The sequence below is a fragment of the Hylobates moloch genome, unplaced genomic scaffold (assembly GCF_009828535.3).
Source record: "Hylobates moloch isolate HMO894 unplaced genomic scaffold, HMol_V3 SCAFFOLD_1, whole genome shotgun sequence".
Classification (NCBI taxonomy): domain Eukaryota; kingdom Metazoa; phylum Chordata; class Mammalia; order Primates; family Hylobatidae; genus Hylobates; species Hylobates moloch.
In genome coordinates this window covers 70,431,837-70,564,005 of record NW_026652276.1, presented here as the reverse complement: position 1 = coordinate 70,564,005, position 132,169 = coordinate 70,431,837, and the positions used below count along the sequence as shown (strand labels likewise).

Below are 132,169 nucleotides of genomic sequence, written 5' to 3'. Positions count from 1 at the left end.
AGTTTCACTCTTGTTGCCTAGGCTGGAGTGCAATGGCATGATCTTGGCTCACCACAACCTCCACCTCCTGGGTTCAAGCAATTCTCCCGCCTCAGCCTCCCAAGTAGCTGGGATTACAGGCATATGCCACAATGCCCGGCTAATTTTGTATTTTTAGTAGAGATGAGGTTTCTCCATGTTGGTCAGGCTGGTCTCAAACTCCCAACCTCAGGTGATCTGCCTGCCTTGGCCTTCCAAAGTGCTGGGATTACAGGCGTGAGCCACAGCGCCTGGCTTACTATTCATTTCTTAATGAATAATGTGAAAAGAATGATACTGAAACCTGTTGTCCTGTGCCAGTGCCCAAGGCAACTTTAGGTAATGATGGGGTAAAGACTGTGTGGCTTGCCACATATTCTCACTCCAATCAGAAATATATAACTGGGAGAATAAACATCCTGCCAGGTCCCTCAGCTACCCACCCCTACCCTACCCCTGTGGATTTATTTGGATGCATTTTGTTTCCCTTCTACTTAGAGGTCAATGAGGAAGAATACTTTGGACCTGATCCAAAGTAAAGAAGAAAGTGTCACTTTAAAAATTGTGTGGGAGAAAAGCAAAGGTCCCAAAATAGCCAAAGCAAATTTGAGAAGGAACAAAGCTGGAGGACTTAGACTACCTGGCTCCAAGACTTACTATAAAGCTTAAGAAATTACTACAGTGTAGTGCTGCTGGCCAGCATATGAATTGATAAACAGATCAATGGAACAGAATAGAGAGCCCAGAAATAGATCCAAAATTATAAAATCATTGGCTCGTTCCCTTTCTTTCTTTCTTTTTTCTTTCTTTCTCTTTCTTTCTTTCTCTTTCTTTTTTCTCTTTCTCTTTTTTCTTTCTTTCTTCTTTCTCTCTCTTTCTTTGTTTTTTTCTTTTCTTTCTTTTCTCTTTTTTTTTCTTTGAGACAGGATTTCACTCTGTCACCCAGGCTAGAGTGCAGTGGCATGATCATGGCTCACTGCAGCCCCGACCTCCTGGGTTCAAGCAATCCTCAGACTTAAGCCTCCTGAGTAGCTAGGATTATAGGCATGCACCACCATATCCAGCTAAATTTTTAATTTTTGTAGAGAAAGGGTCTCTCTATGTTACCCAGGCTGTTCTTGAACTCCTGGGTTCAAGCAGTCCTCCTGCCTTGGCCTCCCAAAGTGCTGGGATTACAGGTGTGTGTTATCTTGCCTGGCTAAAGTCATTTGATTTCTAACAAAGTTGCCAAAGCAATTCAGTGGGGGCAAGGAAACTTTTCAACAATTGATGCTAGAATAACTAGATATCAGTGTGGGAAAATTAATGAACCTAAATCCCTACCTCACACCATATACTAAATTTGATTTGAGATGAATCATAGACCTAAATGCAAAAGCTGAAGTCATAAAGATGCCCTCAACAGCTTTATAAACAAAGGTTTTAGTAGAAAACATAAAAGAATATCTTCGTGGCTAGGTGCCATGACATGTGCTTGGAGTCCTAGCTACTCAGGAGGCTGAGGCAGGAGGATCACTTGAGGCCAGGAGTTCAAGGCTGTAGTGATGATCATGGCTGTGAACAGCCACTGCACTCCAGCCTGGGCAACACAGTAAGACCCTGTGTCTCTAAAATACACACACACACACACACACACACACATATATATAAAACATATATATTATATATATACACACACATATATAAAACATATATATTATATATACACACATATATGTATATATATAGAGGAGACAGATCTATCTTTGTAACTTGGAGGTAGGTAAAGTTTTCTTAAAACCTAAAAAGCAATAACAATAAATTAAGAAATTGATAAATTAGATTTCACTAAAGGTAAAAATGTCTTTTCCTCAAAATATAGCATTAAGAAAATGAATAGGCAAGGTATTAACTGGGAGAGAATATTAGCAAAACATATACACAACAAACAACTAATATCCAGGATATATCCTAAATCTCAATGACATCAATAATAAACAACCTAGCCCTAAAAATTGGCAAAATATTGGAACAGAACTTCACAAAATAAGATATACAAATGGTCAATAACACATGAAAAAGTGTACAACATCATTAGTCATCAGGGAAATGCAAATTAAATCACAGTGAGAAGGTACCACTACACATCTACTAGAATAGCTAAAATTAAGGACTGAAAACACCAGATGCTGGCAAGGATATGGAGCAACCAGAGTTCTTATTCACTACAGTAGGCGTGTGTAAACTGGTATAATTACTTTGAGAAAAAGTCTAGCAGGTTCTTGTAAAACTAAACATACACCTACCTATGACCAAGCAATTCTATCTCCCAATATTTACCCAAGAGAAATGAAAATATATGTCTATTAAAAGCTGTACAAGAATGTTCACAGCCACTTTATTAATAATAGCCCAAAACTGGAAATAAGCCCAAAACTGGAAATAACCCAGGTGTCTATCAATACAAGAATAGATAAACTATGGTATATTTGGAGAATGGAATACTATTGAGAAATAAAATAGAATAAACTAATGATACACACAACAACATGGACAAGTGTCAAAAGTATGATGCTAAGTGAAAGAAGCCTTGCATAAATCATATAGTACAAAAGAGCAGAGCATATATCATATGATTCCGTTTATACCAAGTTCTAGAACCAGCAAAATAAATCACTGGTGAAAAAAAATTTGAGCCATGATTGCCAGAGAGGACTTGACTAGAAAGAGGAATAAGAGAACTATGTGAAGTGATAATAGTGGTATATGCCTTGCCTAGGGGCTTAGATAACAGGTGTATGCATTTTTCAGAACTTAGTGAATGTAAACATAAGGTTTGTACACTTAATTACAAATGTGTGTAAATTTCCTTCAAAAGGAAAAACAACCTGAGCAAATATTGAACTCTAGCCAATCATATATTTAGGGGAGAGAATACTAGTGTTTTAAATTTACTTTGAAATGCATTAAAGAAATAAGAAAGATTTACAGATGGATAGAGAAATGGATGAATAGGTATGTGATTTCTAGCTGTGGGAGTGTATACAGGAGTTCACTGAAAAAAATTATTGCGCAACTTTTCTAAATATTCTAAAATTCTCATAATAAAAGGTCAGGGAAAATTTATATTGGTCTTTGTGTTTCTGAAGATGGCTATCCATGTATGTATTCTGTTGTTTGGTCAGAAATTGTACTGGGACTTATTTCTTAACCACTAATAGGCCTCTGCATTGTTGGAGAGGAGGAGAAAGAACTGAAACTGCTTGACAAATAATATACCTCTTCTATGGGGAGGGGAATCTGTGAAAATTATATTGCATTGAGAAGGCTGGGTGTGTAATCCCACACCTGTACAGGCTCATGCCTGTAATCCCAGCACTTTGGAAGGCCAAGGCAGGCAGATCACTTGAATCCAGGAGTTCGAGACCGGCCTGGCCAACATGGTGAAACCCCATCTCTACTAAAAATACAAAAATTAGCCAGGCGTGGTGGTGCCCACCTATAATCCCAGCTACTCAGGAGGCTGAGAAAGGAGAACTGCTTGAACCCAGAAGGGTTGCAGTGAGCCGAGACTGCGCTACTGCACTCCAGCTTGGGAGACAGAATGAGACTCTGTCTCAAAGAAAAAAAAAAAAATATATATATATATATATATAGTTTATATATATATATAGTTTAAATATATAGTTTATATAGTTTATATATACATATAGTTTATATATATATTGCATCAAGAAAGAAAATGTTTTCCTCAACATTAATTCAGACACTAATTATATGTCCTTGGGGTCATGCATGTTTGGGTATATGTGTGTGTTCGGTCTAATAGTTACCCACAGGAAAACTAGAAAAAGAATGTGAACAGCATTAGGAGATACACCTAATGCTAAATGACGAGTTAATGGGTGCAGGAAATCAACATGGCACATGGATACATATGTAACAAACCTGCACATTGTGCACATGTACCTAAAACCCTAAAGTATAAAAAAAAAAAAAAAAAGAGACATGAAAAAGAAAAAGAAAAAATGTGAAAGTATATTTGCATAACATACTGACAGTTACCTTGGAAGGAACCAGACTTGGAATCTAAAGCCTAACTTGGAACTCCTCTGCTGAAGTGCACCCAGGATGTAATTCTAGACTGAGAAACTCAGACTTAGGTGAGGAAGATCCTGCAATTGGTCATTGTGTCCTTGGATTGCCCTGTTGGGGCAAGGAGAACTAATCATAGGATGACACCAACTCTTTTGAGTAGGAGGTTTCTAAAAAGGGGAGGACAGGTTTGTCCTCACTAAGAAAGAGAAGTCTACAGACCACAAGACAAGTAAGGTAGGAATTGGGATATGCCCAGGAAGAAACTTCTCCTGAAGAATTACATTAGAGAAGTAATATTGATCAGTATCAAATTGTACGAATCAGAAGGATAATCAGGAAATTTAAGTTAGAAAGTTTTGGAGAAACAGTATGAAATAGCTAGACCTTGGCTGGGCGCAGTGGCTCACGCTTGTAATCCCAGCACTTTGGGAGGCCGAGGCGGGTGGATCACGAGGTCAGGAGATCGAGACCACGGTGAAACCCCGTCTCTACTAAAAATACAAAAAATTAGCCGGGCGTGGTGGCGGGTGCCTGTAGTCCCAGCTACTCGGAGAGGCTGAGGCAGGAGAATGGCGTGAACCCGGGAGGCGGAGCTTGCAGTGAGCCGAGATTGCACCACTGCACTCCAGCCTGGGCGACAGAGCGAGACTCCGTCTCAAAAAAAAAAAAAAAAAAAAAAAAAAAAAAAAAGAAATAGCCAGACCTTAAGGAGAGACAGATCTTGTGAAAAGAGACGAGGAGAGAAAGTGGGTAGAATTGTGGAATTCTTGACTCTAGTCAAGCCAATATAGACAATAAATCATGGAGTAACTGATCTACGTTTTCTTGCCTGTACTATGCCTCACTATCACTGCTTGAAAAGAAGAAACAGTTGCTGTTGCTCACTCTCCTGTTACTCTGCTCTTCTGTCACCCTGAGTGGATGGACTTGCCTGGATGGTTTGGGGTGAGAATAGGCGGCCGGGTGCGGTGGCTCACGCCTGTAATCCCAGCACTTTGGGAGGCCGAGGCGGGTGGATCACGAGGTCAGGAGATCGAGACCATCCTGGCTAACACGGTGAAACCCCGTCTCTACTAAAAATACAAAAAATTAGCCGGGCGAGCTGGCGGGCGCTTGTAGTCCCAGCTAGGCGGGAGGCTGAGGCAGGAGAATGGCGTGAACCCCGGGAGGCGGAGCCTGCAGTGAGCCGAGATCGCGCCACTGCACTCCAGCCTGGGTGAAAGAGCGAGACTCCGTCTCAAAAAAAAAAAAAAAAAAAAAAAGGAAATAAAATAGGGAGTCAACAGTTATAATTCCTCTAACCATCCCCAATCCTTCAATAAAACACTATCTGCAAACAAGTGTTGTGTTGATGGCATGGAAGAAAAATCACAGTGATAGGAAATCACAGTGATAGGAAATATAACATTCCTCAGTGAAGTGCTAACCCCCTCACTGAGATCCATGTGGCAATAGCAGCAACACATCTCACCAAAGTCAGTAGGCTCAGGGTTCTACATGGATAACAGCAGCTAGGTGAATGTAAGCCAAGACTTAACAGAATGGTAATGAGGAGCATGGATCACAGAGAAGCAACTGCCTGGTAGATGAGACCAATCCTTCTTTGCTTAAACATGCTAGAGAACATTGCAGGGAGAGTGGGATGCTTCATCATATGGAATTCTATATGGCTATGAAGTTCTACTCTATCTCCAAGACACTATATGTGCCTTCTTATTGTTGATATCTGTAAGCAGGAACTACGAAGAGAACATAATCATCTAAAACGATTAAGTAACAACGCACATATGAGGATTCTTAATTGTGTGGTAAATTTATGCAAGAGAGGTGTAGACAAAGAAAAAATCAATTTAAGCTGGACGGTAAACAAAAGGTTTCATGGAAACAATAACTCACCTCTTCTTTAATTCAGCATTTTTCTGCATTCCTTCCAGAATAGGTCTTATTATTGTATCCTTCTTCCTTCATCCATACCCTCAGTCCTAACACTTATCTCAATGCCTGCTGTTAGTCATGTAGGTATTAATTAAATGGTTTATTGATCATTCCTAGCCAGTTTCTCTACCGATAGCCAATTAGTCCCCTTATCTTTCCTAAGTGAAGGCCATTACTACTGCCCTTGTTGCTTGAGTCAGAAAGCTGGGTATCAGACTCTCCCTTGTTCCTCACATTCAAATAGTCACCCAGTACCGCATTTTCCATTCCCTTCAGTGCTTTTTAAATCTCTTCTCTTGGGGGGGCATGGTGGCTCATGCATGTAATCCCAGCACTTTGGGAGGCCAAGGCAGGTGGATTGCCTGAGTTCAGGATTTGAAACCAGCCTGGGCAACATGGTGAAACTCCGTCTCTACTAAAAATACAAAAAATTAGCTGGGTATGGTGGCAGGCGCCTGTAATCCCAGCTACTTGGGAGGCTGACGCAGGAGAATCGCTTGAACCCGGGAGGCGGAGGTTTCAGTGAGCCGAGATCGTGCCATTGCACTCCAGCCTAGGTGACAGAGCAAGACTCTGTCCCGAAAAAATAAACAAAAAAAACTCTTCTTTTGATTATAATAGCCTTTATTGTGCCTTCTAATTCCTCTCTCAGTTTCTACTTCTCTATTTTCTGCCTCCTGTCACTACCCTCAAATCCATTCTCCACAGTGCTACCAAGTGTTTGATCTAAAACAGAAATTGAATTTTGTCACTTGCCCATCCTTCACTGGCTCTCTACTGACTTCAATATAAAATCCAAACTTGGCTGGGCACAGTGGCTCACTCCTGTAATCCCAGCACTTTGGGAGGCCTAGGCGGGCAGATCATGAGGTCAGGAGATTGAGACCATCCTGGCTAACATGGTAAGACCCCTTCTCTAAAAAAAAAAAATACAAAAATTAGCCTTGGCGACAGAGCAAGACTCCGTCTCCAAAAAAAAAAAGAGAAGCTCCTCCTCCAGAAAACAATCCCTAGCCCCCTTTTCCCATTTAGGGTAGCCTCCCTCTGGGCACTAACTCTATCCTGTGCATAGTATTTATCACACTTTTGTTGTTGTTGTTGTTGTTGTTGTTGTTGTTGTTTGAGACAGAGTTTCGCTTTTGTCTCCTAGGCTGGAGTGCAATAGCACCATCTTGGCTCACCGCAACCTCTGCCTCCCAGGTTCAAGTGATTCTCCTTCCTCAGCCTCCCAAGTAGCTGAGATTACAGGCATGCACCACCACACCCAGGTAATTTTGTATTTTTAGTAGAGAGAGGGTTTCTCCATGTTGGTCAGGCTGGTCTCGAACTCCTGACCTCAGGTGATCCACCCGCCTCAGCCTCCCAAAGTGCTGGGATTACAGGCGTGAGCCACCGCACCCAGCCTAATTACACTGTTATAATTACCTCTTTGCTTATTATCATCTCCACTGGTGGCTTTCAAACTACTTTACTAACCCACACCTATATATTAAAAAAACACATTTTTTTTTACAACTCCAGTACATAACAAAATAAAAATTTCACAAAGCAGTACTGAACCTTACTACATGCAACACACTCTAGTATTTACTATTCCACACTATATTCTATTTCTTTATTCTAATTTTGGTTTCAACACGCTAAACTGATATCATGCATAACCCTTTAGTGGGCCAAACTTACAGTTTAAAAATATTGCAATACAATGTGAACTCACGTAGATTCTAGAGCATGGTAGATGCTCAATGTAGGAATTGAAGAAAAAGATAAAACAAAAATCTGTGTATCCCTAGCAATTAGTGCAGGGTAAGGTACAAAGCAGTGGTTAATAAAAATGTTTGAGAACAAAATAAACACAAAATTCTGGGATAGATCATCTTCATGAATCATATTCCCCCATCACTTTCCTTTTTAAGAATAAAGATTTCTTGGCCGGGCGCAGTGGCTCACACCTGTAATCCCAGCACTTTCGGAGGCCAAGGTGGGTGAATCACCTGAGGTCAGGAGTTCGAGACCAGCCTGGCCAACGTGGCAAAAACCCGTCTCTACTAAAAATAACAAAAAGAATTAGCTGGGTGTGGTGGCACATGCCTGTAATCCCAGCGACTCGGGAGGCCGAGGCAGGAGAATCACTTGAACCCAGGAGGCAGAGGTTGCAGTGAGCTGAGATCGTGCCATTGCACTCCAACCTGGGCAACAAGAGCAAAACTCTGCCTCAAAATAAATAAATAAACAAAAGAACAAAGATTTATTACAAGATATTAAGATGAAAACAGACATGTAAAAACATATACAGAGACAGGCAAAACTGGAGAAGGAATAAAAATTGTTGTATTTGAAGGGGATGGTGAGATAGAGAGGCATGATTCTGAAAGCCAGCTGTTAGGTCTTCTTCCAAAAAAGACTTGACGTGGTAAAGTCACCGATGTCCACGATATGGTCATCAGTTCTGTATGTCATAAATCATCTTGTAAATGGCCCAAATATCACTTAAGCTAACCAAATTAACAAGATACTGACGAATAACCAATATAAGCTAATATTTACTGAGTGCTTACTTTGTTTCAGGCACTATTCTAATCACTTTCTATGAATCTGTCCTCAAACAACTCTGAAGTGGGGTAATTTCATGTCATCATCTCCACTTCAAAGGTGAGGAAACTGAGACTGGGAGATTAAGCAGCTTTCCCAAGGTTATAAAACTAATAAATGGTAATAAAGTTATAAAAAGAATAATAACGAAAACGTTGTGAAAAATCTCTCAGAAAGTAGAGCAATACACCAAGAAAGAGAGGGAAAGGATTTAAATACAAAGAACGAATCCAGGGGGCCCAATAATTAAATTCTAAGAGGTCTGGGGAAAATAGAAATTTAGCATGATAGAAAAGAAATTATCAAATAAACAATGCAAGAGAACTTTTCATATCCAAAAGATGAGTATTCAAAGTGTTCTCTGTGTACCCAAAACAATGAGTAAGAAAGACTCCACACCAAGGCACATTTTGAAATATCAGAACACTGGAGATAAAAAGAGAATAAAAAGCAAAAAAAACCCCCAAAAAAACACAAAAAACAGGAGGAGGTGAAAACAGCCTATCTCATTATCTCACGAAATAATCCACTGGAGAAATTTTTTTTTGAGATGGAGTCTTGCTCTGTCTCCCAGGCTGGAATGTAGTGGCGTGATCTTGGCTCACTGCAACCTCCGCCTTCCGGGTTCAAGCGATTTTCCTGCCTCAGCCTCCCGAGTAGCTGGGACTACAAGAGCATGCCACCATGCCCGGCTAATTTTTGTATTTTTAGTAGAAATGGCATTTCACCATATTGGTCAGGCTGGTCTTCAACTCCTGACCTCATGATCCACCAGACTCGGCCTCCCAAATTGCTGGGATTACAGGCATGAGGCACCATGCCTGGCCTCCACTGGAGAAATTTTTGCCTCTTTTCCCCACAACCTTGGGCTCACAGATTTCGAGGCCCTAGTGTCCGAGGAAGAAATGCTTCCACCAAGAAACACCATCATGGGTCAGATGAATTGGAAACTGAAACTGCCCCCTGGAGATTTTGGGCTTCTTCAGCTGCAAAACTAGAGGCAGAAAAGGGTCACTACAGCCAAGTGGCGATGAATCCCCAATATCAAGGAGAAACTGGGTTGTTACTATACAATGAGGCAAGGATTACTATGTCTGAATCCCAAATGAGGCAACTCAGTAGAGACAGCCAATCCAACAGAAGTAAGTCCATAGTGCACTCAGACCATTTGGAAATTAGGGTTTGGGACACCGTACTAAAGAATAAAACATAGTCAAGGTGCTTACAGAAATGAGGGGACACAGAATGAAGGGTGGAAAAAGGAAGTTATGATTATCAACTTAGGCCTTATAACCATCCACAGAAGTGGGGTTCAATAGCAGCTTCAGTTTACATTATTCTTGATCCTTATTCCACCTGTACCTCATACGAAGAGCATTGGCATTGGCTAACATTTCAAATTTGATCATCCTCTGATGATACGATAGGTGTGGGACTATGTGTGGTCACTGTGTTAGCAACACTGATTGCCACACAAGGGATGATATGTGAATTTCTTACAGGCAAGTGACACCTGTAAGACATTGGGGCTTGAATTGCCTTTACAGTATTCTACCCAAAAACGAGGCCTACTGACAGGAGACCACAGCAGCAAGGAGCCAGAGTTTCCTTGTCAGGAAATTGGTATAATGCGGAGGCCCCTGTAGGCTCATTGAAGTAATTAAGAATGCATGCTATCGAAGAGGCAGTAAGAACATCGATGATCAATGTCAGCTGGAGAAGCAGAGATGACCAAAAGTGAATATCGTTAAGTAGCAAAATTCATTTCTTCTCTATTCCTACTTCTAACCCCTAACCTGGAGGAGTTAGCCTTGAAAGAAAAAAAAAAAAGGCCGGGCACGGTGGCTCACGCTTGTAATCCCAGCACTTTGGGAGGCCGAGGCGGGCGGATCACGAGGTCAGGAGATCGAGACCACGGTGAAACCCCATCTCTACTAAAAATACAAAAATTAGCCGGGCGTGGTGGCGGGCGCCTGTAGTCCCAGCTACTCGGAGAGGCTGAGGCAGGAGAATGGCGTGAACCCGGGAGGCGGAGCTTGCAGTGAGCCGAGATTGCGCCACTGCACTCCAGCCTGGGCGACAGAGCAAGACTCCGTCTCAAAAAACAAAACAAAACAAAACAAAACAAAACAAAAAAAACAACGAAGATGTATCCTAGAACCAGACACCACCCCCTACCTGCCCCCAACCCAATCTTAAGGAGCTGAAAGAGGGAGAATGCATAAAAGATTGACCAGGATCTGTTACACATTTCAGATCCCTATGGCTACAAATCTGGCCAGCAATGGGGAAGTTTTAAAACTAGTCCAAGTTTAAAACTCTGAAGTTTTAAACTAGTCCATGCTAGACTTTGAATAACTTAAAAGACCAGAAAGCTGGCCCGGCACGGTGGCTCATGCCTGTAATCCCAGGACTTTGGGAGGCTGAGGCTGGTGGATCATCTGAGGTCAAGAGTTCGAGACCAGCCTGGCCAACATGGTGAAACCCCATCTCTACTAAAAATACAAAAATCAGCCAGGTGTGGTGGTGCATGCCTGTAGTCCCAGCTACTCAGAAGGCCGAGGCAGGAGAATCACTTGAACGTGGGAGGTGGAGGTTACAGTGAGCTGAGAGCGTGCCACTGCATTTCAGCCTGGGTGACAGAATGAGCCTCCCTCTCAAAAAAAAAAAAAAAAAAAAAAAAAAAAAGAAGAAGACCAGAAAACTATGGAATCTGCCGGGGGGGAGGGATATTCAACACAGTACTGAGGAAGCAGTGACTTGAGAAAAAGAAAACATTTTATTTTTGAATCTCCACCAAGTTCAGATTCCTTAGTAATCTGGTCGCATAAAAGTATGAGTAGAAAATAGCTTATTACATAAGTTAAGTGAATGAATCAAAACTTGAAATTGTATGTATGTGATAAGTACAATTGTATAAATAATCCAAATATATTAAAGTCTGGAGCAGATACTTGAATTTTCTCTAAATCACAATTTTGCATAGGGTCAGCAATGATCACATATCTAATCAAACGTACTATAATACTTCTTTGTGTTATTTGTTTAAGATGTAAAACAGGTTTATTTAGCATGATTGCTTTTCACAAACCTATGTTAGATGACGGATACTTGGCTACCCTCTGTGGATCTATAAATTGCAGGGGTTTTCCTGTGGGGGCTGGTTATTGTTTTTCAGATTAACACGATAGTCTTGCAAAGAAGCAGACTAAACAGAGCATGATCCCTCAGTTCCTCCCTTTTCCATTAAAAATTGAGTATTTTGCTTGACTTTTCCCATTATCTGCAATCATTCCAGTTTGCAGGGAGTCCATACATATAATTGTTAATATTGCAGATATTTCAGAGAACATGTCTTTGAGCCTTCCAGTGAAGATTCCTTTGACCCACCTGATGTGAAATCATCTATCCTAACCTATTCTATCTCACTCCAATTTCTATAACATCATTGGTAATATTTGTATGAGGACTCTAATTTATGAAGTCTTCCTCCCACACAAACATTTTAGGGCACTGGAGCAAGGTAAGAATCTCCTGGAACTACTTGTGGTACACTGATCTCATATGTAGGAGTGCCTTAACCTCAAGACTGACACAAAAAAAGATTAAATGTTCATGGTTATCATTTTTTTTAAATCTCAACTTTGTATGACCCCAATGAAAAATACATATGAACTAAATAGCATAAAAATAATGAGGTTTATCAAAGAATGACCCTTTCAAATCACAGCTATTGTTCTTATCTGTCACATGATTTAGATAATTATCTTTCTACCTTGAATAAATGGACGTGTTGTAATATAATAAATATACAACACAATTTTTATTTGTGGTTAGATATGTACTCATATATAATTAAACCTTATAGTAGTAAATAAAATTGTCATTTGGTATTTAAACATATAATCTATTTCATTTAACAAAAAGCAAAGCAAAACCTAAGGAAATTAAGTCATATTGATACTATTTGAATGAATTGGACATTTGTCATCTCCCTGCTGCAGTCCCATATTTACTCAAAAGAACAACATGAACTTCAAAATATGAGAATAAAATAACTTCAAAGTCCACATGCAAAGGAAAAAATAGCAAAAATCTTTACCAAATGAAAGAAACATACAATTTAGCTCAGCAGGACTTCTACACATCCAAGGACAATGTAGGTTTGCAGCCACATTTTTTTGAAAAAGAAAATTTCTTGGCTGGGCATGGTGGCTCACACCTGTAATCCTAGCACTTTGAGAGGTCAAGGCAGGTGGATCACGAGGTCAGGAGTTCGAGACCAGCCTGGCCAAGATGGTGAAACCCCCATCTCTACTAAAAATACAAAAATTAGCTGGGCGTGATGGCAGGCGCCTGTAATCTTCGCTACTCGGAAGGCTGAGGAAGGAGAATTGCTTGAACCTGGGAGGTGGAGGTTGCAGTGAGCCGAGATGGCACCACTGCACTCCAGCCTGGGCGACAGAGCAAGACTCTGTCTCAAAAAAAAAAAAAAATTATTTCTGGTCTTTCTTGTGATCCTTTCTTAACAAAGCTGGCATAAAACAAAATGTTATAGGCTGGGCGCAGCGGCTCACGCCTGTAATCCCAGCACTTTGGGAGGCTGAGGCGGGCAGATCATTGAGGTCAGGAGTTCGAGACCAGCCTGGCCAACATGGTGAAACCCCGTCTCTACTAAAAACACAAAAATTAGCCGGGTATGGTGGCGGGTGCCTGTAATCCCAGCTACTCGGGAGGCTGAGGCACAAGAATCACTTGAACCTGGGAGGCAGAGGTTGCAGTGAGCCAAGATCATGCCACCACACTCCAGCCTGGGCAATAGAGCCAGACTCAGTCTCAAAAAAAAAAAAAGTTATAATTATCTGTTAATATTTTAAAAGATTTTAGAAACCTTTTGAAATTTTTATTACTTTTTTAAATGAAAATTTTCAATTCTCCAACTATTCAGAATATTACATGTTTTTTAAAAAGTTACATTCAGATTTTTAGGTAAGATTCAGTTAATGAGAATATAACCCAGTATCTCGGGGTAAATAGATCATTCCATTTATATAGGGATTGTCCTTAAGGATCAGGCAGGGAAGGAAGGGGATAAACAAACCTGAGAGGGGGCCTAAGAAGAAAAGATATGGGTAAACTTAAATAATGTATTCAATACAACAATTAATCTGAATAGAAATCTTTAGTAAATGTTAGTCAAAAGAATTTGCTCTCACTTCAAGTGAGAACTCAGGGATGAAGATAACATAGATCCAGCCTTGTAGAGTATAAGGAAATGGCTGTACTTTGGTCAAAGAGGGGCCAAGGTAAACATCCAGAGTGACTCAGAGAGTTTAGAGCGCAATCGTATAACTCTACCTGTTATCACAGCCATGTAGCCATAACATGGGAAGGCCATCACTTGGTTCTACACCACATTGTCTGTAAAAGGTATAAATGCCCTACTGACACTGTACAGGCATGCTCGCACCCAGAGAAAGACAGCGAGCCAAAGCTGTCCATCTTACAGATGGACAGGAGGGATCCAGGACACAGCTAGACTTGCTCGTGCTCAGAGAGTTCAGAAAAAGTTAAGCTGCTGACCCTGAAGGCAGGGAGAGATGGCTGGTGCCGCTATGCATGGGAGTCACAGGCTCAAGCAGCTGAGACAGAGCAGACGGTGTAAGAGAGCTGCTGAATAAAGCCGTATTTCACCTACCTACAGCACCCCGAGTGTTCTTTCACCTATTTGCCACTCATCCTGTAACCGACCAAGGGGTTCACCTTGCCCGCTGCCTAGACAGAGCCAATTCATCAAGACAGGGGAATTGCAATTGAGAAAGAGTAACTCACGCAGGGCTGGTTGTGTGGAAGACCTGAGTTTTATTATTATTACTATTATTATTATTATTATTATTTTGAGATGGAGTCTCGCTCTGTCGCCTAGGCTGGAGTGCAGTGGTGTAATCTCAGCTCACTGCAAGCTCCGCCTCTCGGGTTCACACCATTCTCCTGCCTCAGCCTCCTGAGTAGCTGGGACTACAAGCGCCCGCCACCATGCCCAGCTAATTTTTTGTGTTTTTAGTAGAGATGGGGTTTCACCAGGTTAGCCAGGATGGTCTCGATCTCCTGACCTCGTGATCCACCCGCCTCGCCCTCCCAAAGTACTGGGATTACAGGCGTGAGCCACCACGCCTGGCCAGGAGTTCTATTATTACTCAAATCAGTCTCCCTGAGCATTCGGGGAGCAGAGTTTTTAAGGATAACTTGGTTGGGTGGGGGGATGCCAGTGAGCCAGGAGTGCTAATTGATCAGAGATGAAATCATAGGGAGTCAGAGCTGTCTTGTTGTGCTCAGTCAGTTCCTGGGTGGCGGCCACAAAATCAGATGGGCCAGTTTACTGATCTGGGTGGGGCCAGCTGATCCATCAAGTGCAGAGTTTGCAAAATATCTCAAGCACTGATCTTAAAAGCAGTTTACGGTGGTGGGGGGCGGGGGGTCAGAATCTTGTAGCCTCCAGCTACATGACTCCTAAACCATAATTCTAATCTTGTGGCTAATGTTAGTCCTACTAAGGCAATCTAGTCCCCAGGCAAGGAGGAGGTCTGCTTTGGGAAAGGGCCATTACTGTCTTTGATTAAACTATAAACTATAAGTTTCTCCCAAAGTTAGTTCAGCCTACGCCCAGGAATGAACAAGGACAGCTTGGAGGTTAAAAGCAAAATGGAGTCAGTTAAGTTAAACCTCTTTCACTGTCTCAGTCATAATTTTGCAAAGGTGGTTTTAATCTACCTGCTCCCTCCAGACCTCAGCATGGGCTGGAACCTGACCCTAAGCCTAACAGAGAAGTTATCAATAAGGAGCAAATAAGCTTAAGAGTAGAGAAGGTGATGATTCTTCATTATCCCCAGAAAGACAGATCAGAAAGTTGAGGCAGTCCTTCTGTGATAAGCAGGCCTACCTTGGTGAATGAACATAGCAGGCCCTCAAAACAGCAAGCCTCAATGAAGCCTGCTGGAGAGAAGTGGAGAGGAGAATATAAAAGTCTTACTCGGCCGGGCGCGGTGGCTCACGCCTGTAATCCCAGCACTTTGGGAGGCCGAGGTGGGAGGATCACAAGGTCAGGAAATTGAGACCATCCTGGCTAACACAGTGAAACCCCATCTCTACTAAAAATACAAAAATTAGCCGAGCATGGTGGCAGGCACCTGTAGTCCCAGCTACCTGGGAGGCTGAGGCAGGAGAATGGTGTGAACCCGAGAGGCCGAGCTTGCAGTGAGCCGAGATTGCACCACTGCACTCCCTCCAGCCTGGGCTACAGAGCAAGACTCTGTCTCAAAAAAAAAAAAAAAAAAAAAAAGTCTTACTCAGGGTAAAATGTGGGACTGCTGCATGGTACAGCAGCGTGTTCCTGTTTGTTGTGGGAAACCCAGGGAGAAGAGGAGGAAGGATATTCTATTCACTGTATCAATTGCCCAATACCTCTCCTTGACTCCATAAATGTATTCCGAACAGGTCTCTGGATCTGGGAAGATGACAGTTTACATTTAGTGTTTGAATGTTCGGGTGCTTAACTGATTGAAGGGTAGAGAGAAGGAGGGTAAGCTCCTGATGGGGAATAGCTAGGCTCTCTTAGGGCTTGGTAAGAAAGCTGGAACCTAATCTGAGTTAAAATTGTCTAGGGAAATCCAGAGCTACTGGTGGGCTTGTCTCCAAGAATACTCCCATGTCCCAGAAAATTGTCTCTTTAGAGCTATTGTACCAGGGATACAATTTACTGTGGCAAAAGATCACCTCTTGGAAATTGTGTTGCTTACTCACCCTCCGCCACAGCTATTCCCTGGTGACATTCAGAGGGAAAGGCCTGTGTTACACACGTGTTGGTAGTAATGGGTTAAACGTGGATGAGACACTTTTTAGTCCCTGATTCTAATCATGTGCTTAAGGATGTTTTTTTAAAGCAAAGAAACTTAGCAGTTTTCAATCCCAAGAGCCATGAAATACTTGAACAACAGTGAAAGCTTAGTTATTTGGGAGGAAAATTATGTTCTTGGTATTACTACACAGTCATTTAACAAACATTTAATAGGTATCAACCATATGTCAGACATACTGACTTTCTCTGCAAAGTAAAGGCAGCAAATTGGCCCTTTCTACAACATGAAAGGGGAAGAAAAAAAGTAGAAAAACAGAACCAATTTGAGAGACTTGGGCCGTAATATCAGCTTATCAGTTTCTTACTGATAAGCAAGAGTGTGAAATTAAGTCAGGGACCTTCATGGGTGCACAAGTGATCTACTGGGATAGAAAGTATGAAAAATGCAGCTGAGCACAGTGGCTCATGCCTGTAATCCCAGCACTTTGGGAGGCCGAGGCAGGTGGATCACTTGCGGTCAGAAGTCTGAGACCAGCCTGGCCAACATGGTGAAATCCTGTCTCTACTAAAAATAAAAAAAATTAGCTGGGGCCGGGCACAGTTGTTCATGCTTGTAATCCTAGCACTTTGGGAGGCTGAGCTGGGCTGAACACTTGAGGGCAGGAGTTCGAGACCAGCCTGGCTAACATGGTGAAACCCCATCGCTATTAAAAGTACAAAAAATTATCTGGGCATGGTGCCGGGCCTATAGGCACGTGCCTATAGTCCCATCTACTCGAGAGGCAGGAGAATTGCTTGAGCCCGGGAGGTGGAGGTTGCAGTGAGCCAAGATCGTGCCAGTGCACTCCAGCCTGGGCAACAGATCAAGACTCCGTCTCACACACACACAAAAAAAGCCAGGCGTGGTGGTATGCGCCTATAATCCCAGCTATTCAGGAGGCAGGAGGCTGAGGTGGGCCCATACCTTGGACCCGGGAGGCAGAGGTGGCAGTGCGCTAAGATCATGCCTCTACACTCCAGTCTGGGCAACAGAGTGAGACTCCATCTCAAAAAAAAAAAAAAAAAAGTATTAAAAGTGAGTATTTATAATCTTTTTTGTCTAAAAAATAAAACATTAATAGTAATATTTAATATGTGAATTAACAGTAGCAAAAAGCATACATTTTTAAGGAGATATGACCAAAAGTTGTTATACATATGTGCGCCAAATAAAAGTGTATCATAATGACTAGATTATCTGATTTCTAAAGCCACTTGGCTCTAAAATTCTTGGTTCTGTATTATTCAACTGCCTTAGTTTCTCTTAAACTATATTAAAAAATAAAATCCTATCTACATTAACACTGACTTCCTCATATAAAACAAAATTTAATTTTGAAAAGATTTAAAAAAGCAAAGCTTTTATTCTTTAAATGCATCCTACCCCTACTGACTCACCCTTCTTACCTGATAAAGCAGGTTCTCTTTGTGTCATATGGTGCCAGTCAGTATGACTCTTTCTTCCTCTTAATTCATTCAACAGACTGGCAAAGGGACTGGCCCTGTGTTTATGCGATTAATGAAGTTAACCTTAAAGTCTGGATCCCCCTAGAAAATTTTTGAAAAAAATCTCTTTAATTTTCACTAACTTGCACAGTGGTTGATTTAGGTTGTTGGCTTCATATGGTCCCTCAAAACTCCAATTTGTAAAAAGAATTAGAGAAAACACTACCATAAAACTAAACTTTATTTTTATTCTTTTAAGGTTTATGAACTAAACACTGAACTAGCACCATTATATAGTTGGTATAAACCTTGTTACTTTGTGTGTCCACATCATGGGAAGTTAAAACTCCTGCTGTACATAGTGATATAGGTAAATAGGTTACAAAGGAGTTGACTGAAAACCAACCTATTAAAATGACAGATTTCACAACAAGGTGAATATATTCTTAATATTACTGAACTATAAACTTAAAAATAGTTACCATGGTAAGTTTTATGTTATGCGTTTTTTTACATTAAAAGAAAGACAATGGCCTGGTGTGGTGGCTCACACCTGTAATCCCAGCACTTTGGGAAGCCGAGGTGGGTGGATCACCTGAGGTCGGGAGTTTGAGACCAGCCTGACGAACATGGAGAAACCCCATCTCTACTAAAAATACAAAGTTAGCTGGGTGTGGTGGCGCATGCCTGTAATCCCAGCTATTTGGGAGGCTGACACAGGAGAATTGCTTGAACCCAGGAGGCAGAGATTTCGATGAGTTGAGGTGGTGCCACTGAACTCCAGCCTAGGCAACAAGAGTGAAACTCCATCTTAAAAAAAAAAAAGAAATATTGACTAGGCCAGGCATGGTGGCTCATGTCTGTAACCTTAGCACTTTGAGATGCCAAGGCGGCCAGATCACTTGAGGTCAGGAGTTGGAGACCAGCCTGGCCAACATGGTGAACCCCCGTCTCTACTGAAAATATAAAAATTAGCTGAGTGGTGGGCACCTGTAGTCCCAGCTGCTCAGGAGGCTGAGAGGCTGGAGAATCACTTGAACCTGGGAGGCGGAGGTTGCAGTGTGCCGAGATCACCACTGCACTTCAGCCTGGGCAACAGAGCGAGACTATCTCAAAAAAAAAAAACAAAAAAGTTGGGGGGGTGCGGCAGGGAGGGGTGGTCGCGGTGGCTCACGCCTGTAATCCCAGCACTTTGGGAGGCTGAGGCGGGCAGATCACTAGGTCAGGAGATCAAGACCATCCTGGCTAACACGGTGAAACCCCGTCTCTACTAAAAAAAAAAAAAAAAAATACAAAAATTAATCAGGCATGGTGGCATATGCCCGTAGTACCAGCTACTTGGGAGGCTGAGGCAGGAGAATCACTTGAGCCTGGGAGATGGAGGTTGCAGTGAGCGAAGATCGTGCCACTGCACTCCAGCCTGTGTGACAGAGCCAGACTGCATCTCAAAAAAAAAGACATTGACTAAAATAATAAGGCAGCTTAAAATGCATATTTATAGTCATAATTTTTTTTTTTACCACTTTTCAGTATTATTTCTTTTGTAGCTAAGTAACATTGATAAAGTTTTCTTCATCCCCCTCTCACCCTGAAGCTCTTCTACTATATTAGGAAACAAACAGCAGCAAAAAAAATTAAAAGTAATGGCCATTTTTGTTGGCTAAAACTGGAAAAGAATTAATACTTAAGGCCAGGCATGGTGGCTCACGCCTGTAATCCCAGCACTTTCAGAGGCCAAGACAGGTGGATCATCTGAGGTCAGGAGCTCGAGACCAGTCTGACCAACATGGTGAAACCCCATCTCTACTAAAAATACAAAAATTAGCTGGGCGTGGTGGTGCATGCCTGTAATTCCAACTACTTGGGAGGCTGAGACAGAAGGATCGCTTGAACCCAGGAGGCAGAGGTTGCAGTGAGCCAACATTGCACCATTGCACTCCAGCCTGGACAACAAGAGTGAAATGCCATCTCAAAAAAAAAAAAGAAAGAAAGAAAGAAAAGAAATAATACTTAAAATAGCATTTTAATGATAGAATGTATAATATCACCGTTATTATTGTATTACCTACCCAAAGTAGACAAATACATAATTAATGCCATTCTAATAAATTAGTTTCCAGAAGTAAAGCAGGCATCACTGGACAGTCATTTTGAAAATAGGTATAAATAATTATAGTGCTTGTTATTTTGGCCAATCTTTGCTTGTAAATAATGACAAAATTCAAAATGGAAAATATTAGTTTTCAACTAATTGTTCCTAGTTTTGATTAAATTGCTTCCCTTACAGTCTGTGTACCATAATACATCGAATGTAGAGAAGAGGGTAGGGAGTTAGCAACCATGTCTAAAAACCTCCAAAAAGGTGGATAAGTTTCTCTTTGTTTTTTTTTGTTTGTTTGTTTTGAGACGGAATTTTGCTCTAGTTGCCCAGGCTGGAGTGCAATGGCACGATCTTGGCTCACCGCAACCTCTGCCTCCTGGGTTCAAATGATTCTCCTGCCTCAGCCTCCCAAGTAGCTGGGATTACAGGCATGCACCACCACGCCCGGCTAATTCTGTGTTTTTCTTAGAGATGGGATTTCTCCATGTTGGTCAGGCTGGTCTCCAACTCTGGACCTCAGGCGGTCTGCCCACCTCGGCCTCCCAAAGTGCTGGGATTATAGGTGTGAGCCACAACGCCCAGCCAGATTGGTACATTTCTAACTGTGAAAGAAACCAATACATCATCATTGAAAGAGACAAATGGTATTAAAGAATAAAAAAAACTCATTAGGCTGGGCACGGTGGCTCACGCCTATAATCCCAGCACTTTGGGAGGCCAAGGAGGCAGATCACTTGAGGTCAGGAGTTCGAGAACAGCCTGGCCAACATGGTGAAACCTCATCTCTACTAAAATTACAAAAATTAGCTGGGCGTGGTGGCGGATGCTCACTGTAGCCCCAGGTACTCGGGAGGCTAAGGCAGGAGAATTGCTTGAACCTAGGAGGTGGAGATTGCAGTGTGCTGAGATCACGCTACTGTACTCCAGCCTGGGCAGACTCTGTCTCCAAAACAAAAACAAAAAACCTCATTAATCTCCATCTCTAAATTCCCCCTAAAGGCAACTATAGTTAAGTTTGTGAGGTATGCTTTCAGATGTTTTCTGTTTATATCAAAATACATATTTTTTTTTTTTTGGAATTATTTTATTATTTTTTATTATTTTTTGGGACAGACCTCTTGTCCCCAGGCTGGATCATATGCAAGCTCCGCCTCCCGGGTTCACGCCATTCTCCTGCCTCAGCCTCTCCGAGTAGCTGGGACTACAGGTGCCCGCCACCACGCCCGGCTAATTTTTTGTATTTTTAGTAGAGACGGGGTTTCACCGTGGTCTCGATCTCCTGACCTCGTGATCCGCCCACCTCGGTCTCCCAAAGTGCTGGGATTACAAGCGTGAGCCACCGCGCCCGGCCTGTAATTTATTTTTTAACCTATTGTATAGGAGATAGAAGATATTAGCTAGCCCCTTGTGCTAGAAGTTTAGGCTATTTTCAACTTGCCAGTGAAAATAATACAGCATTGCACATCTTTGTTTTAGTGTATCTTTGCATTTCTGTGAAATAGTTTTGCAGTACAAATGCTTAAAAGTGGAACTGTTGTTGCCTCAAAGGATACACAAATTGAAAATTTTGTTACATTTGTAAAAATGTGTTAAAATTTCTAAATTGCCCCTCAAAAGGTACTAATTTATACACGTATGGGTAGTATATTAGAGTTAGAAAATAAAGAATGTTGGTAATTTTTGTGTATTTAGGATATTCCTCTTACAGTAGTTTTCAGCTCCAAAAATGGAGCTGGTCCATTGTTATTTTTTTTCTTTCCTTTTTTTTTTCTTTCTTGAGAGAGACTCGCTCTGTCGCCCAGGCTGGAGTGCAATGGCGGGATCTCGGCTCACTGCAACCTCCGTCTCCCGGGCTCAAGCAATTCTCCTGCCTCAGCCTTCTGAGTAGCTGGAATTACAGGTGTATGCCACCACATCTGGTTAATTTTTGTATTTTCAGTAGAGATGGGGGTTTCACCATGTTGGCCAGGCTGGTCTCAAACTCCTGACTTCATGTGATCTGCCTGCCTCGGCCTCCCAAAGTGCTGGGATCAGAGAAGTGAGCCACCGCGCCCAGCCTATTTTCTTTCTTGTATCCCATTTGGAAGTCATCTAGCTGGATAATGGTTTCTGGATAATTGCTCTGGGAACTGAGACTCATAACTTTATGCTCATTAGCACTAAGAGCTAAAAAAATGAGCTAACTGGCCAGGCGCGGTGGCTCACGCTTGTAATCCCAGCACTTTTGGAGGCCGAGGCGGGCGGATCACGAGGTCAGGAGATCGAGACCACGGTGAAACCCCGTCTCTACTAAAAATACAAAAAATTAGCCGGGCGTGGTGGCGGGCGCCTGTAGTCCCAGCTACTCGGAGAGGCTGAGGCAGGAGAATGGCGTGAACCCGGGAGGCGGAGCTTGCAGTGAGCCGAGATTGCGCCACTGCACTCCAGCCTGGGCGACAGAGCGAGATCCAGCCTCAAAAAAAAAAAAAAAAAATTGAGCTAACTAACTACTGTTGTCTGTGTAAAGATATGTATTTTAAAATGAAGACACATTACATGCATGCATTTTTCTTTTAGGTCTTAGATTTCCTGCATCAATTTTCTCATGACCTTTTTTTTTTGAGATGGAGTCTGTCTCCCAGGCTGGAGTACAGTGGCACGATCTCGGCTCACTGCAAGGTCTGCCTACTGGGTGCATGCCATTCTCCTGCCTCAGCCTCCCGAGTAGCTGGGACTACAGGCGCCCGCCTCCATGCCCGGCTAATTTTTTGTGTTTTTAGTAGAGACGGGGTTTCACCGTGTTAGCCAGGATGCTCTTGATCTCCTGACCTCGTGATCTGCCTGCCTTGGCCTCCCAAAGTGCTGGGATTACAGGCATGAGCCACTGCGCCCAGCCCGATGACCATATTTTTTATGCCAAATTTTAATCCATTCTGGAGGTTTCAAAGCAAGATAGTGAAATTTATCAGTCCATATGAACTTGAGCCTGTACCAACACATGGTTGCTAGTTCATACCTAATAGTATAATATGGCCCTTTTCTCTGAAGAAAATGCCTTTTCCAAATCTCCCTTACTAGAATAAATGTTATCATAGTAATACCACTTCATACCTGCATAGAGTTTTAGAGTTTACAAAGCTCGTTCACAAATATTATTCTATTTGGTTTTTACAACAACCCAGTGTGGTGACTGGGCAGGACTATTATCTCCACTTAATAGATGCAACAAGGTTGAACATGCATGAAGTAGAACTGGGACTAGTAGGGCAGTAAACTTCCCACAAGATATGTTGTCTCTTCCATATATATGAGGACAGCATATTCCTTTCATAGAAATTTTATTCCATGATTGTAATAGTTGCTTTCTTAAATTCCCTTTAGAACAAAGTAAAATATAAGTTAAAAAAGGAAAGAAATCCCTACAAAAAAAAGAGAATGTTTTTTCCTTTTGGGTAATTTTACCACTACATTTCCAAAGTAAGTCATTCTTTTATCTTTTAGGTAAACTGCACCAAAACATCTATTCTGTAACATTAAAAAAAATATGTGAGGATGGACATGGTGGCTCACACCTATTATCCCAGCATTCTGGGAGGCCAAGCTGAGAGGATTGCTTGAGGCCAGGAGTTTGGGACATGCTGAGACTGGGCAACATACTGAGACTCCATTTCTACAAAAAACAAAAAAATTAGCTGTGCACAGTGGCATACATTTGTAGTCCTGGCTATTTGGGAGGCTGAGAGGCAGGAGGATCTTTTGAGCTCAGCAGTTGGAGGCTGGAGGCTGTAGTGAGCTATGATTGCATCATTGCAATCTAGCCTGGGTAAGAGTGAGACCCTGTCTCAAAAAAAAAAAAAAAAGTGAACATCTAAGACGAGGACAATATAAAACCTCAATTCTGCAAGCAGATCACATTAAATGCTAGTCACACAATATATCAGTAAGTTTCATCACATTTTTTTTCCTACAACTAACCATAATATCACAGGACTAATAATCTGTGATATACCACAGTTAAAACGTAATTCTTCGTGATTTCTTACTTATAAAGATCATAATTGCTGGTCAGCAATTGATCCATAGATAAGATGATTTTGGAAAGAAATGATAAGTTTTGCCATTTTGAAAAGAAAAGGTTTTTTTTTGAGATGGAGTCTCGCTCTCTTGAGCAGGCTGGAGTGCAGTGGCGCTATCTCAGCTCACTGCAACCTCCGCCTCCTGGGTTCAAGCGATTCTTCTGCCTCAGCCTCCCAAGTAGTTGAGATTACAGGCGCATGCTACCACGCCCGGTTAATTTATTGTACTTTTTAGTAGAGACAGGGTTTTACCATGTTGGCCAGGCTGGTCTCAAACTCCTGACCTCAGGGGATCTGCCTGCCTTGGCCTCCCAAAGTGCTGAGATTACAGGTGTGAACCACCATGCCTGGCCAAAAATGATTGTTAAAGAAAAAGATTGTTTTCCTTTTTTGTTTCATAATATCATTAGTCCCATTGATTTCAGTTTTCTGTCTTAACATTATGACTGTAATTTCTTTTTTTTTTTTTTTGAGTCAGGGTCTCGCTCTCGCCCAGGCTGGAGTGCAGTGGTGCGATCTCGGCTCACTGCAAGCTCCGCCTCCCAGGTTCACGCCATTCTCCTGCCTCAGCCTCCCGAGTAGCTGGGACTACAGGCACCCGCTACCATGCCCGGCTAATTTTTTTGTATTTTTAGTAGAGATGGGGTTTCACCATGTTAGCCAGGATGGTCTGGATCTCCTGACCTCATGATCCGCCCGCCTCGGCCTCCCAAAGTGCTGGGATTACAGGCGTGAGCCACTGCGCCCGGCCTATGACTGTAATTTCTTGTGTATCATTAGGTTTCAAGAAAAAGGATCTGGCTTGGCGCGGTGGCTCACGCCTGTAATCCCAGCACTTTTGGAGGCCGAGATGGGCAGATCATCCGAGGTCGGGAGTTCGAGATCAGCCTAACCAACATGGAGAAACCTCGTCTCTACAAACATACAAAATTGCTGGGCGTGGTGGCGCATGCCTGTAATCCCAGCGACTCAGGAGGCTGAGGCAGGAGAATCGCTTAACCCCGGGAGGCAGAGGTTGTGGTGAGCTGAGATTGTGCCATTGCACTCCAGCCTTGGCAACAAGAGTGAAACTCCTCCGTCAGAAAAGAAAAGAAAAGAAAGAGAAAGAAAGAAAGAAAGAAAAAGGATCTGGGCATTCTCAGTACCTTTTCTGATCTTTATCTTCAGGAGAGCCATCTCTATATAGTTGAGGAAATAAATACTGGGCTGAGTATCTGATGAACTGCACTCTGCATAGGTTGCATACTGAGAATGAACTTGGGCAGTTTATCTTTTCTGGGCTTTGGTTTCCTCATCTCTAAAATGAGTGGGTGTGTTAGTTCTAGACCATCATCCCAAGGGTTCATTTTAGCTTTAGCGTGCATCACTGTAAAACCTGTTAACAAATATTTGTTGAGATAAGGAATTCTGGTGTATAGCCAACATTGTGGGAATATTTGTGGATACCTAAATAGTGGTTTATCCTCTGGGGAAAGCAGTTCCAACAGCTACTAAATACTAACAAGGCCTATGGCTAAAATCAGGTGGCACCTTGTGATGTAATTCAAACCACTAGGACATGTGGCATGCAAGACTACATCAGGCCACTTGAGGTATTTATTAGGTAATAATTTTTTTTTTTTTCAGACGGAGTCTCACTCTGTCGCCCAGGCTGGAGTGTAGTGGCACAATCTCGGCTCACTGTAACTTTCGCCTCCAGGATTCAAGCGATTCTCCTGCCTCAGCCTCCCGAGTAGCTGGGATTACAGGCGCCTGCCACCATGCCTGGCTAATTTTTGTATTTTTAGTAGAGACAGGGGTTTCACTATGTTGGCTACGCTGGTCTCGAACTCCGGAGCTCAGGCAATCTACCCGCCTCGGCCTCCCAAAGTGCTGGGATTACAGGCGTGAGCCACCGCGCCCGGCCTAGGTAACGATTTTTGCGCGCTAAATGGTTGCTTAGTAACCTGAAGAGTGAAAGCAGAGTACCTAAATATCATACTGTATACGTTAAAAACAGGGAGAAAGGAAAAAAGATGTTAAAGTTTACAGCAAAATGAGAAACAAATGAGGAAAACAAGTGAAAACTTCTCCCGCAACTGAAACTCAACCTCTACTTTAACCTAGGTAAAATGGTAAAATTGCCCACAGGGCTCAGGTGTTTGGATGCACTGTCCAGGCCAAGAGGAAAGATTTTCAGCCAGTGTCCAAAACATCTCAGGGACGGGTATGGAAAACAGGCGTAAAGTGTCTGTATTGATCAAATCAACCCCAGAGAAACTTTCCTGGGGCCAGAGAGCATCTCAACCGCGAAGGTCCGTTCGCGGCCTCCTTCTCCACTTCAGGCCTGCAAAGCGGCTGACGGCATTCGCAGTGGCTAGGCAACGGCCCGCGCATACTTCTCGGCGTTAGCCCCGCCTCTTGAGGCGCTTCCGCCGCCGGGCTCCTGGACACGCCTCCTTTAGTTGGCTAACGTCACGCTGGGAGTGGGCGGGGAAAATATGTCAGACTGTGCGGTCACTTCCGGCCCGGGAGCGCGCGGGTTGATTCGTCCTTCCTCAGCCGCGGGTGCTCGTAGCTCGGAAATGGCGGGTAAGTTCCCGGGAAAAGTTTACCAAGGGGAGGAGGCGGCCAGATCGGGGATAGAACACCGAGACGGTGGTGACAATGCCCGCCTAGAACTTTCGGGCTGTAGCCTGGGTTCCAGAAGGCCTACTTGGGACCCGAAGCGCGGAACTCTCAGCCCAGCAGCTCCTTGTTGGCGGCGGTCCGCGCCCCCGCCCCCAACTGCTTGGGGTTCTGCGCCTTCTGCCAGCAACCCGGCCCCTACCGAGGGCCGAAGACGCCGGGAGAAAGCGTCACGATTTGGGCTTGTAAAATGCCACGTGCCTTGGGGCCTGTTTCTCTTCCCATTCCTTTTGTCCACTGCTGCTTGCTTCAGCTCTTGTACATCTGGTCCTGTTCCCGCCAGCTGATTTTAATGCTCAGATCCTCCTCCTCTTCCAGGTCTCCGTCTACCTTCCACTACAGTCAACTTCTGAGCTAGCGCATTGCTGCTTTGCCCTGCTCTAGCGCTCCCACTTGGATCTCGACTGACTTCGTAATCGTCTCCTTAATCTCTCACACTTTGGTATTCCGAGGATCGTATTTAGATGCCCTTTGAGAATGACTTTGTTCCTGAACTCCTCCCTTCTCTTTTAGGGTTGGACTACTATAATACAGTTCTCTTGTGTACATTCTAGAGACCCTTCAAGTTACAACATTTAATAATGTATAATTGCTATTACTTTGTACGTCTATTAAGGCTGTTTTGGTGTGATTATTTTTTTCGATTACTTATCTTTTGAAGTTATGGACAGTTTCTTTTTCCTGAGACAGGGTCTCTCTGTCGCCCAGGCTGGAGTGCAGCGATCATAGTTCCCAGCAGCCTCCAACTCCTCCTACGCTCAAGCGATCCTCTTGCCTCAGCCTCCCTAGTAGCTAGGACTACAGGCATGCGCCACAACATTCAGCTAAAAAAAACCAATTTTTTTTTTAACCTTTTAGAGATAGGGTCTCGCTGTATTGCCTCAGGCTGGTCTGGAACTCTTAGCCTCAAGCCATCCTCTCGCCTCAGCTTCCCAAAGTGTTGGAATGGCAGGATTGAGCCACTTTGCTGGACTCTGTTGCTTTTATCATCCCTTTACAGGGCATTCCTCGTAGTCTCGCTACATTAACCATTCCATTTTCATGAATATGTGGGATAGACAAGCTGTTGTGTGAGCTCTACAGATGTTTAAAGAAGGACTTTTCTACCAGATGGAGATTGTAGGATCTTGAAGTACCACAGAAGAGGGAGGACATACTCTAAGAATTACATCTAAATTCGAATTTTGGGCCCATCATTTAGTAGTTGGATGCCCTTCAACTCAACCTCTTTCTAAGCCTGAACTTTTGCATATAAAATGGGGTTGATATAACACCTGCTTATAGAATTGTGCGGATTAACCTAATATATGATTTCACAGGTTTGTTGCTTACATTCCTCGAAGTAAATTCTGTAATCTCAGTTCTGTAGATTAGGGTCAGAGGGGTTAAGTAATGTGCTCTAGTTCCCTGAGCTTACTAGCTCAGTAAGCGTGTGAAATCGTCAGAATCCAGGAATTCTGACTCCAAACTATTAATCTATACTGCTTCAAGTCTTTCCCATTTTCTGTGTGTGTGTTTTAACAAACCCTTTTTGAAGTTCATAGGACATCATTGTACCCCTTTTTATTTTTTGCTTATGGCTTTTTTCTGCCTGAATTTTTACTGATTTTTTTTTTTTTTTTTGGAGACTGAGTCTCGCTCTATCACCAGGCTGGAGTGCAGTGGCGCAATCTTGGCAACCTTTGCCTTCTGGATTCAGGCAATTCTGCCTTAGCCTCCGGAGTAGCTGGGACTACAGTCACGCACCACCACGTCCAGCTAATTTTTGTATTTTTAGTGGAGATGGGGTTTCACCATGTTGGCCAGGATGATCTCCGTCTCGAACTCGCGATCCCTGTGCCTCGGCCTCCCAAAGTGCTGAAATTACAGGCGTCAGCCACCGCGCCTGGCCCATTTTTACTAATCATATGTTCATTTTGTCAGGAGATTTGTTATCTTGAAAGTTTCTCTTGATAGTGATATCTTCCAATGTTATTTATTATATATATTATTGAGTAGCCACTATGTAGTAAAACTATTGTGCCAGTAGCTCACAGTTTATGACTTTAGGCACACATGATTTTTAAATATTTAATACAGTGGAAAGATGTTTTCTTTGTGCCCCTGTTCCTCTTCCTTTCTTACCCAGGGTAACCATGGTTACCAGATATTTGTGTATTCTTCTTGAGACATTCCATGCGTTATCATTTCCTTATCTGAAGCACTCTGGTAGGCTTTTTCCAATACTTAAAATGAAATTCTGTCATAATTATCAGAGGACATTCTCATTTTGCTTTTTACATCTTACAATGAAAAAGACGACTTAGGTATAAATCCTAGCACGTAATTTATATTAGTAAATGTTCAGAAATGTTAGTAATCTATCATGTTAATTTTCAGGTTTATTCATTTATATTAAGTATGCCTAGTTTATAAGCCTGTATCTCAAAAGTGATTTCTTTTTCTGTTTTGTAATGAGGCATTCTTTTTTTTTTTTTTTGAGACGGAGTCTTGCTCTCTCGCCCAGGCTAGAGGGCAGTGGTGCGATCTCGGCTCACTGCACCGTCTGCCTCCCGGGTTCAAGAGATTCTCCTGCCTCAGCCTTCCAAGTAGCTGGGATTACAGGCGCCTGCCACCGTGCCTGGCTAATTTTTGTATTTTTAGTAGAGACGGGTTTCACCATCTTGGCCAGGCTGACCTCGAACTCCTGACCTCGTGATCCACCCACCTCGGCCTCCCAAAGTGCTGGGATTACAGGCGTGAGCCACCGTGCCCGGCTGGCATCCTTACTTAATACATTTATTTAAGAGTATGTGGAGAATGACTTGTGCTTTTATGATCTATCAGCATTTTAAATCATACCCCTATTCCACTTCTAATAACCCTATTGTAGGTTTGACAATTTAAGTCACTTCCAACTAAACCTTTTAAAAACCTTTTCTCTTAGGATTTGGTGCTATGGAGAAATTTTTGGTAGAATATAAGAGTGCAGTGGAGAAGAAACTGGCAGAGTACAAATGTAACACCAACACAGCAATTGAACTAAAATTAGGTATGTATGCCATTTCTAAGTGATGTTATGTATATACTGTGTGTGTATATATACTCTTTCATTTTAAATTTGAAGTAAAATTTTATGTAAGAGCAGTTATTTATGCAAATGTATGGTTTTCTACATTTATTGAACATATTCAGATTTTATTGAGTCTTGATTTATGTCACGGAAGGTGTAGATGTTTGACAGGTGGGGCAAATTTTATATAAAAAGGAAATTTTATATAAAAAGGAAAGACGGTGGAGCAAAAAGTAATAAGTATATATAGTTTCAGCCTCTTAAAAATATTTTTTACTTTTTTGCCTATAAGAATAATAAACAATAGCAAATATTGGTGAGGATGTGGAAAAAAACGCTTGTATATTGCTGGTGGGGATGTAAAGTGGTATAACTATTTTGGAAAACGGTTTGGCAATTTTCTTTTCTGTCTTTTTAATTTTCTTTCCTTCCTTCTCTTCTTTACTTTCCTCCCCTCCCCCCCTTTTTTTTCTTTCTCTCTTTCTTTTTTTTTTTTTTTTTTTTTTTTCACCCAGGCTGGATCATGGCCGCCCGGTCACTGCAACCCCCGGTTCACCCATTCTCTGCCTCACCTCGCTACTGGGATCTGAGACGGAGTCTCGCTCTGTCGCCCAGGCTGGAGTGCAGTGGCGTGATCTCGGCTCACTGCAAGCTCCGCCTCCCGGGTTCACGCCATTCTCCTGCCTCAGCCTCTCCGAGTAGCTGGGACTACAGGCGCCTGCCACCACGCCCGGCTAATTTTTGTATTTTTAGTAGAGACGGGGTTTCACCGTGGTCTCGATCTCCTGACCTCGTGATCCGCCTGCCTCGGCCTCCCAAAGTGCTGGGATTACAAGTGTAAGCCACCAGGCCCGGCCCTCTCTTTCTTTTTTAAAGAGACAAGGAAGGCCTCACTCTATCACCCAGGCTGTAGTGCCATGGCATGGTCATAGCTCACTGCTGCCTCCAACCCCTGGGCTCAGGCAGTCCTTCTGCCTCAGCCTGCCAAGTAGCTAGGAGACCACAGGTGTGCACCACCCAAGCCTGGCTAATTTTTATAAAAAAATTTATTTATTTATTTATTTTGAGATGGAGTCTTGCTCTGTCACCCAGGCTGGAGTGCAGTGGCACGATCTCAGCTCACTGCAAGCTCCGCCTCCCGGGTTCACGCCATTCTCCTGCCTCAGCCTCCAGAGTAGCTAGGACTACAGGCGCCCACCACCACGCCCGGCTAATGTTTTCTATTTTTTTTAGTAGAGACGGGGGTTTCACCGTGTTAGCCAGGATGGTCTCGATCTCCTGACCTCGTGATCCGCCTGCCTCGGCCTCCCAAAGTACTGGGATTACAGGCGTGAGCCACCGCGCCCGGCCAAAAAAATTTTTTTTTTTTTGAGATGGAGTTTCGCTCTTTTTGCCCAGGCTGGAGTGCAGTGGCGTGATCTCGGCTCACCGCAACCTCTGCCTCCTGGGTTCTAGTAATTCTCCTGCCTCAGCCTCCCGCATAACTGGGATTACAGGCATGCGCCACCACGCCTGGCTAATTTTTTGTATTTTTAGTAGAGACAGGGTTTCTCCATGTTGGTCAGGCTGGTCTCGAATTACCAACCTCTGGTGATCTGCCCACCTTGGCCTCCCAAAGTGCTGGGATTACAGGCATGAGCCACCACGCCCGGCTTATAAAAATTTTTTCATAGAGATGGACCCTACGTGTCTGTGTGTCCAGGCTCATCTTGAACTCTTGTCTTCAAGCAGTCCCCTGGCTTGGCTTCCCAAAGTGTTGGGATTATAACTGTGAGCCACAGCGCCACTCGTGGTTTGACAGTTTCTTAAGAAGTTAAACATAAATGAATTATATGACTCAGGAGTTATACTGCCAGGTATCTGTCTACTCAAGAGAAATGAAAATGTATGTTCATGCAAAAACTTGTACATGAATGTTCATAGCTGCGTTATTCACAATAGCCAAAAAAATGTAAGAAACCCAGATATATATCAGCTGGAAATGGATAAAGTATAGTGTAGCTATACCACGGAATACTATTTGACAATAAGAAGGAATGAAATTCTGATACCTATTGTAGCGAACCTTAAAAAGATTGTGCTGAGTGAAAGAAACTAAACAAAAACACCATATATTGTGTAATTCCATTTGTATGAAATGTTCAGAAAAGACACATCCACAGAGACAGAAAGTAGTGGTTGCACAGTGGAGCACAGAGTAACTACAAATGGGCCTGACGTTTCTTTTGGGAATTATGGAAACGTTTGAAAGTTAGATTGTGGCACAGCTCTGAATTTGCTAAAATTTTACACTTAGAACAAGTGAAAAATAATATATGCTCATGATTCCTGGTTGCATTACTTTCCATGCCTGAGTTTCCTCATTGTTAATAGTACTTCACAGTGGTTACAAAGATTAAATATGGAGTTAAATATCAGTAAAGTGTTTAAACTCCTTGACATACAGAAAATACTTGGTAAGGGCTGAGTGGAGTGACTGGATGTGGTTGCTGAGATCTGTGTATTTTTTTACATGTCCCCTCATTTTTCGATTACTTCATTCTTTGATACTTTGATTACCTTGGAACATCCTGTTATCTGTTATCTCTGCCCCAGCCTTGGAATCAGCCGTTTCTCCAAGGATCCCTGGTTTCTTTTAGTAGGAAATGTTATTTTATTTTATTTTAGGGACAGAGTCTCACTCAGTCGCCCAGGTAGAGTGCGGTGGTGCGATCTTGGTTCACTGCAACCTCTGCCTCCCAGATTCAAGTAATTCTTGTGCCTCAGCCTCCCTAGAAGCTGGGATTACAGGCATGTGCCACCAGGCCTGGGTAATTTTTTTGTGTTTTTAGTAGAGATGGGGTTTTGCCATGTTGGTCAGGCTGTCTCAAACTGACCAAGTGATCCACCTGCTTCCGTCTCCCAAAGTGCTGGAATTACAGGCATGAGCCACTGCACCCAGCCAGGAAATGGTTTTTTATTTTGAGATGGAGTCTCACTGTCACCCAGGCTGGAGTGCAATGACGTGGTCTTGGCTCACTGAAACCTCTGCCTCCTGGGTTTAAGTGATTCTCGTGCCTCAGCCTCCCAAGTAGCTGGGATTACAGGTGTCCGCCACCACACCCAGCTGATTTTTGTATTTTTAGTAGAGACAGGGTTTCATCATGTTGGCCAGACTGGTCTGGAACTCTTGACCTCAGGTGATCTGAGGCCTCCCAAAGTGCTGGGATTACAGGCATGAGCCACCACCCCCAGCCACAGGAAATGGTATTTTAAAGCCAAGATTTGGGTGCTAAAGCCAAGATCTAGGTGCTAGGTGAACACATTGCTGTTAGTATTGCTCTAACATTAATGAGAACAGGCTTAGTAGATAGAACTTTGTTCCTTACTGTTCAGTCCCTGCCACCTGCATGGTGACTACAGTCTCATTTCTTTGACCAAAATTAGCTTTCCGTGTTCTAGCACTTAATATAAATGGAATTATCCCATATATACTGGCTTTGTGACTGGCTTGTTTCATTAAGCATAATTTTTATGAGGTACATCATATGTTGTCTGTACCAGTAGTTTATTCCCCATTTTTTTTTTTTGAGACGGAGTCTTGCGCTGTTGCCCGGGCTGGAGTGCAGTGGCGCGATTGCGGCTGAATGCAGTCTCCACCTTTTGGGTTCAAGCGATCTTCTGCCTCAGCCTCTGGAGTAGCTGGAATTACAGGCGCCTGCCACCACGCCTGGCTGATTCTTTTGTATTTTTAGGAGAGACGGGGTTTCACTGTGTCAGCCAGGCTGGTCTCGAACTCCTGACTTCATGATCACCTGCCCTGGCCTTCCAAAGTGCTGGGATTACAGGCATGAGCCACCGTGCCCGGCAGTTCATTCGTTTTTATTGCTGAATACTGTTCTGTTGTTGGATACATCATTATTCGCCAGTTAATAGATATTTGAGTTGTTTCTAGTTTTTGGCTGTTATTGTATGAGTTTTTTTGTGGACATATGATTTTATTTTGGATAAATTCCTAGCTGTGGATTTGCTGGGTCAATAGGGTATTTGTATGTTTAACTTTATGGGATACTTGCCAGACTGACTTCCAAAGTACTTTTATACTTATATCAACATTGTATTAGAATTTTGGTTATTCCATATCCTCACCAACATTTTATGTTGTCAGTTTTTAAAGTTTTAGGTATTCTGCTGGGTTTATAGTAGTATTTCTTTGTTAATAGTACTTCATAGTGGTTGTAAAGATTAAATAGGTTTTAATTTTCCTTTCCCTGATAACTAATGCTATTAAGGATTTTTTTTTTTAATGTAGTTATTGACTATCTCCTTTTGGACTCACGTATTCACATCTTTTGCCCATTTTTAAATTAGGTTATTTGTCTTTTTGTTATTAGTTGTAGGTGTTACGTATGGTGGATGAGTCCTTTATGCAGATTACATGTTTTGTGCACATTTTTCTCTCAGTTTGTGGCTTGCCTGTTCATATTCTAAACTTTTTTTGTGTAACCATTAGTTTTTAGTTTTAATCATGTCCAGTTTATTAATTTTAAAAATTTCTATTAGTGTTTTCTGGTTCATGCCTAATATCTTTGTCTACCCCAAGGAGATCATGAAGCTCTCCTAATGTTTTCTTCTGGAAGGTTTTTAGTTTTAGCTTATTAAAATTATGTCCATGATCCATCTCATGTTATTTTTCATGTTCAATATGAGGAAGGGGATTAAGGTTTGTTGTTCCATATGGATATCCACTTGTTTCAGTATAATTTGTGTGAATGCCTTGGTGCGTTTTTAACAAAAACATATTGAACTTACACATGTAGATCTACATCTGGACTTTTCTCATTCATTATCTTATCTCAGTCAATATCGTACTGTCTGGATTAGTGTAACTTTCTAGTGAGTCCTGGTAGTGTCAATCCCACATCTTTATTTTTTCAAGATTGTTTTGATTATTCTTGACCTTATTTCTGTATACATTTTGGAATCAGTGGTTAATTTCTATTTAAAAAGTTCCGACTACTCTTAAGATTACATTGAATCGGCTGGGCGCGGTGGCTCACGCCTGTAATCCCAGCACTTTGGGAGGCCGAGGTGGGCGGATCACAAGGTCAGGAGATCGAGACCATCCTGGCTAACACGGTGAAACCCTGTCTCTACTAAAAATACAAAAAATTATCCGGGCTTGGTGGCGGGCGCCTGTAGTCCCAGCTACTCGGGAGGCTGAGGCAGGAGAATGGCATGAACCCAGGAGGCGGAGATTGCAGTGAGCCGAGATCACGCCACTGCACTCCAGCCTGGGCGACAGAGCAAGACTCCGTCTCAAAAAAAAAAAAAAAAAAAGATTACATTGAATCTAAAATTGAATGTGGGGAGAATTGCTATCTTAATAACATTGAGCCTTCCAGTATATGAACATGACATATTTCTGTATTCTAGAAATGTTTCAGGTTTTCAGTCTTGCATGTATTTTGTTAAATTTATCTGAGTAAATCTACATCTTTTGATTTTTGATGCTTTTAAAAATGGTATACTTTTTAATTTATTTTTTGTTTGTGTGTGACATGTTCTCACTTTGTCACCAAGGATGGAGTGCAGTAGCGTGATCTCCACTCACGGCAACCTCTGCCTCCGGGCTCAAGTGATCCTCTTACCACAGCTTCCCGAGTAGCTGGGACTCCGCATACACCACCATGCCTGGCTAATTTTTGTATTTTTTGTAGAGACAGGGTTTCGCCATGTTACCCAGACGGGTCTTGAACTTCTGGGTTTGAGTGATCTGCCCACCTCAGTCTCTCAAAGTGCTATTACAGATGTGAGCGACTGTGCCTGACCTAAAAATGATATACTTTAAAAATTTTCTCTTCCAATTGCTTGTTTTATGTGCGTGCATGTGCCTATGCATGCACACACAATGGCACAGTTTGTGTAATTGTTTTGTATTCTGCAACCTTGCTAAATTCACTTATTATCGTAGTTTTTTGTATTCTGGGCTTTTTCTGAGAGAGTGTCTTACTCCATTGCCAAGGCTGGAGTACAGTGGCGTGATTGTGGCTCACTATAGCCTTGAGTTCCCAGGCTCAAGTGAACCTCCCACCTCAGCCTCCTGAGTCGCTGGGACTATAGGTGTGTGCCACCATGCTTGGCAAAAAAATTTTTTTTTTTCTAGGGACAGGGTCTCACTATGTTGCCCATGCTGGTCTTGAACTCCTGGGCTCAAGCAGTCCTCTTGCCTCAGCTTCCCAAAGTGCTAGGGTTGCAGGCATAAGCCACCACACCCAGCTATAGGATTTTTTTTTTAAGTATAGATTATTTCAGATTTCCTGCACACACACATTACCTGTTAATGAAGAAACTTACAGTTTTTCTTTGCCTTATACAGTTGTCCATTGGTATCTTCAGGGATTTGGTTCCAGGATCCCCTGTGAATACCAAAATCTGCCGATGCTCCGGTCCATTATACAAAATGCCATAGTGTGGCTGGGCATGGTGGCTCACATCTGTAATCTAGCACTTTGGGAGGTTGAGGCAGACAGATTGCTTGAGCCCAGGAGTTTGAGACCAGCCTGAGCAACATGGCAGAACCCCATCTCTACAAAAAATACAAGAATTAGCCAGGCATGATGGTGTGCATCTTTTTTTTTTTTTTTTTTTTTTTGTGGAGATGGAGTCTTTCTCTGTCCCCCAGGCTGGAGTGCAGTGGCGCGATCTCGGCTCACCGCAACCTCCACCTCCTGGGTTCACGCCATTCTCCTGCCTCAGCCTCCCGAGTAGCTGGGAATACAGGCGCCCGCCAACACGCCCGGCTAATTTTTTGTGTTTTTAGTAGAGACGGGGTTTCACCGTGTTAGCCAGGATGGTCTCGATCTCCTGACCTCGTGATCCGCCCGCCTCAGCCTCCCAAAGTGCTGGGATTACAGGCTTGAGCCACCGCGCCCGGCTGATGGTGTGCATCTTAGTTCCAGCTACTCAGGAGGCTGAGGTGGGAGGATCTGCTTGAGCCCAAGAGTTCCAGGCTGCAGTGAGCTGTGATTGTGCCACTGCACTCCAGTGTGAGTGACAGAGTGAGACCCTGTCTCAATAGATAGATAGCCATATAGCTGGGCACGGTGGCTCACTCCTATAATACCAGCACTTTGGGAGGCTGAGGCAGAAGTTTGAGAAGACAAGCCTGGTCAACATGGTGAAATTCCATCTCTACTTAAAAATACAAAAATTAGCTGGGCGTGATGGCACACACCTGTAATCCCAGCTACTTGGGAGGCTGAGGCAGGAGAATTGCTTGAGACCAGGAGGTGGAGGATGCAGTGAGCCGAGATTGTGCCACTGCACTCCAGCCTGGGCGACAAAGCAAGACTGTGTCTCGGGGGGTAAAAATAGCCATATAGTACAGTCAGCTCTTTGTATCTGCAGATTCTGTATTTGAGGATTCAGCCAATCTCATGTTGATCCGTAATTGGTTGAATCAGTGGATGTGGAACCTGCATATATGGAGAGCCACCTGTGTTTCATTTTCTTACCTTACTGCACTGGCCAGAACCTCTATTACAATGTCAAATGGAAGTAATGGAGTAGACCTCCTTGCCTTATTCCCAATTTAAGAAGGAAAATTTTAAGCCTTTCACCATTCACTATGATGTTAGCTATAGGTTTTTCATATGTGCCCTTTATCAGGTTGAGGAAGTTTCTTTCTATTCCTAGTTTGGTGAGAGTTTTTATTATGAAAGTGTTACATTCTGATGCTTTTTCTTTATCAAGATAATCATAAGATTTTTCTCCTTTAATTCTGATAACGCGGTGAATTACATTGATGAGGTTTTAAGTGTTAAATTAGCCTTGCATGCCAGTGTATTATCCCTTTTGTGCTTTGCTGGATTTGACTTGGCAATGTTTTGTTAAGACTCTTTGTTCATGACAGGTGATGGTTTCTTTTTTTCATACGTCTTTGCTTGATTTTGGTATCAAGGTTTCCTGGCCTCATAAAATGAGTTGGGAACTGTTTCTTCTCTATCTTCTGGAAGAATTTGTATAAGACTGCATTATTCCTTTAAACATTCAGTAGCATTCACCAGTGAAGTTTTATGTGCCTTGAGTTTTCTTTGTTGGAAGGTTTTTAACTATACATCTAATAAATAGATTTAATACTATTCTGATTTTCTGTTTCTTCCTGTGTCAGTGTTGGTCATTTTTGTCTTTTAAAGCGTTTCTCTATTTTATCTAACTTTCTTGGCAGAAAGTTGCTTACAGTATTCCCCTGTTACCATTTAAATGACTGTAGAGCCAGGTGCAGTGGCTTAGACCTGTAATCCCAGATCTTTGGGAGGCCAAGGCAGAAGGATCACTTGAGCCCAAGAGTTCAAGGCCAGCCTGGGCAAGATAATGAAACCTTGTCAATAAAATAAAATTTAAAAATTAGCCAAGCATGGTGGCGTGCACCCATAGTCCTAGCTACTTGGGAGGCTGAGGTGGGAGGATCACTTGAGCCGGAGAGGTGGAGGTTACAGTGAGCTGGGATCATCGCACTGTACTCCAGTCTGGGTGACAGAGCCAGACGCTGTCTCAAAAAATAAAATAAGTGACTCTAGAATCTATAATCCCTTCTTGGGGGTATTGATAATTCTTTTTCTCTTTGTCTTTTAATGTCTCCCTAAAAGTTTATCAATCTTACTGATCATTTCAGCATTGCCTTTGTCTGTTATTTATCTGTTTTCTTAATCTTTATAAATTCTTTCATTCTTCTTACTTTGGGTTAATTTTTTTTTTCCTTCTTTTGAACAAGGTCTTGCTCTGTTGCCCAGGCTGGAGTGCAGTGGTGTGATCATGGCTCACTGTAGCCTCAACCTCCTGGCTCAAGTGACCCTCTCACCTCACCCTCCCGAGTAGCTGAGACTACAGGTGTATGCCACCACACTCAGCTAACTTTTGTATTTTTTTTTGTAGAAATGGAGTCTCACTATGTTGCTCAGGGTGGTCTCGAATTCCTGGGCTCAAGTGATCCTCCTGCCTTGGCCTCCCAAAGTGTTAGGACTGCAGGCATGAGCCACTTTACCTGGTCTAATTTGCTTTTTTTAAGATCTTTCTTTTTAAAGTAGATGTGTATATAATTAACTTTAAACTTTCCTTTTCTAATATTAGCATTAATGTTATAAATTTACCTCTAGTTGCAGTGAGCCAAGATCACATCACTGCACTCCAGCCTGGGTGACAGAGCAAGACTCCGTCTCAAAAAAAAAAAAAAAGAAAAAGAAAAAAATTACCTCTAAATATTGATATAGTTGTATCCCACCAATTCTGTTATGTTCTATTTTTATTGCTCAATTCAAAATATTTTTAAATTTCCCTTGTGACTTCTTTTTTGACCCATGAGTTACATAGTAGAGTGTTACTTAATTTCCAAATATTTGAGACTTTTCTAGCTGTCTTATTGTCACTGATTTCTGAATTAGTTCTGTCAAGGTCAGACAATATAGCCTTATTTCAGTCCTTTTAAATTCATTGAGCCTTGTTTTATAGCTTATCATATAGGATCTGTTTGGTCAGTGTCCTAGGTGCACTGAAAAATAATTTATAGTCTGCAGTTTTATGTAGTGTTCTATAAGTGTAAATTGACTTAATAGTATTAAAGTCTTTTATATTTTTACTGACTTTCTAGCAATTAGGACAATTGAGAAAACTGTCGAAATCTCCAGCTGGAATTGTGGATTGTCCGTGTCTTCAGTCATTAATTTTTGCTTGATGTATTTGCAGCTCTGATATTAGGTACATACAGATTTAGACTTCCTTTGTCTTCTTGGTGAATTGACCTTACTCATTATAAAATGTTCCATCTTTATCTCTGTCCCCTCTTTAACCCATCTTGCCTCATATTTAAGTCTACTTTGTTAGATATTAATATAGAAATGAGAATGTTTTAAACTTGTGAGAAATAACAGCATGTTTATTTGCTGATGCCAGTGATCTATCAGAGAAGGGGGAAATAATATAGGAGTATTTCTGGGAGTATCAGAGAAGGGGAGTATTTGTTGAGTAATATCCTTGACAATATAAGAAGGGGAAGTATTTTATTAATCAATGGAAGGATTAGCCTTAGATAGGATCATGGAGAATTTCTACCATAACAAGATGAAGGAGGGTATACAGGAAGTGCTGCAGTAAGTTAGAAGGTATAGATGAAGCATTTTGTGCAGTTTCTTTTCTGAATGCTTCTGTTTCCTAAGTGAGATAGGAAGCAAGGTCATCTGTGGAGAATGTGCTTAAAGAAGGCATTGGAGGTTTGAGGAAATAGTCATCTAGGTGAGTGGGAGGAGTGAGTAGACTTGGGAACTGTTACGATTGTCAGGTAGCACTAAGGGCCCACTTCAAGTTAGTTCTCATGAATGTGAAGTGAGGTCAGCCACGTCCAGATGAAAGTGTGCCACAAAGAATAGACATATAGTCAAATTTAACTAGAGTGGGGTTTTTTTTTTTTTTTTTTTTTTTTTGAGATGGAATTTTGGTCTTTGTCGTCCAATCTGGAGTGCAATGGCGTGATCTCAGCTCACTGCAACCTCCGCCTCTGGAGTTCAAGCGATTCTCCTGCCTCAGCCTCCCAAGTAGTTGGGATTACAGGCGCCCACCACCACGCCTGGTTAATTTTTGTATTTTTAGTAGAGGCAGGGTTTCGCCATGTTGGCCAGGCTGGTCTCAAACTCCTGACCTCAAGTGATCCATCCGCCTCGGCCTCCCAAAGTGCTGGGATTACAGGCGTGAGCCACCACGCCTGGCCTAGAGTGGGTTTTTTTTTTTTTTTTTACCAGGCTGCTATGAAAAAAATTAAGGCCAAGGGGTTGAGGATGTTTAGGATGGAGTAATAACATTGATGGGCCATGGAATTCTGCACTGGAAAGGGAGGAAAATTAGGATATGAAGTAGAAGAGGGACAGTGAAATTATGTTCAAATCAATTCATTGTGGCCAAGCACGGTGGCTCATGCCTATAATCCCAGCACTTTGGGAGGCAGAGGCGGGTGGATCACCTGAGGTCAGGAGTTCGAGACCAGCCTGGCCAACATGGTAAAACCCCGTCTCTACTAAAAATACAAAAATTAGCTGGGCATGGTGGCACATGCCTGTAATCTTAGCTACTTGGGAGGCTGAGGCAGGAGAATCGCTTGAACCTCAGAGGCCAAGGTTGCTGTGAGCTGAGATGCTGAGATGGTGCCACTGCACTCCAGCCTGGGCAACAAGAGCACAACTCTGTCTCCAAAAAAAAAAAAAAAAAAAAGACAAAATTCATTTTAAGTCTTGGTGGGGGTTGAAGAATTGTTAGATTTGGGGTATGGTTGGGTGTGGTGGTTCATGCTTGTAATCCCAGCACTTTGGGAGGCCAAGGCAGGAGGATCACTTTAGCGCAGGAGTCTGAGACCAGCTTGGGCAACATAGGGAGACCCCATTTCTACAAAAAATAAAATATTAGCCGGGTGTGGTGGTGCATGCTTGTGGTCCCAGCTACTCAGGAGGCTGAGCCCAGGAGGTTGAGGTTGCAGTGAGCTGTGATTGGTTGTGCCACCACACTCCAGCCTTGGTGACAGAGCCAGACCCTGTCTCAAAAAACAAAAAACAAAACAAAACAAAACAAAAGAATTGGGGGGTATAGGGAGTGAGGTAGGAAGATAAGTGGTGATGGTAAGATGGTACAATGTTTGAAATAGAGATTAAGGAGGTATAATTGTCAATAATGATAAATAAAGGCTAGGGCACGTCATGAGAATAAGTAGCTGAGGTACAGTAAAGACAAAATTCTCAGGGAGGAATCAAGGAACTCCAAGGCTGGATTGGGAGATTGATTTTCATTAATTTTGAAGTTACCAAGATTTAAGTCAGATGTAGTGTCGGAAAGTGCAGCAGTGAGCCTGGAGCTAAATTATTCGAAGAATGAGGGAGAGAGGTGGAACATTAGCTTCAAAGTGGTTTATTCTTAGGGTGTGGGGAGAGAGACATTAGTCTGAAACCAGCAATGAGGAGCAAGGAGGATACCTTGTTCTAGTAGTATGAAGATAGAGTAAACAACCACTACCTGAGAGGTCTGTAAGACAGGAGCATTCTTAGGGGAGAGCCATGTGTGCCAAAGAACTGTTAGCGCAAGATAGGAGAGCATTTGGTAAAGAGGTTGGGGATGTGGAGAATTTTGGTGGTAACTGACCTCTAAGTTTCACAGTGATCACAATGAGTTGGGAAGGGGTGGCAAATTAGATGAGTAGTTTTATACTACTGTATAGGGATGAGAATCCCAGTGATAAGGGAGTTTTTAAGAATTGGACTGCTGTTAATGGGAATAAAGAGTGTGATGGGATTAATTATGGCGTCTCTAGGGAATATTTAATGTTGAGATACCTCATCTTGAAGATTGTTTGTGCTGATGGGAATGTTGCCAGCACACTGGGGCCACTCTTGTGTTTTAAAATTATATAATTAAGCTTGTTTTTCAATTTAGCATGGCTAGGAAAAGATGTATCGGGCAGTATGCTAAGATTTCAGTTATTTAAAGAACACAGGATTATGAATAAACTTATAGTCCAGAATACAGTTAGATAGTATACCCCGTGGGGGCCAGAATCCATTTATGTCTGCATTATGAGCACCTGTTGATAGATCATATATATTAAATGTGTTAAATACTTAAGTATTTATTTATTTGAGATAGGGTCTGGCTCTGTTGCCCAGGCTGGAGTGCAGTGGTGTGATCTCAGTTCATTGCAACCTCTGCCTCCCAGGCTCAAGTGATCCTTCCACCTCAGCCTCCCGAGTAGCTGGGACCGCAGATGTGTGCCACCACGCCCAGCGAATTTTCGTATTTTTTGTAGAGTTAGGGTTTCGCCGTGTTGCCCAAGCTGGTCTTGAACTCTTATGTATTTATTAAACAAGCTTTAAAAATTGATTAAAATAATGTGCCTTGGTGATTTCTTAATTTTACTTCTGGTTAATAAGACATGTAGACTATATCTTCTTTCATGCATTTGGCCTCTCCAAAAACTACTGAAGTGATTCTAAGAACTAGGAAGTATATGAACTTACTGCCATACATGGTGGTTCGTGCCTATAAAAGGTGGTGCCACTGACAGGGACACAAAGATTAGAGGGGAGAGCTGACTCTGGTGGTACTGTTGTTGCTGGTGATAGTTGAAGCCAGGAAAAAAGATGAGCTCTTAAAGGAACACACTGTGAAAGAAGGGCAGACCAAGGGCCAAGTCTTGGAAAATGCCTATGTCTAAGGGAGTGGAAGCAAAAGAAACCAGGTTAAGTCAGAAAAACAAGGAGGTATAGTATATAAGTGAGAAAGGAAGAATAATATTTCAGGTAGAAAAAGTTTAATAACATCTACTGTTATGGAGTTCAAGGAGAGTGAAGAAAAGCAAAACAGCACTAATTGTAGAATAAAGTCATTAGTAACTCTGAAATAGCAGTAGCATGATGGTTAATTATAGTAACTGAGCTGTAGGAAAAAGGGTGGCTGAGGGAGGAGGATCACTTGAAGCCAGGAGTTTGAGGCCAGCCTAAGCAACATAGCGAGACCTTTTCTCTTAAAAAAAATTAAACAATTAGCCAAGTGTGTGGCACACACATATAGTCTCAGCTACTTGGGAGACTTGAGCACAGGAGATCAAGGCTGCAGTTAGCTAGGATTGTACACTGCACTCCAGCCTAGGCAACAGAGCAAGACCCCATCTATCTTATCTGTCTATCTACTGATTCATTCTCTCTCTCTCTCTCTCTCTTTAAAAGAACTATATATAAGAGTAGAAACAATAGGGCAGGGCAGGCATGGTGGCTCACACTTACAATCCCAGCACTTTGGGAGGCCAAGGTAGGAGGATTGCTTGAGGCTAGAGGAGTTCAAAACCAGTCTGGGCAACATAGCAAGACTCTGTCTCTACAAAAGAAAGAAAGAAGCAACAGTAAATATATTCAAAAGGAAGAATCATTGCAGGCCCTGTGTTCTATATAGCAGCAGTCCCCAACTTTTTTGGCACCAGGGACCAGTTTAGTGGAAGATAATTTTTTTTCAGACCAGGGAGGGAGGTTTGGGGGGAATGGTTTTGGGATGATTCATGCGCATTACATTCATTGTACACTTTTTCTATTATTACATTGTAATTATAATGAAATTATTATACACCTCACAGTGGAATCAGTGGAAACCCTGAGCTTGTTTTCCTGCAACTGGACAGTCCCATCTGGGGGTGATGGATACAGTGACACCTGAAGTGCATTGCTTAGGTCCAGTCTACTCTGTAGTCTCGTTTTGGTTACTGTCATTGCAGAAAACCCTGCCTCACAAAGATAAGATGTTGAGAATGGAAGCAGGCTTTTCAATACTTTTCTGGCAATCTCAGAAGTGTGTTCTGCCTTGATTTTAATCCAGAACATAAGGAGATTTGAAGTTGTCTGAAACATTTTTTTTTTTGAGACAGGGTCTTGCTCTGTTGTCCACGCTGCAGTGCAGTGGTGCAATCTCAGCTCACTGCAACCTCCACTTCCTGGATTCAAGCGATTCTCATGCCTCAGCCTCCCAAGTAGCTGGGACTACGGGTGCATACCACCAAACCCCACTAATTTTTGTAATTTTAGTAGAGACGGGGTTTCGCCATGTTGCTCAGGCTGGTCTTGAACCCCTGGACTCAAGTGATTCGCCTGCCTCGGCCTCCCAAAGTGCTGGGATTACAGATGTGAGCCACCACGCCCAGCTTCAAACACACTTTTAAGGCCACCTTCATTTGCAGTCTTGAGCAGTTGACCCTATTCCAGCACGGACAAAGTCGATTCACCTGACTTATTCAAAAATGGGTCACGGATCCATTCCTTCCCAGTTCAGGGTTCTTTTGTGGTTGGGAAGTAATGCTCAAACTCTTTTGAAAGCTGAGATAGGTGATCGTGCACCAGCTGGGAGTAAGAGGACCCTGTGAGCCAGGGCCTTTTAAAATCTCTGCTAATGTTTGAAACATGTCAACAAACCCAGTGTTCACTCGTCACCCTCATACTTCCGCTTTGGCTTTGAATGCAGCCACTTTATCTGCCAACTTGAACACAATTGTTGTTCTCCCTTGAAGTGATAGATCAAGTTTGTTAAGCAGGTTGAATATGTCACAAAAATAAGCAAGTTTTGGCCGGGCGCGGTGGCTCACGCTTGTAATCCCAGCACTTTGGGAGGCCGAGGCGGGCGGATCACGAGGTCAGGAGATCGAGACCACGGTGAAACCCCGTCTCTACTAAAAATACAAAAAATTAGCCGGGCGTGGTGGTGGGTGCCTGTAGTCCCAGCTACTCGGAGAGGCTGAGGCAGGAGAATGGCGTGAACCCGGGAGGCGGAGCTTGCAGTGAGCCGAGATTGCGCCACTGCACTCCAACCTGGGCAACAGAGCGAGACTCCGTCTCAAAAAATTAAAAAAAAAAAAAAAAATAAGCAAGTTTTGTGACCCATTCTGTGTCACTGAAATGTGCTGCCTGTCGTGACTGTTTTTCTAAAAGAAATCTCTGGAGTGGCTGTTGTAACTCAAAAACTTTAGCCAGTGATCTACTTTTAGAAAGCTATCTCACTTCTGTGTATAAAAGAAGATATGTGTGCTCTGTGTCCATCTCCTCACAGAGTAATGTGAACAGGTGTGAGGTAAGGGCATATACTTTAATGTGGTTGATAATTTTAATTACGTCCTGCAAAATGTTAAGTTCAGGTGACATTTTTTAGATAGCCAGCATTACTCAATGGATGAAATAGTGTGTAGACTCACATTTGGAAGCATCTTCTTTTTCTTTTCTTTCTTTTTTTTTTTTTTTTTGAGACAGGGTCTCACTTTATTGCACAAGCTGAGTGCTCTGGCGTAGTCATGGCTCATTGTAGCCTCAACTTCCTGAGCTCAAGCAGTTCTGCCTGGGACTACAGGCACATGCCACCACACCCAGCTAATTTTTTATTATTTGTAGAGAAAGGGTATCACTGTGTTGCTCAGGCTAGTCTCAAACTCTTGGACTCAAGCAATCCTCCCACCTCAGCCTCCAAAAGTGCTGGGATCACAGGCATGAACCACTGCGTCCGGCCAAGGTGACCTCTTTGACCTGAATAATGAAACCAGAAAGCTGTCCAGTCATGGCAGCCACTTTGTCCATGCATATACCAACACAAAATGACCAATTCAGTTTCCCTGATGTGTAATCATTCAAAGACTTGAATAGTTCTGCAGTGTGGTATTGGTTGGCAAGAAACGTATCCTCATGCACATCCTCCTGAAAAATATATTGAACAGAAACAAGCATTGTTGCCTTGTTGTCAGCATTGGTAGACTCGTCAACCTGGGTTGTGCACCATGATGACTCAACCCTCTCTAACAATTGTGCCTCAATATCCCCTGCTATTTCATTAGTTCTTCTAGTTATGGTATGAGCCTAAGGAGGAACATGCGCCACCCTTTGAATTGGAGCTTCTCCTAAAAGTTCACGACAAATGTCCTTAGCAGCAGGCAGGATTAACTCTTCACCAGTAGTAAAGGGCTTCTTAGTTTTTTTTTTTTTTTTTTTGAGACGGAGTCTCGCTCTGTCCCCCAGGCTGGAGTGCAGTGGCGCAATCTCGGCTCACTGCAAGCTCCGCCTCCCGGGTTCACGCCATTCTCCTGCCTCAGCCTCTCCGAGTAGCTGGGACTACAGGCACCCGCCACCATGCCCGGCTAATTTTTTGTATTTTTAGTAGAGACGGGGTTTCACCATGGTCTCGATCTCCTGACCTCGTGATCCGCCCGCCTCGGCCTCCCAAAGTGCTGGGATTACAAGCGTGAGCCACCGCGCCCGGCCCGGCTTCTTAGTTTTAGCAATGTGGTTAGCCATTAAGAATGAAGTTCTCACTGCAGACACATTTGATGAAGTGGTGGCCTTCAATAAATTGCTTCTGTTCTTCGTGTTCATGTTTTTTTCTTTTGAAAACTCCAGAGGCTTGTCTTTTAATGCAGGATGCTTGGTCTCAATGTAACTAAGCAGTTTTGAAGGTTTTGTGGCTTTGTTGGATAGCTGGTCACCATGTACTGTACAAAGAGGGCTTGGAGAATGTGAATCACCTGTTGCAGTGAACCCGTAATTTAAGTAGGACTCTTGGTATTTTAAATGCAGCTTTCTTTTTGTTGGCAGTCTTAGAGTCTTCTGCTGTCTCGTCATTGGGTCTTTCCCCTTTTTCAAAGAAGCTCTCCAGTGACATTTGTTTTTCACTCATTTTGGCTAGGGTTAGCAAAAAGACTTACCAAAACTGTGACTGAGACAAGTGTACAGTGTGAGAAAGAGGCACAGATGGAAGTCGCAAATAAAACAATGGGTTGGCAACATGGGACTAAAATAAATGTTGGATTCTGACTTAAAGCCTGCCACTAGATGCACCTGTGCAATGGAACTACATGAACTCATTTGCCATTATAAAGCCTGCCACCAGATGCAGCTTAGTTGTCACTTGCCACTCACTACTCACTGATAGGGTTGGTGGTTTTTTTGTTGTTGTTTTGTTTTTTTTTTTGAGACAGAGTCTTGCTCTGTTGCCCAGGCTGGAGTGCAGTGGCATGATCTTGGCTCACTGCAACCTCCACCTCCTGGGTTCAAGTGATTCTCCTGCCTCACCCTCTAGAGTAGCTGTGATTACAGGTGTGTGCCACTACAGCCGGCTAAGTTTTGTATTTTTAGTAGTGACGGGGTTTCTCCTTGTTGGCCAGGCTGGGCTGATAGGGTTTTGATATGAGTCTGCAAGCAATTGATTTATTATGGTTTCTTTGCAGTCAGACCTCTCTGCTAACATTAATCTGTATTTGCATCCGCTGTGCATCTCCTGCTGTGCAGCCTCATTCCTAACAGGCCACAAACCGATACATGGGGTTTGGGGGCCCCTCCTATAGAGCAATAAGGTGCCATTTAGTATTCCAGGCCCTGAGCTTCATTTTTCTACAAAAGTGTGAGTGACATAGATTTTGTTTTTGTTTTTTGAGATGGAGTCTTGCTGTGTCACCCAGGCTGGAGTGCAGTGGCTCGATCTCGGCTCACTGCAACCCCTGCCTCCTGGGTTCAAGCGATTCTCCTAGTTCAGCCTTCTGAGTAGCTGGGATTACAGGTGCACACCACCACACCCAGCTAAGTTTTGTAATTTTAATAGAGACGGGGCTTCACCATGTTGGCCAGGCTGGTCTCAAACTCCTGACCTCAGGTGATCCACCTGCCTCGGCCTCCCAAAGTGCTGGGATTACAGGCATGAGCCACTGTGCCCAGCTGCGACATAGGTTTTTAGTGCTTATTTTGAATTGGTTCAGTTTTTTATACTGTATATTTTTTCTGAGTATTGCGGTAATACATATTTTGCAGAAAATTTGGAAAGTACATAAAAGTATATGAAATAAAAATTATCCATAATTCATCACTCAAAATACCTACCTCTGTATTATAATTTGGGGTGTTTTCTTCTAGTATTTTTTATTATATATTCATTTCTATTGTTTCACTTTTGTAAAATCGAGGTTACCGTATCATGTTCTGTTCATTTAACTCTGCATTGTGAACATTTTCCTATGTTTGTCGTGATAACATGTTTAATAATTATGTAAGCCATTTCATGTGTTTACTGTAATTTATTTAATCATTCACCTGTGACATTTGGGTTGCTTGTTTGCTGTACTACCATAACTGCCTTATAAAGACTTGAAGATATTTAATGTTTCTGATATCCTGGAGAAAGTTCACATTTTGTACATGTTATGTCACACTGATTGAACCTTAAATCTGCTAAATACCAACTTTTAGTTCCTATTTTCTGTGGACCAAATTTTATGGGAAAATATTAAAACCTCACTAATTTGGATGACAGGGGCATCAGAAGAAGGCCAATCTGAATTTTAGAAATTATTATCATAACTAGGCTTAAGACAACTTTTCTTACTCATTACTTGTTCTTTTCTCTATGTCTTTTTACCCATCAGTACCAAAATGTCATATAATATACATATTAGTTTGAAAATTAATTTTTCAGAATTTCTAGATTTTCCAAACATTTTCAAACATTAGAGATGTAGTAGTTGTGAATTTTTAGGTTAATGAGTCTGGACATATTTGACTATTTTTTTTTAACTATTACGGGCATACAAAAAATACAGTGCTGTCTGGGCACAGTGGCTTTGCCTGTAATCCCAACACTTTGGGAGGCTGAGGCGGGCAGATGACCTGAGGTCAGGAGTTTGAAACCAGCCTGGCCAACATGGCGAAACCCCATCTCTACTAAAAATACAAAAATTAGCTGGGCGCTAATTTTTGGGTGGTGGGTGCCTGTAATCCCAGCTACTCGGGAGGCTGAGGCGGGAGAATCACTTGAACCCGGGAGGTGGAGGTTGCAGAGAGCCGAGATCATGCAATTGCACTCCAGCCTGGGCGACAGAGAGAGACTCTGTCTCAAAAAAAAAAAAAGGAAACTAAGCAATATCTCTGATTCCATCACTCTGCTTTTTCAAATCTTAACATTTGTCTGCATTTGCCTAGACCTCTTTTTTTCTTTAAATTTTTGTTATGAAAAATTTTAAACACAGAACAATTGAGAGAATAAAACAATACTCATGTATATTTAACACCTAGATTCAACAGTTAACATTTTGCCATATTTGCTTTAGTATGTGTGTAGTTTTGCTGAATTATTTGACAGTAGGTATCTAAACATCATGACACTTCCCTATAGTATATCTCCTAATATATGGACATTCATATATATATATATATATATCTCCATAATACTGTTATCACACTTAAGAAAATTAATGGTAATTTTTTCAATACTGTGTAATTTCTGGTTTCCCTAGTTGCCATCAAAACACTAATAGCTTTTAAAAAAATTAGTCCAGGCATGGTGGCTCATGCCTGTAATTCCAGCACTTTGGGAGGCTGAAGTGGGAGGATGGCTTGAGTCCAGAAATTGGATACGAGCCTGGGCAACAAAGTAAGACCCCCATCTCTACAAAAAATTTTAAAAATTAGTTGTTCATGGTGGTTTGCGCTTGTAGTCTCAGCTACTTGAAAGGCTGAGGCGGGAAGATCTTTTGAGCCCAGGATTTCAAGGTTGCAGTGAGCTGTGATTGTGCCACTGCCAGCCTAGGTGACAAGGAGACCCTGTCTCAAAAGAAAAAATAAAAATAAATAAAAAAATAAACAAGGATCCAGTAAGGGATTATGCACTGCATTTGGTTGTAATGTTTCTTAAATAATCTCCTTTAATGCAGAGCAGTCCCTTTCCGGCCACATGCAACTTTTCCCCTACATGACATTGATTTATTTGGGAGAGTAAAGTCATTGCACAGATAAATGTACGTTCTGGATTTGTGTTTTTCCTTTTGATACTAGTTTAACTTCCTCCTCTATCCTCTGTATTTCCTGTAAATTGGAAGGTAAAAAGCTTGATTAGATTAAGATAAAATTTTTGGTGAGAAAAGTTCATGGGTGATGTGGCATACAGTTGGTCCTTGAACAACACGACTTGAACTGTGTGGGTCCACTTACACATGGACTTTTTTTTCTACCAAATACAGATAGAAAATACAGTGTTTGGGACACCAGACAGAACTACAGGACTTGAGTATCATGGATTTTGGTACAGTCAGGGGTCGTGGAGCCAGTCTTTTGAGTATACTGAGGGATGACTGTACTTCATATTGCATTGAATCAGGAGGCACATAATGTTGTTCTGTCCCACAATGAATGATGCTAAGTTAGATCATTTGGAAAGGAGGTGACTACCAGATTTCTACAGTGAAAGTATACCTTTTCTTCTGTAAATTAGTAATCTGCTGGTGATACTTTGGCATGCAGGGAATGACCTGGTCTGTGAGGACAGTGTTAAGAAATTTTTCATCTACAGTTTATCTTCTTTTTCCCCCTGAGACGGAGTCTCACTCGGTCACCCAGGCTGGAGTGCAGTGGCACAATCTCAGCTCAATGCAACCTCCTCCTCCCAGGTTCAAGCGATTCTCATGCCTCAGCCTCCAGAGTAGTTGGGATTATAGGGACCCACCACCATGCCTGGCTAATTTTTGTATTTTAGTAGAGACAGTGTTTCACCATGTTGGTTAGGCTGGTCTTGAACTCCTGACTTCAAGTGATCCGCCTGCCTCGGCCTCCCAAAGTGCTGCGATTACAGGTGTGAGCCACCGCGCCCAGCTCTCCAATTTATCTTTTCATTCTTCAATTGCTTAAGAATTTTTTAATGAATAAAATTTTCTTCCTAAGATAAATTTTATCAGGGAACTGTCTAGTATTTCAGTACTCACAACAAATACAAATAAAAATAATAAAAGGATACCCATTCCATCTTAGATTGATAGAAATTAAAATTGAGGGTACAGAGTATCCTTGAGTACAGCAGAGTGTTCTCAAGGGTGTAGGGAGCAAAGGAGTTTACAAGCTATGGGTATATAAACTGCTTGTGGGTGTATAAACTGTTAGAATATTTTTATAGGGCACTTTAGCTAGCTAGCTATCTATCTGTAATTTTTTTTTTTTTTTTTTTTTGAGACAGTCTCTGTCGCCCAGGCTGGAGTGCAGTGGCATGATCTTGGCTCATTGCAACCTCTACCTCCTAGATTTAAGTGATTCTCCTGCCTCAGTCCTCCAAGTAGCTGGGACTACAGGCATGCGCCACCATGGCTAGCCAATTTTTTTTTTTTTTTTTTTTTTTTGGAGAGAGAGTCTCGCTCTGTTGGCCAGGCTGCAGTGCAGTGGCACGATCTCAGCTCACTGCAACCTCCGCCTCCCAGGCTCAAGCAGTTCTCCTGCCTCAGCCTCCCAAGTAGCTGGGATTACAGGTGTGTGCCACCATGCCCCGCTAATTTTTGTATTTTTAGTAGAGACGGGATTTCACCATGTTGGCCAGGCGGGTCTTGAACTCCTGACCTCAGGTAATCTGCCCACCTTGGCCTCCCAAAGTGTTAGGATTACAGGCATAAGTCATTGTGCCCAGCCTAATTTTCGTATTTTTAGTAGAGATGGTTTCACCATGTCAGCCAGGCTGGGTGTGAACTCCTGACCTCAGATGATCCGCCTGCCTTGGCCTCCCAAAGTGCTGGGATTACAGGCATGAGCCACTGCACCTGGCCACTTTAGCAATGTTTATACAAATATTTCAGTACTCTCCCCCTAGTTTTCTGCTGCCAGGAATTTCCCGTGTATACTTATAAAAGTACAGCAGGATGTATATAAGATGTCATTGCAGTGTTATTTTTAAAGCAGAAGACAAACATGAGAACAACATAAATGTCATCTAGCAGTCAAAAAGAATGATTTCATCAAACTCAGGTTATTGTTATTATCAGAATGTTTCTTACAGCATTCTGTTTTCATTTGCTGTAACTTTTCTTATCTCAAAGCGTCTTTTTGTTTTTCCTTTACTCATTGCATTGTGCATAAACATGGAAAAATAAAAACTAAATCAGGTGCCTCTGTCATAACCTAGCCTTCTGATTCTTAGAGTAAGTAGGGTTTTGATGCTGAAGCACTCAAAGTCATATTTTAATTTTCATTGTTCACTAGTCTCTTGAGAATACAGTGTAAATAAATCATATAATGGTGAAATGACACTTTGAGTAAGAAAAATGTTGGCTGTATCCTAGTTATACTGAAACTCATGAAATAGGAATACCTGTCACCTTCAATATCTTTAGTATCTTTAATATCTCTATTTTTTTGTCCCTTGAAACAGTTCGTTTTCCTGAAGATCTTGAAAATGACATTAGAACTTTCTTTCCTGAGTATACCCATCAACTCTTTGGGGATGAGTAAGTAACTTAGTAAAATGTTTGTCAAATTAGTATGGAAAAAAAATTTTCGTTCTTTTTCTTTTAGATTTAGAAATCAAATTTTATTTTCTTTGTTCTTATTTTTAATGTGGTTTATCTTAAAATATATGTTATAGTGGTGTCTTTTTACAGAGACACCAGTCATTTTAATATCTACCATTTAGTGCTATAAATGCATTATTTAATTCTCACAACAGTATTAATGATGGGATTATTATTTGCTACTTTGTGCATTGATAGAATTGGATAATTGTTCATGAACATACAAATGGCTGGAGTGTAGATTTTAGGCAATCTGACTCCAGAGCCCATAATCATAACTACTACTTTTTTCTGCTACCATTTTGCTAAATTACTTCTAGTAGCGTGTATTCCCCTGAAGTTGTAATAGAAAGCTTAAGTTGTTATTCTATGATTAAATAAGCAGTTGAGAGAAGTTTATTTATTATTTATTTATTTATTTTTGAGATAGGGTCTTGCTGTGTCACCCAGGCTGGAGTGCAATAGTGTGATCAAAGCTCACTGCAGCCTGAACTTCCTGGGCATAAGCAGTCCTCCCACCTGAGCCTCTGAGTAGCTGGGACTACAGGCACACACCATCATGCCTGGCTTTTTTTTTTATTTTTTGTAGAGGTTGGGTCTCCCAATGTTGCCCAGGCTGGTCTTGAACTCGTGGGCTCAAGTGATCCTCCCACCTGTGCCTCCCAAAGAGCTGGGACTACAGGCATGAACCACTGTACCTGCCCTGAAGTTTATTTTTTAGAAGGAACTTTAAATATATGTCCCAGGCCAGGCGCAGTGGCTCATTCCTGTAATCCCAACACTTTGGGAGGCTGAGGCGGGCAGATTGCCTGAGGTCAGGAGTTCCAGACCAGCCTGGCTAACACGGTGAAACCCCATCTCTATTAAAAATACTAAAATTAGCCAGGCATGGTGGCACACGCCTGTAGTCCTGGCTACTCGGGAGGCTGAGGCAGTAGAATCACTTCAACCCTGGAGGCAGAGGTTGCAGTGAGCCGAGATCACGCCACTGCACTCCAGCCTGTGTGACAGAGCAAGACTGTCTCAAAAAAACAAAAACAAAATAAAGATATGTCCCAGTATATTTAGCACTGTTCTTTAATTTCCTATACTTTGATTACATCATTGAAATAGTTACTTTGTAAAAAAAACTTTTGATTTTGAAAACATTTCACATTTGCAGAAAGTTGCAAGAATAGTGCAGTGATCTCTGTATATTTTTTTACCTGGATTCACCAGTTGCCATTTAGCTACATTTGCTTTAATCATTCTCTCTTCTTCTTGTTGTTTTTGAACCATTTGAGAGTAGGTTGCAGATCTATCCTGATCCTTTACACCTCATTTCTCTTCACTATGTATTTCCTAAAAATAAGGTTAATAACCATGGAAGAGTTGTAAAAATTCAGGAAATTTAACATTGATACAGAGTCTCCTGTTGTTGCCCAGGCTGGAATGCAGTGGTGCTATCTCAACTCACTGCAACCTCCACTTCCTGGGTTCAGATGATTCTTCTGCCGCAGCCTCCCAAGTAGCTGAGATTACAGGCACCCGCCACCACACCCAGCTAATTTTTGTATTTTTAGTAGAGATGGGGTTTCACCATCTTGGTCAGGTTGGTCTCAATCTTCTGACCTCAAGTGATCACCCACCTTGGCCTCCCGAAGTGCTGGGATTACAGGCGTGAGCTACCACACCCGGCCTGATACAGTACTATCTTCTGATATGCAGCCCATGTTTCAGATTTTGTCAGTTGATTTCTAGTAATTCCTTTATAGCAATTTTCTCCAATCCTGGATCCAATACAGAATCATATTGTATTTCGTTGTCATATCTCTTCATTCTTCTTTAATCTGGAACAGATCCTCAGCATTTGTTTTTTCCTAACAGACATTTTTGTAGGGTATAGGCTAATTTTGTAGAACTGTTATATTGGATTAATTTGATTGGCTTATTTGTGATTAAACTCAGATAATGCATATTTTTGCTGTGCCATTACAGAAATCGTATTGTGTCCTCAGTGTATCACATCAGGAAGTCTGTGATGTCAGTTTGTCCCTTGTTGGTTAACTTGGGTCACTTGGTTTAGTGGTGGCTGCTAGGTTTTTCCACTATAAAGTTAATCTTTTTTCCTTTGTAATTTATAAGTAGTTTGTAGGGAGATACTGTGAGACTGAAAATATCCTGTTTTCCATCAAGCTTTCACCCAGAAGCATCCATTAATGATTCTTGCTTGAATCAGTATTTTACTATGATGATTGTAAAATGGTGATTTTGTAACTCTTTCATACCTGTTTCATTTATTAGTTGGGTGTGCTACTATAAGAAAGAGCTCTTCTTCCTCTTATTTATTTCTTTATTTGTATCAAACTCAGGGATTCTTTTTTTTGTTTTTGTTTTTTGAGACAGGATCTTGCTCTGTCACCCAGGCTAAAGTGCAGTGGTGCGATCACAGCTCACTGCAGCCTTGAATTCCCAGGCTCAAGCAGATCTTCGCACCTCAGCCTCTTGAAGCACTGGGACTATAGGCGTGTACCACCGTACCCTGCTAATTTTTAAAAATTTTTTGGCCGGGTGCAGTGGTTTAGACCTGTAATCCCAAAACTTTGGGAAGCCGAGGCAGGAGGTTTGCCTGAGCCAGGAGTTCGCGACCAGCCTGGGCAACAAGGTGAGACCACGTCTCTACTAAAATACAAAAAATTATCCAGGCGTTGGTGGCGGGCGCCTGTAGTCCCAGCTACTTGGGAAGCTGAGGCAGGAGAACTGCCTGAACCTGGGAGGCAGAGGTTGCAGTGAGCTGAGATTGTGCCACTGCACTCCAGCCTGGGCAACACAGCGAGACTCCATCTCAAAAAAAAAAAAAATTTTAAGAGATGGGGGTCTCCCTATGTTGACCAGGCTGGTCTTGAACTCCTGGGCTCAAGTGATCCTCCAAGTGCTGGGATTACAGGTGTGAACCACCGCACCTGGCTAAGGAGTCTTTTACAATTCAGTGGGTTATGTACAATCTGTTACTGCTACTAATTTTGATGCTCAAATTATCACAGATTTGGCAAGTGGCCACCCTTTCAGACACTTTTGAGTCTTTCTGATATGTCCTTATAATTTTGATGATATTTTACTTTCTCGCACAATAGGATGTTTCCAGATTCATCTTGTACTTTCCCTGTTAGTTCTGGAGTCAGTCAGTCTCCCATGGAACCCCTGGTTTGTTGTAGTAGGAAAGGGTATTTAGACATAGTGGACATTTAAATATTTCCCTTCATGTCTTTTTTCCCCCCATGCATTATTTTAACATCATTGACATATTTCTTTAATGTGTGGGGGTTTTGAGTTTCTTTGTTTGTCTGTTTTTTGAGACGGAGTCTTGCTCTGTTGCCCAGGCTAGAATGCAGTGGCATGATCTTCTCGGCTCATTGCATCCTCTGCCGCCTCCCAGTTCAAGTGATTCTCATGCCTCAGCCTCTCGAGTAGCTGGGACTACAGGTGTGTGCCACCACACCCAGCTAATTTTTTTTTTTTTTTTTGTAATTTTAGTAGAGACGGGGTTTTGGCATGTTGGCCAGGCTGGTCCCGAACTCTGGAGCTCAGACAGTCTGCCCATCTCAGCCTCCCAAAGTCCTAGAATTACAGGCGTGAGCCACTGCACCCAGCCATATTTAATGTGTGGCTTTTTTTGTTGTTTGCTTGTTTTTTGAGATGGAGTCTCACTCTGTTGCCTGGGCTGGAATGCAGTGGTGCAATCTTGGCTCACTGCAACCTCCGCCTCTCAGGTTCAAGCGATTCTTCGGCCTCAGCCTCTCCAGTAGGTGGGACTACAGACACGTGCTATCACACCCAGCTAATTTTTGTATTTTTAGTAGAGACGGGTTTCACCCTCTTGGACAGGCTGGTCTTGAACTCCTGACCTCAGGTGATCCACCCGCCTCAGCCTCCCAAAGTGCTGGCATTACAGGCGTTAGCCACTGTGCCTGGCCTTAATGTGTGTTTTGTTTTGTTTTGAGATGGAGTTTCGCTCTTGTTGCCCAGGCTGGAGTGCAATGAATGGTGTGATCTTGGCTCACTGCAAGCTGCGCCTCCTGGGTTCAAGTGATGCTCCTGCCTCAGCCTCCCGAGTCGCTGGGATTACAGGTGCCTGCCACCATGCCCAGCTAATTTTTGTTATTTTTAGTAGAGATGGGATTTTGCCATGTTGGCCAGACTGGTGTCGAACTCCTGACCTCAGGTGATCCACCCGCCTCGGCCTCCCAAAGTGCTGGGATTACAGGCGTGAGCCACTGCACCAGGCCCTTACTGTGTTTTTAAGTCAGCAAATGTCTCTTCCTGCAACAAATTTCCTGTGAATTTTTCATTATTAATGTATCAGATTAGGCATTTTATATGCTTTCACATATTAATAATTATATCTTATTATACGTAGATTAATGCCAAAATTTCAGCCTTTTATATTTTAAACAGGTTTTACTGTATTATAAAAATAAGAATATTTTCTCTTTGGAGTTCTATCTTTAAAGAGACATTGTTTTATTCTCTACTTTTTACTACTTTAAAAAATCCATATAATAATATCTTAGTAGATAAGATCTAGTTTTACAGATAGTGCTTCTTTTTAATTTTTTGAGGCGGAGTCTTGCTCTTTTGCCCAGGCTGAAGTGCAGTGGCGCAATCTCAGCTCACTGCAGTCTCCACCTCCTGGGTTCAATCTATTCTCCTGCCTCAGCCTCTTGAGTAGCTAGGATTACAGGCACCCACCACCACACCCGTCTATTTTTTTTTTTTTTTTTTGTAGTTTTAGTAGAGACAGGGTTTCACCATGTTGGCAGGCAGGTCTTGAACTCCTGACCTCAAGTGATCCCCCCGCCTCAGCCTCCCAAAGTGCTGGGATTACAGGTGTGAGCCACCATGCCCGGCCCAGATAGTGCTTCTTAATGGCATTTTGCACACTGTTTTGCATAATATCACTGAAAGTGGGGGTCTCGTATACCATTCTTCTAAGGTGGGCAGGTGGCAGTAACATAGTAGTGATATCCCTGAACTGTATGACCCAAGCATGATATTGGTCTTGATCCTAGTATCATTGCCACTCCTTTCTTCTTCACATAACTTTCAGAGTTGCTGGAATGGACAATGCTGCATATTTTCGTAGCCTAGACAGAAATTTGGAAATGACACTGCTTCTTTCAAACACTTTTCTTTCACAATTCACTTTCTAAAAAAATCAGAATACAGCTTTATTGAGATATATACTGTGCAATTCATTTAAAGTGTACAATTCAGTGGTTTTTAATGTATTCAGAGTTGTGCAAACAGTCGATTTTGGAACACTGTCATTACTTCCATCAAAAACCCTAAAATGCATTAATAGTCACTTTCCTTTACCCTGACCCCTAGTCTTAGGCAGTCACTAATCTACTTTCTGTCTCTATAGATTTACCTATTCTGGATAATTTAGAGTTCACTTTTTAGAAGACTCTTTTAAGCTGGAAAAAGGAATATTAAGGCATAAATGTGATAGCAGGGAGCAGGGGTGGAAAAATTATCAGCAGTTCCATATCTGCCTTTTGATTTCATAGAGCAGTTTACATGTAGTAAGGCAGGTGCTATCGCTGCAGCTCTGGATTTTGGTGATTCAGTAAGCAGGAAGTTGGAGGGACTAGTCCAAGGCTTGGTAGCTGCTTGCCTAGCCAGGTCCTAGTTTAACACTACTTCTCTCATTTGAAATGCCTTCTAATACTGGTAATGGTAGCAGCAGCAGCAACAGTAGCAATAGTATTAAATGTCTGACATTTATTGAGTACTTATGCAATGTGCCAGTTTTATAAGTAGTTTACGTGTATTAACTTATTTAACCCAAACAACATTCCTGACTTAGGCAACATTCCTGAGTTACTCTATTTTATAGATGAAAACTGAAGCACATTTTATCATAGATTTTTTTTTAAGTATAGTTTAAAATCTTGAAACTACCCATGAAGTTAAACTTGTTTATATGTAGGGTTAATACTTTTTAATGACAGCAAAAATTCATTCCATTATTGCTATTTTTTCCATTTCAGTGAAACTGCTTTTGGTTACAAGGGTCTAAAGATCCTGTTATACTATATTGCTGGTAGCCTGTCAACAATGTTCCGTGTTGAATATGCATCTAAAGTTGATGAGAACTTTGACTGTGTAGAGGTAAGAACAGAAATACTTTTTAAACTGTTTTCCAATTTAATTTATTTTAAAATAGGTTTTAGGCCAGGTGCAGTGGCTCACACCTGTAACCCCAGCAGTTTGGGGGACCAAGGGGGGCAGATCTTTTGATCTCAGGAGTTCAAGACCAGCTGGCCAACATAATGAGTGCCCATTTCTCAAAAAACCCACAAAAATTAGTGGGGCGTGGTGGCATGTGTCTGTAATTCCAGCTACTTAGGAGGCTGAGGTCGGAGGATGGCTTGAGCCCAGGAGGCAGAGGCTACTGTCAGCTGAGGTCATGCCACTGCACTACAGCCTGGATGACAGAGCTAGAGCCTGTCTCAAAAATAAAACAAACAAACAATAAACAAATAGGTTCTAAAAATTAAAGGTTTGGGCTGGGTGCAGTGGCTTGTGGCTATAATCCCAGTGCTTTTGGAGGCTGAAATGGGAGGATCTCAAGCCCAGGAGTTGGAAACCAGCCTGGACAACATAATGAGACCCTCAGCTACTTGGGAGGCTGAGGTGGGAGGATTACTTGAGCCCAGGAGCTTGAGGCTGCCAGTGAGCCATGATGGCACCACTGCACTCCAGCCTGGGCAACAGAACAAGACCCTGTCTCTAAAAAAAAAAAAAAAACTAAGGTTTGAGGGAAGAGAATCTGTTATATGGTAGTTTTAAAATCACATCCTCAGGCTGGGTGTGGTGGCTTAATGCCTATAATCCCAGCACTTTGGGAGGCCAAGGTGGGTGGATCACCTGAGGTCAGGAGTTCGAGATCAGTCTGGCCAACATGGTGAAACCCCGTCTCTACTAAAAATACAAAAATTAAATGGACGTGGTGGTACGCACCTGTAATCCCAGCTAGTTGGGAGGCTGAGGCACGAGAATTGCTTGAACCCGGGAGGCAGAGGTTGCAGTGAGTTTAGATCATGCCACTGCACTGCAGCCTGGGTGACAGAGTGAAACTGTGTCTCAAAAAAAAAATTAATTAAAATCATATACTCAGTCTTTAGTTGTGGAGGCATTTGCCTCCCTGTCATTACAGTTTCCTGTATGGACCATTCCTGTTTCCTGCATGGACCTTCTTCACAAAAATCTTTGCCTTTGTTATCAGAGTTTTATTTTTTTGCCAACTTTTGTTTTTTATTGTGGTTATTTCCTATAAGTCAAAGAAGATGGAGGAAAATAGCTAATTTTCCACTTTTACCTAGTGTAGAATCTATTGAAGTTTCTCTTGCTGCATTTCTAATCCCACAAATTTTGCTAATGTATTCTTTTATGGATGGAATACATGGATGATCAAGCTGATCACATTATAAAACTATTTAAAGCGAGTATATCAAAAGGGGATAAAGGTAAAGAGAGAGATGAGGTCGGGCACGGTGGCTCACGCCTGTAATCCTATCACTTTGGGAGGCTGAGGTGGGCAGATCACCTGAGGTCAGGAGTTCGAGACCAGCCTGGCCAACATGGCGAAACCCCATCTCTACTAAAAATACAAAAATTAGCTAGGCACAGTGGCACATGCCTGTAATCCCAGCTACTCGGGAGGCTAAGGCGGGAGAATTGCTTGAACCCAGGAGGTGGAGGTTGCAGTGAGCCAAGATTGCACCATTGCACTCCAGCCTGGGTGACAGAGCAAGATTCCATCTCAAAAAAAAGAGAGAGAGATGAGTATGTATCCGTGGTAGACTGAATAATGGTCCCCCCCAAAAGATATCCATGTCCTAATATCTGGAACCTGTGAATGGTGCCTCATATTGCAAAAAGCACTTTGCTGATATAATTAAGTATCTTGATATTATCCTGGAATATTGGGATGGACCTAAATGTAATGACATGTATCCTAATGAGAGGGAGACAGAAGGAAACCTGATGACAGAAAAAGAGAAGGCAGTGTGACCACAGAGGCAGATGTGATATGGCCATAAGCCAAAGAATGCTTACTCACTAGAAGCTGGAAGAAGAAAGGAACAGATTCCCTCCTAGAGCTTCCAGAGGGAGTGTATTACCTTGGTTACAGCCCAGTGATACTGATTTCAGAACACTTCCAAATAGTAAGAGAAAAAATATTGTTTTAAGCCACCAAGTTTGTGGTAATTTATTATAGCAGCCACAGGAAACTAATACAGGTTTTCATACCAGGAAGTGGGATGCTGCTATAACCAATAACTAAAAATGTAGAAGTGTCTTTGGAAATAGATAGAGGCTGGAAGAGTTTTGAAGGTGCATGATAGAAAAAGCATAGATTACCTTGAATGGACTGTTGGTAGAAATATGGATGTTAAAGGAAATATGGGCCGGGCACGGTGGCTCATGCCTGTAATCCCAGCAATTTAGAAGGCCAAGGCGGGAGGATCACCTGAGGTCAGGAATTTGAGACTAGCCTGGCCAACATGGTGAAAACCATCTCTACTAAAAATACAAAAATTAGCCGGGCGTGGTAGCGGGCGCCTGTAATCCCAGCTACTTGGGAGGCTGAGGCAGGAGAATCGCTTGAACCTGGGAGGCAGAGGTTGCAGTGAGCCAAGATCGCGCCATTCATTGCACTCCAGCCAGGGCAACAAGAGCAAAAGTCCATCTCAAAAATAAACAAATAAATAAAGGAAATAATGGACTGTTGGTTAGGGCTCAGAATGAAGCTAGGAGTGTAGGAGAGAAAACCCGTATCATCTTAGAGAATATATATATTGTCATAAACTTAGTTTTGGTAGAAACACGAACATGAGCTGGATGCATTGGCTCATGCCTATAATCCCAGCACTTTGGGAGGCCAAGGCGGGTGGATCACGAGGTCAGGAGTTCGAGACCAGCCTGGCCAACATAGTGAAACCCCATCTCTACTAAAAATACAAAAATTAGCCAGGCATGGATGGTGGCACATGCCTGTAATCCCAGCTACTCGGGAGGCTGAGGCAGGAGAATCACCTGAACCCAGGAGGCGGAGGTTGCAGTGAGCTGATATCAGCCTGGGCAACACAGCGAGACTATCTCAAAAAAAAAAAAAAAGTGCCTCTGCTACTGAGGAGACTGAGGCAGGAGGATCATTTGAGGCCAGGAGGTTGAGGCTACAGTAAGGTAAGTGTGATCATGCCATTGCACTCCAGCCTGGGTGACAGTGAGACCCTGTCTCTTTAAAAAAAAAAAAAAAAAAAAAAAAAAAAAAAAAAAGACCAGGCCTAGTGGCTCACATCTGTAATCCTAGCACTTTGGGAGGCCAAGGCAGGTAGATCACTTGGGCTCAGGAGGTCAAGCCAGCCTGGGCAGTATGGCGAAACCCCATCTCTACCAACAGGCACACACTTGCTGGGTGTGGTGGTGTGTGCCTGTAGTTCAGCTACTCTGGAGCCTGAGGTGGGAGACTGGCTTAAGCATGGGAGGTGAAGGTTGCAGTGAGCCAAGATTGTGCCACTGCACTCCAGCCTGAGTGACAGAGCCAGACCCTGTCTCCAAAAAAAAAAAAAAAAACCAAAAAAAAAAAGAAGTGCCTCTGGTTGGTGAGGGCTTAGAACAAAATGAGGAACATGTATTTGGCAACTGGAGAAAAGGATATCCTTGTTCTATAGTGGTAGAAAGCCTAGATGAGTTATGTCCTGCAGTTCTGTGGAAAGGAGAACTTACTGTAAGCAATGAACTTGGATGTTTAGCTGAGGAGGTTTTTATTCAAAGTATTGGAGGTGTGGCCTGATTTCTGGCTGCTTATAGTAAAGTGATGAAAGAGATAAATTGAGGAAAGAACTGTTAAACAAAAAGGATACAGGACTTGATGATTTGGGAAATTCTTAGCCTATCCAGATTGTAGAAGACACTAGTTAGGATATTCATTGTCAGGAAAGTGGAAAGTGTGTTCTGGAGAGAAAGCCGTGAGTGTGACAGGATAACCTTTTGCTAGTGCTGAAGGGATTAGGCATGTGACTCATGGATCTCCTCAGTTGTCTCAGCAAAAAAGCTAGGAATGTAGATCTGGGGAACATCTGTGGAAGACCCTCTTGTCTAATGGTATGAACCCTCATGACATACACAGGCGACTTAAGGGTTTTGAGAATTGAAACTCTCTAGTGCAACTTGGATTGACAGGACAAAATGAAGGAAGGCTGTATGAACTCTCCAAATTTCACAGGCAGGAAACAGGCTAATAAAACTGCTCAGCTGCCAACATATGCTACCTTTAAAGAAAATGGAAGAATGACTCTGAGGGCAAAGCTTTGGGTCCAGAGGGTGGAGTTGTAGGCCACAGTTATTCTTAGGCCTTGAAACCTAATGGAGTTTGCCATGCTGAATTTTGAAATTGCTTGGTGGCAGTGGCTCCTTTCTTCCTTCTTTTCTCTTCTGGAATGAGAGATTCTATAACTGTTGTCCCATGCCTGTCCTACCATTGTCTTTTGGAAGTGATACTGTGTTTTCTAATTTCACACGTTCATAGATGGAGAGGAATTTTGCCCTAGGATGTATCATACCCACTGTCTTACCTATAGCTGATTTAGATGATGAGATGTGTGACTTTTGAACTGACTATATCTAGATGAGATTTTGGACTTGAGTTGATACGGTAATGGTTGAGACTTTTAGGAATGTTTGGATAGAACGAATGTATTTTGCATGTGGGATGGACATGAATCTTTGAGGGCCTTAAGAAAATTATATTTTAGACTTGTTCTGTTTCTGAGCATTCCTTATTTAAGGGCATTGAAAATCAAGCATTACTTCACAGAGGTGATTTTTTTAAAGATTAAATCCCATTTTGTCACTAAATCATATTTATAAAATTGAAAGTTAATTCTTACAGCAAAATCGCTTTTCTTTGCACTTACAAATCCAGCAAGTTTTAGTAAATTATATCTGATATACTGTTGGTAATACTGTGCTAGACACAAGTATGGAAAATGAAATATATTACTTCATACTGTATGTCATAACTTTCTTCTGCAGAAGTAGCAGTTCCTAAAGAATTAACAGTGAAACCAACTTTTTCAGGGCTTTAAACTGACTTTAACTGCTGACTTTACCTCTTTTGCCACCCCTATGCCCCATCTATATTTTTGGTTAAAATCTCCTCTCATTACTGGAACTGACTTACTTGGCCCTTTTTTATTATTTAAATTTTGAGGGATTTGTTATATTTAAAGGTTTTGCCCAAAGTCATACAACTAGTAAATAATCAGTATTGTACTAGGAGATGATTATTTAGTGTTATTATGGATAATATATAATAATATCTTGATTAAAAGATGTTAGGAATATTTATGACCTGTTCTAAGAGGATCCAGGCTCTTGTGCTTATTGCTTTTTCTTTCTCTCTCTCCCGTTTTTTTTTTAATTTTTTTTTAATTTTAAGTTCTGGGATACATGTGCAGAATATGCACATTTGTTACATAGGTATCTTTCTCCTTTTGACCATGTGTTTTTTTCCCCTTCATTAAAAATTTTTTTATTTTTGTTTTTAATTTTTTGTAGAGACAGGGTCTTGCTATAGTGCCCAGACTGGCCTCAAACTCCTGGCCTCAAGCAATCTTCCCACCTTGGCATTCCAAAATGCTGGGATTACAGGCGCAAGCCACCGTACCCAGCCTTCTCCTGTGTTTTATGCCATGTGCTCCCAGTTTACTGCTATCATTGTAAGGGGCTTCACACTAGCAAACCCCTTATGGTTAAAAATACCATATTGGTAAGCTTGATGGAATCTGATTAATTCATACTATATGTCATAGCTTTCTTCTGCAGAAGTAGCAGTTCCTGAAACATTAACAATGCAACCAACTTTTTCAGGACTTTAAACTGACATTAACTTCTGACTTTACCTCTTTTGCCAACCCTGTGCCCCATCTATAAAATGAATTGTGCGTAGCATGAAAAAGATCTGAAATAGTTTCATATAATATGAATTGTGCATAGCATGAAAAAGATCTGAAGTAGTTTCATATTTATTATTCAATTTTAATATTAGAAATATTTTGAGTACTACTTGTTTTTTGTGTGTGTGTTTTTCCCCACTTCCCAGCCATGTTTGAGATGACTGAGCTTGCCAGATAAATAATATGTAACTACATTTAATATTTGTTTTATTTAATATAGTTTGTGTCCCAGGATAACTTTTGAAATTGTGCAGATACAAAAGTGATTCTGAGTAATACTGTAGTGGTTTGATGTTTGAAAAGATGTAATCTTAGATGAACTAGCATTTAACACATTTATTAAAATAGAGTTTTTTCATAATCAAATATGTAGATTGCTAAATTCTCCAGACCCAAGCCCAGCTAGATATTCTTATTAAAAATGCAGGTGATATTTTTCCTTGTGTGTAAACCCACTGTTGGAGGGTTTTTGTTTTTTACAGTTGCAGCTGATAGCACTAAATTGATTTCTTCCAAAGGAACTATTGATTTAGTTATAGATAAATCTTTTAAATACTTCATGCAGTGAAAATAGCTTTGTATTTGCATTGACATCTAATTGTTCCATTCTTGAAAATTAGGTTTTTCCATTTAGAAATACTGTGTTAGGAGTAAGGAATCAATCTTTTATAATGTCTTTTTGTAGAGTTACTTATTTTCTTTGTGGTCAAAGATCATTTATATTGCGTATTCAAACAAATACTTTTTTCCCCTTATTAAAAACGATTGGGTAGGGGATACGTGGGTCATGGGCTTGCGTCTTCTATCTCAGTTTGCAGTGAGTGTTCATTCCATAGTGCCTTCTGTGTTCTTGATGCCAGCGATATAGTGGCAGACAAAGTCATGGAGCTTACATTCTAGCCAAGAGGAACAGTCAGTAAACAAAATAGTAAATACACAAATTAAATTACGGTAGTATTATGAAGATACATTTTGCTCATTTCTGAATAATGAAGGAGGAACCAGCCATGTTATAATCTGAGGGTAAAGCTTACTAAGATACAAAGGCTCTAAAAAATATAGCATTTTTGGCATTTTTGTAGTGCAGAAAGTTTACAGGGTTAAATCATTGTGGTGATGGAGAGAGGGGTAGGAGATGGTTGAAGGGGATGCAAAGCTAGATCATCATATAGGATCTTCTGTTCTGTGATAGGTGTTTGCAAGAAATAAGAGTAGTTGGCATTCTTTAGAGGCATTCTTAAGTAGGTGGAGGTCATAAACAATGTGATTTATATTTTTAAAATATGATTCTGGCTGCTGTGCAGAGAACACACTGTATGGGGCAAAAGTGAAAGAAGAGACCGGAACATTGCAGTGTTAGAGGTGACACTGGACTTAGTTGTCAGAGTAAGGAACATTTTGGAGGTTTGCTGTTGAATTAGATGTGACAGATGAAGAAAAGAAACAAGGAGAACCCCATTGCCCAAGCAATGGGGGTTCAATTATGGTACTGTTAACTGGGAAAACTATAGAAGAAATAGGTTTAAGTGGAAAAAATAAAAAATTTTATTTGGGATGTTAAGTTTGAGTCTATATATTAGGGCTTTGCAGATCATACTACATAGGTGGTCAGCAGCCATAACATCTGCTTAGAAGTTATTTCTTATTAGGATTATGTCATTACATTAATTTTTAATATCCATTCTTTTACTTTTCCAAGCTGAATGCTCTAGTTGCACCTAAAATTCTTCAGTCACAATTAAGATGCCTATAAAATCTCTACTAGCCATCATCTTTAAAGGAAACATAATTCTGAATTTTACAATACAGTAAACTTGATTATTCAGACACTGATGATTTTTTCATCTGGTTGTCCTTGACCTTTGCTTTTATTAACACCTCCTGCTCTGTGCTTACAATGCCAGCTACTCTGTAGGCTGACTCAGGAGGATCATTTGAGGCCAGGAATTTGAGACTAGCCTTGGTAACGTAATAAGACCCTGCCTATTTTAAAAAAAAAAAAAAAAAAGGCTGAGCGTGGTGGCTCAAACCTGTAATCCCAGCGCTTTGGGAGGCCAAGGTGGACAGATCACTTGAGGTCAGGAGTTTGAGATTAGCCTGGCCAACATGGTGAAACCTCATCTCTACCAAAAGTGCAAAAATTAGCCAGGTGTTGTGGTGCATGCTTGTGGTCCTAGCTACTCAGGAGGGCGAGGCAGGAGAATCACTTGAACTCAGGAGGTGGAGGTTGCAGGGAGCCGAGTTTGCACCACTGTACTCCAGCTTGGGTGACAGAGCAAGACTCCGTCTCAAAAAACAAAAACAAAAGCTAGGCATGATGGCATGCTCCTGTAGTCCCAGCTACTTGGAAGGCTGAGACAGAAGGATCTCTTGAGCCCAGGAGGTCAAGGCTGCAGTAAGCTATGGTTACACTACTGCATTCCAGCCTAGGTGACAGCAAGACTCTTGTCTTAAAACAAAAACCTCCTGCCTTTTCTTGGGGGTAATTTCATTGCCTTTTAGTGAAGTAGTGCGTAACTAAGATTGTTGTCTTGCTAATTGCTAGCATTTCTGGGAAAGGTTTGGTACAGGAAGTTGAAATAGATGGATAAAGTTTGTATTAACTGTGAATTTCAGTTATTTTATCCTAGTGTCCCACTAATTGGATTGAATTTGAGAGTAGATGAGAGCAGATTTAAAAAATTTTATGGAGTGTTTAGCCTCTTTCTAGGAAAACCCTACATCCAGAAATTTCGAAAAAATCGTTGGTAGACTAGTAAAATTTCAAATTGTGATGGTGTTCTTGATAAGTAATACTTTTTATGAAATATCATAAAGAGCTTTAAAAGTATATATTGACAAGCTTATCTTGTTTAGTTCAAGTAGCAAAATACTAATGCAGTGTAAATAACATAATATGACCTTTGTTTTTCCATTAGTGAAAAAGTTCACACTTTTAATTTCTCAACAATACATTCTGTAGTTAAAGCTTAAATATTATCAGAGAACATGAGATTGAGAACATTAAGTAGATACAGAATTTCTTTTGCTTGTTTTTTTTTTTTTTTTAGCATATTTTAGGTAGTCTTAGTATAGTTAAGTCTATGTACCACTTTAGCCAAGTAAAGAACAACATGTTACCACCTACTTAACATGCCTTTAATTGCAATCTCAAAAATAACTAGACAAATTTAGACAAATGGTGCTGCTTAAAGATAAGACATTAGAGAGGTTATTGGGTTTTCAAATGTGTAGAAATACAAATATAAACATTAAAAAAATAGATTACTAATTATCAGGCATATCGCTTTATTCAATAATGAGGAAATGCAAAAATTGCTCCATATGAACATGTTCATGTGTAATAAAGTACAGAACACTGGAACTTGAAATGACCATAGTTAAAGAGTATACAATCTAAAAATATTTCATCATGACCCACCTACCAGAATATCTCACTAGAATACTTTTGCACTTTCCTTTTTAAAAAGAAATTGCCAAGTGTTAGGAAACCATTTTTAAGAGATGTCTTTGTTAATTAAATATATCAGGTTGTGTTCTGGTTTCTTTTTTTGAGATGGAGTCTCACCCTGTCACCCAGGCTGGAGTGCAGTGGCGCAGTCTTGGCTCACTGCAACCTCTGCCTCCCAAGTTCAAGCGATTCTCCTGCCTTAGCCTCCCAAGTAGCTGGGATTAACAAGTGCACGCTACCACGCCCAGCTACTTTCGTATTTTTATTTGAGACAGGGTTTCACCATGTTGGCCAGGCTGGTCTCAAACTCCTGACTTCAGGTGATGTGCGTGTTTTGGCCTCCCAAAGTGCTGGAATTATAGGCGTGAGCCACCATGCCCAGCCTGGTTTCTTTTTTAAAAATTTTTTTGAAATTCTAGTTCCCTGGTCTGTCTAGTCAGCTGAATTTCTTACCCTTTCTATATTTCTATATAATTTTAGTTGAAGTTTAGAATAATGCTCTGGAAGACAGGGAATTTTTCAGTGATCTTTAGAAATAGATTCTAAACTTTTAGCCACAGACATTGGAATTAAAAAGTTTCTGTTCATTTTTAACTCTATTCAATTAACAATGATTAAATGAGGTTTTGCTCTTGTGCTGATTTTATTATCTGATCAGTAATCCAATCTGAAAAACGAATATTTTAAATTGAACTAAATTATATATTTGGGAAAAGAGTACAGATCTCTAAGACATGGTAGTCAGGATTTTTTTTTTCTTAAAGCAGAATCCATTTAATAGAGAAATGCAGACATTTTCCCTTTAGTGAAGCGAAGTTCTAAATTCTAGGTTGAAGAACTATTTGGTTTTAAGTTGTATATTTTATGTAAGCATATCAGATACATATTTATATACATAACTATTTATAAATATATATTTATATACATAACTATTTATAAATATATATTTATATAATTATATAAAGATTCCTTGCTTTAAAATTGCCCTTTTCCCCTCTAAAAATTCTTAATGTGTAAACTTACACAAAGCAAAATATTTTATTTGAAGATATTTATTACAAGAATAGGCATCCTTTGAAGGCTGAAAGCCCTTTTTCATCTTTGTTGGGCTCAAACCTTCGGGTTGCTCTGCCCGCCACCAAAAGTGCTACTTGAAACTTAGAGTTTCTGAGAAGTCTTTGAAGTAGATTTGATACAAGATATGTAAAGTGATTTGCAATGCCTTCTTGAGAAGACAGGACATAAGGAAAGTTTTTAAAAGTTAAAATTATACATGCTATGAAAGTCTTAAAGTGATTTTTAAACTGACAGATTATAAATCTCTTTTTAAAAGTAGTTTTTCTTGACTTTTTAAAAACCTTAACTAACATACTGTACTGTTTTACTCATCACTACTTTGGATTTTAATTGCTACACAACACACCTATTACAGATATCCCTCATTATGACAGTTTCCTTGATAGTTGTTGAAATTGTACTGATTCTATAAAATATGCTTACGATGGCCTCTTCACATTAGCAATTTCAAGGAAAAATATTTATCAAATAGTACTTTAAAAATAAGCAAAAACAGTCCTATGAAATGCAGTTTATTTGATCTAGAGTGTGAATGAGTTGCAAGGACTGATGTCTATATTAGAAATAAACTGTTGGGCAAAATGCTGAAGAGCTATATTTTCAATAATAGGTCTTTTTTATACCTATAAACAAATTATATATAAATGGTGGTGGTACCAGAGCATTGAAAATAAAACTCGTTTGTGATAAACGTCATCACTAGTTCTCTATCCTGAAATGTAACTGAATCATAATAAAGTGCTATTCATCTGCAGGTGCATTGCTTCTACTTAGTTAAAAGATGGTTGAAAGGATAGGAATTAGTAGCATGTTGTATTAGCCTTTTGTAGTGTATTTTGTCCTAAGCATCTTAATTTCCCTGTTTTGAATGCTAAGTAGCAAGGGTCTTGGTTTAGAACTAATACCCATCATGCATGTAAACGGTATGAAAGAGCTGCTTAGTAAGTTAACACAAAGTGTTCTTGTGTCAGTGCTTGTGGAAATAGATACAATACAAACATTACAGCTGAACTCACGGCAAACTCCATTAAGTAAAAACCTGGCCTCATTGTTCAGGAAAAAGTTTGAATAGAATACAAGCTCATTTTGTTGAATGTAATGTCAGGCTTTTAGGGACTGTATTGAGGGATAAGGTTTTGTTAAGTTGAGACCAATTCATTAAGTTTTATTGCCTGGTGAGAAGCAGCAATACTTTATTGTAAGACTTCATCAAATATTCATGGTTAAAGAGAAGTAGTAAATGTATTCAATCAAGTGGTCTTTTGGGATTTTGAAAAGGATTATGAAGTCTGCTCAGCTGATAACATTGATAGAGGTTGTTTAACAAGGGTAATTTTAATCTCTGAGTTTAGTTTTGTTGTCCAGTCTTGTCTCTTTTTTACTGTCACAAATCCAGGTCTGTTAAGAATTGTGTCACATTTTAAGGATGAAAGAATGATATATCCATTCATATAATTTATGTTATTTCCTAAATAGGTATATTTTTAAGCTATCATCTTAGTTTGAGTTTGGCATATGAGGGAATTGTGACCCATCTAGTTGTGAGATTGCTGTTCATTTGGTCAGACTCTAGTCTCATCTCACTACTGCTGGTGATCTTTTCATGTCTTGGATAATATGATTTCTTTGACACATATAAAATAATAAGCAACCTTTTGCCTTGGCCAGTTCAGAGTGTCATGAAGGGGTATAGTCAGCAGTTTCTACATAATGGAAACGTCCATAGCATTGCCCTTATTATTGTACTTGGTATCAGGTTACCTGCCTTCTCTTATTTACTTTTATATTATGCTCATCTCAGTTTTTTGTGATGCAGTTTGTGCACAGGAAGCTCATCCTTTTCCAATTCACTGTGTGTTTACTTCTTTAGTTTTCAACCAAAGTTTTGTAATTTGTATTGGTTTTGTCAATTTTAAAGAAATTAACCATATTCAACTTAAAGTCGAATTTGTTATTAATTTTTTTATATCCTTTATTCTTTAGGCAGATGATGTTGAGGGCAAAATTAGACAAATCATTCCACCTGGATTTTGCACAAACACGAATGATTTCCTTTCTTTACTGGAAAAGGAAGTTGATTTCAAGCCATTCGGAACCTTACTTCATACCTACTCAGTTCTCAGTCCAACAGGAGGAGAAAACTTTACCTTTCAGATATATAAGGTAAAGATAAATCTAAATATTTATTGAGTAAAGTTCTATTTGCCTGAAACCTGTATGTAGTTTTGTTGTCAGTGATTTATTCTAACTGCAGTAAACAAGTTTTAATCAGCATTGTAAACAAAGATCTATTTTGTGTGTATGTCTGTATCTGTGTTCACATCTTAATCTGAGACTTCTAAACATTTTCCCACAGGATAATTTTGTGTTCTGCAGACTTTCACTTACCTTTGTGATGAGTTTCACCTGACTTTTCCTGGCTTTTTCCCTAGGCTGACATGACATGTAGAGGCTTTCGAGAATATCATGAAAGGCTTCAGACCTTTTTGATGTGGTTTATTGAAACTGCTAGCTTTATTGACGTGGATGATGAAAGATGGCACTACTTTCTAGTGTAAGTACAGTTCTAAAGCAACAGTAGACCTTATTACCTCCACAAAGCCAGGATTTTAATTGTGGCAGCCCAATTATTGGGACAGTATAATGATATTTTTCCCAGGAAAGAAAAACTATTGTTTATGAGGCTTGAGTTTTCCTTCATTATGCTTTGGGAGACCTTGAGAATAGAGCTGAATTAAATGCTGTTGTCCGTTAGGGCCCTGAATGTAGGCTTAAACAGTAAAATGAGCTTTGCCTGTGTTTTCTTTTACTTGCCACCTATTCATCTTTATAATAGGCAAGTGCACTGAAGTGATGTAAAGAGGTCTGATTTATCCAAGTTGCTGCACACCAATTAAGTGAATTGTACATTCAGAACATAGCAGGTGTACCCATTGGGCCCTCACAGAGTAGCTTGCTGACACTGAAAATTCAGTCAGAGAATGGAAAAGAAAATGGACACTGCATGGGAGCGCGACTGTAATTGACCTGCTTGGCTTTCTGTTTTATCTGCAGATTTGAGAAGTATAATAAGGATGGAGCTACGCTCTTTGCAACCGTAGGCTACATGACAGTCTATAATTACTATGTGTACCCAGACAAAACCCGGCCACGTGTAAGGTAATTGGCAGTATAACACGTGCCTTGTCTTTTATTTCAGAAGAAGGAACTGCTGAAGTTTCCAATACTTGTTATAATAGTGTTGATTTGTTTAAAAAAAAAATCAGTATTATTCATGGGCTATGTACTGATTCATTTCATTGTTCCCTTTGAAACAGTGTAGAAGATTAAACTAATTTTGAGTATCTTGAGAATTTTTGGGTATCTCAAAGGTAGATTGAAAAAAGATCACACAAACTTTAAAGTGTTTGTAATACTATAGTGATCTGCAAGTTTTAAACTGGTCATGTTATGATATTTTAATTTTAAAATAATTTCTTTACTGTAGTCAGATGCTGATTTTGACTCCATTTCAAGGTCAAGGCCATGGTGCTCAACTTCTTGAAACAGTTCATAGATACTACACTGAATTTCCTACAGTTCTTGACATTACAGGTATGTAAAATTTGATTTGTTACTGAAAGAGCCTTTCTAAAAATGTCTTCTTACTGATTGATTTTATTTTTGTCAGAAATAACTATTTTAAACAGCAACATTTTCCTAGGGTGTTTAAGCCATCTAAAGATGGCTTAAGTCTATATTTTAGATCATAAGCCTTTGTGGGGATTGGATTACATCCCTAACTGTGAAGTGCTTAATGGAACAAATTGAAGATAATGAGCTGAATGTATATGGGGAAGTCTTGATCAGGCATAAATACTGTGGTATAACTTATTTGTTCACTTTATTTGGCAAACAGTTGCATTATTTAGAGGCAGCCTGCGCTTTAATTTACATGTAGGGGCAGAATATTCTAAACTTTACTGAGAAAAAAAGTCAAGGTAAATACTTCTTGAATAGAATACACATTTCCTAAAGTGTGTGTTTTGTATTCCTAAAATGCATGCCTTCACAACAGTAGTAGATAAGGTGAAATGTAGGCCTATTTGTTTTGGAAATGTCTTTCAGTATGGATTAGCCATAGAAGTAGTATTATGACTAGAATGCTTAGGAGAAGGAAAGACGACTCACTTGACTTGACTCTTTAAAAGGAGAAGGCATTATTAGATGGAGTTTCAGATGATAATATGTTAAAGTGTGATCCACCAAAAAACAAAGTGGCCCAAGGAATATTTATGTTATTTTCTAACTTTCAAATTTGTTTTTCATAAAATTGCTGATGAAACTGAAAGTTACCTTTTTCTTTTCATGAAAATTACTTTACCAGATAGTTACATGCAAATTGGTATTAAAATTTATTAATCTTAGAAGTTTGAATTTGGATACATCTTTGTTACAAACTATGCTATTTAACATGCACTAAAATATTAACATGTTAAAAAATGCTATTTGGGAATTTTGTTTAAAGACACCACCTCCCACCCCCCCCCCCCCCCAAAAAAAGAAAACTGGATGTGAGACTGGCAACCACATAAATAGGCTAGTAAGCAGATTGTTTCATCCTTCTTTATATAGACTAGTAATCCAAGGTAAATAAAATTGAAGTTGCTTCAGAACAGTGAATTGATCTGTAGAATAATAAACTGGAGGGAAAGCATGTTGTCTTTAAAAGGGAGTTCCACATTTATAGAGGTGAATTATCTTTTCATCTGACTTTCCTGCTACTGTTAAATGGATTGGAAGCTCAGGAGATAAAGTAGTAGTTACTAAACTTCGTTTATAACAAAAGTTATAAATTGTTTAAGTGACAACTTCACTAGCTTAGTGACTTATAAAATTGTAGAAACGTAATACAGACAATGTCACTTCTTTTAGTTGAGCAGAAAATTGTTTAGCTTCTATTAACTTACAAAGCTTAGACTTGCTGCTACATGAAGGGACATTTTTGGTGATTTTAATGTGAAGTTCACATAAGTAGTCTTTGTCTACTGTAGTGGGTAATGTGCCAGCAGGGGTTGTTTCTCTGAAGCCTCTTAACCACTTTCTTCTGTCTACTCCAACCAATAAAGTCCTTGATACTTAGCACCAATTAGCAGATAAAGAATTTTATTTCTTAAATCTCAGTGAAGAGTCATCAATAATGGTAGCCTTTATTCATTGGTGTTATTCATTAGAAACTGAAGTCTCTAAAAAGAAAAGACTAAACATGCTAAAGGACTTCTGAATTTGGCAACTGGGTATTGGTCTTTATTTTCAGCATTGACATTTCTCAGCATTTAAAAATACTAAAAATGCCTTATCAGCTGTTCTCATTAAGATATTTATTTCTCCTAGATTTCTATACCCAGTCCTTAGAAAACGAAACTGCAGATTTTTCTACTCTTCTGTCGTTTAGTTGCCTGTTTCTCCATTATTGTGTGTGTTTTTTTAGCTTTGTGGTTCTTTTGCAGGCTCTGGATCTCCATTTGCAATCCAGAATATTCTTTATATTGAGATGGCCTTTTGCTTACTTGACAGATAGCCAGATCTAATAATAATTGAAACTTCCTGTAGATGGCCTAAGTTATATCTTACTTCCAATGGATGGGTGTTTGTGGTATCATTGCCACCCATTTTCATTTTTTTGCACTCAATTTTAAGGTAAAATACTGGCAGACAATTCCTTATATACCATCTGCCTTTTGAAGATGTCATTCTCTCAAGATGTACAGCATTTGAATTCATCTCAGTTGTATAACTTTATAAATAGAATCAATGATCTCTTTCCTCTGGACTTCTGAAAGGAGTTGCGTTTGGCAATAGAAATCGATTCTGGGCTGGAATACATATCAGTATTATTATCTATCAGTAGTACATGAAGAGCTAATTATATTTGTCCTTTAAATGTACTTTATTGTTCTGGGATGTGCCATATAGCTTTTTAGAATATTATGTGAATTGTTTATACTTAGGTGATTGTGCTGTTATCTCATTTCCCTTCTTTAGAATATGATTTTTTTATCACCAATATAGTACGTTAATATGAGAAGCTTTTAAAAAACGATTGCTAGATGAGGTATTACATTTGGAAAACTCAGTTTTTGATCCTGCATATCATTGTAGATTTAAATTCAAGAAAATTTTATCTTTAAATATGTTGCTTACCTTTGTAGCATAGAAACAAAGGAATTGAAGGATGTCACACATTATTGGGTGTCATTTTAAGTTCATTTCAGACTGACACTTTCAAAGGGCTTAAAGATTGAGTGGTGACTTGGTTCCTTATATTAAGCTGCAAACAAAGTATTATCAGTCTATAATGCCTTATTTAAAACTGGAAAATTTTTGCATGTTTTTTGACTTATGTGAAAATTTCAGGTAAAAATGTGGTCTGAGTAGTTTTTCTCAACTGTAACTCATTTTCCTATGATACTTATTTCCTAAACTTTTCTGAGGGTATAGAAGTTACTTAAAATTTCACTCAGCTGGTTACAGTGGCTCATGCCTGTAATCCCAGAAGTTTGGGAGGCTGTGCTGGAGGGTTGCTTGAGCTCAGGGGTTCAAGAACAGCCTGGGGAACATAGGGAGATTCCCGTCTCTATAAAAAAATTTTTTTTAATTAGCTGGATATGGTGGCACACACCTATGGTCCCAGCCAGCTACTTGGGGGACTGAGATGGGAGGATCGTTAGAGCCCAGAAGGTCAAGGCTGCAGTGAGCTGTGATTGCGCCATTGCACTCCAGCTAGGGGAACAGAGCGAGACCCTGTCTTAAAAAATACACACACACTTTGGGAGGCCGAGGCAGGCAGATTACGAGGTCAAGAGATCGAGACCATCCTGGCTAGCATGGTGAAACCCTGTCTCTACTAAAAATACAAAGAATTAGCCAGGCGTGGTGGCATGCACTTGTAGTCCCAGCTACTCGGGAGGCTGAGGCAGGAGAATCACTTGAACCTGTGAGCTGAGATCCTGCCACTGCACCCCACCCTGGTGACAGAGTGAGACTCTGTCTCAAAAAAACACACACACTCACACACACATACACACACAGCCATACACACATACACTAAATGTTACTTTAAATCAATATTAGCAATGCAGTTATTTTTCTTTTTCTTTCTTTTTTTTTTTTTTTTTGAGACAGAGTCTCCCTCTGTCCCCCAGGCTGGAGTGCAGTGGTGCGATCTTGGTTCACTGCAACCTCCGCCTCCCGGGTTCAAGCAATTCTCCTGCCTCGGCCTCATAAGTAGCTGGGACTACAGGTGCCTGCCACCATGCCCGGCTAATTTTTCTATTTTTAGTAGAGACGGGGTTTCACCATATTGGCCAGGCTGGTCTCGAACTCCTAACCTTGTGACCCTCCGGCCTCAGCCTCCCAAAGTGCTGGGATTACAGGCGTGAGCCACCACCCCTGGCCGCAATGCAGTTGTTTTTCTAAACCAATTTAGAAAGAAATAGACTTGGAAAAACTGACATTGCATAAGCTTGTACCTCATCTATTAGTACTTTAAAAAATGTGGCCTGGTGCCATGGCTCATGCCTGTAATCCCAGCACTTTGGGAGGCCAAGGCAGGCAGATCACGAGGTCAGGAGATAGAGACCGTCTTGGCTAACACGGTGAAATCCCGTCTCTACTAAAAATAAAAAAATTAGCCAGGCGTGATGGTGGATGCCTGTAGTCCCAGCTACTTGGGAGGCTGAGGCAGGAGAATGGTGTAAACCCAGAGGTGGAGCTTGAGTGAGCCGAGATTGCGCCACTGCACTCCAGCCTGGGCAACAGAGCAAGACTCCGTCTCAAAAACAAACAAACAAAAAAATGTTTTACAAGAGATACTTGCTTAAGTGTTTGTCTTTAGTGGAGTTTTTAATTAAAACAACTTTATCGAGGTATAATTTCCAGACCATAAAATTCACCCATTTTAAGGGGACAGTTCAGTGGTTTTTAGTAAATCTGCCTGTTTTAGAACATTTCCATCACTGAAAAGATCCTTCATGTCCATTTGTAGTCAGTTTCCATCCCTACACCCAACGTCCATTGAGGTCCTTGGTCCATTTTGAATAAATTGTTGTGTATGATGTGAGGTAAGTATCTCGTTCATCTTCTTACATGTGGATAGCTAGCTGTCCTGGCACCATTTGTTGAACGGAGTGTCTTTCCTCATTGAATTTGCTTGGTACTCTTCTTGAATATCAGTTGACCATAAATGTGAAGGTTTATTACCGGACTCTCTGATGATCTATACTTCTACCCTTATGCCACTACCAAACCGTCATGATTAGGTTGATATAGCTTTATATTTTTTATTTTTTTATTTATTTTTAAAATGATAATGTCAAGTTTAACCTGTCAAATATACGAGTTGAATTTGTGGAACATATTTTGCCTGTGTGCTGCAAGGTAAACAGAAGTTTCTTGAAATGCTCGATGGTGTAGGGTTAAAAATGGGTCCTTGCCCTGGCCAGGCAGGTGGGAATGGGACAAAGAAAGGTAGAAATGGAGGCTTCAGAGTGGACTGGCTGGGCTTGGGCCATGACCCTCAAGGACACAGGAGTACAGGGTCCCAAAGGGCAGCCCCTTTCTGAGTGAGCACCCAAGCAACACACATAGGGGCTGCATGTTGCAAACTCATCAGTGCTCAACCCCTGGCACAACCACCCCCTACTGTGTAATCTACCTGACAAACCCTACTTTCTAAGGCACTCCTCCCAGGCCCCCCACCAGGATCCTGAACTCTTAAAAACAGTTTTTAAGAAAACATTCAAACGGTTACATATGAAATGCTATCTGCATCTTTCCGGGGTCTTTCTTTTGTTTTTTTGGTGAGGTAGGGGTAGTGTTTGAGACAGGGTGTTGCTCTGTCACCCAGGCTGGAGTGCAGTGGAGTGATAGCTCACTGCTCGTTGAACTCCTGGGCTTAAGCAAAACTCCTGCCTCAGCCTCCCGAGTAGCTGGAACTACAGGCACATGCTACCATACCTGGCTAATTTTTAAAGCATTTTCTGTAGAGATGGGGGTCTCACTATGTTGCCCAGGCTAGTCTTGAACTCCAGGGCTCCAGCTGTCCTCCTGCCTCGGCCTCCCAAAGCAAGGGATTACAGGTGTGAGCAACTGCACCTGGCCTGGCACACACAAAATTATAGCAGGTGCCCTTCCCCAACCCCCACAGGCAGCAAGCTGTGGGGTCTCCTCTATCTGTAAAGGGCTGCTGCAGTGGCGACAGCACAGAGTGGGCAAGGCACAGCAGAGGTTTCGGCAGCATGGCCCAGTTCCTGGTATCTCCTTCTATATAGTCCATGCTTGCTTCTTCAGGGAGAGTGACTGCATTCACTTTCCTGACAAACATGAATCATCTTTTGCTCTCCTCTCTTTCTTCCTCTTGGCTTTCTCCTGCTATTTCCAGATAATCACCTGCTCTGTCTTCCCAGCTAAATGCAATTTCATGTAATGCTCTTTTGCTCTCTCTTCTCAATGTCTTCTTTTCTTGAAATCTCCTTTGGCCTGCCCAGATTCAGTTGTGTGACCTTTCTGGTTATCTATGGCATCCAATTGGGGTTCTTCATGTCAATGAGCTGTTCTATGCCTTTGTACTTTTGTTGGCAGTCAGTCATCTTCATTCTCAGGCAATCTCTTGCCTGATGCTAGAGATTTCTTCTTTTTTGGGGTCACCTGCAGCCTCCATTCTCCACTCTCTTCTTGTGTCTTCTCTGGCCTTCTGCTTTTCAACTTGGAGCTGTGCATTGATCTGCTTGGGGAATATGTACTGCCTTGCTTAGCCTTTGTGGCCTCCCTTTCTCCTTCCTTTAGGCACAGAGGCTCTGGCAAAGCAGCACCTCAATCATATATGAGTCTTGAAATCAGAAATGAAAGTCCTCCAATTTTGTTCTTTTTCAAAATTATTTTGTTTATAATGTCCCTTGTATTTGCATAAAAATTTTAGCATAAGCTCACCAATTTCTACAAAAAAAAAAAAAGTCTCTTGGGTCTTGATAGGGATTGAGGGATTATATTAAATCTGTCATTAATTTGAAGAAAATTCCCATCTTAACAATTCAGAATCCTGTAATCCAGGGGTCTCAAAACCCCCGGCTACGGACTGGTACTGGTCCAGAGCCTATTAGGACCGGGCCACACAGCAGGAGGTAAATGATGGGTGAACAAGCATTACTGCCTGAGCTCTACCTCCTGTCAGATCAGTGGCGGCATTAGATTCTCATAGGAGCACAAACCCTATTGTGAACTGCACATGTGAAGGATATAGGTCGAATCTAACTAACGCCTGATGACTGATCTGAGGTAGAACAGTTTCATCTGGAAACCATCCCGTGTCTGTTCCCCTCATCCCCAGGGAAAAATTGCCTGCCTCCCACAAAATCCCTGGTGCTAGAGATTTTTGGCACTTCTGGTACCAAAAAGGTTGGGGACCACTGCTCTAATCCATTAATATGAAATGTCTTGGACCAGGCTTGGTGGCTTGCACCTGTAATCCCAGCACTTTGGGAGGCCACAGCAGGTGGATCGCTTGAGCCCAGGAGTTCGAGAGCAGCCTAGGCAATGTGCTGAAACCCCATCTCTACAAAAATACAAAAATTAGCCAGGCATGGTGGCAAGCACCTGTGGGCCCAGCTACTCAGGAGGCTGAGGTGGGAGGATCACTTGAGCCCAGGAGGTTGAGGCTGCAGTGAGCCAAGATCATACACTGCACTGCAGCCTGGGTGAGTGAGACCCTGTCTCGAAAAGAAAAAAAAAGAATTATCTCCGTTTAGTTAGATCTTTTAAAACTTTTCTCAACAATGTTGTTTTCAGTATACAAGTTTTGCACTACTTTTGTTAACTTTATTTGTAAATATTTTTGATGCTGTTGGAAATGGGATTATTTTCTTAATTTCGTTTTTGGATCATTGATTTTTTTTAGTATGTAGAAATACAGTTAGGTTTTATATATTGATCTTCTATCCTGCACCCTTGCTGAACTTGTTTATTAGTTGTAGTGGTTTTTTGGTTAGAATTTTCCACATACAGGATCACGTTGTCTGTAAATAAAGACATTTTTACTTCTTCCTGTGCAGTCAGATGCATTTTCTTTCTTACCGATTGCTTAGCTGAGAACTCCAATATAATGGTGCCTGGAAATGGTGAAAGCAGACATCTATGCCTTGCTCCCAGTTTCAGAGGGAAAGCATTTGGTCTTTCACCATTGTGGATGATGTTAGCTATAGTTTTCATATGTGTTAATTATGAAATTGAGGCAGTTCCCTTCTATTTCCAGATTGTTGATTGTTGAGCGTTTTTATCATGAATTGATGTTGGATTTTGTCAAATGCTTTGTTCTGCATGTATTGAATTTTTCTCATTTATTTTGTTAACATGGTATATTACATTAATTGATTTTTTTTGGATGTTAAACCAACTGCATTTCTGGTATAAATCCCATTTAGTTCTGGTATGTAATTCATTTTATATATTGCCAGATTTGGTTTGCTAATATTTGTCGAGGACATTTGTATCTACATTCATGAGGGATATTGATTTGTAGTTTTTGTCTTAGATCCTTAGTGTCAGGGTAACTCTGGCCTCATAGAATGAGTTGGAAAGTGTTTCCTCTCTTTTCTTTTTTTTTCTTTTTTTTTTTTAATGGAGATGGAGTCTCACTCTGTTGCCCAGGCAGGAGTGCAGTGGTACTATCTTGGCTCACTGCAACCTCTGCCTCCCAGGTTCAAGCGATTCTCTTGCCTCAGCCTCCCAAGTAGCTGGGACTACAGGCCTGCGCCACCACGCATGGCTAATCTTTATATTTTTAGTAGAGATGGGGTTTCACCATGTTGGCCAGGCTGGTCTCAAAACTCCTGACCTCAGGTGATCCGCCTGCCTCGGCCTCCCAAAGTGCTGGGATTACAGGTGTGAGCCACTGTGCCTGGCCTGTTGCCTCTATTTTCTAGAATAGTTTGTGATGGATCGTCATTATGTCTTCTTCAAGTGTTTCATGGAATTTACCAGTAAAGCCATCTGGCTGTAGACTTGTCTTTGTGGGAAGATTTTTAGTTGGTAATTAAATGTCTTTGTTATAGTCAGTTCACATAGTCATTTACTTTTTGAGTCATTTTGGTAATTGTTTCTTTCTAGAAGCTGTCTATTTCATCTAAGTTGTCTCATTTGTTGGCATAAAGTTCATGGCATATTCCCTTTTAATTCTTCTAATTTCTGTAAAGTTGGTAGGAATATCCCTTCTTTCCTGCCTGATTTTGGTAAATGTTTTCTCTCTTTTTTTTCAGTCATTCTAACTAAAGGTTTGTCAATCCATCGATCATTTCAAAGAACCAACTTTGTGTTTATGTGAACTTGTCTATTTTTGTTTTCTTTGTCATTGATTTTACTCTGTTATTATTATTGCTTCTTATTACTTTGGGTTTAATTTGCCCTTCCTTATCTAGTTAAGATTGAATCTTAGGTTATATTGATTTGATGTCTTTTTTCTTCTCTTTTCTTCTTTTAGACAGAGTCTTGCTCTGTCACCCAGGCTGGAGTGCAGTGGTGGAACCTCCACCTCCCAGGCTTAAGTGATTCTCAGGCCTCAGCCTCCTGAGCAGCTGGGACTATAGGCATGGGCCACTACACCCAGCTCATTTTTGTATTTTTGGTAGAGACAGGGCTTCGCTTTTTTGGCCAGGCTTGTCTTGAACTCCTGGCCTCAAATGATTGGACCACTTTGACCTCCCAAAGTGCTGAGATTACAGGTGTGAGCCACCATGCCTGGCCTTTCTTTTCTAATACAGACATTTAAATACCTAAATATTTACACATAATACACATTTATATATAAATATATAATATATAAATATATAAATATATAATACCTAAATATAAGCATTGAGGTAGCTGCATCACGTAAGCTTTTAGAAATTGTGCTTTCATTTTCATTCAGTTCAAAATGTGTTTTAATTTTCCTTGTGATTTCTTCTTTGATCCATGGATTATTTAAAAGCTTGTTGTTCAATTTCTAAATAATGTGGATTCCCATGTTTCCTTTTGTAAAGTTTGAATTTAATTCCACTGTTGTTAAAGAACATATTTTAGGGCCAGGCGCGGTGGCTCACGCCTGTAATCCCAACACTTTGGGAGGCAGAGGCTGGCAGATCATCTGAGGTCAGGAGTTCGAGACCAGCCTGATCAACATGGAGAAACCCCATCTCTACTAAAAATACAAAATTAGCTGGGCGTGGTGGCACGTGCCTGTAATCCCAGCTACTTGAGAGGCTGAGGCAGAGAATCGCTTGAACCTGGGAGGTGGAGGTTGCAGTGAGCCGAGATGGCACCATTGCACTCCAGCCTGGGCAACAAGTGCGAAACTCCGTCTCAAAAAAAAAAAAAAAAAAAAAAAGCCGGGAGCGGTGGCTCACGTCTGTGATTCCAGCACTTTGGAGGCTGAGGCAGGCAGATCATGAGGTCAGGAGATCGAGACCATCCTGGCTAACATGGTGAAACCCCATCTCTACTAAAAATACAAAAAATTAGCCGGGCGTGGTGGTGGTGGGTGCCTGTAGTCCCAGCTACTCGGGAGGCTGAGGCAGGAGAATGGCGTGAACCCGGGAGACAGAGTTTGCAGTGAACCAAGATTGCACCACTGCACTCCAGCCTAGGTGACAGAGCAAGACTCCGTCTCAAAAAAAAAAAGAAAGAACATATTTTGTATGACTTCGGTCCTTTTTCATTTATTTATGTGATTTTATATTTAATTTTTACATGACCTTCCAGTGAACCTTTTTCATTTATTCTATTTGTCTATTTATCTACCTACCTAGCTATCTTTTGAGAGAGTCTTGCTCTGTCGCCCACACTGGAGTGCAGTGCCACAATCATGGCTCACTGCAGCCTCAACCTCCTGGCCTCAAGTGATCGTCCTGCGTCAGCCTCCCAAGTCGTTGGGCCTACAGGTGCACACCACCACACCCAGCTAATTTTTACTTTTTTTGTAGAAACGGGGTTTTACCATGTTGCCCAGGCTGGTCTGGAACTCCTGGGCTCAAGCAATGCCCCCATCTTGGCCTCCCAAAGTGCTAAGATCACAGGTGTGAGCCATCATGCCCAGCCCTTTTTCATTTATTAAGTTTTGTTTTCTGTTCAAGCTTAGAGGTCAGCAAACTTTCTTTTAAGGATAGGTTGTATTTTATGCTTTGCAAGCTACACACAGTCTCTGTTGCATACTCTTGGTTTTTGTTGTTGTTTTGGTTGTTTTAAACAACCCTTTAGAAACCATTCTTAGTTCACATACCATACAAAAACAGGCCACAGGCAAGATTAGCCCATGGGCCATCATAGTTTATTGATCCCTGGCCTAACATTAAGTCTTTCCTGGATGAATGTTCCTTGTACACTTGTAAAGAACATGTATTTTGCTGTTATTGAGTAGAATGTTCTGTAAATATCAGTTGGGCCAAGTTGATAGTGCCGTTCAGGCCTTCTATATCTTTGCCAATTTTCTGTCTAATTGTTCTATCGATTATTGAGAGTGTAGTATTGAAATTTCAGACTTTTTCTGTTGTATTGTCTATTTCTCCCTTTAATTCTGTCAGTATTTTCTTCATGTATTTTGGGGCTCTGTTGTTGTGCATTTGTTTATAATTGTAATATCTTCCTGATGAATAAACTTTTTTATCATTATAAAATGTGCCCCTTTTTTGTCTTAAACTCTTTTAAAAAAAAAAAAAAAAATAGAGACAGGGTTTTGTCATATTGCCCAGGCTGGTCTCAAACTCCAGAGCTCAAGCGATCTACCTGCCTTGGCCTCCCAAAGTGTTGGAATTACAGGCATGAGCCACTGCATGTGGTCTTAAACTCTATTTTGCCTGATATTAATGTAGCCACTCTAGCTTGCATATTGTTTGCTTGGTATATCTTTTTTCTTTTTTTTTCTTTTTTTCTTTTTTTTTTTTTTGAGATGAAGTCTCACTCTGTCACCCAGACTGGAGTGCGATGGCACAGTCTCAGCTCACTGCAACTTCTGCCTCCCGGGTTCAACCAGTTCTCCTCCCTTGGCCTCCCAGGTAGCTGGAATTACAGGTGCCCACCACCACACCTGGCTAATTTTTGTATTTTTAGTAGAGACGGGTTTTCACTATGTTGGTCAGGCTGGTCTCAAACTCCTGACCTCAGATGATGTGCCTGCCTCGGCCTCCCATAGTGCTGTGATTAAAGGCGTGAGCCACAGTGCCCAGCCATCTTTTTTCATCATTAGACTTTGAACCTATCCATCTTGAATCTAAAATGTTTCTCTTGTGGACAACATATAGTTGGATCTTTTAAAATTCGGTCTCAACACTCTTTGCCTTTTGATTAGAATATTTTAATATGCATGCATTTAATGTAATTATTACTGTGCTTGGAATTATGCCTGCCATTTTGCTGTTTGTTTTCTATATGTCTCATTTCTTTTGGTGGGGAGCGGGGACAGGGTCTTGCTCTGTCAGAGTCTAAAGTCCAGTGGCATGATCATGGCTCACTGCAGCCTCAAACTCCTGGGCCCAAGCTGTCCTCCCCTCTCAGCCTGCCAAGTAGCTAGGACTACAGGCGTATGCCACCACACTTTGGCTGATTTGTTTTATTTTTAGTGGAGACGAGATCCTTCTATGTTGCCTAGGCTGGTCTTGAACTCTTGAGCTCAAGTGATGCTCCTGCCTTGGCCTCTCAAGGTGCTGGGATTACAGGTGTCAGCCACCACACCCAACCCTTTTTGTTATTTTGTTTCTTTTTTACTGCCTTCTTTTGTGTTAAATAATATTTTCTATTGAACCATTTCAATTCCTTTGTGGTTTTTAAATTTTTTTTTTTTAAGTTATTTTCTTAGGCTGGGCTCAGTGACTAATGCCTATAATCCCAGTACTTTGGGAGGCCAAGGAGAGAGGATCACTTGAGGCCAGGAGTTTCAGACCAGTCTAGGCAACATAGCAAGACCCTATCTCTTTACCAAAAAAAAAAAAAAAAAAAAAAAAAAAAAGAATTCGCAGAGTGTGGTGGCACACACCTGTAGTCCTAGCTACTCAGTAGGATTACATCTTTTTTTTTTTTTGAGGCAGGGTTTTACTCCTGTTGCCCAGGCTGGAGTGCAAAGGCGTGACCTAGGCTCACTGCAACCTCTGCCTCCCAAGCTCAAGCGATTCTCCTGCCTTAGCCTCCCAAGTAGCTGGGACTAAAGGTGCATGCCATCGCACCTGGCTAAATTTTTGTACTTTTTGGTCTCATACTCCTGAGCTCAAGCAGTCTGCCTGCTTTGGCCTCCGAAAATGCTGGGATTACAGGCATGAGCCACCGTTCCTGGCCACATCCTTATGTATTACTATAAGCCAAACACTGGTTTATAATTATAGCTTTATGTAATTGTCTTTTAAATTAGTTGAGAGAAGAAAAGAGAGAAAATAATCTAACTTTTATATATACTAACTTTTATATATATTTTTATGAGTATTCTTAATTTCTTCATGTAGATTTCAGTGGTACTGTGTTCTTTTAGCCTGAAGGAGTTCTTTAATATTTCTTTTGGGCAGGTCAGCTAGCAGCAGATTTCCTCAGTCTTTAGTTTTCTGGGAATATCTTTATTTCACCTGTACTGTGAAGGATAGTTTTGCTGGATACAGAATTCTTGGTTGATAGGTTTTTTTTCTCCTGTTGGTACTTTGAATATGTCATCCCACTGACTTCTGACCTCCTTGGTTTCTAATGAGTCATTTTTCTCTTGCTGCTTTAAAGATTTTCTGTTTCTCTCACTTTTGACAGTTTGATTATGGTATGTTTGGGTGTAGATCTCTTTATGTTTTTTCTAGTTGAAGTTTGAGCTTCCTAGATGTGTTGACCAGTGTTTTTCATCAAATTTGGGAAATTTTTGACCATTATTTCTTCAAGTATTTTTTCTGTTCCTTCCTCTCCTCTCTTATATGCTCGAACAATTTTAATATAGGGTGGTGTCAGAGTTCAGTTTATATTTCATAACGCAGGGGACAATAGGTAAGGAGAATGAGTTAAAAAAAGGTTATTAGTTGACAAAAATACTGGTGGAAGCAGATAGAAGAAATAAATGTCCTCCAGGTTTCTAGGTGGCTTGTATAACTGGATGATGCAGGTAAATTAAAATGAGAAAAGACTGAAGAATGGGATAGGGTGACAAATTACATAACAGTCTTAGGTTTATTTTCTGTGTAGGTCTGTATTTTACTTATTTTGTTTTACTGTTGATTTCACCATTCTTAATAGATCATAATTTCATCCCAAATTGATGCAGTGACTTGATTTCAGTTCTTATTATATTTTAAAGTCATAGTCAAATAGCACTTAATAACTACATGCATATGATGTGTATAATTAACTGTGGCATAGAAGCATAAAAAAGGTATTTTAGTACAAATCAGTTGAATGAATGAATGTGTTTCTTGGAATCATAAGACATTACCCTGTCTCAGGCTTTTTTAAAAAAATAGCTTTATTGGTATATAATTAACACATCATACAATTCATTCACTTCGACACTTTTAAGATGAAATTTACAGCACAACCATCACCATAATCTTTTTGTTGGTTTGAGACAGTCTCTCTCTGTCACCCAGGCTGGAGTGCAGTAGTGTGATTGCAGCTCACTGCAACCTCTGCCTCCTGAGTTCAAGTGACTCTCACACCTCAGACTCCTGAGTAGCTGGGATCACAGGAATGTGCCACCACACCTGGCTAATTTTTGTATTTTTAGTAGAGACAGTGTTTTGCCATGTTGTCCAGGCTGGCCTCGAACTTCTAGCCTCAAGAGATCTGTCCACCTCTGCCTCCCAAAGTGCTAGCAGCCCTGGCGAATAATCTAATTTTGGAATATTCTGTTCCCCCATTAAAAAAAACCCCAAAAGAAATCCCTGTTAGCACTCCTTTCCTCCCATCAACTCCTATCCCTAGGCAACCACTAATCTACTTTCTGTCTCTATAAATTTGCCTATTCTGGACATTGGAATCATGCAATATATGGCTAGTTTCTTTCACATAGCATAATGTTTTCAAGGTGCATTCTTATAGCATATAACAGTACTTCATTTCTTCTTATTGCCAAATAATATTCCATTGTGTGGTTATATCATTTTATTCATTGGTCAGTTGAACATTTTAGATTATTCCCACTTTTTGGCTCTTATGAATGAATAATGCTACTAGGAACAGTCATGTACAAATTTTTATGTGGACCTGTGTTTTCATATCTCTTGGGTATATACCTAAGACTGGAAATTATGGGAAATCTGGTAACTATGTTTAACTTTTTGAGGAATCACCAGACTATTTTCCAAAATGGCTACACCATTTTACATTTCCATTACCAGTGTATCAGGGTTTCAATTTCTCTTCATCAATACTTGTTACTGTGTTTTTAATTCTAGCCATCCTTGTAGGTATGAAGTGGTATATCATTGTGGTTTTGATTCACATTTCCTGTGGCTAGGGAGACTGTGCATCTTTTCATGTGTTTATTATCCACTTGTATATATCTTATTGATAAATGTCAATTTAGATCCTTTGCCCATTTTTTAGTTGGGTCTTTTTTTTTTTTTTTAACCAAATTATAAGGGTTTTTATACCAATTTATACAAATCTGGATACAAGTGCTTTATTAGATACATGATTTGCAAATAGTCTCCCATTCTGTATGTTATCTTTTTCATTTTCTTACTGGTATCATTTGAAACACAAGAGTTTTAAAATTTTTGTCACCTAGTTTATCTGTTTTTTCTTTCGTTGCTTATGCTTTGGTCTCATTATCTAAGAAACCATTGTCTAACCAAAGGGCATGAAGATTTACTCCTGTGTTTTCTTCTAAGAGTTTTATAGTTTTACCTCTTAAATTTGGGACTATGATCAATTTTGGTTAATTTTTATGTATGGTGTGAGGAAAGGGGATCCCACTTTATTCTTTTGATGATAGAGATCCAATTGTCCCATCACCATTTGTTGAAAAGACTCTTCTTTCCCCCATTGAATTGCCTTTGCAACCTTCTCCAAGATTAACTGACCTAAATCTATGGTTTTATTTCTCGACTGTCAGTTCAGTTCCATTTCTGTATGTCTGTCCTTAATGCTAGTGTCACATGGTCTTGATTATCATAGGTTTGAAGTAAGTTTTGAAATCAGAAAGTGTTGAGTCCTCCAAGTTTTCTTCTTTTCTTTTTTTTTTTTTTTTTTCCCAGATGGAGTTGCTCTGTTGCCCAGGCTGGAGTGCGGTGGCACAATCTCGGCTCACTGCAACCTCTGCCACCTGGGTTGAAGTGATTCTTCTGCCTCAGCCTCCCAAGTAGCTGGGATTACAGGCACCCACCACCACGCCTGGCTGATTTTTGTATTTTTAGTAGAGACAGGGTTTCACCATGTTGGCCAGGCTGGTCTCGAACTCCTGACCTGGTGATCCACCTGCCTTTGCCTCCCAAAGTGCTGGGATTACAGATGTGAGCCACCGTGCCCGGCCTGTTCTTTTTCAATATTGTTTTGGCTATTCTGGGTCCTTTGTCTTTCTGTATGAATTTTTTCCTTTTTTTCCTTTTTTTTTGTTAGACAGTCTCTGTCACCCAGGCTGGAGTTCAGCAGCACAATCTTGGCTCACTCACTACAACTTCCGCCTCCAAGAGTCAAGTGATTCTCATGCTTCAGCCTCCTGAGTAGCTGGGAGGAACGTGCATGACCACACCTGGCTAATTTGTTGTTTGTTTGTTTGGAGAAGGAGTCTCGCTCTGTCGCCCAGGCTGGAGTACAGTGGTGCGATCTCAGCTCACTGCAGCCTCCGCTTCCTGGGTTCAAGCAATTCTCCTGCCTCAGTCTCCTGAGTAGCTGAGATTACAGGCATGCACCACCATGCTCGGCTGATTTTTGTATTTTTAGTAGAGACAGGGTTTCACCATGTTGGCCAGGCTGGTCTCTAACTCCTGACTTCAGGTGATCTGCCTGCCTCAGGTCTCCCAAAGTGCTGAGATTACAGGCGTGTGCCACTGTGCCTGATCTGTTCATCCAAATTTGAATCTCTCATTTATACAGCTACTTTAATTGGAATCAAAACTAAGATACATGTGATACCATGCCAGTTAAAAAGTTTAAATTTGAGGCTGGGTGCAGTCACTTATGCTTGTAATCCTAGCACTTTGGGAGGCTGAGGTGAGTGGATCACTTGAGCCCAGGAATTCGAGACCAGCCTGGGCAACATGGTGAAACCCTGTCTCTACAAAAAATACAAAAATTAGCCGAGTGTGGTGGCGGGAGCCTGTAGTCCTAGCTACTAGGGAGGCTGAAATAGGAGGATCACCTGATCCTGGGAGGTTGAGGCTGTGGTGAGCCATGATCATGCCACTACACTCCAGCTTGAGTGACAGAGTGAGACTCTGTCTCAAAGAAAAAAAAAAGTTTAAATTTGAAATGGGTAGCTCTTGATTCACAAATATTAATACAAATGTCTTTGCAAAAGGATTGGATTTATTATTTTGACAAAGATAATAGTTTATAAGGAATAATCCTTTCATGTTGTAACTTTTGTATGTGTAATTTTTTTAAGAATATTTGCCTTCCTAGCCTAGCATATATGTTGAGATTGCAAATGATGAAGAAATTATATTGAATATCAGGGAAATGTTAATATTATTCTGCTTTATTTATTTAGCGGAAGATCCATCCAAAAGCTATGTGAAATTACGAGACTTTGTGCTTGTGAAGCTTTGTCAAGATTTGCCCTGTTTTTCCCGAGAAAAATTAATGCAAGGATTCAATGAAGATATGGCGATAGAGGCACAACAGAAGTTCAAAATAAATAAGGTATTTTTATTCTGTAGGAGGAAAGCAGATTTAAATTACAAACAAATTTTTAAAGTGTATACCTTAACTAAAATATTATAAGGACATTAAGAATACATGTGTGGGAACCAGCAGTCGTTAACAGTACAGCTTTGAAGCCAAATTGCCTGAGTTCAAATCTAGCTCCAACCCTTGCTCTGTGATTTATGGCAATTTAATTTACCTCGTGCCTCAGTTTCCTCATTAATAAAATGGGAAGATAATAGGTGTTATTGTTAAGCATAACAAGCAGAGGAAAGGTGGATAATAGGATCTTATTTTTGCTCTTTAAAGTAGTTGCACCCCTGGAGACATTATTGGTGGGAAGAAGGGTTGAAGTAAAACACGTATTTCATTTTATATACTTTTATATATTTATTTAAATTTTAAAGTGGTAAATGTCTTAAGATACCTACAGAAAAAATAATATGGAAGTTCAGAGAAGGAAGTTTATTGCATTTATGTAAGCAAGGAAATCAGTGGTTATTTCATAGAAAGGATGGCATTTGATGTAAACCTTGAAGAATGAGTAGGATTTGGATTATGAAAGTATGTGGGATGGGCTGGGAGTGGTGGCTCACGTCTGTAATCCCAGCACTTTGGGAGGCCGAGGCAGACAGATCATGAGGTCAGGACATCGAGACCATCCTGGCTAACGCGGTGAAACCCCATCTCTACTAAAAATACAAAAAAGCCAGTCCTGGTGGCACGTGCCTGTAGTGCCAGCTACTCGGGAGACTGAGGCAGGAGAATTGCTTGAACCTGGGAGGCGGAGGTTGCAGTGAGCCGAGATGGTGCCACTGCACTCCAGCCTGGGCGACCGAGCGAGACTCCCATCTCAAAAAAAAAAAAAAAAAAAAAAGAAATTTGTTTAGGCTGGGCGAGGTGGCTTACGCCTGTAATCCCAGCACTTTGGGAGGCCGAGGTGGGTGGATCACGAGGTCAGGAGTTTGAGACCAGCCTGTCCAATATGGTGAAACCATGTCTCTACTACAAATACAAAAATTAGCTGGGCGTGGTGGCGCGTGCCTGTAATCCCAGCTACTCAGGAGGCTGAGGCAGAAGAATCGCTTGAATCTGGGAGGCGGAGGTTGCAGTGAGCCGAGATCATGCCACTGCACTCCAGCCTGGGCAACAGAGAGACTGCATCTTAAAAAAAAAAAAAAAAGAAATTTGTTTAATAGCTCAGCTTTTAAAAGAAAGGGCATATGAATATATATATATACACACACATATATATATATATATATATATACACACACACACACATATATATATATATATTTAATGGTGCTTTCTTAAAAAAGGAATTCAAACTCCCTACCTAGGGCACAAAGAGCCCATGATAATCTGGACCCTGCCTACCTTGCTAGCTTCAGCCTGTTAGTACTTTGCCACATGCTCTGGCTTTACTGATCTTCTAGCTGTTTCCCAACTCTGCCACACATCCTTCTTCCTTCTGTATTCCTTTACATATTCTGTTCTCTTTACCTGAAATACTCCCTTTTCCTAACTGCCTGGCCAAATAGTACTCATTTTTTCAGGTTCCCTTCCAGGAAGTCAGAAAATATTACCTTCTCAACCTACCCATACCCCAACTCCCTGCCCAAATAAATATGTAAGTGAAACAACGCCAACAGAAAAACTGTGGTTCTCCTTTGGCTTCAGTGCTACCGAAAACTTGCTGATTCTTCTGATATTTCCTTGATACCATTTGTCTTTTTTTTTTTCCTTTTCCTTTTTTTTTTTTTTTGAGACAGGCTCTCTTGCTCTGTCACCTGAGGTGGAGTACAGTGGTGTAATCACGGCTCACTGCAGCCTCAACCTCCTGGGCTCAAATGACTCTCCCACCTCAGCCTCCCAAGTAGCTGGGACTGCAGGGGTACACCACCACACCTGGCTAATTTTTGTGTAGAGACAGGGTTCCTACAGGCTGTTCTCAAACTGCTAGGCTCAAGCGATCTGCCCACCTTGGCCTCCCAAAGTGCTGGAAGTACAGGCATGAGCCACCATGTCCAGCCCTGTCTGCTTTTTAACTGTCACTGTACTACCAGGTTTCTGACCTTTCTCCTTTTATCACTGTATATGCTTCCCTCAGGTGACCTTAACCAGCCTTATGGTTTTAACTCTTACCTATATACTGACATTGCTTAAATCCTTGCCCTTAGGCTAGAATTTTCTTCAGATTTTCTATTTTCTGCTGCCTCCTAAATCTCTCCTAGGCTGTGAAAACTCACATTTTCACATCCTTCTCTAAGTCAGTTTTTCCTCTCATATGTTTCTAGAGTCTTTGTCCCCTTGGTCTTCTTACTTGTGCTGTTCCAGTTCATGCCCTCATCGTTTTTTATCTGATGTAATAACTCAGCTTCTTGATTGGTCTCTCTGCACTTCTTTTTACTACCATTTCTTTGTAGCTGAAAGAGTGACTTATTTAAAATTCAAAATTTGTGCATATTGCTTACATTCCTTTTTAAAATCTGTCACGAAGGCTGGGGCAGTGGCTCACGCCAGTAATTCTTATATTTTGGGAGGTTGAGGCAGGAGGATTGCTTGAAGCTGGGAGTTGAAGACCAGCCTGGTCAACAAAGTGAGACCCCATTTCTACCAAAAAAAAAAAAAAAATAGCTGGGTGTGGTGGTGTATGCCTGTGGTCCCAGCTGCTCAGGAGGCTGAGGTGGGAGGATGGCTTGAGTCTAGGAGGTTGAGGCTGCAGTGAACTACGGTTGTGCCACATTAAATTATCCTTACCATAATCATTTGTGTTACCCACTAGACTGCTTGAGGGCAACTACTTTATTGCCTTTCCTCTGGTATCTAGCACAATTCCTTGCTCATGGCAGATATTAAATATATCCTGTGTTCTTTTGGGAAAGTGTCATTATTTTTACTTTGAAAATGTTCACATTTTCTTTTGTTTCATTCTAGCAACATGCTAGAAGGGTTTATGAAATTCTTCGACTACTGGTAACTGACATGAGTGATGCCGAACAATACAGAAGCTATAGACTGGATATTAAAAGAAGACTAATTAGCCCATATAAGGTAGGACTTTCAAGAATCTTAAACATCGTATTCTTTTCACTGTTTAAAACAGAAGAAAACCTACCAAATGCCAGTATATGAGAGAGTCCAAGTCATTTTGTAAAATTAACTTTTACAAAAGTAGAAATATTCTTCCAGTAATTTATAAAAATTCTCACTCATGGCCGGGCATGGTGGCCCACACCTGTAATCCCAGCACTTAGGGAGGCCAAGGCGGGTGGATCACCTGAGGTCAGGAGTTCAAGACCAGCCTGGCCAACGTGGTGAAACCCTGTCTCTACTAAAAATACAAAAATTAGCCAGGCATGGTGGTGGGCGCCTGTAATCCCAGTGACTTGGGAGGCTGAAGCAGGAGAATCGCTTGAATCCAGGAGGTGGAGGTTGCTGTGAGCCAAGATTGCACCATAGCACTCCAGCCTGGGTGACAAGAGCAAAACTCCATCTGAAAAAAAAAAAAAAAAAAGCTGGATGCAGTGGCTCACGCCTGTAATCCCAGCACTGTGGGAGGCTGAGGTAGGTGGATCACTTGAGGTCAGGAGTTCAAGACCACCCTGGCCAACATGGCAAAATCCCATCTCTACTAAAAATACAAAAATTAGCTGGGCATGATAACACATGCCTGTAATCCCAGCTGTTTGAGAGGCTGAGGCACGAGAATCACTTGAACCCAAGAGGTGGAGGTTGCAGTGAGCTGAGATTGTGCCACTGCACTTCAGCCTGGGCGACAGAATGAAACTGTGTCTCAGAACAAACAAACAAACTTATCCCAAGGATAGTCTACCATGGTTAGCTTTTCTTTCATTTGTATGCATCTTTAAAAAATCTGAATGCCTAGTCTCTTCCCTAACAAATTATCTTGTTTTTCCCAAGTTTCTTGTCTCAGTTGTTATATATATATATTCTCTTTTTTCTCTCTTCCCAGATAAAAGCAAAGTTACATATATATATATATATATATATATATATTCTCTTTGCTTTTACTTTCTTCTTCCTAAAAATAGCCTTTGTTGCTATTTATTAATATAATCTGTGTACCTTACCATAGCCAAAACCATGTTAGTACTATTATATTTTTAAACATTCTTCTTGCCCTTTTTTCCCACTTCTTTGTCATCTTCCATATTTTCCCTCCTAGATCAAATTGGCCTTATCATTTGGACATTGTTAGGATGGATATTGTTTATGCCACCTTATGTGAATGAAAATTTGCTGTCTAGGCCAGGCATGGTAGCTCATGCCTGTAATCCCAGCACTTTGGGAGGCCGAGGTGGGCAGGTCACCAGAGCTCAGGAGTTCAAGACCAGCCTGGCCAATATGGCAAAACCTAGCTTCTACTAAAAATACAAAAATTAGTTGGGTGTGGTGGCGGGTGCCTGTAATCCCAGCTACTTGGGAGGCCGAGGCAAGGGAATCACTTGAACCCGGGAGGCAGAGGTTGCAGTGAGCCGAGATCACATCACTGCAATCCAGGCTGGGCAACGGAGCAAGACTCCATCTCAAAAAAAAAAAAAAAAAAAAAATTTCTTAAAAAAAGGCCAGGTGCGGTGGCTCATGTCTATAATCCCAGCAATTTGGGAGGCTGAGGCGGGCAGATCATCTGAGGTCAGGGGTTCGAGACCAGCCTGGCCAACATGGTGAAACCCTGTGTCTACTAAAAATACAAAAATCAGCCAGGCATGGTGGGAGGTGCCTGTAATCCCAGCTACTCCGGAGGCTGAGGCAGGAGAATTGCTTGAACCTGGGAGGCAGAGGTTGCAGTGAGCCAAGATTGTGCCATTGTACTCCAGCCTGGGTGATAAGAGCAAAACTCCATCTCAAAAAAGAAGAAAACTTGTCATCTAGTTGCAGCTGAGTAGTGGGCTGATTGGCAGAATATTTAATTTATTCAACAGATAATTATTGAGTACAGTTGCTCAATGATGAAATGTTGTTGCTACATTTACATATACTATACCTATAGGGTTATACATCACAATAGCTGAGAACATAAATGACCAAGTTGAATCTGCATTACAATTTGAGAAAGTAAATTAAATAACCATATCAGGTACATGTAGTTTTGGTTTTCCTTTGTAAATTTAAAGAAAATTTAAGTTTTATTTGCCATGGATTCTGCTTTATAGAGCCAGTCTTGAATGCTGATGGTTCATTGGCTGACCCTACTTGCTGAATCCCAACTTTTCCTTCATAGCATCTTTTTACTTTGCAGTGCAACTGTATTTCCTAATTTGTCATTGTAATTCTGTTCAACTATATCACATTCTGAATATAAAAGTAATTATTATTTGCCTGACTAAATCATTTTATCTTGAATTCATACATAGATGTATGAATAGTTCCTCATAGTGTCATTTCATTGCAGTTTAATAGTTTTTCTATTTTACAGGCCATCATCTGCATATAGCAGGTTTGTAATAAATTATAATGGTCTCCTCAAAAATTATCCAAAGTAGCATTTTATTATTTGATGTTATCAATTCAGAAACATCAGAAAATGGGTAGAAATGGTACTTTCCAAAGGTTTTGATCTTTAAGTAATATTTGTTAGCTAGAAAATGTCTTAATGATGAAATTTGGGTACAGAGAACAGTATAAATAGATGGCAACATTTAAGAGTATTAAGATTTTACTAAAGTAAAATAATTTATTGAATTATGTATTTCAGATATTGTAACTTTTATATAAAATATAACAAATGAGTACAAATAGTAGTCACGCAGCTAATGCCAAATAATGGGAATCTCTGTAGTTCATAAATGCAAGTATTTTCTACTCTAAAAGAATGATAATTCTTTTTTATATTATTATTAAGTACCTTTACCTGTCCAGCCAGTTCACCAGTCTAAAAGGCCAGAACTGGGCCGGGTGTGGTGGCTCATGGCTGTAATCCCAACAGTTTGGGAGGCCAAGGTGGGTGGATCACTTGGGCCCAGGAGTTCTAGAACAGTACATCCGAAACATGAAAGCTTCATATTTGCAATAATGCCACCCAACCAGGAATCTTGGAGTTATTCTTCATTCTTCCTTCCTCTTATCACCCAGTATTTTCTCCCCTAAATCTGCCCTGTCCTCTCCATCTCTGCTGCTGCTGACTTGATCTAGGCCTTCATCAACTCTGGCTTGAACTACTGCAGTAGCTGCCCAGTCCTCCAGTCCCATCCTAAACATCTCTGACACAGTGTCCTGCATAAAAGTTGTTATCAGCTACCTGTTGCAAACTCCTCAGCATAGCGGTATCCTAAGTCAAACCTGGAGGGTTTAGTATGATAATGTATGTCTGGAACTTAATAAAGACTCAAATGCTAGTTAATATATTTTTAAAGTACAGCAGTTTTCCATTTGTCTTTCTGAAACATTTCTAACAGTTTATGTTAAAATTAGCGTGTGGCCCATAAGTACCTCACTGGGTGGAATTTAAAATGTAATTAATTAATGATTGAATAGTAAAATGAAGAATAATAGCACTTAATCTCAGTTGTCTTTCTTCAGCTAATGTCTTTTATTTATTAAACAAATATTTGAGTGTCTATACTGCCCAGAGTTCTTTAAAGTTTTGGAGGGGGCTGCTAGTCAAATGTCTATATTTACCATCATTGGACACAAATACCAAGTCTTCTTGTTAACTCTTTTTAGAGGGTTTGCAATTCATGGTTATGTTTAAGCTTCCTTAAAAAAAAAAAAAAAAAAAAAAAAAACACAGTGTGGGACACAAGTTTGGGCATATTCATACTATTCTTAACATTGGAGACTTAAAATTGTAAGACTATAAGGAAATATATTTGCTTTCTTCGTCTAACAAATAATTGTTTGTCACTTAGAAAAAGCAGAGAGATCTTGCTAAGATGAGAAAATGTCTCAGACCAGAAGAACTGACAAACCAGATGAACCAAATAGAAATAAGCATGCAACATGAACAGCTGGAAGAGAGTTTTCAGGAACTAGTGGAAGATTACCGGCGTGTTATTGAACGACTTGCTCAAGAGTAAAGATTATACTGCTCTGTACAGGAAGCTTGCAAATTTTCTGTACAATGTGCTGTGAAAAATCTGATGACTTTAATTTTAAAATCTTGTGACATTTTGCTTATACTAAAAGTTATCTATCTTTAGTTGAATATTTTCTTTTGGAGAGATTGTATATTTTAAAATACTGTTTAGAGTTTATGAGCATATATTGCATTTAAAAAAAGATATAGCTTCTGAAATACTACTGCAATTGCTTCCCTTCTTAAACAGTATAATAAATGCTTAGTTGTGATATGTTAATGTGTGGTGATATGATTCTTAAATACTTACAATAAACCTCATTCTTAAATACTTATCATTCCTTCCACACTTTGCTTCTAAGATTTTACATCTGACACCTTTAAAACATTTCTTTAAGGTTATCCTGGTAATTTTATTTTTTCAATATGATTTTTCTTTCTTTTTTAACTTTTAGGTTCAGGGGTACATGTGGAGGTTTGTTACACAGGTAAATGAGTGTCTCGGGGGTTTCTTGTACAGATTATTTCAACACCCAGGTACTAGGCCTAGTACCCAATAGTTACTATTTCTGCTCTTCTCCCAAACTCCACCTTCAAGTAGGCCCCAGTATCTGTTGTTCCCTTCTTTGTGTCCATGTGTTCTCATCATTTACTCCACTTGTTAAGTTTTTCTATTTTACAGTATTTCTAACATACAGTATTTGGTTTTCTGTGCCTGTGTTAGTTTGCTAAGGACAGTGGCTTCCTGCTCCATCCATGTCCTGGCAAAATACATGATCTTGTTCTTTTTTATGACTGCATAGTATTCTGTGGTGTATATATACCACATTTTCTTTATCCAATCTGTCACTGATGGACATTTAGGTTGATTCCATGTCTTTGCTATTGTGAATAGTGCTGCAGTGAATGTTTGCATGTGTGTGTCTTTATGGTAGACTGATTGATATTCCTCTGAGTATATACCTAGTAATGGGATTGCTGGGTCAAATGGTAGTTCTGTTTTTAGCTCTTTCAGGAATTGCCACACTGCTTTCCACAGTGGTTGGACTAATTTATACTCCCACCAACGGTTTATAAGTGTTCCCTTTTCTCCATTACCTTGCTGGCATCTGTTATTTTTTGACTTTAATAACAGCCATTCTGACTGGTGTAAGATGGTATCTCATTGTGATTTTGATTTACATTTCTCTAATGATCAGTGGTGGTGGGCTTTTATTCATATGCTTATTGGCTACATGTGTGTCTTCTTTGAAAAGTGTTCACGTCTCTTTTTAATGGGGTTGTTTGGTTTTTTCCTTGTAAATTTGTTTTAAGTTCTTACTGATTTTTCATAATAGGAAATGTTCTTAGTATAGGTTTTATTTTGTTTTAAATAAAATCCTATTAACTCTATTAAGGCAGGTAAGAAGGAAATCAATCCTATTAACTCTATTAAGCAGGAAGGCAGGTAAGAGGGAAATCAAGCTACATACAGCCTAAAAGCCGAAATTTTGGCATCAAATATTATTTGAAGATAACTTAGAAGTTAGCATAAACATTCTATAAATAAAAATAGAAGATAGAAATCAGTGTATAAAAATCCAATTTACACATCATTATTAAAATATATCTTGTGTAAAATGAGACGCCCATCTATTTGGATTTGCTGTAAGGTTACCAAGGTATTGAAATACAGCAAGAAAAAATAATGACAAACTGCCTAATATAGTCTTGTTTTTAATGGAGTATAAATAGATTGCTGGAAACAGAATCATTCGAAGTAAAAGTTTGAGATGTTTATAATGTATGCTAGTAAACAAGGTATTATATAACAAAAACAGGATGTAAGTTGAAATTTACTTTTAAAAATCTGATTTGATGGATGCTTGGGGCAGAATCCCAAGTTGGACAGGCATTATCTTGTCCTTTGATCAACTTCCGTCCGTAAAATCTGTCAGAGAAGTAAAGTAACGGGTAGCCTCTGGACACAAAATAGCTGTGGCCAGCAGCATACCAACAGCACTACTGTTCCCTTAAAATGAGGGAGCTATAAAAGTTTCAAACCGTCTCATCTTAGAAGCCTGTATATAGAGAAAACTTGTTGACTTCTGAGAGATTATATCTGTGTACATAATTTGCTACAGATAAAATGAAGTAGTTCAGTTAAAATCCTTTCTGAAATGATATGAAAGCAATTTGTCTTTCATATAAATTGGCTAATTTTTAATTTTTTTATCGACAGTTCACAACTGATACTTAAAGATGAGCTCTGAAGAAAGCATCAATACCATCTAAACCAATTATCTTTCAAGATTTTTTTTGTATAAAAACCAGAAAGAAAATGTGATGCTGATTTTCCTATTCTTTTGTTTGTTTGTTTTGAGATGAAATCTCTGCTGCCTAGGTTGGAATGCAGCTCACTGCATCCTCCGCCTCCCGGGTTCAAGTAATTCTCCTGCCTCAGCCTCCCAACTAGCTGGGATTACAGGCCTGAGCCACCACGCCCAGCTAATTTTTGTATTTTTAGTAGAGACAGGGTTTCACCATGTTGGCCAGGCTGGTCTTGAACTTCTGACCTCAAATGATCTGCCCTCGGCCTCCCAAAGTGCTGGGATTACAGGCATTGAGCCACCATGCCCGGCCTCTTACTTTTTCCCTGTCCTCTACAAATTGTGTTTTCTCTACATGTATTTCCTTCTGAGCATCAGATTTTTCATCTGTAAAATTGAGGTTGTACTAGAATGATCTCTAGGCTCACTCCCTCCTTGTTCTAGGTTCTGTGCTTGTCGTTTTCATATCTTTCTCCTTACCCTTATACTTTTATACTCAGATGTGGGTGTAGATGTGGTATATGTCTAAAATAAAACACTTTTTCTAAGTCACACAAGGATATTCATAGTTTATACGTGACATAGTTTGTATGACAAGGGAGGGAAAAAAGACTGTGTCCGTGATTGTCTCCAAGTTGCTGGGGCCCCAGTTTGTTGTACCAGAGCCTTGTCTAGGCTGAAAATCTATCAGACCTGATTGACTGCCATCTTCGCCTACTAGAGAAGAGCTGGCAGCAAAGCTACCAAGGCCATATTTAATAATAATAATCACACCTGAGAGGTCAACTGATTTAATTCCTTAAATCTTAAGTTCTTTTTCTTCTAATTTAAAAGCCAGTTTAACTATTAAATACTGATTTAATAAAGTACTCATAATTCTTCCAAATAAAATTATTTTTGCATTTGTATATCTCTGTGTATATACTTGGAACATAGTAGTATATTTTTGTGCATGTATATATTTGTATCTGTGAAATCATATTTCCTGGGAAATGTAGTTAACTTCAGTTAAAGGATAAGAATATGTCTATGGCTCTATTACAAAAACATGCCATATTTTGCAGAATCGTTGTTAAAATACTACCCGATGTGAATGTATACACCAATTTTAACAGAATTTCAATGACGTGGGATGTTTGTTGTTTCCATAGATATAATATCTTATTTACATTTATTTTACTGGGAAGGTTGAATTGTGTGTGTGTGTGTAAAATCTTTTCCTTGATATGAATTAACTGTTTTTTTTAAATGTATGTTTTGCAATCTACACTGTCAATTTATAAATGGACAATAAATCCAGAGGCCACACTACAAGTAAGTGGCAAAGCCAGGAATATACACTAGGCTCCCGATTTCTACTCCATCTCATCTTCCATCAAGTAGGCCAGCCAAGTAAAGCATGCCAGCCCACTAGGCTGTTCCTAAGAGGGACTTTTAGAGGAGCAAGTATTAAGAAAAGTATGTTTGGCCATGCACGGTGGCTAACGCCTGTAATCCCAACACTTTAGGAGGCTAAGGTGGGGGACTGCTTGAGGCCAGTAGTTCAAGACCAGCCTGGGCAACATAGCAAGCCCCTGTCTACAAAAAGTTTAAAAATTAGGCTTGGTGGCCAACATAGTGAAACCCCATCTCTACTAAAAATAAAAATAATTAGCTGGGTGTGGTGGCAGGCGCCTATAATCCCAACTACTTGGGAGGCTGAGGGAGGAGAATCGCTTGAACCTGGGAGGCAGAGGTTGCAGTGAGCCGAGATTGCGCCACTGCACTCCAGCCCAGGGAACAGTGTGAGACTCCATCTCAAAGCAAAACAAAACGAAAAGAAAAATTAGGCTTGGTAGTGCACACCTGTGGTGGTGCAAGCCAGGCTACTTGGGAGGCTGAGGCGGGAGGATTGCTTGAGCTTAGGAATTCAAGGTTGCAGTTAGGTATGTTCACACCACCATACTCCAGCCTGGCTGACAAAGCCAGACCCTGTCCTCTTAAAAAAAAAAAAAGAAAAAGAAAAAGCTGGACTTGATGTCACATGCCTGTAGTCCCAGCTACTTGGGAGGCTGAGGCGGGAGGATAGCTTCAGCCCAGGAGTTCAAGACTAGCCTAAGCAACGTAGAGAGACCCTCATCTCTAAAAATAAGAAAAAAGTAAAAAAACACAAAAAACCTTAAGAGTATGTTTCATAGCAATGACTGAAATTATCAATGCCTCTGGAAATATAGCCTGAAGTTACTCTTCCTCTCAACATTTAATCTTCAACTTTTCTGTGTTCCCATATGCCTTTACATTTCTATTATAAATATTTCATTCTTGTTTTATGAGGTGTGGTGGAATTATACAGTGCATTTAGTTTACTCACTGAGTTGGGCAGAGCTGTGTTTATGTATATGTGATATTTCAATAGGAAGTATGCACATGGAAATAAAAAGCAACAGGGCATACAGTGAAAATTTCCTCACTGCATTCCTCCAGAAACAACCAGTTATCAATATCTTGTGTATCTTTCAGAGATACATGCAAAAGGGAGCATGTATGTATATATATTTTTTATATACCATATGTATATGTGATGACCTACCACGTTTTCTAACTGCTTTTTTACTTTTATTTTGGGGATTATTTCAGCTATCTTGTTTAATGGCAGCATGGTATTCCATTGTGTGGATATATCATAAGTTACTCTACCAGTAACATATTTATGTTGTTTCCAATATTTTCCTTTACAAACAATGCTGCAATGCCTATTGTATATGTGCTATGCATACATATACAAGTATACCAATAGATGAAAGTCCTAGAAGTCATGGACATTAGTCTAACCTCACTCTTACAGTGACTCTACTACCTTTACAACAGTTAAAATTATCACCATAAACTAAGCTTGTGGGAACTTTATAATGTCCCAATTTGAATAAACTATGCAAACAGGAGCATATTGGACTTCTCCAATCATCTCTTTCATGGCTAGAAATTTGAATTACCTTTTTTGTTGTTGTTAGAGACAGGGTCTCACTCTGTCACCCAGGCTGGAGTGCAGTGGCATGATAGCTCATTGCATCCTCAGCCCCTCCAAGTAGCTGGGACCACAGGCAAGTGCCACCAGGCCTGGCTAATTTTTATATATTTTTGTTGTTGGTAGAGACAGGGTTTCACCATGTTGCCCAGGCTGGTCTCAAACTCCTGAGCTCGAGCGATCCACCCACCTTGGCCTCCCAAAATGGGATTACAGGCGTGAGCCACTGTGCCTGGCCTTATCTTAAATGCACAATGATTTGAATGATTAGGCATATGCACCTTTCTGTTTATTCCTTTAGTCTTGCTTAGCTCTTCTCAAACCTTTGCGTCCTTAAGAATCGCTGTACTTCCAGGTGTCTCAGCTTCAGTCCTACTGACATTTTGGGCCAGATAATTTTTTCTTGTGTGGGGCTGACCTATGTATTGTGGGATGTTTAACAGCATCCCTGGCTTCTACCCACTAAGATGCCAGTAGTGCCACCCCCACCACTAGTTGTGACAACCAAATATGCCTCTAGATATGTCCTCTGGGGAGCAAAATCATCCTTTGTTGAGAATCATTGTTCTGTGGGATTGAATATCCATCTACTTTAAGCACTATTTTTTTAAATTATGTAACATACACTTAGTAAAAAAAAAAAAAATGCAGTCATGGGCTTTCTAAGTAAAAATTAAAAATTTAAAATCTATGAAAGTATTTGATGAGAAATAAACTGCCCTCCCACACCGCCACCCAATTCACTTCTTTACAATTACTTTTACCAGTTTCTCTTTTATTCCCCAGAATTATCAGTCTACAAATGTCCGTTTCTATTACAAACACAAATATTGATATACTACATGCAGTACTCTGAGTATCTTTTCCAGTTAATGCATATCTCTACCAGTACATGTTACTTCAGTTCTAAACACCTTAATTCTAAACAACTGTATAATATTCCATAGCTCGATGTCAATGTTTGACCTAATGCTGTATTAAAGGACATTTAGGTTGTTTCCTATCTTCTACTACAGGCAATGCTGCAGCAAATAGCCTTTTGTATACACCATTTTGTATATTTGGGAGTGTGTATGTAGGATAAATAGTGATCAAATCGCTAAGTGAAAAGGTATGGACATTGTACATTTTGGTAGATTTTGCACATATTTGAGACAGGAAATTTTTTTTTTTTTTTGAGACGGAGTCTTGCTCTGTTGCCCAGGCGGGAGTACAGTGGTGCGATCTCGGTTCACTGCAAGCTCCGCCTCCTGGGGTTCACGCCATTCTCCTGCCTCAGCCTCCTGAGTAGCTGGGACTACAGATGCCCACCACCATGCCCGGCTAATTTTTTGTATTTTTAGTAGAGACGGGGTTTCACCATGTTAGCCAGGATGGTCTCGATCTGACTTCGTGATCCGCCCGCCTCGGCCTCCCAAAGTGCTGGGATTACAGGAGTGAGCCACAGTGTCTGGCCGACAGAAGGAAAATTTGAATATGGACACAATTGGTAAGGAATTTTGTTAATTTTCATAGTTGTGATAATGGTACTGTCATTATGTAAGACAATGTCTTTATTCCTAAGAGTCACATGCCTTAGCATTTAGGAGCAAAGAGTCGTGACATTTGTAGCTTACATTCAAATGGTCCAGAAAAATATGTTTGTGTATGTGGGGCATGTATGTGTGTGTGTGTGTGTGTGTGTGTGTGTATAAAGCAAATGTGACAAAGTTTGTAAAAGTGTTGAATATAGGTGGAATTAAATACAGGTGTTCTCAGTATGGTTCTTTCAACCTGTATGACCGATTGATTGACCGACAAGGTCCTGGTCTGTCACCCAGGCTGGATTGCAGAGGTGCAATCTTGGCTCACTGCAACCTCCACCTCCTGGGCTCAAACGATCCTCCCACCTCAGCCTCCCAAATACCTGGGACCATAGGTGCACACTACAATGCCCAGCTAATTTTATATATATATATTTTTTTTTTTTTTTGGGGGGGGGGTGGCAGAGGTATAAATGGAGTTTCACCATGTTGCCCAGGCTAGTCTCGAACTCCTGGGCTCAAGTGATCAGCCTGCCTCGGCCTCCCAAAGTACTGGAATTACAGGTGTCAGCCATTCTGCCCAACCTGCTCTATCTTTTTAAGTGTTTAAAATAAAAACTGGGTAAGAAAAGACATATCATATATGAAAGAACAGTATGAAAAAGGAAAAATCAGCGAGTAGGAAAGAGCTCTGAGAAATTAAAAATGATTGCTGTAACTCAAGTGGCAGAAAGACTGAGATATGAAGTTGAGGGAATTTCCCAGGACATCAAAAAGAGAGACAGAAAATATGAGAAAAAAAGATAAAACAGAGGATCAATGTGGGAAATTCAATAACCAATAATTTTCGTTTCAGAGAGGAAGAGCAAACAGAACATAACCAAAGGAAGAGGATAATTCCTCGAAGTTGAAGAAATGAATCTTCAGACTATAAGAGCTCCCTGAAGTTTGAGCAGCGTTACTAACATTTACTGAGCACTTTCTATTGTCGGCTAAGCACTTGCATGAGTTATCTCAATTCTCATTAACAACCCTCTGAGGTACTTGGTATCCTCAAGTGAGGCCTAGGAAGGTTATCTTAACCAAGGTCACATAGCTAGTAAGTGGCAGAGCTGGAAATCTGGCCCATGCAATATGACTCACTCAGATTCTCAACCACTGTACCGCTACCACTTACCTAAAAAGATCGACTCACAGGCCAAATTATTAAGTTCAGAATCCAAAGCATAAAATTAAGATCCTAAATGCTTTCACAGGGGAAAACGCAGACAACCTGGGAGAGGAAGGGGGATTCAGCATTAGAGTTTATCAGCCATACTGCGTGTTGAAAGATAATGGAACAATATCTTCAAAGCTCTGATGCTGAATTGTTTTGTTTGTTTGTTTGTTTGTTTTTGACACGGAGTCTTGCTCTGTCACCCAGGCTGGAATGCAGTGGCGCAATCTCAGCTCACTACAACCTCCGCCTCCTCGGGTACAAGCGGTTCTCCTGCCTCAGCCTCCTGAGTAGCTGGGACTACAAGCGCACGCCACCATGCCTGGCTAATTTTTGTATTTTCAGTAGAGATGGGATTTTGCCATGTTGGCCAGGCTGGTCTCGAACTCCTGACCTCAGGTGATCCGCCTGCCTCAGCTTCCCAAAGTGCTGGGATTACAGGCATGAGCCACTGCACCCAACCTATTGCTTTTCATTGTAAACCTTTTTATAATTGTATGGTTATTTTTTCACTATATATGTCTTTGATATAAAAATCTGTTTAATATTACTACAGGTATATTGTTCTGCCACTAAAGCTCCATATTACCGTCAAATAAAATAAAACTGTAAATCCAGGAAATTTTTAAAATAAAAGTTTACCTAAAGCAACCAAGTGGCACCTTTAAACAATGAAATCGTGCCCCGCCTGACTTCGACCAGGCAGAATTCACCAAAAGATAGTGAAGAGCTTTCTTTGGGGAAAAAAGAAAAAAAAAAAGAGCAATACTCAGTTATTTTCTTTGGAAACTGATTATCAAAGGAATCATAATTTACCATGTACTTTACCTGGTAAAAGATGAATCTGGAAAAAATTTGTTATCAAAGCAAATTGTCTCCATCTTTGATACACTGGTTTTATGAGTCAGTAGACACTGGATGTACAACCAAAGCTCTGAAAAACAGACTTCATAATTTTTTGGGCTTCCCATTAACCCAGTGGAGAAATATAATGCAATAAAAGTATAATATCATCATTTATGAATATCTGCTGAGCTCTTGTGTGTAAGACGCTGCAAGGAGTGCTGTACTAATGTAAAAAAAAAGTTTTTAAAAACCTCCAGTGTTATATACAGGCTTGAAATGGAATAAATCTCCTATAACCTCCCTGGGTCTCACTGTCTTTATCTGAAAATTAGAAGGGGTAGGGTTAGAGTTGGATTAGGTGATCTTGAAGCCATTTCTAGTTCTTCAACCATATTCTCGCTCCACCATCTTAATAAAAGACTAGTTGGAAAATGTGCTTTAGACTCTCAGTTCACCTGGACAGCTCGTTACATGTTTAATTAATAATTTTGGCAGGTGAATCTGTGAGGAAGTCTTGGCTGGATGTGTGTGTTTGCCCGGCTCTCTGAATCCCTTTTGTGAAGGCCGTGGTGCTACCACAGAGAGGCTTGTTTGCTGTCTGCTCCTACAGCAGCTGCCGCTTTCTTCCTTTATCCTTTATCAGGCAAAAGAAAATGCAGTGATGTTTGTGCATGCTTCGGATGAGGAGAATGCACTCCACACAGGTTATTCTCTGGGTTAAAGTGGATGGGGTGAGCACAGAGGAGCTCAGTTCAATGGAAAGAGAGGTCGTGGCAGCATCTGCCCTCTTGTTTGTTTCAACAGTTTCAGTCTTGAATATAGAATGTGTTCAGTGAGAGGCGAGCAGAAGAAGTTAAAAAATGCACTACTGCTTAGTTTCTCAGCCGGTTTGGGGAGTGGAGGTGGAGAGTGGGAGGGGAGAAAGGGACATACAGCTAGTTTTCTCTTTCTATTATTAAATCCCTTCTTATTTCATGATCTCCACTTCAGAGATTCTTATTGCAGTCTCTTTGGTGTAACTGCTACCTGACTAAGGAACACTATTTCATAATTATATGCAGGAAATGGCAAAATTACAAATATTTTCAACCTCTGATATTAATGATCAAACTGCTTTCCATAGGCACTGGCCTCACACAGTCCTAAAGGACCAAATATTTTAAACCAAAACCACTAAGAACATAACAGCAAACATAGAACCATAAATACAGCAAAAGAGTAAACAAAGATGGAAAAATATGAGAAGATAACCAATATCATCACTTTATGAGGGAAAGCGAAAAAAGCCACAAGAAAATAAGTAATTTTACAGGAGAGAGAAAAATAAAAGAAAGAAGAGAAACAGATGCAGAGTGAAGGCAAAAGGAAGAGAGAGAATGCACGGTAGACTGCAATAAAGACATGAATAATATTGTGCATTCCTATGCTTTTGCGTGTGACTTGCCTAGTCTGCTGTCTTTTATTCTATATACCTGTGTGACTGGTCATGATAAAAATGGGTATCTTCCCTTAGAAAGTCCAGCAAATAGTGCCGGGCACAGTGGCTCATGCCTATAATCCCAGCACTTTGGAAGGCTAAGGTGGCAGCGTCACTTGAGCCCAGGAGTTTGAGACTAGCCTAGGCAACATAGTGAGACCCAGTCTCTACAAAATATAGAAAAATTAGCCGTGTGTGGTGGTGTGTGCCTGTAGTTCCAGCTACTCAGAAGGCTGAGGCAGGAGGATCACTTGACCCCAGGAGGTTGAGACTGCAGTAAGCCATGATCGTGCCACCACACTCCAGTGTGGGTGACAGAGTGAGATCCTGTCTCAAAAAAAAAAAAAAAAAAAGTCCAGCAAATGAGTATAGGCATAGAAAAAAAGTCTAGATGAATGAATATACATCAATTTGTTAACAGTAATTACCTGAATGTGAGGGACTTCTATTTATTATACATTTCTCTCTTTTTTTTTTTTTGGAATGTTTTTCAAACAGCACATATTTGAAGGAAGGAGATTAAGTAGGTATAATTTCCTGGGAACTTAGATAATTAGAGTTCACCATTTTCCTCAGTTCCTGGCAGCCAGGGATGGCTACAATCTGTGACCCCTGGCATTGCTCCATGGGGCTTATAGTCAAGAGGGTACAATTTGGTCTTGTTTTATGGACAATCTTGTGAGCATGTTAGTCTCTTCCAATTCATTTCTTAAGAATTGGATGAGTTTGGCAATGGATGGCAGCCTCTAATGGTTCACACTTTCATTTAGATTCCATGGGGCAATTGCTTTAACCCAACACTTAGAGCCAGTCCCAAGACATCAGGTCAGGGAAGCCTTGTCCCTCAAGCCTGCACAGTTCCCAAGCCAACTCTGACCGAAGCAGGCAGTATTATCAGAAAGCTTTAATGCACCAGTGAGAAGGGTCTGGGACCATCTCCACGCTCTTCCCTATAGCCATCCATTCCCTTCCCTCCCTCAGCTCCTGCCACGATTCTAGATGGGCTACTGCTCCAACAATGGATATGCTATTATGTTGGAGTGTTACTGCTGTTTTTACTTCTCCTATAACATCTTTTAAGCCAAAGGGTTGGACAAACTTGAATGCTAGCCAGACTGGGCCTGATATCAACAACTCCCTTGGGGCAATCTTTTGGTCTTACCCTACAGTTAAGTTAGCCCTGTCTGGTCCCATTCTACTCCCCTTCCCTTGACAGACTGCTCAGGAGGTTGCAGCATGCTATTTGCTGAGCCCATTTGGATTATGCCTATACATGGCTCTAGATCCCTGAAATCCTCAGAATTTCAGTATGGGAGAGGCTCAGGTAGGGCAATCCCATTAGGAAGGGGTGGGGCTTAAAGTATCATTTGCATAGGAATTATATGACTGGGAAAATGTCATTAGACAAATAAAAAATGAGAGTGGCAGGAGGATCACATGCAACTAACATCCTCCTCCTCTTGTCCTGGCTCCCTCTTGGCACTGCTAAAGATCAAGGAACAGGGCACAAACAGCAAAGAGAAATCCACTTGATTTTCCACAACTGTCTCACATATGGCGTCACTTTTCCTTGCAAAACATGGAATATTTACACATTTTCTCTAACAGTACCCTTAGATTACTCAGTAACATATTCATGATTGTCTCAAATGATTGGTATAGGAAACATGACATTCTGCCAGCAAGTTAGTTGAGAGTGCCCTAGAAACTGTCTGCCTGAACCTATAATCATTCAAACATAGACCCTAACTTTAGAGGGGCCCAATCAGCTACTAAGACAGATCTTTGTGGTACATGCAGCTTATGTTTATGCAGGACTCCTAGTTCCTGAAAAGAATGTTCATTTGACTTAAAATATGTAAACAAGTAGCATACCAACATATTAAAATTAGAGAAACTAGAGGACAAGATTGGAGATTCTTCTCCAACCACAGAGCTGCTAAGAAATGATCGTGAAATCAAATCAAAAGGCTAACTTTACGGATTCAGATGGCAAAACAAAGAGGCAGGGTCAGGAAGGGAGAATGAGGCCCCTGGGTCTAGATGACAACTGCGCTGAAGCTGTGTGGTCCCAGGGTACCAGTTTCCCCCAGCAGCCACATTATATCAGTTAATCTTACAACCTATTCATATAAAACAGCTTTTTATTAGAGATATGTAAGCACCTTGGCCCCTATTTCATGGTTTGTGCTCTTTCTTTCTTTCCTTCCTTCTTTCTTTCTTTCCTTCCTTCTTTCCTTCCTTCCTTCCTTCCTTCCCTCCTTCCTTCCCTCCTTCCTCCCTTCCTTCCCTCCTTCCTCCCTTCCTTCCCTCCTTCCTTCCCTCCTTCCTCCCTTCCTTCCTTCCTTCCTTCCTTCCTTCCTTCCTTCCTCCCTTCCTTCCTTCCTTCCTTCCTCCCCTCCTTCCTCCCTCCCCCTCCCTCCCTCTCTCTCTCTCTGTTTCTTTCTTTCTTTCTTTGACAGAGTCTCACTCTGTCACCCAGGCTGGACTGCAGTGACGCCATCTCGGACCACTACAACCTCCACCTCCCGGGTTTAAGCTATTCTCCCTGCCTCAGTCTCCCGAATAGCTGGGATTACAAGTGCCTGCCCCATACCCGGCTAATTTTTGCATCTTTTAGTAGAGATGGGGTTTTGCCATGTTGGCCAGGCTGATCTTGAACTCCTGACCTCAGGTGATCTGCCCGCCTCGGCCTCTCAAAATGCTGGGATTACAGGCGTGAGCCATCACACCGGGCCTGTGTTTTCAAATATCTTATATTATAGTAATCCTAATATATATATATAAAAATCTAAACTTGTGAGACAAATTACAAGATGATGTTATTTACTATAAGACAAACATTTTTTAAAAATTATTTACTTCATGTCACATAATCCCTTAGAGCATTTAAAAATGCAAATATTCAATTAAAAATTCAATACATACATTACAGAACCTGCATAATTTAAATTTTATTACAAACTATATACAACTTTAGACAAACTCATGGTATAAGTCTATAATATCATTAAGTTCAAGAAGGAAGAAGGAAAAATGGGTTTTTCAAAAATATGCATATTGGAATTTATTTGATTTATATCTTTTATAAATAAAAAGATTTTAAAAGATGTGAATAAGACATGATCTTTTGAAAATCAAGGTAAAGACCTATAAAATAATAATCACAATTAATAAAAATATTTTAACATTCAAGAATGAATTTTTGGACATAAACTGAAGGTATTAAGTTATCCTTTATTTCTTGAACCCTGGTTTTGAAAAGCTATTCAACTTTTTTTTTTTTTTGAGACAGAGTCTTGCTCTGTTGCCCAGGCTACAGTGCAGTGGCACAATCACAGCTCACTGCAGCCTCAAACTCCTGGGCTCAAGCGCTCCTCCCGCCTCAGCCTCACGAGTAGCTGGGACTATATGCATGTGCCACCACATCTAGCTAGTTTTTAAATTTTTTGTAGACACAGGGTCTCACTATGTTGCCCAGCCAGGTCTCCAACTCCTAGGCTCAAGCAATCCTCCTGCCTTGGCTTCCCAAAGTGTTGGAATTACAGGTGTGAGCCACTGCACCCAGCTGAACTATTCAATTTTTTATTCAAGAATCCTAAGTACAAAATCTGACTAATGGTGAGAATTCAAATCAGTGAAGTGCTATAATATAATTAAGCTTCATTTCACAGATAGGAGCATGGACAGAAATGGAGTAGAGAAGTGACTCAGTAGTGGTTACTCATCTAAATAAAAGCACTCTAATGCTCAAGATCACAGAATGTTAAAATTGCAAGGGATCCTAGATATCAGTGATCTAGCCCTTTATCTTGTTGGTCACTATGTATATATCCCTTTTTTTTTTTTTTTTTTTTGAGAGAATCTTTCTCTGTGGCGCAGGCTGGAGTGCAGTGGCAGGATCTCGGCTCACTGTAAACTCTGCCTCCCAGGTTCAAGTGATTCTCCCGCCTTAGCCTCTGAGTGGCTGGGATTACAGGCGTGCATCACCATGCCTGGCTAATTTTTGCATTTTTAGTAGAGACAGGTTTCACCATGTTGCCCAAGCTGGTCTCGAAATGCTGGCCTCAAGTGATCTGCCTGCGTTCGCCTCCCAAAGTGCTGGGATTACAGGCATGAGCCACCACACCCGGCCTATATCCCGTAAATTGATGGTTTTGGCGGACATGTGCTGGCAGCTTTTAGCCCTTCTGCTGTGAGAAGGATGTGTATCAGAGAAGCCAGATCCAGGGTCAGTGGATGAGCTATCACCTGTGCAGGTTCATATTTGCTTCATTTCTAGCTCATCCCAGATATCTACATTCCATGCCGAACTTACTGAGGATTTCCTCACTGGATTCCACTACTGCTGGTGCCACCTGGGTCCTCATAGTGTTTCCTTTTCCTTCTAGTTGTAGGGGAATAAAGCATTCATTTATTTCCCAAGGGTTGGCTGAGTTAAGTCACATGAACATGTGTTCTATTTCAGATGTGTTTGAAACTGGGCTTGATACCTTAAGGAATAGGGATGTCTAGGTTTCTTTTTTCTGCACACTTCTTAAGACTCTGTGGCCAGCTAACTCTCAGGCTCCTTTGCTGCACTCAGATTGCTGGCTTCAGTTATACAGAGGACAGACTTGCCACATTCAGAGATGCTCTCCCTGGAATTGAAATGAGTTTGCAAAAGGTAGGGCTTGAAGTAACCCATAGGAGTACATTTTATTCTGACTCTTGTGCATCTTATTTACCTTGATGGAAAGCATTACTTCTCTTTATCTTTCAAGGTGACCCAAAAGCATCCAAAACCAGGTTTCCAAGAATTATAGCATGTGTCCTCTAATGAAATGCCAACATTCACTCTCTTTAAAAGTAAAAATATCAAGATTATATAGTCATTAAAAAGAATAAGTTTGAACTAAGTGTTCTAAGATTTGATGTCTATGATGAGTGGAATGGAAAAAGCAAGTCATATGATTCTATTTAAAATACTTACATTTGCCTGTGTGTAAAAGGCAAAGATCTCGATTGAGCACACGGTGGTTAACTGGGGAGTGGGACTGTGGTGTGTACAGAGGGCGAGGAAGGGGCTTGCACTTGTTCCTTAACTTATTTCTGAATTGTTCTGAATTGTCTAGATTATTCAGAATGCGTAGTGCTTAAAAATTAATCAGAAGACATCACACACATTCACCGAGAATCCTAATGAATCTTCACTGCATTTAAAGTCTGGAAACGGTTACATTCTCAGTTTGACTGGTTTCATGCAGTGTTCAATTGCTTCACCTGACATTCCTCGGGTTTCGGGTTCTGTGCCGGGCACGGAGGCTACTAAGATGAATAACACCTGGTCCATGACAGGATGGTATCTACCCCAGAACACAGGTAAGAGAGACAGTGAATTTGGTAAAAATGGGCACCATCATCAGTAGGCATACATCAGCTCCCTCATTTGATTCACAATTGGCCTTCTGTTGGCTTCATCTCTTGGCAATGCAATTGGCAGGCGTCATCCTTTTATACTTAAACTCCAAATTTAGGATTAAGACTCCAGTTAATACTGCCAAGCAGAAGGCGTCCTTGGGGAAAGAGAAGTCTCCTGAACATACCCACTGGGGTACCTAGAATAGATTTTGCAGCGACACACAGATCCTGTGTTGTCTGGAGTCTCTGCTGAGTAATGTAGATTCTGGGACAGCAAAAGGGAAGGTGGTGACTTTGAACCAAATTTTACCTTTCAACTGAATCCAGGGGAATAATTTGCAACAGAGTGGCAGACGATACAAAGTGCTATGTTGAACACTAGATTGTGCTTTATTTTTTCCGCCCAACTTCACGTTTCCATGCACCAAAATGTTGATGCTATAAATATTGGATGCCACGCTTACCTGACAGGCTTCTTCCATCCCACCTGGGCGCGGGGGCTCAGCGAGCGCGCGAGTCGCGGCTGGAGCCCGCCTCTCGCGGCTGGAGAGGACTCAGCCGGCCGCGGGTTCTGCTGCTTGCCCGGGTGCCCTAGCCGCTTCTCAGCCAGGGCTCCCGCAGTCAGCCCCGCGCGCGCACGCGCGCTCCCCTCGGGCGGCCTCGACGCCTCAGGGCTTCGGCAGGGCTGCGACTGGCCGGCTCCAGCGGGCGGGGCGGCGAGCGAGTGCTCGCGGCCCACGTGACCGACGCCAACATGGCGGCGCCCAACGGCGTCCACCTGCTCGTCCGCAGAGGTAAGCGCGTGGAGGACAGCCCCATGAGGGTTCGCACGGTTGCTCACTAGGTACGCACCCGGGTCCAAAGGGATGCACACCCGAGCTCAGACTTCTCGGCGCACACGACTGTACTTTCAGTCTTTACGAACACACGCAGGCACACAAGATGACACATTCACACACCACAGGAACACACGCACAAATTTGTTCACTGATCACCCGCCTAGACCACGTCACCACGTGGCATCTTTTCGCAATTACTCCTTGAGATTTGCGGGCCATTGTCTGAAGTTTTTTTCCCCAACTTCGGTTGTGTCGTTAGTGTAACCAACATTTATTCTGTATGCCGAGCGAGGAAACCTATGGTAATTCTGAAATGCATCTGGACACCCGGTTCCCTTCCCTAGAGCTTTTATGCAGGCATGTCTTTTGGGGACTTGCAAAATGTGATTGTTTTCTTCCAGTAACTTAAAGTTAAGACGATAAGAAAGGATGTCTGGGTAGTTCTAAGTAGGTTTTATCTTGCGTGAGTGTTGAGATTTTAGTAAATATACAAATGCGTTTGCAGCAGAATTGGGGAAATCTTTGTTGGATTTGAACTAGGTTCTGAATCTTTGTTGGAAAGAACTAGAAAGTTTTTCCAAGGACGGGGGAAGAGGAAAACTATCATATTTTGAGGAGCTACTTAAGTGTCAGGCATGTAGGAACAGTTTTGTGAGGCAAATATTATTTTCATAGTAATAGCTACTGTTTATTAAGTGCCTTTTAAGTACACGATACTGTGTTAAGCCTTACATATGCTTGCTTCCTTTTAAAACTCAATGAATAAGACCCCGTCTCTACAAAAAATTTTAAAAATTAGTCGGGCGTGGTGGCACATGCCGGTAGTCTCAGCTATTCTGGGGGTTGAGGTGGTAGGATCGCTTGAGCCTGGGAGGTCGAGAGGCTGCAGTGAGCCGTGATCGTACCACTGCACTCCAGACTTGGCAATAGAGCCAGACCCTGTCTCAAAAACAAAAACAAAAACCCAGTGAGTTAGGAATTGTTTTCTCTTTGCAGTAAGGCTAGAGAGGTTAAGTAACATGACTAAGGTCGCATAAATGGTAAGAGGCAGAATGCTCATTTGAACATGACTCTAACTTTTTTTTTTTTTTTTTAAGACTCATTTCTCTGTACTGCATGACATGGTCACTCCATAGAAGTCAGTGTGTAAAGTTCAGCAGAGACAGTGCAGGATGAGTGTGTGCAAAAAGTGAAGAGAGCCCAGGCACGGTGGCTCACACTTGTAAACCCAGCACTTTGGGAGGCCGAGGCAGGTGGATCACTTGAGGTCAGGAGTTCAAGACCAGCCTGGCCAACGTGGTGAAACCCCATCTCTACTAATACACACAATTAGCTGGGCGTGGTGGCGCATGCCTGTAATCCCAGCTACTCGGGAGACTGAGGTAGGAGAATCGCTTTAACCCGGGAGGTGGAGGTTGCAGTGAGCTGAGATTGTACCACTACACTCTAGCCTGGGTGACAGTGCGAGACTCTGTCTCAGAAAAAAAATAAATAAATAAAAATAATAAAAAGAAGTGAAGAGGAAGATATTTTTAGAGAGGAAGAAGGTTGGTAATTGAATAGACTTCAGTATTTCAGTGTTAGTGGAGATGAGAAAGGAGCCACAGGAGGATTTGAGGGGAGAGATGTGTATGGGGAAGGTGATGTAGTGAGCATTTTGGACTGGTTGCATGGAGGAATGGAGATCAGTGTGAGAGTGTAGCCTTGTGAAAAGACAGCCAATTTACATCTCTTAAGATCTGGGTGCCAGGCCTGGCAAGATGGCTAATGCCTGTAATATTACCCAGCACTTTGAGAGGCCAAGGCGGGCAGATCACTTGAGGCGAGGAGTTCAAGACCAGCCTGGCCAACATGGTGAAACCTGTCTCTACTAAAAATACAAAAATTAGCCAGGCATGGTGGCACATGCTGGTAATCCCAGCTACTTGGGAGGTGGAGGTGGGAGGATTGCTTGAACCCAGGAGGCGGAGGTTGTAGTGAGCTGAAAAAAAAAAAAAAAAAGATCTGGGTTCCAGTCCAAACTGGTGGTTTAGACAGTCTTGAGAAAATATATTATATGGAAGTCAGGCCAAGTTATTGATTCCTATAATCCATCCCACTGTATCCCAAAGTGTTGCAACAACCAAGAAGTGGATCCTCTCATTAGAGGAGAGACGAAAAATGTGTCATCAGGAAGTTATTTTAATGATGGGGAAAGGGCCCCTTTTTGGACTATCCATAGCTAGTTTTAAATTGCAGAGAGGTTTTCCTGCTCCCTGCCCCCAAGAATTGAAAATGAAGGGTAAATTCACGAAGACTCCTCTCTCCACTCTCTTCCCCCCTTTCACCCGTCTAGATTGATGTAAAGCAATCCATTACAAGTCTTTGTGTACAAGGATTTATCATCAGCATCTATGAGCATCATTTCTTCTTGAAATATAGGAAGACTTTTTTTTAACCTTTTAAAAAGGGCATGAGGTTTCTCTTGTGACGCCTCATTGTGGCTTTGGTCACAGTATACCCTGTATACAGTAGTTACCTAGCTCCTCTCACCATTTCTACTCCTTACTAGATTATTAATTCTTGTTGAACAGACGCTTTGTCTTGTGTATCTTTCTGTCTTTATAAGCACAGTACCTGACTCAAAGTTAAGTTCATTAAAAGTACACTGAATTGAGAGGCTGTTAAGATTTGTTCTCTTCTATCATGGTCTAAGGAGGGATGGGTAGAAACTATGAGTAGTGACATTGGAAAGAGGAAAAGACAGATCAGCCTCTTGGAACCAAGAGAGAAGGTAACAAGGGCCTTTAAGGGACTAAAATACTCCCAAGTATTAGCGCTGGCAGGAAATCCCTTACTCAGAGTACAGAATCCCTACCCTGGGGCCCCAGGAACTCTCTCCTATCTCAGTCTCACTCCCAGCCCTCGCTTCACTGGAATCCCAGGTCTAGCTGGGGCCACTAAGCAAGATCCCAGTGAATATGAGAAGGAACAAGGAAATGTCAGCTTGAATTGTAATAATCCTCATGTGTCAAGGGCAGGACCAGGTAGAGGTAATTGGATCATGGGGATAGTTTCCCCCATTCTGTTCTTGTGATAATGAGCGAGTCTCAGGAGATCTGATGGTTTTATAAGCATCTGGCATTTTCTCCTGCTTGCACTCATTCTGTCTCCTGCCACCCTGTGAAGAGGTGCCTTCTGCCATGATTATACATTTCCTGAGGCCTCCCGAGAACTGTGAGTCAATTTAACCCCTTTTCTTAATAAATTACCCAGTCTCAGGAATTTCTTCATAGCAGTGTGAGAACAGACTAATACAGTAAGTAAGAGGGCATATTTTCTTTTTTTTTTTTTTTTTTTTTGGCAGTTTTTACATTTATTTAAACAGAAAATGTGCACACAAGCTGCCTACTCATTTTCTTCGCTGCGCAGCCTGGCATTGGGGTTGGTGACTCTGATGGCCAGTTGGGCAGCTCTTTCCACGATGGCTTTGCGGTTCTTGGAGGAAACATTGTGGGCGATCTCGGCACAGTAAGATTTGTTGCACATCAGCAGCACTTCCAGCTCCTTGACGTTGTGGACCAGGAACTTTCGGAAGCCACTGGGCAGCATGTGCTTTGTTTTTTTGTTGCTTCCATAACCAATGTTGGGCATCAAGATCTGGCCCTTGAATCTTCTACGAACCCTGTTGTCAATGCCTCTGGGTTTCCGCCAGTTACGCTTAATTTTGACATATCGGTCTGACTGGTGCCGGATGAACTTCTTGGTTCTCTTTTTGACGATCTTGGGCTTCACAAGGGGTCTGAGGGCGGCCATGATGCCGAGGAGGAGATGGCTGCCACCTTCGTAGGCAGCGCCGAGGAAGAGAGCGGCATATTTTCTTTCTTTTTTTTTGAGACAGAGTCTCGCCCTGTAGCCCAGGGTGAAGTGCAGTGGTGCGATCTTGGCTCACTGCAACCTCTGCCTCCCGGGTTCAAGCAATTCTCCTGCCTCAGCCTCCCGAGTAACTGGGACCACAGGTGCCCACCACCACGCCTGTCTAATTTTTTTATTTTTAAGTGGACACGGGGTTTTGCCATGTTGGCCAGGCTGGTCTCTCTTGAACTTCTGGCTTCAAGTGATCCGCCTACCTCAGCCTCGCAAAGTGCTGAGATTACAGGCATGAACCACCGCACCTGGCCATTTACTTATTTTTAACAAATATAAAAAAAACTTACAAGTACTTTTGTTCACTTGTGACTGTAAGGCCCTAGACTCCTCCACTGAGAATTTTGTTACCTTAGTAGTTTTTCAAAAATGTAATATCCAGGCAGGGGAGGGGCTGTTATACATCATGAGTTAAGTACTTTAAACTTTTGCCAACTGCCCTGAGATCCTTGCTATCTTGTATAGCTTCTGCAGGAAAATGTCTGCTCAGTTTTGCCAAACCAACTTTTTTTTTTTTTTTTAATTGAGACGGAGTCTTGCTCTGTTGCCCAGGCTGGAATGCAGTGGTGTGATCTTGGCCCACTGCAACCTCTGCTGCCCAAATTCAAGTGATTCTCCTGCCTCAGCCTCTTGAGTAGTGGGAATTACAGGCATCTGCCACCATGCCTGGCTAATTTTTGTATTTTTAGTAGAGACGGGGGTTTCGCCATGTTGGCCAGGCTGGTCTCGAACTCCTGACCTCTGGTGATGCACCTGCCTCGGCCTCCCAAAGTGCTGGGATTACAAGCATGAGCCACCGTGCCCAGCCGCCAAACCAACTTACAATTAAACTTTTGGGATGCAATTCATGGGTGATTTGGAAAATGCTAACATTCCTAAGTTTAACTTCCTATTACTTAGACTACACTCCTGTTGACAACCAGAGAATGGAAATGGAGTTTTGCCATATGACATCTTTTAACAAATACATTCCAATTCTATTATAATATGGCATGTTACTACACAGATTAAGAAATACTTACAATGAAACCATGGCTGTAAAGTCCTAAGTGTTCCTAAATCCATACATACTTGTATGTGTTTTCCTCTATTTGAAACAGCTAGCTTGCTTCCTTCCTTCCTTCCTTCCTTGCTTCCTTGCTTCCTTCCTTTTTTTTTTTTTTTTTTTCAGGGTCTCACTCTGTCACGCAGGCTGGAGTGCAGTGGCACAGTCACAGCTCACTGCAGCCTCAACTTCCTGGGCTCGACCAGTCCTCCCACCTCAACCTCCTGAGTGGCTAGGCGCACACCACCACACCCAGCTAATTTTTTGTTGTTTTCATAAAGACAGGTTATCATCATGCTGCCCAGGCTGTGAAACAGTTTTCTTTCTTTCTTATTTATTTATTTTATGTTTTATTTCAATAGTTTTTGGGGTACAGGTAGTTTGTCGTTACATGGATGAATACTTTAGAGGTGAATTCTGAGATTTTAGTGCACCCATCACCCAAGCAGTGTACATTGTACCCAATATGTTTTCTTTTATCCTTCACCCCCGTGTCCCTAGAGTTCATTATATGGCTCTGTATGTTTTTGCATCCTCATAGCTTAGCTCCCACTTATAAGTGAAAACATACAGTATTTGGTTTTCTTTTCCTGAGTTACTTCACTTAGAATAATGGCCTCCAGTTCCATCCAAGTTGCTACAAAAGACATTATTTTGTTCCTTTTTATGTCTGAGTAGTATTCCATGGTGTCTGTATTATATATATATCTTTTTTTTTTTTTTTGAGACAGAGTCTTTCTGTCACCCAGGCTGGAGTGCGGTGGCGCAGTCTTGGCTCACTGCAACCTCCGCCTCCCGGGTTCAAGCAATTCTCCTGCCTCAACCTCCTGAATAGCTGGGACTACAGGCACCCGCCACCATGCTCCGCTAATTTTTGTATTTTTTTGTAGAGGCGGGATTTCACCATGTTGGCCAGGCTGATCTCAAACTCCTGACCTCAAATGATCCACACACCTCAGCCTCCCAAAGTGCTGGGATTACAGGCATAAGCCACCATGTATACCACATTTTATTTATCTACTCATTGGTTGATGTGAAACAGCTTTCTGTACTACAAATAGTTACTGTCTTCCATTGAAATTATGAAATTTCAATGTATATTCCAGGGCATATAGACCCTCAGTGATGAATGCTTTGCAGTCATTAAAAAAAAATATATTGACCTGCATTTGTTGGTATGGAATGATGTCCACAAAATACATTATTTTGGAAAAGCAAGTTATAAAACAATATAAGCTACTCACATTTTGTAAATAAAATATCAACATTTCTGTATATGTGTATACGTGTGTCTAAGTGTATATAACTTATACACACAGAGTATGACATACAACTAGATATTTATAGTTTCTTTTTTTTTTTTTTGAGACGAAGTGTCGCTCTGTCACTCAGGCTGGAGTGCAATGGCGTGATCTCGGCTCAATGCAAGCTCCGCCTCCCAGGTTCATGCCATTCTCCTGCCTCAGCCTCCGGAGTAGCTGGGACTACAGGCACCTGCCACCACGCCCAGCTAATTTTTTATATTTTTAGCAGAGATGGGGTTTCACCATGTTAGCCAGGCTGGTCTCGATCTCCTGACTTCGTGATCCGCCTGCCTTGGCCTCCCAAAGTGCTGGGATTACAGGCGTGAGCCACTGCGCCTGGCCAATATTTATAGTTTCTATGAAATACCCACTTTCCTCTAGCATTGGAAATCCATAAAAATCAGTGTGGATGCTACATATCTTAGGGAACTTGGCAAAGATGGGAGAAGTATTATGTGTATGCAGATCTTCATTTGAACAACATCTTGTTTTATAGCTGAAACAGCTTGTTCTTGTGGAGACTGAATTTTCTTTTTTAGCTTTTGAACATGGAGTCAGTTAAACATAATGCAAAAGTAGAGACAATAGTACAATGAACTCCCATGTAGCCATCATCTAGTTACAAAAGTCATCAACCTATGGCCACTATTGTTACATCTATACTCCCAGTTACTTTGCCTCCTTACAGGTGGATTATTTTGAAGCACGTTCCAGATACATTATTTCATCTGTAGATTTTTTACCGTGTATCTCTAAAAGATAGGGAGCCGTTTTTTTCTTCTTATGTTGTACATATCAGTTCTAGAATTTGCATTACAATTTCCATTTCTCTGTTGAGATTTCCCACGTGTTCACTCATTATGTTCATCTTTTCCTTTAAGTACTTGAACATACATATTTATAACAGCGTTTTAAAAGTCTGTTAATTCTATTATTGGGCCCCCTCAGAGTCTGTTTTTGTTTTATTGACTGCTTTTTTTTTTTTTTATTGTACATTACATTTTCCTGCTGCTTCCCATGTCATGTAATTTTTTTTTTTTTTTAGAGAAGGGCCTTGTTCTGTCACCCAGGCTGGAGTGCAGTGGCACAATCATAGCTCACTGCAACCTCAAACTCCTGGGCTCAAGCAATCCTCCTGCCTCAGCCTTCCAAGTAGCTGGGTCTATAGGCGCACACCACTATGTCTGGCTAATCATGTAATATTTAATTTTATAAGTGGCATGACAGATAATATCTTGGTGGAGATTATGTTGTTTTTCTTTAACATATGTTTTAAAGAACTGCCAGGCAATTTGTTAAATCTGATTCTTTCAGGCCCGGTTTTTATTCTCTGTTAGGATGGATCTATTTGTGTTTTGCTGTTAGTTCTAGGGGGTGGCTGAGGCCAGTGTGGGCTCATGTGTTGTATTGTTTTCTTTTAAGGTTCATGGTCCTGCATTGCCTAATATCCAGTGCCAAGATATAGTTGCTTCACATATTTTGTCTAATTGGTTAAGACAGGTGGGAATTCTAGTACCAGTTATGCTGGAATGGATGGAAAAGGATATTAATTTTGTTTTTTTTGCGACAGAGTCTCTGTTGCCCAGGCTGGAGTGCAGTGGCGCATTCTCAGCTCACTGCAACCTTCTTCTCCTGGGTTAAAGCAGTTTTCCTGCCTCAGCCTCCTGTGTAGCTGAGATTACAGGCGCGTGCCACGACACCCGGCTAATTTTTGTATTTTTAGTAGAGACGGGGTTTCACCATGTTGGCCAGGCTGGTCTCCAACTCCTGATCTCAAGTGATTCACCTCGGCCTCCCAAAGTGCTGGGATTACAGGCATGAGCCACCGCACCCAGCCAGATATTATTATTTTTTTTATATAAGTTTACTTTCCCTTTTTTTTTTTTTTGAAAATTATTTGTTGAAGCAACTGGTTAGTCTGTTGGTAATGTGGAGCTTTGCATTTTGTGGATTTTGCTGATTGTATTGTATTCCACAGGGCTTGTTGAAGATGTTCCTCTATAAAATGGTAGTTAGATCCAAGGCCTGACTTAAGTTAGACATTTTTTGGTACAAGTACTTCATAGTGGTGTTGCTGGAGACATTGTGGCCTGGAGACATTGGAGACATTAGTGGCCATTGGCGATCATTACCTGGCTCATTAGGAGTTTACAAATGACAATATTTTAATTGCTCCTTCTTTATTTATCAGCTAGAAAACATCTACAAAGAGAAACTTTCTCATGAAGTATTTCATTACCCTGACAGGCCCTGTCCCAGCAAGGAAAGTTAAATGGTTTGTTCTCTTTATTTATCAGTTTTTAAAATACCATAGTTCCCCGCTTCTCCAATGGGGGTATGTTCCCAGACCCCCAGTGGATGTCTGAAGCCACAGATGGTACTCAACCCTGCATGATGCTGTACTATGCTTTTTCCTATACACACATTTCTGTGGTAAGGTTTAATTTATAAATTAGGCAGCGTATGAAATTAAGAACAATCACTAAAAATAGAACAATTGTAACCATATACTGTAATAAAAGTTAGGTGAATGTGGCCTTTCTCTCAAAATATCTTTTTGCACTGTGCTCACCCTTTTTTTTATGATGATGTGAGATGATAAAATGCTTACGTGATGAAGTGAGGTGAATGAGAAGGCATTGTGATGTAGTTTTAGACTACATGTCTGAAGGAGAATCATCTGCTTCAGGTGATCCTGGATCACTAAGCCATGACATGATGTCAGAAGCAGAGGATGTGGATGACTAATGGGTCGCTAATGTGCAGGGTGTGGACCTGCTGACAAAAGTGAGGATTCATGTCCTGAGCAGAATGGAGTGGGCCAGTGTGAGATTTCATCACGCTGTGCAGAACAGTGTGTTTGTGAATTGTTTATTTCTGGAATTTTCTTTCTTTTTTTTTGAGAGAGAGTCTCACTGTGTCTCCCAGGCTGGAGTGCAGTGGCGCGATCTCTGCTCACTGCAAACTCCACCTCCCGGGTTCCCACCATTCTTCTGCCTCAGCCTCCCGAGTAACTGGGACTACTGGCGCCCGCCACCACGCCAGGCTAATTTTTTTTGTATTTTTTAGTAGCGACGGGGTTTCACCGTGTTAGCCAGGATGGTCTCGATCTCCTGACCTCGTGATCTGCCCACCTCAGCCTCCCAAAGTGCTGGGATTACAGGTGTGAGCCACCGCGCCCGGCCTGGAATTTTCTATTTAATATTTTTAGACTTTGATTGACCTTGGATAACTGAAACTCTTATCTAAGAGGAGACTACTGTAACAGGTTTATCGTCCAAAAGTGACCAATGAATTTTTGTTTAGGGTCATTATATGGGTTAATTTTTTTTATATGGGTTTATTTTTAATTGTGTATCTACTTCTTTAATTTTCTGAAAGTATATGAAATGTCATGGAGTGTTGAAATTGTGAGGCAGGATTGCAAGATTCAAGATAGAAGAGCTATTGACGGAAGTAGCATTTCTAATATATGGAATTTAAGAAATTCTTACTATACCTTAATGTTAGAGTAGAAGACTAGGGTAAGAGAGGATTAACAAGAAAGTGAGATGGTGTCTCCATTTTAATCTGCTGCTGGTGTGTTCTGAATGTATTGGAGAGGGAAAGCCATTGCAGTCAGTTAGAAGATAGTGGCAGAAACAGAAGGACCTGAACTAGGGTAATGACTGCAGGATGGAAAGGGAGAGATGGATGCCAAGGAAATGGTACAGAGGAGAAATCATCATGACCTGGTTGTTTGCTGGAAAGGAGACCAGAGGAAGGGAAGGGGCCATCAAAGCAGAAAAGGAGGAGTTGGCAGGAACAGAGAACCTAATAGGGAAAAGAGTCTCTAAGATGAAATTACAGGATGACTAAGTAAATATCAGTGAATTTGGCCACTAGGGATGATGGCGGCTTGGAGCAAAATTTAGCAGTAGAAGGAGCTTGTGAAAAGTGACAGTTGGTGGTGGTTGTAGAGAATTGTGGAGGGGTTTTTTGTCCCTTCTTTTTTTTTTTTTTGAGACAGGGTCTCACTTTGTCACCCAGGCTGGAGTGCAGTGGTGCAATCTCAACTGACTGCAGCCTCGATCTCCCAGGCCCAAGTGATCCTTCCACCTCAGCCCCCCAAGTAGCTGGGACTACAGGCGCACACCACTACACCCAGCTAATTTTTTGCATTTTTTGTAGAGATGGGGTTTTACCATGTTGCCCAGGCTGGCTTTGAACTCTTAGGCTCAAGTGATTGATCTGCCCACCTTGGCCTCCCAGAGTGCTAGGATTATAGGTGTAAGCCACTGCACCCCGCCCTTTTTTTTTTTTGAGACGGAGTCTCGCTCTGTCACCCAGGCTGGAGTGCAGTGGCGCGATCTCGGCTCACTGCAAGCTCCGCCTCCCGGGTTCACGCCATTCTCCTGCCTCAGCCTCTCCGAGTAGCTGGGACTACAGGCGCCCGCCACCATGCCCGGCTAATTTTTTGTATTTTTAGTAGAGACGGGGTTTCTCCATGGTCTCGATCTCCTGACCTCGTGATCTGCCCACCTCGGCCTCCCAAAGTGCTGGGATTACAAGCGTGAGCCACCGCGCCCGGCCCCCCCTTTTTTTTTTTTTTTTTTACTTTTTTCCTTTCTTCCTTCCTTTCTCTCTCTCTTTTTTTTTTTTTTAACAGAGTCTCACTCTGTCGCCCAGGCTAGAGGACAGTGGTGCAATCTCAGCTCACTGCAACCTGTGCCTCCCGGGTTCAAGTGATTCTCCTGCCTCAGCCCCCTGAGTAGCTGAGATTGTAGGTGTGTGCCACCTTGCCTGGCTAGTTTTTGTATTTTTAGTAAGAGACGGGGTTTCGCCGTGTTAGCCAGGCTGGTCTTGAACTCCTGACCTCAAGTGATTCACCTGCCCATTGTTTTTTTTTTTTTTTTTTTTTTTGAGATGAAGTCTCTGATCTTTCACCCGGGCTAGAGTGCAGTGGCATGATCTCGATCTCCACTCACTGCAACCTCTGCCTCCCAGGTTCAAGCGATTCTCCTGCCTCAGCCTCATGAGTGGCTGGGATTACAGGTACGTGCCACCACACCTGGCTAACTTGTATTTTCAGTAGAGGTGGGGTTTCACCATGTTGGCCAGGCTGGTCTCAAACTCCTGACCTCAAGTGATCTGCCCGCCTCAGTCTCCCATAGTGCTGGGATTACAGGCGTGAGCCACTGCGCCCAGCCTACCTGTTCAATCTTAACAACTTTTTTGAGATATAATTCACAGTCCATACAGTTCATCTATTTAAGTTGTATAATTCAGTGATTTTTTAGTATATTCAAAGAGTTGTGCAAGCATCACCACAATAAGTTTTACATTATTATCACCCCAAAGAGAAACTTCTTACCCATTAGCAATCACTCCCCAATCTGCCCATCCCCTCATCCTTAAGCAACCACTAGTGTGGTTTTTTTTTGTTTGTTTTTTGTTTTGTTTTTTTTTTTTGAGACGGAGTCTTGCTCTGTCACCCAGGCTGGAGTGCAGTGGCGTGATCTCGGCTCACTGCAAGCTCTGCCTCCCAGGTTCATGCCATTCTCCTGCCTCAGCCTCCGGACTAGCTGGGACTACAGGCGCCCGCCACCACGCCCAGCTAATTTTTTGTATTTTTAGTAGAGACGGGGTTTCACTGTGTTAGTCAGGATGGTCTCGATCTCCTGACCTTGTGATCCTCCCACCTCGGCCTCCCAAAGTGCTGGGATTACACGCGTGAGCCACCGTGCCCAGCCTAATCTTTCTGTTTCTATAGATTTGCCTCTCCTGGACATTTCATATAATGGAATCATACAACATGCAGTCTTTTGTGACTGGCTTCTTTCATTTAGCATGATGTTTTCATGGTTCATCCCTATTGTGGCATGTGTCAGTTTATTGCTGTATAATATGCCACTGTATGGGTATATCACATTTTGTTTATGCATTCACCAGTTTGTGGACATTTGGGTCATTTCTACTTTTTAGTTCTTATGAATAATGCTACTGTGAATATTTGTGTACGTGTTTTTGTGCGGGCATATATTTTATTTTGGTTTTGAAATAGGCTATGTTTAGATGCAGAGGGAAGCAAAGAAACTGGTAAGGATGTGGTAAAATTACCACATCCACAAGACAACGTTTATTAAGTACTGAAATATTCCTTTATGAAAGTTAACTTTTGCGATCCTTTTATCTCTCACATTTGGAATCTATATATCACAACCTTGTTTTTCCTTCGAGTCAGCATTGTGATCATTCTGGACATGGGGCCCCACACACCCTGTCTCTGTCATCAGTAAGATTATGATTAAGATCAAATAGAAATAGGTCAGGAGAGAAAAGAGCTCCCTGGCCTTATTCTCCTCAAACTAGCTGATGCTCCTGAATACCAACCTCTTTAAGAATTGATATTTCAAAGGACAACTCCTCTCTGTCGTCTTCTGTCCTCTCTCCCCTATGTTATGCTCTGCGCATTGCAGCTGTTCAGGACATCGCCCGAGCGCAGGGGCACTGCAATCAGAAAAGGGAGTGAGGGACACAGCAGGAGAAGGCTGTTCTGGGGCCAGTGAGTGGGAGACAGGACAAACAGCTAGATAGCAGTGTGATGGCTTCACCCATGGGGTGAAGCGTGGGGGAGATTATCAATTATCTAGATTTAAAAAAGAGAGCCCTCGAACACCTCTGTCACTGGTCACTTTACCAAAGCCTTCTAACTCAACGGAAGGAGACACTGCACTTCAAAGAAAAATCACAGCTGCAGAAGAGAGTCTTGCAAAGCCAGTTTTAGTGGCTTAGTATTTTGGGGTAGCTTGTTTCATGAGGGTCAGATTAATTTTCTAATGCTGTTTTCTACCTTAATGTTACTGCTTTAATCATTAGAATACCACCAGTTCCTTCAGGCAATAGGAAGCTATTGAAGATTTAATGAGATTCATACTGCTTATGCTTAAATGTTGATGACTTCCTGCATGCATATTAATCATTCCTGACCTTGATCTCAAATTCCTTCCCGGTACAAATTCTCATTAAACATACCTACTAGATCTCCCAGCGTTCACTGAATAACTGGTTTGTTTCCAAAAGTACATAAAAGAACATTAAGTCTCATGTTTGGTATGTGTCAAATGTTCAGTACCCTTGTCTGATTTGTTTTCCAATTCTTATTGTGACTGTAAATCTGGAGAATTTAGGGGAAGAAAAATCAGTAACTCATAACAGGGGATTTAGCCTAGTTTACAAGAGTGTATGATCTGTGCAGCAGACCTTGAACACGGATAATTGCTTGTCTAGGTCAGTATGTCCAACTGGCAACTCTCAGAGCCCATCCAGGCCACAGAGCATTTCCGGGTGGCTTGTGTGCGCGCTCCGGCTGTCGAGCAGCAGGACTTGGCCTCTGTCCCCGGCTTCGTTGGCCCCGTCTTTTAGTTCAGGTCCACCCCCTCCTGCCTCAGAGGCCTGGGAAACTCAGCCTGGCCACCTGGTGTCCTCATGCCCAGCATCTACGCATCTGCCCCAGTTGTCCCCTCAGCCACCTTGGCAGATTTCTTGACTTAACAGTTCTTCCCTGAACTAGGACCGGGGGCAGGAGTTGTTAGAGAAGGGAGAGGAAAGGTGACAGGTCTCAGGAGTCTGAGGGAAGATGAAAGTGAGAGCGAAGGAGTGTGGGAGAGAGGAGGATCACATCCGTGGGAGAGAAAATAAATATGTCAGAATATGAGGGTGATGAGGCCTGTATACAAAGACAGGATGGCAGGGAGAAGAAGTAGGCAAGGACATAAAGGGGCTTGGGTATGCAGATGCTGGTCACTGAAATGAGGAACAAAAGAGGGAAATTTGCGTGTGAAAGAGGCCACATGTGAGAGAATAGAAAGAGCAAAACGACAGCTTCGCCTGGCAGAATGTGACCATGCACAGCATTGGGAGACACAGTCTGATGAAGCATTTTTTCCAATTTGTAAATGTATTTATAACAAATAAACTTATTATTATTACTTTTTTTTTTTCTTTTTTTTGAGACAGAGTCTTGCTCTGTCACCCAGGCTGGAGTGCAGTGGCGTGATCTCGGCTCACGGCAACCTCTGCCTCCTGGGTTCAAGCGATTCTCCTGGCTCAGCTTCCCAAGTAGCTGGGACTACAGGTGTGCACCACCACGCCCAGCTAATTTTTTATATTTTTTAGTAGAGACGGGGTTTCACCATATTGGCCAGGCTGGTCTCGAACTCCTGACCTCAAGTGATCTGCCTGCCTCGGCCTCCGGAAGTGCTGGGATTACAGGCGTGAGCCACTGTGCCTGGCCTACTTTTTTTTTTTGAGAGGGAATCTCTGTCACCCAGGCTGGAGTGCAGTGTCACGATCTTGGATCACTGCAACCTCCACCTCCTGGGTTCAAGCGATTCTCCTGCCTCAGCCTTCCCAAGTAGCTGGGATTACAGGCACCTGCCACCACGCCTGGCTAATTTTTGTATTTTTAATAGAGACAGGGTTTCACTATGTTGGCCAGGCTGGTCTTGAACTCCTGAACTCAGGTGATTTGCCCACTTCAGCCTCCCAAAGTGCTGGGATTACAGGCGTGAGCCACCGTGCCTGGCCAGAAATTTATTATTATAAAAACACAAAGAGATATATACTAAGCATATTACATTACAGTGGGATTATTTTAGGTTGTCCCAAAGGTGTAGTCATTTGATTCAGAGGCATAGCCTGCTTGTGACATGTTGGTTGTTTAAAATGTGGCCTATTCTGACCAAGAAGTTGGACAGTATTGGATTTGATGACTATCTTGCCACTTATTTTTTAAAATGTGGTAATTTTTGCATCCAGATAGTTTTTCATCTTTTTTCTTTTTTTGAAACGGAGTCTCGCCCTGTTGCCCAGGCTGGAGTGCAGTGGCGCAATCTCGGCTCACTGCAACCTCCACCTCCTGGGTTCAAGCAATTCTCCTGCCTCAGCCTCCCGAATAGCTGGGACTACAGGTACCCGTCACCACGCCCAGCTAATTTTTTTTACTTTTAGTAGAGATGTGGTTTCACCATGTTAGCCAGGATGGTCTTGAACTCCTGACCTTGTGATCCGCCCACCTCAGCCTCCCTAAGTGCTGGGATTACAGGCATGAGCCACCGCACCCGGCCTAGTTTTTCATCTTTTTAAAGCACATTTCTGCTGATATAATTTGACTGGATAGGTGAAAAGATACCCATTTTGCAAAGTAGATTTTTTATATTTAATGATCAAAATCTTTATCTTTTAAAAACAATTTTTATAAAATAGCCACAAAATTTCATACCCTTTAACTTATTTACTTAATTCCACTTCTAGAAATCTATATTTAGAAAATAATTAAGTTGGGTGCGGTGGCTCACGCCTGTAATCCCAGGGGTCAGGAATTTGAGACCAGCCTGGCCAAAAATGGCGAAACCTCGTCTCTGCTAAAAATACAAAAATTAGCCAGGCATGGTGGCGCCTACCTGTAATCCCAGCTGCTTTGGAGGCTGAAGCAGGAGAATCACTTGAACCCAGGAGGTGAAGGTTGCAGGGAGCTGGGATCGCACCACTGCACTCCAGCCTGGGCGACAGCGAGACTGTCTCAAAAAAAAAAGAAAGAAAATAATTAGAGGTGCTGCCAAAGATTTAGGTTCAAGAATACTTATTACAGTGTTGCTTGTATTAATATTAGCAAAGAACTGGAAATAAACTAAATGTCCAATAAAATAGAGAAATGATTCAGTAAATTATGATTTATTCATAAGTTGAGATGGGCCGTTGTATGGTCATTAAAATACTGCCTATTAAACTATTATACTTCCTCCAGTTTATTCTCCACGCTGCAGTCAAGTGACCTTTGAAAAAGTACATTGTGGCCAGACATGGTGGCTCACGCTTGTAATCCCAGCACTTTGGAAAGCCAAGGTGGGAGGATCGCTTAAGGCCAGGAGTTCAAGACCAGCCTGGGCAACATAGTGAGATCCCCATCTTTATAAAACATTTAAAAATTAGCTGGGTATGGTGGCATGTGCATGTAGTTACTCGGGAGGTTGAGGCAGAGGATTGCTTTAGCCCAGGAGTTTAAGGCTGCAGTGAGCTATGATTGTGCCACTGCACTCCAGCCTAGGCAACAGCGTGGGACTCTGTGTCTTAAAACTGTAAAAATAGAGAGCTGGGCATGGTGGCTCATGCCTGTAATCTTAACACTTTGGGAGGCTGAGGCGGGCAGATCACTTGAGGTCAGGAGTTGAAGATCGGCCTGGCTAATATAGTGAAACTCCGTCTCTACCAAAAAAAAAAAAAAATTAGCTGGGCGTGGTCACATGTGCCTGTAATCCCAGCTACTTAAGAGGCTGAGGCAGGAGAATTGCTTGAACCCAGGAGTTGGAGGTTGCAGTGACCTGAGATCATGCCACTGCACTCCAGCCTGGGTGACAGAGTAAGACCCTGTCTCAAAAAAAAAAATATATATATATATATATATATAAATAGTCCAGGTGCGGTGACTCACGCTTGTAATCCCACCACTTTGGAAGGCCAAGGCAGGTGGATGGCTTCAGCCCAGAAGCTCGAGACCAGCTTGGGCAACATGGCAAAACCCTGTCTCTACAAAAAAATACAAAAATTAGCTGGGCGTGGTGGTGTGCACCTGTAATCCCAGCTACTTGGGACACTGAGGTGGGAGGATTGCTTGAGCTGGAGAGGTGGAGGTTGCAGTGAGCCAGGATGGCGCCACTGTACTGCAGCCTGGGCGGTAGAGCCAGACCTTGCCCCCACCCCCCAAAAAAAGAAAGAAAGAAAGAAAAATATGAAAATAGAATAAAATAAATTTTAAAAGTACATTGGATCATTTCACTCCCCCTTAAAATCTTTTCTTGGCTTCTCACGTAGTCACTGTAAGTTCCTGACCCCCAAGGCTCTCTGGCCTCATCCCTTCACTCTGGTCTCCAGTCCTTCCACTCCTGTCCACTGGCCTGCCCCTCAGGTGCTGTAATTCTCTAGGCCCTTTCCTCCTTGGGATCTTTGCATATGCTATTCCTCATGCTTGAACCATCTTCCCCCAGCTCTTCATCTGGCTAATTCCTGCTTGTTCTTGAGGTCTTCATCTCATTGTCACTTTAAGAGAGGGATTTCCTGACCTCTCTACCCAAAGGAGGGGCCTCAGATATATTCTGTCATTGTGGTCTATGCGTCTTCTTTGTAACATATATCACATTTTAAAATCATGTTCATTTGTGTGATTCTTTAATTCCCAGATCCCCTCTGGACTTGGTCTGTTTCCTTTCTCTTCTGGAGGAGTTCCTCAAGTTTCTTCTCTATCCCTTCAATTGAGGTTTTCATTTCTGTTGCCATATTTTAAATCTCCAAGAGTCTGTCTTGTTCCATGAAAGGTTTTATATATATATACACAGACACACACACACACACACACACACACACACACACACATATTTTATATATACACATATATAAAACCTTTCATGGAACAAGACAGACATATATATATGTATATATATGTGTATATATATGTATATATGTGTATATATATATATATATATAAAACCTTTCATACATACATATATATATATAAAGGTGGCTCACCTTCACCTGTATTAAACTGTAAGTTCCCTCAGGGTAAGGGCTGTGCTTTTTTCATCCCGTGAGTGGTAAGTGGTAGATTTCTGACTAATAAAATTACCAGACATGAAGTATTAGGGCAAAAAAAAGTTAAAGAAAAAATTAGGAATATGGACAAAAATGTGATTCATGGATAGTCTTCAAAGATTAACAGTGTTGTCTTACCTAGAATTTAATAGAGAAAAAAAAATGGACTTGCAGAAAAACTCGAGGCCCTTCAAGCTGTCATCATATCAGAGGTGATAAGACCCAGTGAACTGTTTGAGAAATTGGGTAATTGTCACTAGGTAAAGGAAAAGGATTGAAAATTAGATAAGGGTTAGTCCCACAAAAGAAATTTTAAAACTGGGCTGGGCGCGGTGGCTCACGCCTGTAATCCCAACACTTTGGGAGGCTGAGGCGGGTGGATCACAAGGTCAGGAGTTTGAGACCAGCCTGACCAACATGGTGAAACTCCGTCTCTACTAAAAATACAGAAATTAGCCGAGTGTGGTGGCAAGCACCTGTAATCCAGGTACTTGGGAGGCTGAGGCAGAAAAATCGCTTGAACCTGGGAGGAGGAGGTTGCAGTGAGCTGAGATCTCACCACTGCACTCCAGCCTGGGAGACAGAGTGAGACTC

The 132,169-nt window shown here is 41.3% G+C and overlaps 3 protein-coding genes across 8 annotated transcripts in view; 2 read left to right on the top strand and 1 right to left on the bottom strand.

Annotated features, from left to right (window-relative positions):
- Positions 1-26,580: 26,580 nt before the first annotated feature.
- On the top strand, positions 26,581-97,210 carry HAT1 (histone acetyltransferase 1). 6 transcript variants are annotated; one of them, XM_058441160.1, is made up of 12 exons: positions 26,635-26,689; positions 27,104-27,197; positions 29,712-29,816; positions 52,536-52,611; positions 58,707-58,827; positions 71,194-71,373; positions 71,643-71,764; positions 72,265-72,369; positions 72,698-72,804; positions 89,885-90,036; positions 92,980-93,096; positions 96,915-97,210. In XM_058441160.1, exons 3-12 carry the CDS (start codon positions 29,723-29,725, stop codon positions 97,080-97,082), a joined length of 1,242 nt encoding a protein of 413 aa, XP_058297143.1. In that variant the 5' UTR covers positions 26,635-26,689; positions 27,104-27,197; positions 29,712-29,722; the 3' UTR covers positions 97,083-97,210. The 6 variants fall into 6 exon arrangements, with proteins under 6 accessions (XP_032611262.1, XP_058297143.1, XP_058297140.1 ...); XM_058441157.1 differs by having other exon boundaries at positions 27,104-27,227; XM_032755371.2 differs by lacking the exon at positions 27,104-27,197 and having other exon boundaries at positions 26,581-26,689.
- Positions 97,211-113,224: 16,014 nt separating this feature from the next.
- Positions 113,225-132,169, top strand: part of METAP1D (methionyl aminopeptidase type 1D, mitochondrial) — an 82,432-nt gene continuing 63,487 nt past the window's right edge. Inside the window, 3 exon segments of the mRNA XM_032755369.2 lie at positions 113,225-113,358; positions 113,360-113,591; positions 113,593-113,650. Coding sequence (XP_032611260.1) covers positions 113,225-113,358; positions 113,360-113,591; positions 113,593-113,650 — 424 coding nt within the window.
- On the bottom strand, positions 117,018-117,537 carry LOC116810662 (large ribosomal subunit protein eL32). Its single transcript, XM_032755370.2, has one exon. It carries the CDS (start codon positions 117,488-117,490, stop codon positions 117,083-117,085), a length of 408 nt encoding a protein of 135 aa, XP_032611261.1. The 5' UTR covers positions 117,491-117,537; the 3' UTR covers positions 117,018-117,082.

Coding starts and splice junctions, on each gene's coding strand:
- HAT1 (XM_032755371.2), top strand. CDS start 26,599: ATGTCAGACTGTGCGGTCACTTCCGGCCCGGGAGCGCGCGGGTTGATT. Junction 26,690..29,711: donor TCGTAGCTCGGAAATGGCGG/GTAAGTTCCCGG, acceptor CTTTTCTCTTAG/GATTTGGTGCTATGGAGAAA. Junction 72,805..89,884: donor TACAGTTCTTGACATTACAG/GTATGTAAAATT, acceptor TTATTTATTTAG/CGGAAGATCCATCCAAAAGC.
- LOC116810662 (XM_032755370.2), bottom strand. CDS start 117,490: ATGGCCGCCCTCAGACCCCTTGTGAAGCCCAAGATCGTCAAAAAGAGA.